This window comes from Triturus cristatus, chromosome 2_1 (genome assembly GCF_964204655.1).
Source record: "Triturus cristatus chromosome 2_1, aTriCri1.1, whole genome shotgun sequence".
NCBI lineage: Eukaryota > Metazoa > Chordata > Amphibia > Caudata > Salamandridae > Triturus > Triturus cristatus.
The window spans coordinates 241,536,292-241,680,470 of record NC_140581.1 but is presented as its reverse complement, the minus strand read 5'-3'; the positions used below and the strand labels follow the sequence as shown (position 1 = coordinate 241,680,470).

The following is a 144,179-nucleotide window of genomic DNA, read 5'->3' as shown; positions in this document are numbered from 1 at the left end:
TGTGGGCACCGTGAGAAGTTAAATAACCTCTCTCTCGCCACAGCACGCCGAAGTCATGTACAACTCCGAATGCATAACGTGAATCAGTGTATATGTTGACTTTCTTATTTGTGGCTTGAATACAGGCTTGTGTCAGAGCGATGAGCTCTGCTGCTTGAGCTGACAAGGTATTTATGCAATATGTTTCAATGACTTCAGTGTCTGTTGTGACTGCATACGCGGCCACTAGCTCTCCTGTACTTGTTCTCATACATGAACCATCTACATACAACGTCAGGTCTGGATCTGACAATGGGACGTCTGTCAAGTCTTGTCTGGGTTTCGTCGTGATAGTAATAACTTCAATACAATCATGTGCTAGTGGGTCTGTTCCGTTTACTGGCAAAAGTGTGGCAGGATTCAATGTACTACAACGTCTGATTTCTATGTGTGGCTGAAACAATGTCAATTCGTAACCGGTAAGTCTTGCTATAGTCAAGTGTTGTGTTTGCGTTCGGTTTACAAGAACCTCTACTGCGTGTGGTACTTGTACTGTCAATGGATGTCCTAACACTATGGCATCGCTTTGTCTGATTGCTAAAGCTGTCGCTGCCACTGATTTCAGGCACGCAGGCAGAGCCTGAGCTACGGGATCTAATGTACTAGAAAAATAAGCACATGGTTTGTGTGATCCTGCTTGTTCCTGTGTGAGTACTGACAAGGCAGTACCTTCGCGTTCTGTAACAAAGAGCGTAAAATGTTTATTGTAACATGGTGTTGCTAAAACAGGTGCTTGACATAAAGCTTTCTTTAGGTTTTCAAAAGCTTGTGTATGTTCCTGAGTCCAAGGGAGGACAGTCGATGTGGCCGCCTCCTGTGTTGTCAACTGAATGAGTGGTTTTGCTAGAAATGCATACTGAGGGATCCACTGCCTACAATATGAAGTGAGGCCTATAAAAGCCCGTACCTCCTTTTGCGCCTTGGGTATTGGCATGTTAGCAATTAACTGGATGCGATCTGACATAAGCTGCCTTCCCTCCTTGGACAGCGAGTGCCCAAGGTAAACAACTTGCTGGACACAGAATTGCAGCTTAGAAGGGGACACCTTGTGCCCCTTTTCGGCCAAAAATTGTAAAACCGTCAGTGAGGCTTTTATATAATATAAGGAGTTGTTGAATCATGTAGATACCAGCTAAACGCTGTTCATCTGGGGTGAGGTTCAAAAACGTGTGCGCTAGTGTATCATCACTATATTTTCCGGGACTGTCAACCCAGTGAACGGCTGACCTGGCTAATTCTTGTTCGTCCATAGAATCGAGTATATGATAACCCCTTCGTTCTCGGAGTAATTTGTCAGCGGCTTGGAACGAATGTTCGGGGGACCTTATATTTATTATAGGGGTTTGGAAATTTCTGTTATTTTCTGGACGTATCGGACGTATCGGATCAGTAAAGCATCTAGTATTATTACAAGATCTTCCTCTACCTACATAGGCCATGGTTTCTAACTGTCCTGTGGGCAGTTCTAATTCTTCCTCCTCCTCGTTTTGTTCAGGCTGGTCTACCGCTAATCTTTCTTCGTGTATTCGTTCTACTTCTTTGCGGATCTTTCGGCACATAGCTACTATACTTAGTAGTTTATCATGTCTCCCCTCTGATATATTCCGACTCCATGTGGTAAGAATTCGCATTTCTTCCGGATTTACCCCTGGTCGATCTTTATTTCTGATCACACAATTTATGAGGAAACGTAACAGTTCCCCCTGTATCTCCACTTTCTGGTACTCCATGGCTCTATTAATACTTTCAGAATCTCGCCCTGACTGGACAAAGTGATATATATTTTCTAAATGTGTAGTCATTCCTGGTAGCCTCCCTAAATATATTGCAGCTCGTCGGATACGTAATGATGCCAGCAGCATTTCGTCCTCTTTGCCGGGCACAGGGTCATATCTACAATCTACTAGAAGTTCCTTAAGCATGTCGGGAGTTACTAGTTTGGGCGTACGTTGGTGGGCCAATTCTTGAAAGGAAAGTTTATTTACTCTGGGTGGCGTGGAAAAAATGTTTGTTGTACCTCCTGTAGCACCGCCTGTCTGAGTGCTTTTTCTGTACGTCTATATGATTCTTTACGCCATAATTCAATGGCATCTTTCTGTGATTGTCTAGCTTTCTTTTTCCGTAATTCTTCCTCTACTTTCATGATGCAATCTGCATCCCAGGTCCCAGCTGCGGGCCACCTCTGACTTTCTGGTAATTCCTTGGTGTAGTCTACCCATAAATCAAGAAATAATATGGCGTCTAGGCCATGTTTATGATACATGAAGTACCCTGGAGTGTCCCTAGGAGGAATGGGAACAGCTTCTTCGAGTACCCCTTTTCTAGTTTTGATCTGTCTTAATTTCGAAAAGAGCGGCATATTGAGAACTGATCTGAGACCTAATTTTGAACACGTTTAATACAACAAAACACAATAATGAACAGTCATTCACACCACAATATGCAGAACGTATTTAAAACATTTAACATTTAACATTTAATGAACAACAATGATGGCCATTTAGGGAACTAGTCACTAAGCATAATACTCGGCACTATCTAGGTAATTCTGAATTATATACTATACATACTGGATATACTGCTAAACAGTACAGATACACTGCTGAAACAGTGCAGACCGGATTTGTGTACCCAAACCCGTCTTGACCGGCACAACCTATGTGCACGTCAGAACGCCTCCCCGGCAATGGTACTCACCGGGTAGCTCGGAACGGAAGGCCTCGGAACTGAACTGGACTGGACTTGGACCGGACTGGACTCGACTCGAAACTTCGGAACTTCGGAACCTGGTGGGCCTCTGTATACCTCGGATCTTGCTCTCTCAGCTAGGCTCTGGTCGGGATACTTCGCACTTCTCACCGCCTCGTCTGGGTGTTGATCGCAGCCTCAGTTACCCCCGCTCGGCAGGAGGGAGATACAGGAAATCCTGTGGGTACGCGTTGTTGTCCGTCCAGCTGTGGCAGGAGACCGGGCCTGCAACGCACCTCCGGCGCGTGAGATGAGAAAGTGTCCCTGTTCGGGCGCCATATATGTGGTAAATAATTTAATTACCGGTACTTAATTTGATGCGGAAAATTAATAAGAATAGCTCAGTAAAATAAGAGGCAGAATCCGTGGTATTAGAGATTCGGAACGGGCTTTATTCCAATAACAATTCGAATTGTGGGCTTCATATTCCATCACCACGGAGGTTCAGGAAGTGAAGGACTCCTACATTATTGACAGGTAATCATTTTTATAGAAGAGGCATTACAGTGAAACAGATGCAGGAGGCGTAACAGTTGATAACAGAGATAAAGACATACATGCGTAACTAAAATGGGTGTAACTAGGCGTAACTAAAGAACGTCATTTAGGTATGATGTCACAAATGGGTGGTTCCATGAAAGAATTTCGCAATGTCAGCAAAAATATTTGGCAGAGATGCGCGCGCAGCAGCATGACGTGTGATTTGACGTGCAACTAGGGGGAGAATGGGACTTGACATTTAGCTCTACATGTGGAGACAGAAGTCTGGGGTTATGTCAACCTAATCCCAAATCATATCTAATATCCTATGTTTAAAGAACTGTGTTATCCAAAAAGAGAGGTCTCTTAGGATAGAATCTTATTCTATACTGACTATACTGACTGTTAGTGCGTGTACAAGCGTCTAAGTGTCTACACTAGATGCGAGGGGGTAGGAATATTCCATGGTAACAGGGTTTATGAATTACTTGCATGAAGACAGCGAGGCCTGGCCCCTTTTCACGGTAGCTGGAGGAATGTTTACCTAAACTGCTAGACAGGAATGCATCGGATGAGGGGCGGAGGAGATAATCTTGAAGGTGAAATACAGTTTTCTGGCAGGCTACGGGCTGGATCAGGCACCGTTAGCCGCGCAGGGAGAAGGACAAAGTTCATGGTCACAGATGCAGGCTCAGACTGGAGCTTTCAGAGGCAGAAGGCAGGAAAAGGCTTGGTGACAGAATTCGGGCCTACTCGCCTGGACTGTAAAATGGGATAAATGAACCATATAAAGCCGGTGGCCTTTCATACTTAGGAATAGAATATCCGGCCCATTCATGGCGGATCTGAAAGAGGACATGTTGATGGTGGACGCACATGTGTTTGCGTCTTCATAACTGGAACTGGAGGGAACATACATGTACTTGTGACTTATACATGAAACCGTTGGGGTCCAAGATAGGGGACATAACTGATCATAAAAATCCATATTTCCACACAAGCACCACTATCCCTAGGAGTTTACCAAAACTCATTCACTACAGTGCAAGTGGTAAGGGAACTCCACACAATCTACATATTTCACGACTGCACTTTTCTGTCAAAGCCTGACTCATTTAATCAAATCATAAGCCATAACTGTCTTCTAATGCTACTAAAACTTCACAACATGACAAGTTAAAACAGTTATCTGTCAGCAAATACACGATGTTACCAAAAACTTCTCTCACAGTGGTTCCCAAATGCACACAGACTCACTGTGTGATTCTAGATAAACAACACTATCCCTTGCACTATACCAAAACACATTTCTTCATCTAGAAGTAGTACTACATTTTACTATAGAAAAATAACATAACTCATTTCACAAATTCATAAACAATGACTGCTTTCTAATTCTACCAAAATATAAAAACAGCACAGTTATCTGTCTACAAACACATGAAAAACACAAATGCTTATCACAGAATGGTTTCAACATGCCCACACATTGTAGAGAAAAAAAGTACTCCCTACACTTTAGCAGGAGAAATACATTAGTCTGATGAAAATCAAAATAGTCTACATACATCCCCTCACAATTAAATAACTCGTCTTTCAAGTTCTTTTGTAGGTTAAGAAGTATATCAATCACTCACCATATTTTCTTTTACAGAATCTTTGCACTGTGCACCTCTCAGCAAAAACAAAGAATGGAAAAGTTTCCCTTTCATTTTCCACACATATACATGTAAACATCAAATCACAATCCTTCACACATAAACTCAAAAGCAAATACACATTTCTATTGGTTAAACATTTCAACCCTTTCCAACTGAAATACATTTCAACCCTTCCCCCAATCTGCCTTCTGCCTGTTACCATAGAAACAGGTCATGGACCACTGCACTGAGCTCACAGGTCACAAGTTCAGCACACAATGTTCCTACACAAGACAGGAAGTGTGCTTGACTTTTCAACATATCAGCTTATCATATATAATGTTACTTACAATCTGTTTTTGTTAACCAATAAGAATCATACCTTTAAAAAACAGAAATATACACCCGACCTTTCAGTGTAGAAAGTAGTCATACAACCAATGATTTCTTGTCTTTTTTCAAAAAACATTGCCGTGGATCCGCGCACCCAACGCGTGAGAATCCGTGCACCCAACGCGTTAGGATGCGCGCACCGTGTGCGTATTTTGCCGTTTCGGAGGGGCCCCAGGGGGTCCTTCTGGGACCCCCTAAGCACCTCTAGAGGGTCAGAGTATTTCCACTTTGCCCCCTTTATATGTTTTACACACTTATTCCCCTTGCTTCTTCAGCCTCGCTTCTACCGAGGCAGAAAATGGCCGCCAACAGTTCCTGGTTTCGAATATAGAGAGACACTCGACAGCCAATTAGCATTCAGCGTGCGATCGGGAGGGTGCGCGCTCGGTTCGGGGAGGGTGCGCTTATGGTGCGGGTACGGTCCGCGGATCCTCCGCGGCCATAGATATCACTAACTTTTTTACCCTAATTTTCTCAGGAACTACTGAACGGATTCACACCATATATGCAAAAGTCACGAGACCGAACTGAGGACTACCTCTTTGCCAAATTTGGTGTCATTCCGTTCAGCGGTTCGGGCTGTAGCTGCGACAACAGATCCCATGGGAAATTGCATGGGGAAAACCCATTTTGGGACCCCCCTTTTTTCTCGGCCCCCGCTTGACGGATCACCGCAAAACTTTCAGAGTAGGAGCAGAGAGGAGCTGGCCAGAAGTTTGGAAAATTTCGCAAGGATTCATCAACCGGCGCCAACGTTATTCCAAATAGAATGTTGCGGATTTCCTATGGAAAATAGGTCCTAACTATAACTATCTACTGGCGACTGCCAGTAGATAATATATATGCTGCTCACCTGGTGGACAAACTTTGGAGCAGAATGTAACACGCGGCCGTCCTGCCGCGGAGCTTGCACCACCCCGCAATGTTACGGGGGCCACCTGACATGGTAACCATCATGTCAGTAATGTGGGCCAGCAGCGGCAAACAGGATTGAGGATGAGTCTACTTGCAGGGTCCATACAGAACAAGATTTGTGTGCTATCCGGACCATATTTCCCACAATGCACAGTCTCATTTGAGCTTCCCATTGGTGGGAGTGCAATATGAAAATGGCGAAGTAGGTTCAGCGCTTGCACACATCGTCTCCGTTAAAGCCTCTGAAGTAAAGCATATGGAGCTTCGAAACGCGTCAGGCAATTCCACTACGGAGCGGCTTCTACAAGTGGATCCTCGTCCATGCCTATCATAAACAAAGCTGCTGATCGAGTGCTGCTCACCTGGTGGACAAACTTTGGAGCAGAATATATATATATATATATATATATATATATATATATATATATATATATATATATATATATATATATATATATAATCCAAAGATCGCTCCTTCTGGATTGCTCGACCCAAGAGAGGTGGCGCAAATGCCGGCGGAGCACGCCGGCTCGTAAATGTCCCCACACAATCCAATGATGCGCTCTCAGTCACCAAGAAACACCAGAATCCAAGAAAATGTCCAAAAAGAGGTGTTTATTCCTCACAACGCCTTTCAACTCGTTGCAGAGTCTTGATCACGTAAGGAAACAAGGGTGAGAGAGCAATGGATAAAGTTTTTTGAGGGGTAGAAGGTAACAAGGGACAACATAATATGTTACACTACTCGTGTAGTCAACCTGGCAGACATCTTGTAATGGCAGTACAATCGTGGATCGCAATGCATATAGTGTGAGTACAGGTAAAATACCACACTGATGTAAACTATATTGAACTCATGTGTCGGAGACATAGGCCAAAGGTAAATCCTATAAATGCTGTACATCATGTTAATACGTAAAGGCAAGTGCCGGTGTGCCCAGAGAGAGACATAAATCACCATACCCCAACAACAGTAACCTTCATCCATATACAGTGAAAGAGCGGGGGAAAGGGTAGGTTGCCCGTGATAGTGCTCGTTGGTGGTTGGGCTCCTTCCTTCCCTCCTGTAAGTGAAAAGAAACAAAAAAACAACTTTTAATACATTAAAATAACAGATTAGCAAATCATCAAACAATGCTGCTGTTCCTGATCTAATGTGTTACTTGCATGGTGGAAGAAGGCGAAGAGCAGATACAGACAGGTCTAGTCCTAATACATACTTGATCATGAGTTAATAAAACACATACATTGAATAAAGGAACCCAAAGATAGAAAGAATGAGTTGGAATGTAATCAAACCCAACCCACAAAGGCAGGAAGAACATCTAGGTCAAGCATTATTTCAGATGTACCGCCATCTCCTCGTCCTGGTTTAATCCCCCGGGGTGTTTGGTCTGAAAATCCACGATGTATTTGGACTCCCTCTGTCTCAGTTTTAGAACTCTGTCACCACCCCTGGGATTATTAGGAATTTGTTCTAAAATGAAAAATCTCAAGAGACCAGGATTGGAGAAATGTTTCGTTAAAATGGCGAGCCACAGCATATTTTTCATCGGAGTGTGTAATGGCACGATAGTGCTCCAACACCCGTTCTTCGCCATAAGGGTTGTGCTGCCAATGTACCACAGTTTGCAGGGACACTCAATCCCATAGATCACAAAAGTGGAACTACAAGTGAGAAATTGTGTGATTTCCTTATAAACCCCATTGCAGTTAACCTTCTTACAGAAATGGCTGTTTTTACAGGCCTTACAATGGCCGCATGGAAAAAATCCTTGCAGGCCATGTTCCTGTCTTTGTGGATACCTGGTAAGATCATTATGCAATAGATGGTCCCTAAAATTCCTCCCCTTTCTGTAAGTAACACTGGGTCTGTTGGGAATAAGATCACCAATGATCGTATCTGCTCTAAGGATATCCCAATTTTTGTTGAGAATGCCTTGTATCTTCCGAGAGTCAGCACTATATGTCAGAATGATCAGGGTCTCAGTGTCGTCTGTAGCTGTGGTAGGGGTTACGTTGGAAAGAATGGCATCCCTATTAGCCATATCAGCCCTGTCTTTAGCTTTGTTCAGTACCCAATTGGGATAGCCTCTGGCTCTGAAGCGTTCCAACATACATACGCTCTCCCACTGATAGGCTGTGTCAGTATTGCAGTTCCTTTTTGCTCTGAGCAGCTCACCGAAGGGGATGCTCCACTTGAGAGTGTCCGGGTGGCTGCTCAGAGCATGCAGGATACTGTTGCCAGCTGTGGCTTTCCTGTACAGAGTGGTCAGTATGGATTTGCCCTCAATGTTGAGTTTGGTATCAAGATACTCTGCTGAACTATTGCTGATGGTACTGGTTAGTACAATGTTACAGTTATTGGTGTTGAGTTGATCAATAAATTCCAGGGCTTCAGTTTCCGTGCCCTTCCAAATCAGAAACAAATCATCGATATATCTCAACCACATAACCGTTTGTTCTAAGTATTTGGTAAGGGTAGGATTGGTGAATATCTCTTCTTCCCACTGGCCCATGAACAGGTTCGTGAAACTTGGCGCAAAGCAGGAACCCATCGCGGTACCCGTAGTCTGTCTATAAAGGGTACCGTCAAAGAGAAAGATGTTGTTTGCCAGACAAAAATCGATCATACCCAAAATCATCTTACTGTGTTCCCTATAATGTAGGGGCCTGGTGTTCAGAAAGTGTTCACATGCCGCAAGGCCTTGTTTGTGATCGATGATTGTATATAGGGATTGTACGTCTAGAGTAATCAGTAGAACTTTGTCATCTAACTGCAAATTGTTAATCTTACCTAGAAAGTCCTTCGTATCCCTGACATAGCTAGGCAAGTTGATGACAAAACCCCTAAGGAAATGATCAACATGTTTCGACACATGTTCTGTTACACAGCCCCTAGATGACACAATGGGTCGCCCTGGTGGTTTCGTACGATTTTTGTGTACCTTGGGTAACAGATACAGGACAGGTAAAATGGAGTGATCGTTCTTTAAAAAACAATACTCCTCCCATTCCAGAATACCCTTGTCTCGCCAGGTGGTAAGCATGTCCCAGATGGTAATGATGCTATTGTTGTAAGTGGCAGGATACTGCCACTTACAACAATGGGTATGTAGTATCTGGTGTCAGATAGTTGTCTCTGTGCCTCAGCTATATAGTCCTCTCTGTCCATGATCACCACATTCCCTCCCTTGTCAGCTGGACGTATGATGATGTTGATATCATCACCAATTGACTTAAGAAGTGATCTTTGTTGGACTGACAGATTGGGTTTATAGTGACGGTTCTTTTTATGTCTGTATGTGCATAGGGTCTTGCTAACCACATCTTGAAAAGTGTCAATATTATCGTGGGGCAACATAGGTAGAAAAGTGGATTTGGGTTTGAAACCGGAATGCGCTGAAGAGTCAGTGATGATGTCCAAACCCTCTAAGGTTTGAGTGGTGGTAAGACTGACTTCAGTAGATGTGGTGTTGTTAAGGTGTTGGTGATCAGTGTTGGTGTTAACATTCATATCAGTTTCATTACCGAGTTCCAACATAGTAATGAGAGTATCAATATCTCCAACATTAATATTGTTATTGCGCATGGAAATCTCCCTAGTGCTTTTGTTAGAATGGTCCAATCTTTTAAGTCTATGCCACTTCTTCAATTTGAGTTTCCTAGAGAATTTGAAAAGATCAATCCTGGTACCTGTATAGTCAAATTGTTTGGAGGGGCAAAAAGAAAGTCCTAAACATAAGGTACGTTTTTCAATCTCAGATAAGGATCTTTTGGAGAGATTAATAATAGTTTTGTTCACCATCTCTAGATCCATTAGTGCATCTTCCTCGGGCGTGATCTCCTGTTTCCCATTGCGCCCCTTGACCTGCCTCTTCTTCCATCATTGGAATACCCTGATTCTTCTGTTCCTTCGTTTACGTTTCCTCTGCCGCGACCTCGGCCCTGTCCCCGACCCCTCTGACGTCGTGTTGCCGATAATGGGGTGGTTTGCATAGTCCTCTGACTTCGCCGGATATGCTGGTACTCCTCTAAAAAATTGACTTGGCGAGAGGTTTGGTTAGTTGAAATATTAGTGTCTACTGAGACATCGGATTCCGTGTCGCTAGTCAAAGAGGTAGTTGGTGCTTGTATTTCACATACATTGTCAGTAATCGTAGGAGTCGCTTGATCGGAATTGTACAAATGGTCATACTTTCGACTGAAAGTTAGGATCCTGCCGCTCTCGTAATCCCCATAATCACGATCGAGTTTCCTCTCCTTCCGAGCTTTAATGTCTTCCTCGTATTTCCTGAGGCGTTCCTTTATGTTATTCATAGTAGAGTCCAATTTCTCTGCATCCATTGTTTTATTCAGTTCTGCCAGGATGTCCTGTATTTCCTTCATGATTGTGTCTCTATCAATCCATGCATATTTAACCAGGATTTCCAACATCCTTTTTGAACTTAGTGCAGAATTCTTGGACCATTCGGCTAGCATCTCAGGGTTCGGGGTTTCATATGTGGGGGGTGGTAAATATTCGTAGACCTCTCGGTACCATATCTTGGTCTATGTAATTCTGTAGGGAAATCGCTTCCCACCACTTGGAGATTTCAAGTCTTTTAAGCTTCTCCAATTTACGCAATTTGTCATCTGCTGGCAGTTTGGTGTCTGATGCCCCTCCCATGGCAGCCTTGGGTTGCCTCTTGGCGAACATAGCCTGAGCAGCCGCTCTCCTTTCTTCCTCCTCCTCCATGTCTTTAATGCACCCCTAAAGTGATTGTTCGTGTCGTAGGGAACTGGAAGTTACTTGGTACCCCTGCTGGAAGAGCAGGTTCCTCTTGCCCCGTGAGCGCTTAAGGACTGTCAACGACCAGTCCAATGAGGTGATAGGGTGGGCTGGCGGACAGGTATAATCAGATAATCTTGTATGCTACCCGTTCAAGCGCAGCCTAATAATCCCAAACGGCCACCCAGCCGGGCGTGCGGCAACCCTCGGGCCCCCGCTGCTACCCAGGGAAAGGATCGGAGCCCCCACACAGGGAAACCCACCCTCGCCCCTAAGGGGCAGACAGACCGGGCAACGGGGCTTACCTTCACCAAGGCTGTTGTCCGTGTCCGTATGCAGCGCTGCAACTCGGGCCGGTCAGCTTGCAATCCTCAATAAATATAATCCAAAGATCGCTCCTTCTGGATTGCTCGACCCAAGAGAGGTGGCGCAAATGCTGGCGGAGCACGCCGGTTCGTAAATGTCCCCACACAATCCAATGATGCGCTCTCAGTCACCAAGAAACACCAGAATCCAAGAAAATGTCCAAAAAGAGGTATTTATTCCTCACAACGCGTTTCAACTCGTTGCAGAGTCTTGATCACGTAAGGAAACAAGGGTGAGAGAGCAATGGATAAAGTTTTTTGAGGGGTAGAAATTAACAAGGGACAACATAATATGTTACACTACTCGTGTAGTCAACCTGGCAGACATCTTGTAATGGCAGTACAATCGTGGATCGCAATGCATATAGTGTGAGTACAGGTAAAATACCACACTGATGTAAACTATATTGCACTCATGTGTCGGAGACATAGGCCAAAGGTAAATCCTATAAATGCTGTACATCATGTTAATACGTAAAGGCAAGTGCCGGTGAGCCCAGAGAGAGACAAGTTGTCAATTGCAATCATTGGCAAAAAAGTATATACACACACATTACCCCCAGAAAGTGTATCTGATCCCGTCAGTAAACATAATGCAAGAATAATGATTATGGGATAAGGAGGGGACAACATGCCATGCGGCAAAGTAGGGCGGACATATTGTGTAACTGATTCACTGGAGAGTATACAGGACAAAATCAACATTAAATACGGCTGAAGTCACTGTGTATACTGGTATGCACGGAAGTGTTACAGTGAAAACCACTGTCACTTGAGCTAAAATAGCACAAACAGATAAACCATCAAGTGGGAGCAAGACATATACACAGTGACTTCAGCCGTATTTAATGTTGATTTTGTCCTGTATACTCTCCAGTGAATCACTTACACAAGATGGCCGCCCTACTTTGCCGCACGGCATGTTGTCCCCTCCTTATCCCATAATCATTATTCTTGCATTATGTTTACTGACGGGATCAGATACACTTTCTGGGGGTAATGTGTGTGTATATACTTTTTTGCCAATGATTGCAATTGACAACTTGTCTCTCTCTGGGCTCACCGGCACTTGCCTTTACGTATTAACATGATGTACAGCATTTATAGGATTTACCTTTGGCCTATGTCTCCGACACATGAGTGCAATATAGTTTACATCAGTGTGGTATTTTACCTGTACTCACAGTATATGCATTGCGATCCACGATTGTACTGCCATTACAAGATGTCTGCCAGGTTGACTAAACGATTAGTGTAACATATTATGTTGTCCCTTGTTACTTTCTACCCCTCAAAAAAATTTATCCATTGCTCTCTCACCCTTGTTTCCTTACGTGATCAAGACTCTGCAACGAGTTGAAAGGCGTTGTGAGGAATAAACACCTCTTTTTGGACATTTTCTTGGATTCTGGTGTTTCTTGGTGACTGAGAGCGCATCATTGGATTGTGTGGGGACATATATATATATATATATATATATATACACATATATTTATATGTATATATATATATATATATATATATATATATATATATATATATATATATATATATATATATATATATATATATTCACTGAAAAAACCATAGGTTTCACACATGTTATAGTTAGCGGAAATTTTACTGATAAAAAACCTGTGAAATTCCCCCGTTATAGTTAGTGCAGGCAACTATAACTCACGCGACCGCAATCCTCTGCTGATGCTAATACTGTATTTAGACACTTATTTGCCCATGTCTTCTTCCATACATTTTTAGCTATACATATATTACAAATATTTTTTTTTCATAAAGACACATATGTCATCAGCAGAAGATTGCGGTCGCAAGGTTTTTTATATGCTAATTCCTAACTATAACGTGTGTGAAACCTATGGTTTTTTCAGTGAATTTGTACGGTTTTTTAAATGCTAAGTTACTTTACGCCATTCGTGGCGTGCGCGCCCACTTAACGCAGTTCGTTCCGTGCGCGCACGGTGCGCTTCGCGCACCGTGCGCGCACAGTAAGCACGCGGTGCTTACTGTGCTTACGGTGCTTATAAGCCATGCACAAATGGTGCCCTTCGGGCACCATTTGCACACGGGGTGGAGAGAGTGTGGATAATTTTTTCTTTTATTATTTTTGTTAAAAATATTGTGGTTTTCCACACCACAGATAACCCCTGCACATTTGGTGGCCTGCGGCCACCAAAAGCACAGGGGGTGGGGTGAGTGTGGATAGTGGTTTTTTAAAAAAAAATTTTACCGTACGCGTACGGTAAGCGTAATCGGCGAAATTAGCGAAAAAATAAAAATGGCATTTTTGGCCTTGGGGGGTCTTGGGGGACTCCCTCATCATGGCTATGTGTGTGTGAGCTGTCAAAACAGCTCCTTTACATGTGTATTGGTTTTATTTAACTACCTAACTCTCAGTGCGAGAGATAAAATGGCGGCCGCCGCTTCCTGGTTTCGGCCAATTCCAATGTTTACTAAGATCTAAGAGCCAATCAGATTCGCGCTCGCGCACGCCACCGTACGCGTACGGTAAGCTTACGGTAAGCGTACCGTAAGCTGGCTCAGATATATATATTGATTTAAAGGCTATTTTCTCAGAATCTACTGAACAGATTTACACCAAACCTACAAAAGGCACTTCCTTGACCTGAGGACTACCTCTCTGCCAAATTTCAAGTAATTCTGTTCAGCCGTTCGGGCTGTAGCCCTGTCTAAAGGTCCTATGGAAAAATGCATGGGAAAAACGCGTTTTGGGACCCCCCTTTTATCTCAGCCCCCGCTTGACGAATCCCCCCGAGACTTTCAGGGTAGGAGCAGAGCGTAGCGCCCCACCTATTTTGAAAAATTCGCAAGGATTCGTCGACCGGAGCCAAAGTTATTCAAAATAGAATGTTGCGGATTTCCTATGGAAACGTGGTCCTAACTATAACTACCTACTGGCGACCGCCAGTAGGTAATATATATATATATATATATATACACATACATATAGACCATTGTTGTGGTTTGCCTACCGGTCAATAAAATACCTAAAAGCATTTAGTGCCCCACCTTCTTTTATCGTGTGGAAGGAGCGATGGGAGTACACATATATATATATTCACTGAAAAAAACATAGGTTTCAGGAAAGTTATAGTTAGGAATTGGCATTTTAAAACCTTCGAAATTTAGTAAAAAAAACATAGGTTTCAGGGACGTTATAGTAAGAAATTATAATTAGAAAAAACTTAGAAATTCACTGAAAAAACCACAGAAAGAGGGAACAGAGGTGCAGACAGAGGCAAGAGAGGTGCAGAAACAGGTAAATGGGGTGTATAAAGAGGCAAGAGGGGTGCAGAAATTTGCAAGAGAGGTGCAGAAAGAAGCAACAGCAGTTCAAAAGAACCAACAGAGGTTCAAAAAGAACCATGTGAGGTGCAGAAGGAGGCAAGAGAACTGCAGAAGGAGGCAAGAGAGTTGCAGAAACAGGCAAAAGGGGTGCAGAAAGAGGAAACAGGTGGGCAGACTGAGGCAAGAGAGGTACAGAAAGAGGGAAGAGGGGTGCAGAAAATGCAAGAGGGATGCAGAAAGTTTGAACAGAGGTGCAGGAATAAGTCAGAGCAGTGCAGAAAGAACCAACAGAGTTGCAGAAAGAGGCAAGAGGGGTACAGAAAGACGCAAGTGCAGTACAGAACAAAGCAAAAGAGGTGCAGAAAGAACCAACAGAGGTAGAAAAAGAGGCAAGAGGGGTGCAGAAAAGGGTAGGAGAGGTGCACAAAGAGGCAAGAGGGGTACAGAAAGAGGCAGGGGGTATAGAAAGCGGAAGAGAACTGCAGAAAGGAGCAACAGAGGTGCTGAAAGAGGCACAAAGAGTGCAGAAAAAGACAAGACAGGTGAAGAAAGAAGGAACGGAGGTACAGAATGAGGCAAGAGTGATATAGAAAGAGGAAAGAGAGGTGTAGAAAGAGGCAAGAGAGTTGCACAAAGAGGAAAGATTGGTGAAGAAACAGGCAAAAGGAGTGCAGAAAGAAGCAAGTGAAGTGCAGAAAGAGGCAAGAGAAGTGCAGAAGGAGGAAAGAGAAGTGCAGAAGGAGGCAAGAGAACTGCAGAAAGGGGTAATATAGGTGCAGAAAGAGGCAAGTGAGGTACGGAGAGAAGCAAGAAAAGTACAGAAAGAAGCAACAGAAGTGGAGAAAGAGGGAAGAGGGGTAGAGAGAGTGGTAAGAGGGGTGCAGAAAGAAGCAAGACAGGTACAGAAAGAAACAAAAGAAGTGCAGAAAGAAGGAACAGAGGTGCAGAAAGAGGCAAAAGGGTGCAGAAAGACATAAGAGGGGTACAGAAAAAGGCAAGAGAGGTGCAGAAAGAGGGAAGAAGGGTGCAGAAAGCGGCAAGAGGGGTACAGAGAGAAGCAGATGAGGTACAGAAAAAGAGGCAACAGACGTGCAGAAAGAGGGAAGAAAAGTGCAGAAAGTAGAAGAGATTTGCAGAAAGAGGCAAGAGAAGTGCAGAAAAAGAAAGAAATGTGCAAAAAGAAGCAACAGAAATGCAGAAAGAGGCAAGAGAGGCGCAGAAGGAAGCAAGAGTGGCTTGCACACCATTAGTGCCAATTTAACACTCACATTTAGCAATAAGTAACAGGTGACCATTCTAGGTTTGCAAAGGGCCTTCCACCACGCTGTAACACTTGTCGCTGCATTTTTGGTAACGTTTGAGCTAGAAACAAGCGTTTTTTCGGTCAAATCTGTAGATTAGGGAGCAGATGATGAATTATGTGGATAAAGCAGAAAATGTTTAATTGTGTGAAAATGGGTGCAGACAAACAGTCACATAATTCCAGTGGCCCTGCTCATACCTCTGACTAGGTCCACAAGTGCTCTTCAGTGATTCCTTCTTTTTTTGTCTCACTGAGTTCATAGTTGAGCTTCTATGGAGACAAGAAAGACTAAACCTGACGTTACCACTCCACAACACAGACTATCATACCACAGAATTACTCTCCATAACACATAATCCCACTCTACATAATCCCTATACACTAAATACCACGTACTTTATATCCACATAATGTCACTGCACAACATACCACATAAGTCCACTACACACAACGTACATCCACTCCACTCCAAAAAACATTAGTAAAAAACATTTACATTTACAACGCCAATAGCTCTAATTCTCGCAAATACAAAACCTATTACATTGCAAACACGGCTTTAACTAGTAGTCGCGTTTGCAGAGTGGTGGAGAAAGGGTGCTGGGCCTCTGACCAGCGTTCAGGAATTCTGCTGCATAGGACTTACAGGAGATACTAGGAAGGCTTCTTGGACCCCAAAGTCCCTCAGGAGTAAATTGGACTTCATCCCCCATCCCGTAGTCTGCCAGGAGGTACGTTTGCAGAGTGGTGGAGAAAGGGGGGTATGGCCTCCGAAGACATCAAAGCAATGCCACTGTGTGGGACTCACTGGAGGTAACAAGAGGGGTAGTTGGCCCCCAGGAACATCCTTGGGGGCCAACTACCCCTCCTATTACCTCCAGTAAGTCCCACACAGCGGGATCGCTAAGTTCTCATGGCAGGCCACGCCCCTTTGCCCACCACTCTGCAAACGCGCTCCCTGGTGCGCTCTTGGATGGGAATTGAAGTCCCCTTCACTGCCCAGGGTCCTTTAGAGGCCAATTAGCCTACCTCTTACCTCCAGTAGGCCCCAAACAGTGGGATTGCTGAGAGGTGGACAAAGGCCACGCCCCCTTTCCCCACCACTCTGCAAACGCGCCTTCTAGCACATTCAAAGTTGGGGTATTAGGTCCCCTTCATTCCAGAGGGTCCCTGGGGGCCAACTAGGTACCGCTAGTAAGCACCACACACCTGGATTGCTGAGAGTGGTCCGAGGCCATGCCCCCATTTTACACCACTCTCCAAACGCGGCTCCTGGTGCACTGCTGCTTGGGGGATGAAGTCCACTTGTGTCCTGACGTCCTCAGGACACAATAGGACATCATCGCCCCACCACCATCGGTGCTCAGATATCAATATTTTTATTTATTTAATTTCTCAGGAATTACTTAACAGATTTACACCATTTTTAACAAGCATGGATTCTAGACCAAGATCTACCTTTTTGCCAAATTTGGTGTAATTCTGTTTAGCAGTTCGGGCTGTACCTTTGTCTAAAGTTTCCTATGTAAATTAACATGGAGAAAACGCGTTTTGGGACCCCCTTTTTTCTCAGCCCCTGCTTGATGAATCACCCCAAAACTTTCAAGACAGGAGTTGACCGGAGCGCCCCCTTAGTTAGATTCGTCAACCGGCAAATCAAATATATCTATATCTATATATATCTATATATATATATATATATATATATATATATATATATATATATATATATACTGCAACCAAGGGTTGCAGGTGTTCCACGTTCCTCCAGAACGAGAGGGCGTCTCGCTAAAGCCAGCACCTGCAAGCTGGCGACACACAACAGTCTTTCTCCAGGTAAGGACAAAAGCGCGAGACAGCTCCGGGATAAACTGCAACTGACTTTAATAATTACCAGCGCTCTGTGTACAACAACTCATGAAACGCTAGGCAGACGCGTTTCGCTGTAATAGCTTCCTCAGTGCCCGTTTCAAAAGTTTAAACAATGTCCTGGGGGTCTGCTGGTATTTTAGCTGTTGATGCGGCCACTCCCAGTCAGGTGCTTACTTGCCCCTCCTCCACCTCCGAGGCTGTAGGACATCTCGCGCTCCACCCACCAAGCCACTGCATACTGGGAATTGAAGTCCTCCATGAGTGCCCATACAGTGATAAGGCCTCTCAGGCAACAAGTGATGCCCCAAACCAGTTTGGATGGTGGCCCCCACTCCTCCGCAGTTCCTTGGGGGGTGCAAGTCAGTTACAATCTCTCTTATCAGGCAAATGATTTGCCTGCCTCTCTCCCCTTGCGCCAATAACCTCCGTGTGGAAATATGCAGTGTCGGGGGGGGGGTATCGCGGTGTAGACAATACTTCAACCAAGGGTTGCAGGTGTTCCACGATCCTCCAGAACGAGAGGGCGTCTCGCTAAAGCCAGCACCTGCAAGCTGGCGACACACAACCACCAGGCTTTCTCCAGGTAAGGACAAAAGCGCGAGACAGCTCCGGGATAAACTGCAACTGACTTTAATAATTACCAGCGCTCTGTGTACAACAACTCATGAAACGCTAGGCAGACGCGTTTCGCTGTAATAGCGTCCTCAGTGCCCGTTTCAAAAGTTTAAACAATGTCCTGGGGGTCTGCTGGTATTTTAGCTGTTGATGCGGCCACTCCCAGTCAGGTGCTTACTTGCCCCTCCTCCACCTCCGAGGCTGTAGGACATCTCGCGCTCCACCCACCAAGCCACTGCATACTGGGAATTGAAGTCCTCCATGAGTGCCCATACAGTGATAGGGCCTCTCAGGCAACAAGTGATGCCCCAAACCAGTTTGGATGGTGGCCCCCACTCCTCCGCAGTTCCTTGGGGGGTGCAAGTCAGTTACAGTCTCTCTTATCAGGCAAATGATTTGCCTCCTCTCTCCCCTTGCGCCAATAACCTCCGTGTGGAAATATGCAGCGTCGGGGGGGTATCGCGGTGTAGACAATACTTCAACCAAGGGTTGCAGGTGTTCCACGATCCTCCAGAATGAGAGGGCGTCTCGCTAAAGCCAGCACCTGCAAGCTGGCGACACACAACCACCAGTCTTTCCCCAGGTAAGGACAAAAGCGCGAGACAGCTCCGGGATAAACTGCAACTGACTTTAATAATTACCAGCGCTCTGTGTACAACAACTCATGAAACGCTAGGCAGACGCGTTTCGCTGTAATAGCTTCCTCAGTGCCCGTTTCAAAAGTGTAAACAATGTTCTGGGGGTCTGCTGGTATTTTAGCTGTTGATGCGGCCACTCCCAGTCAGGTGCTTACTTGCCCCTCCTCCACCTCCGAGGCTGTAGGACATCTCGCGCTCCACCCACCAAGCCACTGCATACTGGGAATTGAAGTCCTCCATGAGTGCCCATACAGTGATAGGGCCTCTCAGGCAACAAGTGATGCCCCAAACCAGTTTGGATGGTGGCCCCCACTCCTCCGCAGTTCCTTGGGGGGGTGCAAGTCAGTTACAGTCTCTCTTATCAGGCATATATATGTATATATATGTATATACATATATATTATCTACTGGCGGTCGCCAGTAGATAGTGATAGTTAGGACCGTGTTTCCATAGGAAATCCGCAACATTCTATTTGGAATAACTTTGGCGCCGATTGACGAATCCTCGCGAAATTTTCAAAATAGGTGGGGCGCTCCGCTCCTACCCTGAAAGTCTCAGGGGGATTCGTCAAGCGGGGGCTGAGAAAAAAGGGGGTCCCAAAACGTGTTTTCCCCATGCAATTTTCCATAGGGACCTTTAGTCCAAGGTACAGCCCGAACGGCTGAACAGAATTACTTGAAATTTGGCAGAGAGGTAGTCCTCAGCTCAGGGATGTGCCTTTTGCATATATGGAGTCAATCTGTTCAGTAGTTCCTGAGAAAATCAAAAGTAAAATCATATATATATGTGGGCGGAGCCTAACCACACATCTCATCCTGAGATCTGATTGGCTGTCAGCACTTCATCCAAGAAGTGTTGGCAGCCATCTTGGGACCAATTTACATGATAGCACCTCATTAAAAAGCATTGCAGTTAATAGAAGGTTTTAAGACTTTAGTTACATTATAAATCATTTGTTGATGGTACCATACTCATTTTAGGAATTGTGGTATGTTCTAAGGTGATTTCACCATGTGAAAAAGCCTTCTGCTGGGATATCATGATTGAGAGAAAAATATTTTCTCATGCTTTTCCCACAGAGGTTTGGAAGGTGATCTATAAGCTAAACTGAGAGCCTATTTTCTGTAAATTCACATTATCTTTCTCAGTCATGTGAGAATGAAGTCTGACATTCTCAGTAAAACATGTACATCCAACAAGGGCAGAGACTGTCAGTTGATTCCTTTGTGTTCTACTGCAGCTTCCCAGAGTGTTCCAAAGAACAACTAGAGCGCTAACAGTCCTACTTATGATAAACGTATGGCACACCTGAAGCCATCTTGCTTGGATTAAAGTGGTAACACTTAAAACATTTAATTTAAAAAGGAACACAATGGGGGGGTTCATTTTGCCATAGAAATTATGATTAGTGCTGCAGAAAGAAAAATTAGGGCACATTTTGAGTGACTTCTCAAATCCTCTTCTATTTCATTAAAAAATTCTGACATGCAGACTGAAACATGCACTTTCAATACCAGCAGCAGTTTTCCCTGGTGAGCAGTAGTTTTACTACAGTGATCTAATGAGCAAAGAGAGTGCTAACATTCTGAATTTATGGCAAATGTGTGACATATCTGAATACCTTCATGATGGAATCAAAGTAAAAAACTGAAAGCATTTCCTACTGAGGAGACTGCAGTACATGAGGAAATTAGGAAACTTCATAACAAATAAATCTCCCAAGATGGCCACCGGAGACAAAAGAGCCCAAATGTAGCCCAAAATCACCCAGATGTAGCCCAAATATAGCCCAATGACAGAAGTGTGCAAAACACTTATTATTTTGTGTTTTTGCAGTGTTATATAGTGCAGACTTGTCAGGTATTGGAGTGCTTTACATGAGCATTGGTTGCATCACACAAGAACAAATTCATTTTGGTTGTAGACATGGGGAGACTAAGTGATTTGACCAGAATCACAGAATGTCGAGCTGAAGCAGAAACTCCAACCTGGTTCCCCAGTTGCAAAGTCTGCAGTTCTGGAAGTAACACCACATCCTCTCCCCTAAGTGCAACATTTAATCAAGTGGTCAACTGGATAAAAAAACATAAAGATAACAAATAATTTAAAAGTGCTTTGTCGCTATTTGAAAACTCAGAAAATATGTCCTTATTTTAGTCATTTAGAGCACTAACCATAAATTTGATGCCAATAAGACCCTCTCATATATGTAATTTCTAAAGGAAATGCTCTAGGTATTACAGTTTTGATTACATCAAGATGACGTCAGGCGTTCCACACTTTTGTAATAAATATAGAATGTTAGCAATCTAGTTGTTCATTAGGATACTGTTGAGAGGCAGAGGCCAGGGGCACGGACTCTGAAAATTGAAGGCAGGTAGGAGGGTGCAAAGGCAACAATTTAACCACACTGAGCAGGCAGGAAGGGCCGTGGCAGCACAACAGACTATGGAGGGCAGTGGAAAGGGGGGCAGGGGCAACAAACCAACAATACAGGACTTGCAAGAGAGGCTGTGGCAATGTAATAGACCATTGTGGGCAGAAGGAAAAGGCAATGGTAGTACAACCATACATGCCAACAGACCCGATTCAGCCAGGAAACGTCCAATGTTTTTAAGCTCAAATGGGCTTTATTTGATCTGTCTCCTGTCTACAATCTCCTCTTTTTCAATGTAACTCAAAGGGAAAAATCAATACCCCAGTTTTGTTTCAAAATCTCCCTCTTACCAAGTTCAAAATGTTCGCAAGTATGGTACATTGGATCATGGTAGGCAGGAGGAATTGGGGTAGGGACATGGACTCGGATAACAGAGGACAGGAGGGACATTGAGAGGTGCACCAAACTGACCCTGCAGGGCAGGCATCAGGGTTTGCAGCAGCACAATAAACCACACAGGGCATGCGGTACGGGAGTGCAGCACAACAATCCATAGAAAGCAAGAGGGAGGGGACAGGACCATGCACATGGACAACAGAGAACAGAGGGGCAAGAGGCAATGGTAGCTAGCTGACCATAATGGACAGACAGGAGAGAAAGCTGCAGCATAACAGACCATAAAGGGCAGGAGGGACGGATCAGGGGCATTACAATGGAACAGACAAGCCAGGAGGGAGGGAGTAGGGGTCTGCACATGTAAACAGAGGGCTGGGGGCAAGGGGGCAGGGCAGGAGCAGCAAGATAGCCATGGAGGTCAGGCAGGATGGGCACTAGAAGCAAGACACACCATGAAGAGCAACACTGAGACTATGATGGCATACACACAGACCATGAAGGGAAGGTGGGAGGGGATCAGGGGCAGCTAACTGACCACACAGGGAAGGTGGGAGGGGCCATGGCAGCATAGAAGACCATGCATGGCAAGTGGGAGGGTTAGTGGCAGAACAATGGCTATGATGGGCAAGAAGGAGGGTGCAGGGGCATGCACAAAGGACGATCGAGGATAGAAGGGAGGGTCAGGACCTGTGCACAGACAAGAAAGTTCAGGGAAGGGTCCTCACAACAGACCGCACGGGGCAGGCAGGAGGAGCAGTTGCAGCACAACAGACCAGGGAGGGCAGAAGGGTGTGGCAGTACAATGGACCATGTAGGACAGGAGGAAGAGGATAGGGGCATGGCATGTAGACAGGCAGGGTGGAGTTACAGTCATCTGACAATGCTAGGCAGGTGGGAGGGGAGTGGCAGCTCAACAGAACACTCAGAGTAGATAGGAGTGGCAGGTCCATGGAACATGGTGGGCAAAAAGGATGGAGCAGGGGCATGCACAAAGACATCGGAGGGCAGGGGGAAGGAGAATAGGGGCAGCAAGCTAAGCACAGAGTTTAAGCAGGAGGTCAATGATGTGGCATAGAATTGGGCAATGGAGGGCAGGAGGAGTGGACTGGTACATCATACTAAATTGAGGGCAGTGGCAGCACATCAGACCATGCATGGCAGGAGGGAGGAGGCTAGTCCATGGATTCACACAACAGAGGACAGGGAGGAGGGGGATGGGGCAGCAAGCTAACTGTTCAGAGAAGGCGGGTATTAGGAACTTTATTGTTTTTAAAACGTGTGTCTGTGCGAACTACTTAAAATATGAACAAGTACGCAGCATAATCTCACTTTTATTCAGGAAGAAGAGGACGTTTGTGACTGTGACTCTGGGCTCACTTGGCAGAAACATCCCCTGACCTTCCACCCCCTATCGCAAAATGTAATGCCCGTGAAAAGGGTAGGTAAACACAGTGTTATATAGAACATAGTCCTGAGAGCACGATTGAAAATGAAAACTCGATATAGTGTATGGTATAAACTATGCACCAAAAAGTGTGATATAAGATGAACCGGGCGTGAAATATAATATGCAATACATTGTGCGCAATTACAGATTCATTGGAGAGCGCGAGATAGCACAGGCACTAGCGCGTGCTATACGATATGCGCCTTGGAGTGTAATATGCACAGGGCAGTGTTGTGTAACCTAACTAGTCTCTAAAGTTGTAATATAAAATATGTGCTGGGGAGTGTAACATTGCATATGCACTGTGACAAAGATATGTATCCCAGATTGTAATATGTATGGCATAGCACTGTGCGTTATAACATAGGCATCGAGGAAGGCACGTTAGATTGGGCAATATAACCTGTGCGAAGACAAGTGTGGCCTGACATATTCTCGGGGTGGTGTTACAGTGCACATGGGCTAGAGAGTGTCATAGCATATGCACTAGCTAGTGGAATGCAACACAGAGGTGTGTGGCACTCAGCAGGCAATGGTGGGTGTAACACAGCATTGGGCTCTGCCAGGACCACGCTGTGACTCTCAAGTGATGTTCGTCCCCTTTCCAGAGAGTAAAATAAAAGTATTACACATCTGGCAGTGGATGTGTGTTTTATTAACCGTGAGGGGGGTTTCTTGCATGGTTTTGGTCGAATTTTTGTCGAATCCCCTTTGAATGACTTGGTGTGCATGTGTATTAAATGTGCCCGTCAATAGCTACCCATGTTTGTATAAATAAACGACAAGGGTGTCTACCGGGATTAGGCACGGTAGGGCATCAGACATGTCAGAGCTTCACTAGTGGTGTAAATACATTCCACGTGGATTCATTGTATGCATAGTCGCCTTTTAATGAATATCACGCAAATCGTCATGGTGATAGGTACGTACGGTTTGTCCAGCATGTCCTAGGTGTGTCTATAAATATATATTTTTTTAAAAATAATAAAAAACAGTGGCCGGCCCTGGGGATTGGGGTCAAAAAAATATAATTAGGAGACAGGCCCTGGGGGATGGGGTCATCAGGGCCAATAAATTAGAATAAGAAGGGGAACCACACAGCCCCCCTTCTTAAAAAATTAAAATAAATAAAAGACTGGCATCGTGCCGGAGGCCACGCCCCCCTCCTTGCAGCACTCTGCAAACGTGCCCCCTGGCGAATTGTAAGTTGGGGAATTAATTCCTCTTCAATACTGAGGGTCCCTGAGGGCCAACTAGCCCAACAGGCATCTCCACTATGCGCCAGGGAGCTGCGCTGCAGACAGGTGTTCTGAGGCCAAGCCCCTTTTTACACCTCTCTGCAACGCAGCTCTGTGGCGCTTACTGGAGGTACCTAGTGGTCTAGTTTGACCCTAGGGACCCTTAGGATTCAAGGGGACTTAATCTCTCAATTTAGAACAGCCACAGGGCGCGTTTACACAGTGGTGAAGGGAGGGGACAGGGCCTGAGGTAACGTGTGAAAACACGCACTATGGCACGTTTTAAATTGGGGATATAATTTCCCTTCAATACTGAGGGCCCCTGGGGGCTAACTAGCCCACCAAGTGCTTCCAGTAAGTGCCACTGAGCTGCATTGCAGAGAGGTGGTCCAGGCCATGCCACTTTTTGCACCTCTCTGCAACGCAGCTCTGTGGCACTTACTGGAGGTACCTAGTGGGCTAGTTGGACCCTAGGGACCCTCAGGATTCAAATGAACTTAATCTCCCAACTAAAAACGGACACAGGGCGTGTTTACACAGTGGTGAAGGGAGGGGACGGGGCCTGAGTTAACGTGTGCAAAAACGCCCTGTGGCCTGTTTTAAGAGGTAGTTTTAATCCCCCTGCCCTATTATATACTAGGGGCTTACAGAGGAGGTCATGCTAATCACAGGGGGACCCCAACGCATAATGTTCCCTAGTGTATGTAGGTGTTTTCACTGTATTCTAAGTGTCTTTTAACATAGCACTGGCTCTAGGACTGGTTAGTCAGACTCAGTTACCACCCGTATCCGTCTGAAAAAGTTGAGGGTACAGGATGATTTTGCAACAAGGCTTCTTTCTGCTCTTCTTTTTGGTCTTTCTGCACGTTATCCTTCTTCCTGCACTTTTCTTCGTCTTTGAGGACTTCTGTTGCTTCTTTCTGCACTTCTTTTTTTTCTTTCTGTGCATTTCTTCTTCTTTCTTCACATGTCCTATCTCTGTAGGCATAGTTAGAAATTAGCATTTAAAAAACCTTTGAAATTCACAGAAAAAACCATAGGTTTCAGGCACGTTATAGTTAGGAATTAGCATTTAAAAAACCTCAGAAATTCACTGAAAAAACCATAGGTTTCAGGGGTGTTATAGTTAGTTGGACTTTTCACTTGTACAAAACCATTGAAATTCCCCCGTTATAGTTAGTTCAGCTAACTATAACTCGCGCGCCCGCAATGCACTGCTGATGACGTCACATGTTACATCACTCATGACATGGTCAGTGACATCACTCATGACATCACTGATGACATCTCAAATGACATCACTGATGACATCACTGATGACATCATCCTTGTGATAGAGTGGCAGACCTCCTCTCACCCTAATATAACCTTTGATACACACATTCAAAAATAGAGACTAAAATTTTCAAAACAATGGACATACCAATACCAGTTACAACAACCTCTTCAGTAATTCTAAGATCCACATACACATCCACTCATTCACCAACAGTCCTATACAGTCACTCATACATGTACTCACTCATCATATGTACTCATACACCTATACATCCTGTTACACAATGCCACTCATCCATAGAGTTACTCACACACATAGTCACTCATGCTAATAAAGAATCAAACATACATTTACTTGCATATACAGTTATACACACACCACCACACTTACTTCTACGGAAACTTACACATACTTAGTCTTTTAAACAATCACTTATAGAAACACATACTCATTCATACAGGAACTCTTTCAATCTCTCACTCTCACATATACTCACTTATATACACCAATAGTCACATATACTAGTTTAAAACATAAGTAGTTACTCATAAAGACACTATTGAGACAGTCATTCACTCACTAACACACCCATACACACACTCATCCACCCATACAGTCCTGCACACATGCTGACATCACTAATGACATCATCCAGTGAATGTGTGTTTTTCTGAAAATTATATATGTTTTATATATGTATATCTCAAGGTCGATGGAAGAATAAATGGGTATATAAATGTCTAAATGGATGATTTGTTTTTTGAAAAATTGATTGTATTACTGACTGATTAAGTGTATCTTAGTGAGTAATGTTTAAATATGTAAATATCTGTATCAGTCTCTCACTTTGTGTATAAGTGGCTGCATGGGTTGGTGAGTAGCTACATGAGTGTCTATAAAGGTTATTAGTTGATTTTTTGAGTATCAATATGAGTGTCTGATGTCTGTATGGTTCGGTGGGGGGTATTACGTAGTGCATAGGTGCATGAATGAGTGACTCACTGTTTGTATGTGTTGAAGACAGCATGTGTGCAGGACTGTATGGGTGGATGAGTGTGTGCATGGGTGTGTTAGTGAGTGAATGACTGTCTCAATAGTGTCTCTATGAGTAACTACATATGTTTTAAACTAGTATATGTGACTATTGGTGTATATAAGTGAGTATATGTGAGAGTGAGAGATTGAAAGAGTTCCTGTATGAATAAGTATGTGTTTCTATAAGTGATTGTTTAAAAGACTAAGTATGTGTAAGTTTCTGTAGAAGTAAGTGTGGTGGTGTGTGTATAACTGAATATGCAGGTAAACGGATGTTTGATTCTTTATTAGCATGAGTGACTACGTGTGTGAGTAACTTTATGGATGAGTGGCGTTGTGTAACAGAATGTATAGGTGTATGAATACATATGATGAGTGAGTGCATGTATGAGTGACTGTATAGGACTGTTGGTGAATGAGTGGATGTGTATGTGGATCTTACAATTACTGAATAGGTTGTTGTAACTGGTATTGGTATGTCCATTGTTTTGAAAATTTTAATTTCTATTTTTGAATGTGTGTATGAAAGGTTATATTAGGGGGAGAGGAGGTTTGCCACTCTATCACAAGGATGATGTCATCAGTGATGTCATGAGTGATATCACTGACCATGTCATGAGTGATGTAATATGTGACGTCATCAGCAGTGCATTGCGGGCGCGCGAGTTATAGTTAGCTGAACTAACTATAACGGGGGAATTTCTATGGTTTTGTACGAGTGAAAAGTCCAGCTAACTATATCGCCCCTGAAACCTATGGTTTTTTCAGTGAATTTCTAAGCTTTTTAAATGCTAATTCCTAGCTATAATGTGCCTGAAACCTCTGTTTTTTTCAGTGAATTTCAAAGGTTTTTTAAATGCTAATTTCTAACTATGCCTACAGAGATAGGACATGTGAAGAAAGAAGGAAAAACGCACAGAAAGAAAAAAAAGAAATGCAGAAAGAAGCAACAGAAGTCCTCAAAGACGAAGAAAAGTGCAGGAAGAAATATAACGTGCAGAAAGAACAAACAGAAGAGCAGAAAGAAGCCTTGTTGCAAAATCATCCTGTACCCTCAACTTTTTCAGACGGATACAGGTGGTAACTGAGTCTGCCTAAGCAGTCCTAGAGCCAGTGCTATGTTAAAAGGCACTCAGAATACAGTGAAAACACCTACATACACTAGGGCACACTATGCGTTGGGGTCCCCCTGTTATTAGCATGACCTCCTCTGTAAGCCCCTAGTATATAATAGGGCAGGGGATTAAAACTACCTCTTAAAATGCACCACAGGGCGTGTTTGAACATGTCACCTCATGCCCCATCCCCTCCCTTCCCCACTGTGTAAACACACACTGTAGCCATTTTAAGTTGGGAGATTAAGTCCCCTTGAATCCTGAGGATCCCTAGGGTCCAACTAGACCACTAGGTACCTCCAGTAAGCGCCACAGAGCTGCGTTGCAGAGAGGTGTAAAAAGTGGCATGGCCTGCACCACCTCTCTGCAACGCAGAGCAGTGGTGCTTACTGGAAGCACCTGGTGGGCTAGTTGGACCCCAGGGTCCCTCAGGATTGAAAGGGAATTATTTCCCCAACTTAAAAACTTGCCACAGGGCGTGTTTGCACACATCACCTCAGGCCCCGTCCCCTCCCTTCACCACTGTGTAAACGTGCCCTGTGGCCGTTCTGAGTTGAGAGATTAGGTCCCCTTGAATCCTAAGGGTCCCTAGGGTCAAACTAGCCCACTAGGTACCTCCAGTAAGCGCCACAGAGCTGCGTTGCATGGAGGTGTAAAAAGTGGCGTGGCCTCAGAACACCTGTCTGAAACGCAGCTCCCTGGCGCATACTGGAGATACCTGTTGGGCTAGTTGGCCCTCAGGGACCCTCAGTATTGAATGTGAATTAATTCCTCAACTTACAACTGGCCAGGGGGCGCGTTTGCAGAGTGCTGCAAGAAGGGGGCATGGCCTCCGGTGCGATGTCGGTCTTTTATTTATTTATTTTTAAGAAGGAGGGCTGTGTGGCCCCCTTTCTTTTTCTAATTTATTAGCCCTGGGGACCCCATCCCCCAGGGCCTGCACCCTAATTGTTTTTGTTGAAAAAAATTATTTTGGCCCTCCCAAGGCCTTAATCGGCCCCGGGGACCCCAACCCCCGGGTCATGGCCTTTTTTTTCTTTTTTCTTTTTTTTTATTCTTTAGGAGGGGGGCTGTGTTGCTGGACAAACCATATGTACCCATCACCATGACGATTTGCGTGATATTCATTAAAAGGCGACTATGCATACAATGAATCCACGTAGAATGTATTCACACCGCTAGTGAAGCTCTGACATGTCTGACACCCTACCGTGCCTAATCCCGGCGCCCCCGCTGGTGGGTACTCTCCAAGTAGACACCCTTGTCGTTTATTTATACAAACATGGGTAGCTATTGACGGGCACATTTAATACACATGCACACCAAGCCAGTCAAAGGGGATTCGACAAAAATTCGACTATGCAAGAAACCCCCTCACGGTTAATAAAACACACATCTTCCGCCGGATGTGTAAAACTTTTTATTTTACTCTCTGGAAAGGAGACAAACCTCACTTGAGAGTCACAGCGTGCTCCTGGCTGAGCCCAATGCTGTGTTACACCCACCATTGCCTGCCGAGTGCCACACACCTCTGTGTTGTATTCCACCATCTAGTGCTTATGCTATGACACTCTCTAGCCCATGTGCACTGTAACACCACCCCGTGAATATGTCATGCCACACTTGCCTTCGCACGGGTTATATTGCCCCATCTAACGTGCCTTCCTCGATGCCTATGTTATAAAGCACAGCGCTATGCCATACTTATTACAATCTGGGATCCATATCTTTGTCACAGTGCACATGCAATGTTACACTACCCAGCACATGTTTTATATTACAACTTTAGAGATTAGTTAGGTTACACAACACTGCCCTGTACATATTACACTCCAAGGCGCATATCACATAGCAAGCGCTAGTGCCTGTGCTATCTCGCGCTCTCCAATGAATCTGTCATTGCGCACAATGTATTGCATATTATATTTCACGCCCCAGTTCATCTTATATCACACTTTTTGGTGCATAGTTTATACCATATACTATATCTAGTTTTCATTTTCAATCGTGCTCTCAGGACTATGTTCTATATAACACTGCGTCCACCTACCCTTTTCACGGGCATTACATTTTGCGATGGGGGGTGGAAGGTCAGGGGATGTTTCTGCCAAGTGAGCCCAGAGTCACAGTCCCAAACGTCCTCGTCTTCCTGAATAAAAGTGAGATTATGCTGCATACTTGTTCATATTTTAAGTAGTTCGCACAGACACACATTTTAAAAACAATAAAGTTCCTAATACCCACCTTCTATGAACAGTTAGCTTGCTGCCCCATCCACCTCCTCCCTATCCTCTGTTGTCTGAATCCATGGACTAGCCTCCTCCCTCCTGCCATGCATGGTCTGATGTGCTGCCACTGCCCTCCATTTAGCATGATGTACCAGTCCACACCTCCTGCCCTCCATTGCCCAATTCTATGGGCAATCATTGACCTCCTGCTTAGCCTCTGTGCTTAGCTTGCTGCCCCTATTCTCCTTCCCCCTGCCCTCCGATGTCTTTGTGCATGCCCCTGTTCCATCCTTTTTGACCACCATGTTCCATGGACCTGCCACTCCTATCTACTCTGAGTGTTCTGTTGAGCTGCCACTCCCCTCCCACCTGCCTAGCATTGTCAGATGACTGTAACCTGTCTATGCCACGTCCACCCTGCCTGTCCACATGCCATGCCCCTATCCCCTTCCTCCTGTCCTCCATGGTCCATTTTACTGCCACACCCTTCAGCCCTCCCTGGTCTGTTGTGCTGCAACTGCTCCTCCTGCCTGCCCCGCGCGGTCTGTTGTGAGGCCCCTTCCCCTGAACTCTCTTGTCTGTGGTCAGGTCCTGACCCTCCCTTCTATCCTCCATGGTCCTTTGTGCATGCCCCTGCACCCTCCTTCTTGCCCATCAGAGCCATTGTGCTGCCACTAACCCTCCCGCTTGCCATGCATGGTATTCTGTGCTGCCATTACCCCTCCCACCTTCCCTGTGTGGTCAGCTAGCTGCTTCTGACCCCCTCCCACCTTCCCTCCATGGTCTGTGTGTATGCCATCAGTCTCACTGTTGCTCTCCATGGTGTGTCTTGTTTCTAGTGCCCATCCTGCCTGACCTCCATGGTCATCTTGCTGCTCCTGCCCTGCCCCCTTGCCCCCAGCCCTCTGTTTCCATGTGCAGACCTCTATTCCCTCCTTCCTGGCTTGTCGGTTCCATTGTAATACCCCTGATCCGTCCCTCCTGCCCTTTATGGTCTGTTATGCTGCAGCTTTCTCTTCTGTCTGTCCATTATGGTCAGCTAGCTACCATTGCCTCTTTCCCCTCTGTTCTCTGTTGTCCATGTGCATGGTCCTGTCCCCTCCCTTTTGCTTTCTATGGATTGTTGTACTGCACTCCCGTCCCGCATGCCCTGTGTGGTGTATTGTGCTGCTGCAAACCCTGATGCCTGCCCTGTAGGGTCAGTTTGGTGCACCTCTCAATGTCCCTCCTGTCCTCTGTTATCCGAGTCCATGTCCCTACCCCAATTCCTCCTGCCTACCATGATCCAATGTACCATACTTGTGAACATTTTGAACTTGGTAAGAGGGAGATTTTGAAATAAATCTGGGGTATTGATTTTCCCCTTTGAGTTACATTGAAAAAGAGAAGATTGTAGACAGGAACCAGATCAAGTAAAGCCCATTTGAGCTTAAAAACATTGGACGTTTCCTGGCTGAAACGGGTCTGTTGGCATGTATGGTTGTATGACCACTGCCTCTTCCTTCTGCCCACAATGGTCTATTACATCACCACAGCCTCTCTTGCCAGTCCTGTATTGTTGGTTTGTAGCCCCTGCCCCCCTTTCCACTGCCCTCCATAGTCTGTTGTGCTGCCACTGCCCTTCCTGCCTGCCTAGTGTGGTCAAATTGTTGCCTCTGCACTCTCCTACCTGCCTTCAATTTTCAGAGTCCGTGCCCCTGGCCTCTGCCTCTCAACAGTATCCCAATGAACAACTAGATTGCTAACATTCTATATTTATTACAAAAGTGTGGAACGCCTGACGTCATCTTGATGTAATCAAAACTGTAATGCCTAGAGCATTTCCTTTAGAAATTACATATATGAGATGGTCTTATTTGCATCAAAATTATTGTTAGTGATCTAAAAAACTAAAATGAGGACATATTTTCTGAGTTTTCAAATAGCGACAAAGAACTTTTAAATTATTTGTAATCTTAGTTTTTTTTATCTAGTTGACCACTTGATTAAATGTTGCATCCAAGGGGAGAGGGTGTGGTGTTACTTCCAGAGCTGCAGACTTTGCAACTGGGGAACCAGGTTGGAGTTTCTGCTTCAGCACAACATTCTGTGATTCTGGTCAAATCACTTAATCTCCCCATGTCTACAACCAAAATGAATTTGATCTTGTGTGATGTAACCAATGCTCATGTAAAGCACTCCAATACCTGACAAGTCTTCACTATATAAAACTACAAATACACAAAAAATAAGTGTTTTGCACACTTCTGTCATTGGGCTACATTTGGGCTACATTTGGGTGATATTTGGGCTACATTTGGGCTCTTTTGTCTCTGGTGGCCATTTTAGGAGATTTATTTGTTATGAAGTTTCCTAATTTCCTCATTTACTGCAGTCTCCTCAGTAGGAAATGCTTTCAGTTTTTTACTTTGATTCCATCAAGAAGGTATTCAGATATGTCACACATTTGCCATAAATTCTGAATGTTAGCACTCTAGTTGCTCATTAGATCACTGTAGTAAAGCTACTGCTCACCACGGAAGTCTGCTGCTAGTATTGGAAGTGCATGTTTCAGTCTGCATATCAGAATTTTTTAATGAAATAGAAGAGGATTTGAGAAGTCACTCAAAATATGCCCTAATTTTTCTTTCTTCAGCACTAATCATAATTTATATGGCAAAATGAACCCCCTCATTGTGTTCCTTTTTAGATTAAATGTTTTAAGTGTTACCAGTTTATTCCAATCAAGATGGCTTCAGGTATGCCATACTTTTGTCATAAGTAAGACAGTAAGCACTCTAGTTGATCTTAAGAACACTCTGGGACGTTCTGTCATTGGGCTACATTTGGGCTACATCTGGGTGATATTTGGGCTACATTTGGGCTACATTTGGGCTCTTTTATCTCTGGTGGCCATCTTGGGAGATTTATTTGTTATGAAGTTTCCTAATTTCCTCATTTACTGCAGTCTCCTCAGTAGGAAATACTTTCAGTTTTTTACTTTGATTCCATCAAGAAGGCATTCAGATGTGTCACACATTTTCCATAAATTCTGAATGTTAGCACTCTAGTTGCTCTAGATCACTGTAGTAAAGCTACTGCTCACCAGGCAAATCTGCTGCTGGTATTGAAAGTGCATGTTTCAGTCTGCATGTCAGAATTTTTTTATGAAATAAAAGAGGATTTCAGAAGTCAAAATGTGTTTTTCTTTCTGCAGCACTAATCATAATTTATATGGCAAAATGAACCCCCTCATTTTGTTCCTTTGTAAATTAAATGTTTTAAGTGTTACCACTTTATTCCAATCAAGATGGCTTCAGGTGTGCCATACTTTTGTCATAAGTAAGACTGTTAGCGCTCTAGTTGTTCTTTAGAACACTCTGGGAAGCTGCAGTAGAACACAAAGGAATCAACTGACAGTCTCTGCCCTTGTTGGATGTACATGTTTTACTGAGAATGTCAGACTTCATTCTCACATGTCTGAGAAAGATAATGTGAATTTACAGAAAATATGCTCTCAGTTTAGATTATAGATCACCTTCCAAACCTCTGTGGGAAAAGCATGAGAAAATAGTTTTCTCTAAAACATGGTTCATGATATCACAGCAGAAGGCTTTTTCACATGGTAAAATCACCTTAGAACACACCACAATTCCTTAAATGAGTATGGTACCATCAACAAATGATTCATAATGTAACTAAAGTCTTAAAACCTTCTATTAACTGCAATGCTTTTTAATGAGGTGCTATCATGTATATTGGTCCCAAGATGGCTGCCAACACTTCTTGGATGAAGTGCTGACAGCCAATCAGATCTCAGGATGAGATGTGTGGTTAGGCTCCGCCCAGATATATATATGATTTTACTTTTGATTTTCTCAGGAACTACTGAACAGATTGACTCCATAAATGCAAAAGGCACATCCCTGAGCTGAGGACTACCTCTTTGCCAAATTTCAAGTAATTCTGTTTAGCCGTTCGGGCTGTACCTTGGACTAAAGGTCCCTATGGAAAATTGCATGGGGAAAACACATTTTGGGACCCCCCTTTTTTCTCAGCCCCCGCTTGGCGAATCCCCCCGAGACTTTCAGGGTAGGAGCGGAGCTGCCAAAAATTAAAATATTACCTTTCACAACGAAGCGCATCATATGTCCTCCATGTGCGCACGGTGTGCGAAGCGCATCGTGCGTACATGGCCCATCTAGCGTAACGTGGGCACGCGGTGCGCATAGCGCACCGCGTGTCCACCGTGCATGCACGGCACTAACTGCGTAAAGTGGGCGCGCGGTGCGCGAAGCGCACCGCTTGCTCACTGTGCGCGCACGGAACGGTGCGTTAAGTGGGCGCGCACGCCACGAATGGCGTAAAGTAACTTAGCATTTAAAAAAACGTACAAATTCACTGAAAAAACCATAGGTTTCACACACGTTATAGTTAGGAATTAGCATTTAAAAACCCTTGCAAATTCAGTGAAAAAACCATAGGTTTCACACATGTTATAGTTAGCTGGACATTTCACTCGTAAAAAACCAATGAAATTCCCCCGTTATAGTTAGTGCAGGCAACTATAACTCACGCGACCGCAATCCTTGCTGATGACATATGTGTCTTTATGAAAAAAAAATATTTGTAATATATGTATAGCTAAAATTTAATGGAAGAAGACATGGGCAAATAAGTGTCTAAATACAGTATTAGTATCAGCAGAAGATTGCGGTCGCATGAGTTATAGTTGCCTCCACTAACTATAACGGGGGAATTTCATTGGTTTTTTACGAGTGTTTTTCACTGAATTTGCAAGGTTTTTTAAATGCTAATTCCTAACTATAACGTGTGTGAAACCTATGGTTTTTTCAGTGAATATATATATATTCACTGAAAAAACCATAGGTTTCACACATGTTATAGTTAGTGGAAATTTTACTGATAAAAAACCAGTGAAATTCCCCCGTTATAGTTAGTGCAGGCAACTATAACTCACGCGACCGCAATCCTCTGCTGATGCTAATACTGTATTTAGACACTTATTTGCCCATGTCTTCTTCCATACATTTTTAGCTATACATATATTACAAATATTTTTTTTTCATAAAGACACATATGTCATCAGCAGAAGATTGCGGTCGCGTGAGTTATAGTTGCCTGCACTAACTATAACGGGGGAATTTCACTGGTTTTTTATCAGTAAAATTTCCGCTAACTACAACATGTGTGAAACCTATGGTTTTTTCAGTGAATTTGCAAGGTTTTTTAAATGCTAATTCCTAACTATAACGTGTGTGAAACCTATGGTTTTTTCAGTGAATTTGTACGGTTTTTTAAATGCTAAGTTACTTTACGCCATTCGTGGCGTGCGCGCCCACTTAACGCAGTTCGTTCCGTGCGCGCACGGTGCGCTTCGCGCACCGTGCGCGCACAGTAAGCACGCGGTGCTTACTGTGCTTACGGTGCTTATAATCCATGCACAAATGGTGCCCTTCGGGCACCATTTGCACACGGGGTGGAGAGAGTGTGGATAATTTTTTCTTTGATTATTTTTGGTAAAAATATTGTGGTTTTTCACATTACTGATAAGCCCTGCACATTTGGTGGCCTGCGGGCACCAAAAGCACAGGGGGTGGGGAGAGTGTGGATAGTGTTTTTTTTTTTACATTTTTTACCGTACGCGTACGGTAAGCGTAATCGGCGAAATTAGCGAAAAAATAAAAATGGCTTTTTTGGCCTTGGGGGGTCTTGGGGGACTCCCTCATCATGGCTATGTGTGTGTGAGCTGTCAAAACAGCTCCTTTACATGTGTATTGGTTTTATTTAACAACCTAACTCTCAGTGCGAGAGAGAAAATGGCGGCCGCCGCTTCCTGGTTTCGGCCGATTCGAATGTTTACTAAGATCTAAGAGCCAATCAGAATCGCGCTCGCGCACGCCACCGTACGCGTACGGTAAGATTACGGTAAGCGTACCGTAAGCTGCCACAGATCTATATATTGATTAAAAGGCTATTTTCTCAGATTCTACTGAACAGATTTACACCAAACCTACAAAAGGCACTTCCTTGACCTAGGGACTACCTCTCTGCCAAATTTCAAGTAATTCTGTTCAGCCGTTCGGGCTGTAGCCCTGTCTAAAGGTCCTATGGAAAAATGCATGGGAAAAACGCGTTTTGGGACCCCCCTTTTATCTCAGCCCCCGCTTGACGAATCCCCCCGAGACTTTCAGGGTAGGAGCGGAGCGTAGCGCCCCACCTATTTTGAAAAATTCGCGAGGATTCGTCGACCGGCGCCAAAGTTATTCAAAATAGAATGTTGCGGATTTCCTATGGAAAAGGGGTCCTAACTATAACTACCTACTGGCGACCGCCAGTAGGTAATATATATATATGTATATATATGCTCAAGCGAAGGTATGCCACCTGTGAGGATGAACTTGGAAAAACAGGCGAACTCTGCCCTTTGAAGCAGTGTTTCTTTTATTCTTGAAAAAACGGACATCCTAGTGCTCATAAAATACACAGCCCTATGCATTTAGGAGCTCCTGCTTCTTGCTCATGGGCTCACGGTGATGTTGCAGGCAGAAAGGTTTAGCAAAAGAGTCCAATCATCAGTTCTATTTAACATCATTCTGGTAGGTTACGCCGTCTGGTGGGTTAATTGATTAGAGATTTCTGGGACTTGTAGTTTTTTCCACATCAGAATTCATCATCCTCCAGGGGATTCTGCCTTAAAAAAATCAAAATTGCACCATATTATGCTCTCCAGGGAGCTGCAAGCACTGGCTCCCAGTTCACTCACCTTACCTGTTTTAGCCTTCTAAGCGCAACACAGACAGACAGACAGACACGACCACCAGGCAGGCCTATCATTTCTGCAATACAAAGCCTGAATGATAATGTTTCTACATACATCGATTCATTTTTGCAAGAACATGTAAAGACACCACGGAATTCTTAAAACAGATGAATGGTGTTTAGTGGCAAAGGGACTATTTACTAATATCAATGGATGTTGGCAACCTATATACATCAATCCATCACCATGATGGAATAAGACCTCTTGGACATTTTCTAGGCATGAGACCAATTGAATTCCACTCCCAAAATGTTGATAGATCAAACAAACTTTTGCTTGAATAATAACTGTTTTCTATTTCAGCAACAGGTTTATCACCAAGTGAGAGGCGCAGCTATGGGCGCAGGTTTTTTGCCAAGCTACGCCTGTCTCCACATGGGATAGTGGGAAGAGATAGTCGTAAAATCAAAATATGCAGACATATTGGCAAAGAATGTAGTAAATGGGTTTGTTTTATAGATGACCTATTTGTGATATGGCATGGTGACAGACAAAGTGCAAAGGAATTCATCACTATGCTAAATAACAATGACATAAATTTACAGCTTATGCATGATATTAGTGATAGCCCCATCTGCTTCCTAGATGTAGAGGTGTATGTGCTTAACAACAAGGTAGAAACGAGTTTGCACCGCAAGCTCATGGCTGGTAATACCATACTACATTCCAGCAGCTTTCACCCCAAACACACAATCCACAGTATCCCGTATGGTGAAACGGTCAGGATACGAAGAATTTGCAGCCGGGAGTCAGACATAATAAAAGCACAGGAGGAGTGTAAATCTCGCTTTCTGGCCAGAGGCTACTCGGATCGAACGGTGGATGAGGCAATCCGCTGAACTAGAGCCCAACTGCGTGAGGACCTGTTGTCCAAGTCATCATCTAGCAAACTCAAGCAAAAATCAAGCGCGGTAACCACTGAAAGCAGCCCCAGGATGATCCTAACATACAATAAACAAAGAGACAGCCTAAGAAAAATTGTAAAAAAGAATTGGCATTTAGTACAAAGTGTTCCTGTTATAGGGGAGAGAATGCCACCAACCACCATGATAACATACAGAAGGGCTCCAAGCACAGGGGACTGCTTAGTAAGGAGCAGCCCAGACGTGAGAAAGAATGCCAATTGGTTGTCCAACCGTAAAGGTTTTGTTAGATGTATGTCATGCAAGGCATGCAAATATGGAGAAAGCAAGACTTCTTATCAAACACCTTTCAAGGATAGACCTACTTTTTTTGTGACATGGGCTCATGTCACAACAAATATTTTAATGCACAATGGCACTTTATTTGTATGTTCATACTCTAGGAGTATTAGGAACACATAATATTTACACTTCAATTGCACTTTTTTTGTACTACTATTTGCACTGTACAAATAACAAACAATATGCCTATATTGACATTAATAATTGCTTTGAATACTGCTTAAGGCGGATTATGACTGGTTGGGTATGTTAAGGCCAGATTCTTGCCTACCTGATTATCTCCAAGAATACTCACAGGTCGCCAGGATCTTTTTATTTGCCAGATAGCGTGGAGGGGATGAACACAATTAGCAAAATATATCTACCACAATTGGACTTAATTTGGAAAGGACCACTGACTCCGAATCTAAAATTTGTAAGATTTTATTACAACCAGAAATAACTGAACATACAAACACCTCAAAACAAGGTGTAAAAGGTAAATGGGCACTAATCAAATGCAAGCCTACGTAGGATTCTCATCCGACTCAGAACGAAAAGAAGTACAGATTCTAAAATCATCAAAAAGGCGATTGTAAGACCAATGTCTAAATTGGGAATCATTAGTCAAAAAGGAAAACGTTAGTCTGTCCCTACTCTATCTCTAAGGTGACATTCCTACTTAGCATTCCCATCCCAGGCAAGAGAATCAAGAGAAAGGTGTCAGAAGTGAAGACTCCTTTCAGAAGTACCTTCACTTAGTCAGAGCTTGTTCTAAGATGCTCCTTCTAGCTTCCCGTCTAAACCTCATCTGCTCATCCCACGGGGCACTGTCCCTAATACAAGACCCCAAAATCATCGAACACGCCCTTTGGCACACCTCTTCAGCCAGGTCTTCTCTCAGTAGTTTTCCACAAAGTTGTCTTGCATCCAACCACGGTTAGCTTGATCTTGGGTCGAAGGCACCTTGCGCAGCAAAAGTATCTATCTCACATTCCAATGCACTCCCCTGTTGGCTTCTCACAGCATCCTAACTCCTAAAACAAAGATCTATTCTCTCTAACGAGCTAAATGTCCTTGCACCTGCAACAGAATCATGGGAACGAGAAACCCATTTCACATCTTTTAGGATTTTACATTTCCCTGCAACCCAAAGCCTTTTCCAAGGGAATCATTTTCGGCCTACAACATTTGCTAACATAAGGAATGAACAGGCCTTCTCTTTAGCATATAGGCCTTTACACATTAAACACTATAAAACCACACTCTAAGCATTAGTTCACTATTTCCATGTACATGAATAAGCAACCTATGCCTAAACTTTAACATGGCACACGTTTAGCCTAATACATTGCATTATACGGAACTAATGATTATTCGTTTTGTTGAATACATTCACAATAACTTGCAACATTGATCCTCACAAAAGCATTATTACATTTCTAATCACCTCTAAGTTAAACGATTATACAATACATTTCCATGACACTTCTAAACATACATTGATTAATATGCGGGTGCTGACTAACGGTGAATATGATGCACCCCTACAAATTTCAGAATCTTGTGACGCTCTATCAGGTATGATGCAAGAAGAAAACCAGGTGAGGAACTAACCAAGATGTGATATTCAGAAATGCCCTTTCTGTGTGTAAATCATAAAAATTTATTCATACAGTCATATACTAATTGCGTATTTTGCACATGGTTTTAAATGTCATGATCTTAACCGTATGATAAGTATCGGCCATAGATATATAAAAAACGAGTGTGTTTCTGAAAAAATGTATTTATACAGCAATACTGGAAAATATGCACATGGTCTTAAGATTTTAAGCATCAGACCCAAGAGTTAAACCGAGAAAATGAACTCTGTGTTTGCAAATCAAATGTATTTTAAACAGTTAAATTGCGTAGTTTTGCACATGGTTGTTTGTTAATAATCTTAGATATTTATTTATATTTTTTAAAAACATTTAAGTATGAGCCAAACAGTATATACACTATTATGTTTGTTAAATTGAGCAGTGCAATATCGGAGTTCAGACAGGTAGTCTGTTTTCTATATTCATGCACTTGTCACTTTAAAAATGGGGAGAAAAATGTAGCATGTCATGTGATCAAGGCCCCTGGTGGGTTGAAACGCGTCATGGCGGCACAGCACAAAAAATAAGCAAACATTTGCACTAAATAAGGTGTGCCTTTTTGATTCCTGGGATCAGAGAATTGAACAAGAAAAGGAGTACTGAATATATATTTATATATATATATATATATTGATCATGTGATCAAGGCTCTCTGGAGCCGAAACGCTTAATGGTGCTAGTGCTTGTTCGAATAAAATAAAACAGAAATCTGCACCTACTTGTGGTCCGTGCTCCTGTTTTTCCAAGAAGACTGAAAAAAGGTTGGAGTTTTTGCTGAGATATATAGATATATATATATATATACATATATATATATATATGTATATATATATGTATATATATATATATATATATATTATCTACTGGCGGTCGCCAGTAGATAGTTATAGTTAGAACCTATTTTCCATGGGAAATCCGCAACATTCTATTTGGAATAACGGTGGCGCCCGTTGACGAATCCTCGCGAAATTTTAAAAAAAATTGCCCAGCTCCGCTCCGCTCCTACCCTGAAAGTTTTGCGGTGATCCGTCAAGCGGGGGCCGAGAAAAAAGGGGGGTCCCAAAACGCGTTTTCCCCATGCAATTTCCCATAGGATCTGTTGTCGCAGCTACAGCCCAAACCGCTGAACGGAATGACACCAAATTTGGCAAAGAGGTAGTCCTCAGTTCGGACTCGTGCCTCTTGCATATATGGTGTGAGTCTGTTCAGTAGTTCCTGAGAAAATTAGGGTAAAAAAGTTAGTGATATCTATGGCCGCGGAGGATCCGCGGACCGTACACACACCGTAAGCGCACCCTCCTTGAACCGAGCGCGCACCCTCCCAATCGCGCGCTGAATGCTAATTGGCTGTCGAGTGTCTCTCTACATTCGAAACCAGGAACTGTTGGTGGCCATTTTCTGCCTCGGTAGAAGCGAGGCTGAAGAAGCAAGGGGAATAAGTGTGTAAAACATATAAAGGGGGCAGAGTGGAAATGCTCTGACCCTCTAGAGGTGCATAGGGGGTCCCAGAAGGACCCCTGGGGCCCCCCTTTTAAAAAAAAAAACACGGTGAAATGCGCACATGGTGCGCGCATCCTATCGCGTTGGATGCACGGATCCTCCGCGGTGGGTTCGCGGATCCAAGGGAAAAAAAATGAAATTGTTGGGAGATAAAGATTAAGCTTAAGTGTTATGTTCTTGAGTGGCTCTAAAAAGAGCCATTGTGTTCATTGAGAGTTTTTGATACTTATAAGTAAGTACCTATACAGAGTCTAAAGTTGTTGAGGAAGACTCTGTTTCCTTCATCAGTAAAGTGTACTCCATCTCTCCTATACATCTCTTGCATATGAAAGCGCAGATTGTTATTGTAAATGGACCCCATTCTGTAGTCTCGGAGAAAAGCAGAAACAGATTTATTCACATGTTTCCTAGCTTTCTCAATCTGTGAACAAAAATGATCGGACCAGTTCCATTTCTGCCTTTGGCATATGTTAGAGTACACAAAGGCAGTTTTAGGGAAAAGTGAAATCAGTTCTGCAAAGGTGTCCTTCATAAGCATTTCCAGAACAACCCCAGTCAAAGTGCCTAGGTCATTGCCACCACAGTGCATTATTATGAGGTCAGGGTGTTGGATTTGCATGAAGGATTTCACCAATGGCATCAATTGGTGCCACTTTAACCCTCTCTGTCCAATCCATTTAATGTCTACATTTGGCAAACCAGGGTCTTTGTGAATGCCTTTGTTTTCTGCATACCTTTGGCTCCAGAAAATGTAGCTGTGTCCCACAATCCACACTGTAAGCATCTTGTAAGGAGGTCTGGATGCACTCAGATGGTCTCTGTAAATGAAATGGCAGTTTGGAAAGTAAGATGTTTCTAAAATGGTGGCTAAGATGCAATTTTGAAAAAAGACAAGAAATCATTGATTGTTTGACAACCTTCTAAACTGAAAGGTAGGGTGCATATTTCAGTTTTTTAAACGCATGATTCTTATTGGTTAACAAAAACTGATAGTAAGGAACATTATATATGATAAGCTGATATGTTGAGAAGTCAAGCACACTTGCTGTTTTGATTAGCAACATTGTGTGTGCTGAACTTGTGACCTGTGTGCTCAGTACAATGTTCCATGACCTGTTTCTATGGTAACGGGCAGAAGGCAGATTGGGGGAAGGGTTGAAGTTTATGTCGGTTGGAAAGGGTTGAAATGTTTAACCAATAGAAATGTGTGTTTGCTTTTGAATTTATGTGGGAAGGAATGTGATTTTATGTTTACATGTCTATGTGTGGAAAATGAGAGGGAAACTTTGCCATTCTTTGGTTCTGTTGACAGGTGCACAGTGCAGAGATTCTGTATAAGAAAATCTGGTATGTGTGACTGATATACTTCTTAATCTACAAAACAACTTGAAAGGTGAGTTATTTAATTGTGAGGGGATGTATGTAGACTATTTTTATTTTAATCAGACTAATGTATTTCTTCTGCTAAAGTGTTGGGAGTACTTTTTTTTCTCTACAATGTTATTGACAGTGTGTGTGCATGTAGAAACCATTTTGTGATAAGGATTTGTTTTTTTCATGTGTTTGTAGACAGATAACTATGCAGTTTTTATATTTTGGTAGAATTAGAAACCAGTCATTGTTTATGAATTTTTGAAATGAGTTATGTTTCTGCAGTAAAATGTAGTACTCCTTGTAGATGAAGAAATGTGTTTTGGGATAGTGTTGTTTGTTTAGAATCACTCAGAGAGCCTGTGTGCATTTGGGAACCACTGTGAGAGAAGCATTTAGTAATATGTTGTATTTGCTGACAGATAACTCTTTTAAAACCTGTCATGTTGTCAAGTTTTAGTAGCATGAGAAGCCAGTGTTTGCTTATGCGTTGATTAAATGAGTCAGGCAATGATAGAAAAGTGCACTTTTGAAATATGCACATTGTGGGCAGTTCTCTTACCACTTCCATAGTAGTAAATAAGGTTTGGTAAACTCGTAGGGATAGTGGTTGTTGTCTAGAATCACACTGTGAGTCTGAGTGCATTTGGGAACCAATGTGAGAGAAGCATATGGTAACATTGTTTATTTGCTGACAGATAACTATTTTAAATCCTGTCATGTTGTCAAGTTTTAGTAGTATTAGAAGCCAGTCATGCGTTGATTAAATGAGTCAGACATTGACACTAAAGTGCAGTCGTGAAATATGTAGATTGTGTGCAGTTTCCTTACCACTTGCACTGTAGTGAATGAGTTTTGGTAAACTCCTAGGGATAGTGGTGCTTGTCTAGAATCACACTGTGAGTCTGTGTACATTTGGGAACCACTGTGAGAGAAGTGTTTGGTAACATTGTGTATTTGCTGATAGATAACTGTTTTAAAACATGTCATGTTGTGAAGTTTTAGTAGCATTAGAAGCCAGTCGTTGCTTATGCTTTCATTAAAAGAGTTAGGTATTGACAGTAAAGTGTAGTCGTGAAATATGTAGATTGTGTGCAGTTCCCTTATCACTTCCAGTGTAGTGAATGAGTTTTGGTAAACTCCTAGGGATAGTGGTGCATGTCTAGAATCACACTGTGAGTCTGTGTGCATTTGGGAACCACTGTGAGAGAAGCGTTTGGTAACATTGTGTATTTGCTGACAGATAACTGTTTTAAAACATGTCATGTTGTGAAGTTTTAGTAGCATTAGAAGACAGTTATGGTTTATGCTTTCATTAAATGAGTCAGGTATTGACAGTAAAGTGAAGTCGTGAAATATGTAGATTGTGTGCAGTTCCCTTACCACTTCCAGTGTAGTGAATGAGTTTTGGTAAATCCTAGGGATAGTGGTGCTTGTCTAGAATCACACTGTGAGTCTGTGTACATTTGGGAACCACTGTGAGAGAAGCGTTTGGTTAGATCGTGTATTTGCTGACAGATAACGGTTATAAAACCTGTCATGTTGTCAACTTTTAGTAGCATTAGAAACCAGTCTTTGCTTATGTGTTGATAAAATGAGTCATGATTTGACACTAAAGTGCAGTACCATGTAGTAATGTCTTCACTGCACCAGAGCTGAAAATGTAAAATGTTTACCCAGGCACTGTCCTAGAAGTAGTCTGATGATTTAGTCAGTTTCTAAGTACTTATGTTGTGAACCAACCATTACCAAATAGACTGCTTCAAATGTCTATGCAGTATGCATGTAGTTCTCTAACCACCTATACAGTTGTTTTCACAACTTCAATTCCCTACTCAGTATCCATACACTTCTAGGAAACACCCTGTCAGTCCCTTTGCAGTCTTCTAGTGACCCATTCAGCACCATGTAGTAATCCATTCACTGTGCCAAAACGCAAATATTTATAAATTTACTAAGACACTCTGTTTACAGTACTGTACTGATTCAGTCACTGTCTAAGTATTCATACACTTTCAATTCCCTAGTCAGTATCCATATAGTCCAGCAAACATCCTGTCACTCCCTTTGCACTCTTCTAGTGACCCATTCAGTACCAAGTACTAATCCATTCCCTGTGCGAAAACCCAACCACTTATAAATTCATCCAGGCAGTCTCCTTGCTGTAGTCTAATCATTCAGTCAGTACCGAAGTACTCATGCAGTGAGCCGGGCCTTAGCACATGGACTGCTTTAAATGCGTATGCAGTATGCATTCAGTTCTCTAATCAGCTACACAGTTGTCTTTTGCACCTTCAATTCCCCAGTTAGTATTCATATACTTCTAGCAAACACCCTGGTACTCACCCAGTGTGTCTCCTTTTAGTAGTGTAATCATTCAGTCACTTAGCATGTAGTCTTTTAGGGAGGTAGGCTTTAGGGCATGAACTGCTTCAAAGTAGTATGCACTATGTATGTAGTGTTTTAATCATCGTCACACTTGTGGTTCAGGGCTATAGTTTCTTAGTCTGTTTTTATATAAAATGTGTTTGTGCAGTAATGGAATACTGTAAATTTGAAAATTATTAATATACATTTATGTATGATTCTTTTTTGCAGATACTGTTTTTTAACCTTAAAATTGAGAAATTATGCCAGAAAAAAAAGAAAAAGAAAAGAACAGAGACAGGAGGATTATTTGAAGAAACATCAACCACAAGTATTGAATGAACAAGATAATGTGGCTAAAAGGAAAAAACATTCTGGTAAGATCACAAAGCAATTTATTAAAAATGTTTATAGGAGCAAACAGAATGTAGAGAATGCTGCAACTTCAGAAATTTTTTTAAGTAAGAAAAAAATCAAAATAAGAGGAAAAGTAGAAAAGCAAATGTTCAGTCAAAGGAGATAAAGTATGGTAAAAGAAGACAAAATCAGTATAAGGAATTACGCAAAAAAATATTTTACAAGAGAGTAGTGCATAATTTGCTGAAATATGTGAAGAAATATAAAAAGAGAGCTTTATTTTATAAAAAGAAGAAGCATATTGAAAGCATTGTGGAAAAGGCTTTTGAAGTAAAAAGGAAACTGTTTATTTTACTGTTAAACAGAATTCGATCACTAGATAAACCAATATTTGTAATGAAGGCCAAAACTAGGAGGAAAAGAGTTATTAATAAAAAAAAATTGTGATTTTTTTTGGGAGAACGGAAACACAGTTCTAGTTCAGAGCCTTTTTTTAATGAAGAGAGTTATTCACTAAGTGAAAAATTATTGTATGCAGTTGACACCAGTGGTTGAGGTTATGAGGTTAGTGATGGTTGTCCAATGGAGAAAGAGAAAATGATTGAAAGAAATGCAGAAGAAGTGATAGCTGATGAAGTTTTAGGAAGACGTGCTAAAAACCCTGTGTACACTTGGGATTGCAGTAGTGTTTGCTGTGTATGACAGGAATCTATTGAAAAATTATGTAGTTTTTTACGAGTCTATACTAAAAAAAGTGTAAAACAAAAGATTAAGCTGTTGCAAGGACTAGACCCTTGCAGAGTGAGAAAACATACTGGTTTGCAAGGTCATTCTCTGGCTTGTCTTTCTAGGAAAGTTTGTGAAAGTGTTTTTCACCATTTCAGAATGCTGGCAGTTCATCATACTCAAATGCGGAAGTTAGTGATAAGGTTGTAATATGCAAAAAGTCCAGCACTAAAGTTAAGTGAGTTGAACAGTGCTCTTTTACGTGGGTCAGTTTCAGATGTGAAGCAGGTCTGTGAGGATATTGAGTTTTGTTACTTTGGGCCTCAGCAAGAGAGTGAAGAAACTGACACATTAGTAGAACAAAATGTTGAAGACAATGTAGAACCTGTAATTACAGAAAAATTTGAGGATGAAATCACAAAGTTTAAGGTAATTTCAGGTGAAAGACCAAATGTTTCTTGTATTTGTTGTCGGCGAAGTCACTATAAAAATCAGACTAGGGGTGTCAATCTGTATTTAAAAAGTGAAATAGAAGATAATGATAAGTGGATGGAATTTGCAGCTTATTTGTTGGTAGAGGATTGTTTTGATTTGGGATGTGAGCAGCGTATTTGCAAATATTGTTATAATAAATTAGATGAGAATAAAATGCCTGCTAGAGCTGTTCACAATAATCTAGAGTTGGTTGCTATTCCTCCAGAGCTGATTGATTTAAATACGTATGAGTCTATTCTGATACAATGTGTTCACCCGTTTCAGGCTATTGTTCGTATAGAGCCCAAAACAAGTAAATTACCTCCATCAGAGTTGCAAAGAGGATTAAAAGGAAGAGTTGTGTATTTACCATTAGATTTAAGGAAAAATGTTGAAACTATTGGTGTAGATCATGCAGAACATTAGCCACTAGTCATTCTAGTTAATGGTGTTCCTACTAAGAATAAGAAAATCTGGCAAGAGTTAGTGGATGTCATAAAAGTGCAAAAAGCATCATTGTATCTGACAAAAAATAATGATTTAGCAGAAGATAGTGAAACATTAAGTGGACAAATTGAAAAAGTGGACATGTCCAGATGTGAAGAGATCTATGAACATTACAGTGTACATCCACTTCATTCCAAAGAGGTGATGGGGAATACAATTGAGTTGTTTCAAATGAAAAAAGCAACAGGAAGTCTCATGAATGTATGGGAAGAGAGCTTGGAAGCTCGTTGTTTCCCGCAGTTGTTTCCAACAGGAAAAGGTGGACGATATGATGAACGTCCTGTGCAGATTCCTGCATCTGAATATCGGACAACAAGATTATATGCAGAAGATCCAAGATTTCGACAACGTATCCCTTATATGTTTCATCTTTTGTTTGAAAGTGACTTGTCTGGAATTTCATATGCAGTAAATCACATTTTAAAAACTGGAATGCATCTGCAAAATGTAACTGCAAAGGATTTTATGGATAAAGTGCATCAGAGAGATGATCATTTAGAATCTCAGTTGATTCATTTGATGGCATGTCAGCGTGGGACTAATGAATATTGGTACCGTCGACATGGAGAACTGAAATGTATGCTACGGAACTTGGGAACTCCTACGTGGTTTCTTACCCTAAGCTGTGCTGAGTACGCTTGGGATGATTTACTTGAATTTCTTCGAGAGGCAAATTACAATATAAAAAATATTGAATACAAGACATCTGGAGAATTGTGCTCCTTGGATCCTCTCAATGTATGCAGATATTTCAATCATAGATTTGAAGCTATGATGTCTTTCCTCTGCAATAAAAAGAATCCTCCTCTTGGAGAAGTTGTGGATTTCTTTTGGAGAAAGGAGTATCAAGCAAGAGGTGCTCCTCACATACATATGTTGTTATGGGTCAAGGACGCCCCCAATTTTGGAACAGATTCAGATGAAACTGTTTTGTCTTTCATTGAAGATTATGCTACATGTGCTCTTCCAAATAGCAGAGAAGAGAAAAACTTAAAACATCAAGTCTTACGATTTCAAAGCCACAGGTGTGGAAAATACTGTCGACGAAAGTACAAGTCAAAGGATAAGTTCTATACCAAATGTCGTTTTGGATTTCCACGTCCCAGGGCTCCTCTCTCTCCCCGCATTTATTTAATTTATACCTCCTCCCCCTGATCCACGCACTAAAAGAAAGGAAAGTCCAAACCTTCAACTATGCAGATGATTTTCAACTAATATTTCCGATTAATGACTCCTCTACCACCGTCCTCGAATTCCAGACAACTATGCTGTTCATCCGTGACTGGATGAACAGCAACCACCTCAAGTTAAATCCAGACAAAACAGAAGTGATCCTCACAGGAGGCCCTTTGAACCCCTGGAACTCCCACTTCTGGCCAGCCCCCTGTCCCCTCTACAGCTGCAGAAACCTTGGGAGTCATAATCAACAATGACCTTACCTTGAAAAATCAAATTGGGTCTGTGGTCTCAACATGCTGCTTTCAACTAAGGAAAATAAGGAAAATCAGCAGGTTCCTCACTCAGGAAGCAAAAATACAGGCAGTTTTCGCTATGGTGATATCCCCCATCGATTATGCCAACTCTCTTTACCTTGGCATCCCGGCCTATCTCACCCACCGCCTTCAAATGGTTCAAAACCAGGTGGCTAGGCTGATCTTTCAAGAAAACAGGTGCCAACATATTACCCCTCTTCTAAAGAAATTACATTGGCTTCCAATAACCCAGAGAAGCGCCTTCAAGGTGGGACGCATCATCTTCAAATCCCTGAATAGTAAAAATCCAAAATTCATCAACAGTTTGATCAATAGATACACTCCTACCCGCAATTTGCGATCTGCTCACATGCATCTCCTGACCATACCATCTTTCAGGCTAAAACGCGCTGGGGGGCCAAGGTTCACCACCCTAGGCCCTAAACTCTAGAACTCCCTGCCTCTTGAGATCAGATCCTGCACAAACCTCATGAGCTTCCGCAAACTCCTAAAAACACGGCTATTTAAACAGGTATACTAGTAACACCTTAGTCTAACACCTTCAGAGCAGCGCCAAGAAACCAACCTGGTGTACGTGCGCTATACAAATAAAGTTTAACATAACATAACAGAGGAGCTCTTTTGTGCTTCTAGATTATATTAGAGGGGAGTCATTTTTGCCAGTTTAAAGTGGTGCCATATGGTGGGTGATGTTTTTAACACCTAGTTAGCCCCCTTCCTTGCCCTCCCTTCACCCTCTGACCCCTGCTGACAAACATCAACAAAACCATCATCTGTGTGAGGCACCTAAGCTATCTGTGATTTAGGTGAGCTGGGGAGGTCCAGGATTTTTGTGTTCAGGGGCCAGTCCCTGCTCATGCAGGTACTGACCAATGAACCCCCCCCCCCCCGCCTCATTGAATCCACTACCATCAGCAAGGGCTTCAAATGTCTCCCTGTCAACGCCCATGGCTCTATTTTAGCAAAGGCCAGATCTGAGTACCACTGCCCCTTAGTGGTGGAGTCAAAGCAAACTGCTGAGACGAGACAATTGAGCCATATTCTACGGAAATTATTAGCGTTTTTTTTACTTGTCTTGTTTTTATTTACCTATTATTTGGTTTTAGATTTTTTTATTGAATCCGCATGTTGCACGTTTGCTGGGGAGCTCATGTGCAAAGTATCAACTCTGTGTCTTTCCTAGGACACCAGGGGCAGATTCTGTGTGGCAACTAATCTTCCTTAAGTAAAGTTTACTTTCATGCCTAGAAGTCTACTTGGAGGAATAAATCAACTCTATTTTCTGAAGGGAAAAAACAAATTGATCCCTCACGTTGAGCGTAAATTCTTTACTCTTATTTGTTTTGACTCTAATACCAACACCAGTAGTAGTCAAAAAGTATATTTATCTTTTCAATAACACAACACACAAATCATGTACACAAATAAATACATATATATACAAAATTCCTTCCTACCCGTTCTTATGTTGCGGATTCTAAACAATAAACAAACAATAAAATTCCAATAGCAATCCGAAAGGAGGGAAAATAGTCCAATACACACTCAAGGGGATACTTCAACCCTCTACTTAAAAAAGAGTGTGTAGCAATTTCTTATGGACTTCACTCATAATCTGTCGGACACCTCCAAATTGTGGGGTTGACGCGTTTCAACCCATTCATTTGGGCCTCATCAGGACAAGGTCAAAAGGAATGCAACACCTATAACTAAACACGTGGCTGCCCATCTTAAAAGAAAATGAGGGTGCCTTGAAAAGGTTGTCCAAGTATGAGCAATTGAAACTCAAAAGTACAAGTAAACGCAGCAGGGTTATGATTCGCCCTCCATCGCGATTTAGAAAGGCTTCACAGAGTAGTAAAAGAACTCGTCTCCACAGTGTACGGAAATCAAGTTCTTGTCTTTTGCTGGAAATCAAGAATACGTTCGGACACCCTCCAGTGTGGCGTCTTCAGTCCAGGCTCGCAGTGGGACGGCAGCATTCTCCGTGTCAGAAAGGATCACGCTTAGAAGACTACTTGGAGCATGTTTGAATGTATGTGAGAACACCCTTAATTGCCTGCTTGGGTGTTGACCACATTTTAATGTTTCCCTTACTGTAATGGCCTGCAACCTTAGCCCTTGATAAAATGTACTCAAATCTCAAAAACATTCCATGCAGGCTAAATTTTAAGTGTGTGTCAATATGTTTACACGTTCAAACTTCAGTTTTGTTTATCCTGTACCGGTTTGGGATTGCCTTTTGGCACAAATCCCTGGCAAAAACCCCTGATTGGACCACCTCCACCACCGATTGGACCTCCTCCACCACCGGAGATCCTTAGACTCCTTTCCTGGGATTTCCAGGGCCGACCTGCGGCTTTCGATGACTTAGCTCTCAGGCACAGGTACTGGTCGGACGCGGGAGACAACCCCTGGTGACCCGACGCTCCCTCGCCATGACTGGGCCCTTTGAGCCGTCCTCAGGCGACCTGACCCTCCTACCTCGTTGCTCCGGAGTACAACTCCTTCATTCCCTGATGCTCAGAGACAAGACTGTTTTCCTTGGTCGGACACACCACCCAATCGCTGGTCGAGCTCTCCCTTGGGCTGGGACGTGCTCCCTCTCGCTGCCATTCCCGCTAACATCATGTGCACGGAGGGGCATTCGGAGTGATGTCCTCCCTGATTGCCCCCACTGGCAGGGCGACCGGTGCCTATGTTTGTCCTACAAGGGCAATTTCAACTCACTCCACCACTGGCAGTGCTGATGGTGCGAGAGTCTCTGATTGAAGTGAGGAGCCTTTCAATGCGGACCTCTGCCGGAACTCTGGGGCCCGAGCCGAGGTTCCCATACGCACAGCCATCTCCCTCTTCCTCCCCTCTCATCAGGCACAGCTCCCCGCTCATCTCCGCTGCCAGGACGTCCTCCTCCCCGCCTTTTCACCGAATTTCCCTAGCGACCAGTTGTCAGCGATCCTGTCGCAACGCTGCCAATGCCTCTGTAATTTCTCCGGATGGCTGCAGAGGAGCCGAGCTGAATCTCTCTCCCCCTGACCCTCCCCCGCCTCCAAACTTGACTGCCGCTGCTTTTCCCTACTGCTAGCCCGCCTGCCTCGCCTCCCGTAAGACGTCTGGAACTATTTAGAGGTTTATTTATTTTATTTGATTTGAGCTGAGGTAAGAATTACTCTTTTTGAACTTTTGAACTAGGAATCTTATGCACCCCGCCATTTTAGGACCATCTCCAAAAGACACTCTTGTCCTATCCGCCATCTTAGCGACCTTGGTCCGTACCTCCAGTCCCGCCGGTCTCTAGCTGGGCGACCTTTCGATCGTCTTTCTTCTCCATGGATCTATTTATTGTTTGTGAATAATGCTGTTGCCCCTGATCCCATCACGCATCTCCCTCTCCCCTACCTCTTCCCTCCCTCACTCTCTTTCTACCTTCCCTATTCCTTTCCTCTCTCCCCTGAATTTCTCTCCCCTTGCCTGCTTTTTCCCTATGCCTGAGCCATGCTTCTGTAACTCACAAATATATATGTATATGTAAATATGTAATGTATAATTGTCCAAGCCTAATCGCTGTTAAATGTAATCCTGAGTGAATTTACTATTTGTATATATAGAACTCTAACCACTAGTATATGTAGCAGACCTTTGTACTTACTACCATTCCTACGTGATTTTAGAGTTTATCGGTTTGTATCTCTTCCTTGAGTGACTTTACAGCTTGTACATTTGCAATTTTTCTGTTTATATCTTCTCCTTGAGTGACTACAACTTATACATTTGCAATTTTTTTCTGTTTGTATCTCTTATGTAACTCATGTAATCCACAGTCCTTATGTAATGCAACTAGTTCTTTTGTAAAGCGCTCTGACACCTACGGGTAATGTTCGCGCTATATAAAATCGCATTAAAATAAAAAATAAAACATACCTAAACGTAAGCTTGTACATGATGTTATTTGTATACCTACAGCAGATTTAGGCGCACACATATCTTTCTGAATCGGGCCCATTGATTGGCGGGAATAACCTGCAGACAGCCCGAGCAGGCCGCAGGTATCAGCGCGCGGATACAATTGGCTGGTGCGTGTTAAGTTTGCACTTGCCTCTGCTGTTGCATTAAACGGCAGCGGATTGCCGCTCAAGTCAGACGCAAATCGGTTGTGATTACTCTGCAGACAGCATATCATGTGAGGAAACAAACCAGCCCATACCATGATGACGTACATCAGCCACCACATCGCCAGCTCTGTAAGTGCTGGGCTCCCCTGGGGGCGACTGGTCTTTTCGTTTGAGTAAGCACAGTCACACATCAGTGGCTCTGTTATTGCTGTGAATATATGCCTTGGCAGCGCTCCCCCGTAAGATGTCGATCAGCGCGTGGTATTGGCGCGACAGAGTGTCATTCATTCGGATAGATTCCCGCGCGTGTGCTCGCAACAATGCTCCTTTAGGTGTCTGTGGGGACACTGGCCTGCATCAAGTTCGTTTTCAGGCCGGTTCCTGTTGTTTAACTTCAGTTTATTAGTTTTTTTCTCCTGAAAGTAGTTACAACTCTTCCATACATCTCCACAATTTATCGTAGGGTAATAACAGTCACAGGCATGTGTGTTCAGTTGCATCGTATTGTATTGTATTTGACTGTATAGAGCGACTCACGTGATGTGCTGCACTTTCGGAGGGTAGCACGCCACACTGCAAGGAGTGCTTGGCTGGAATAACGCTGATTTGCAGTGTGCTCTGTGTTGGAAGTGTTTGAGTGTTGTGCTTAATGACTAGATTGATCGAAGTGCATAGACATGCAATAGCATCGAATAGGGTTGCAGGCGGAACCATTTTCCTCAGGCCCGCTACTTGAAGAGCCCCTGCAGCACTCTGTGACCTTGGCTGTGGACATGGGCAGCATGTTTCCCGCTCTACTTATAGTCCACACTATAAAACATTCCATGCTCACAGTGAGCAAACATGCGTGCAGCTGACTGGGTGTGGGCATCGAGTGTGCATAGGTATTGGCAGTGCCCCCCCAGCTCCCTCCTTGCTAAAAGCTTCAATAAATGGGACAGTGGCAGTGAAGCGGTGACAGCCGTGTCCCTTAACTCTCTGCAGCCCCACCTGGGTTGCATCCTGTCTGGAAGAGCACAGCCATGCAGGGTGAGGAGAACAGCTCTTAGCTCAGCCTGGGCCTCTCACCATGCTGCAAATGTCTGGCGTCCACTTTATTCCCGAGGGATGAACTGTTAAATATCCCAAACAATATTTTGGATTGTTTCAATTTAGCCCATTACATTATACCCAGGGTTTTTATTTGCATAGTTACTTAAAACCATTGCAATAAATACCAGCAGCAATAAAACAGTTGGAAAAACGTTCCTAGTCCTCTGTTGCATTTAAAAAAAATAAAAGTAAGAGCTTTCGCCTGTATTACGGTAAAACATTTATCATTTAAATTGTCCAATAAAATTTACTTAAAGGAGTTTTGAGTTTGTTATACTAAAGTAAAAGGGAAGTAAACCTTGTTTCGGAAGGTAAGTGCCGTGTGCAAAGGCAAGACTGAGAGGCAGGGGTGATCTAGTTTAGAGACAACTTTAAATTGGTTTACAGACAACTATGAAATAGATAGGAATCAGGAACCCTTTCCTGGTTATGATCCGGGACCCATGTGCAACGGGTGCAACAGATTACAAAAGTGCTGTGTGGAGAAGAGCCAAAGACAGCAATGTGATGCCCATGAGGAGAAAGTGCGGGAGAACAGGAGCAGATGAATGCGGAAAGCCGGGTCTTAGTCTTTCAATTGTGCTGCCACGCCCAGAATCGTGGGTATCAACCCCATGCCCACGATTCCAGATCCAAGCAGGAGAGCTTCAGCTTGCCATGACCTTTGGCAGTTTTCTGTGTACCTGCGCGAGGAACTTTACCAGTCAACAGTTCAACTGTGGATTGTCAGGAGCAAAGTAGGCCAGCACGGCCTGCCTTCGTGAGCGAATCCCTCTTTGGTTGAACGGGGCTTTCAGCAAATGTCTTCTTTCCCACAGCAGCTCTTTAGAGATGCATAGCAGGTGCATTATGTCCTCAGTGTTCTTTCTGCACTGGGTAATAGGAGTTCTGCAGGGTAGCAGCCCCAGGTGATTTTTCAGAAATACCTCCTTGGTGAATCTAGGGAAGCCTAGGCTGAACATTTCTGGGGCACTGGGGCAGTGTAGGTGTTTATAGCCACCCATGCATGCGATCTGGCTGAGAACGCAGCCTTGTCTTCTACCAAAGAGAGAAATTTGATCGATTTCCACACTGTGTTTTTTTAACACTGCATGGGTGGTTGGAGTCTCCCAAAGCTGGGTCTGCCTGGTCCTGGCCAGGGATTCCTCAAGATATACTCTAGCTGGCGATGAGTCCCTCTCTTGGAGCTCCTGGCATAGGTAGTGATCAAGAGCGCAGGGAACCTCTTTCCTGATTTTGCTCCAGAGATTAATGAAAGCTCCTCGCCTTGCCAGGGACTGATTCTGAAGACCAATCTCCAGCCTGATTTGTGCTGGCGAGGTTTGCTTGGGTAGGCTGACGATGATCCTGTAGGCCGTTACTGGGGTGCTGTCTAGAGGTTTTGCATCCCTGCCTCTTTGGAGCTCACTGCTATAGGTTATTGTTAGCAGGATCTTGGCAAGCATTTCCTGGAGGAGAAGATGGCCCATTTAATTTTGAATTTAGACTCTTTAGTGACAATGCGAGCACCAGGCCTTTCCTTTTTATGGTGTCCCTTTGTTGTGCAAAGTTGCCTGCCTTGTCAACAATTATTCCTAGGTATTTGTAGTCTGTAGTTGCCTGAATTCGAATATTTCCCTAGACCCATGCAGATGAGTTTATCCTTTTGCTGTTGATCCTCATTGTGCGAGTTTTTTCAAAATTGATGGTCAGTCCATTTTCATCAGAGTATTTTTGTGTTGTGTTAATAAGGCGCTTTAGGCCTACCTTTGTTTTACTGACCAGCTCTACATCGTCGGCGTACATGAGACTTGACAGTGTCACGCCCCCTAACCTCAGGTGTGAGGGTTACACGTGTTCAGTGCCGGGGTCAGGTCAGATAAAAATAAATTAAATAGTGTGGGTGCCAGTGCTGGAGCGGGTTCTATTTTAAAAATGTTGTATACCCTCTCCAGTTTACATTAATAAGAATAATTAACTAATCGTAATTGTATTAATTGGATTGCTGTGGAATTTAATCAACTTTACTAATAAAAATACACGTGGGAATTGCATTTGTATGGCCTAACTAATATGTAAACTAAATTGTATAAACATATTGATCATAGATAATTAGATTTTTGCATGACTATATGTTGCTTCCGTGATGTATTCGTGATTTGTGCTTTATTAATGTGAATATAATCCGCATTAAGTGTTGCTTCTGCTAGATAAATACGCACACATATGGTATTAGTAAGGGGATAACATTTATTAGTCATTTCCATGTATTAATTACGTTTTTGTGTTTCTTTGCTTAAGTTGACCATTTGGAGTGGCCACAAAATGGCTGACATCCTTATTTGACAAGTTGACTCCATTGTGAAGGTCTCTGGGTGAAGTGCGAATGCGTCACCATCAGCAGCAGTGGCCTCTACGCGACCCTAACTCAACTGTGCCACTCAAGGTTGCTCCGGGCTACCAGCCAGCTGCCCTGAAAGAAACAATAAAAAGATACTTTTGCGAAGAAAATATGAACTATATCTAAAGACACATTTTCCACATGGGAAACTGGTGGAACAGATCTCACCAACCAATCAGAGACATTCAAAAATATTACTCGTTACTTTTGGAATGTAATTTTGCTATAAAATACCATAGATTAGAGAGGTTAGGAGCGAGACCCTTCAGAAGATTTTCGATTTCCTGACGTTATGCTGACGGAGAGGACGGTGACACTGCAGGACAGTTGTTTCCTAAGACTCTGACAGTATGAACTGATGACCAAGATTTTGACTTAGAGGACGACTTTAGCCAGAATAGGTAAATATGATGGTCTACTGCTTGATTAAACAAAAGATTTGATTTTCAATTATTTAGATAATGATTTAAGATTTATTACAAGAACTGTGTTGGGTCGTTATTATGAAAAAGTGTATTTATGTAAATAAATTATAGATTTAGTTATCACTTCAACCAGCAGCTAGCCGATTCATGGCCTATTCATGGGAGGAGTACTAAAAGGTGAAGTTTAGGCCTTAATAAATAGAGAAAGGTAGGAAAATCTATTAGGGATAAATGAGTACTCCCTTCCATTACAGCGTATGGAACAATCGCCTCCTTGGAAACAGGTTAATAGAGGATGAATGTTGGTGTTATGGGCCCCACCAGCGAATGTAGTGATTGAGTGTGATCTATGATCTGTGACGAAGGGAGGGATTTTGCATTCCGTGCTGTAACAGTTTTCCTGGTAGCAGAGATATGATTAGCTACTGTTTTGGTTTTGGTGATCATTGCTTGTAAATAGCTTATTGATTATTGATTGGTATTGATTTATGTACTAACACTATATGTTGAGTTACGTTGAGTTATATGTTGTTAGCACGGCTTCTGGGATGTAGGAAGTCGGAAGTTTGTAACAGTTCCGTAGCAGAGCAGAGGTAAGCGCTGCTCTCGGGAAAGACGGAATTGTTGTTGCGCTGTAGGTACACAGGGGAAACGTGTGACAATTGAAGTTGCACGGCTCATTGTCTGGGTTCGATTCGGCAGCATCGTCGTGTGTTGCCATTAGAAATATTTTCTGTGTGAGAGAAGTGTGTATGATAGCGAAGGTTACCTGTGAAATTTTGGTCTTTAAGTACCAGGAAACCAAATGGCATACCGATAACGCTTATCACTGAAAAGGTAGCAGGGGTTCTCTGTGCTTGTTAGAAGGGCAAAGTAGAGGGAAGCGCTGCTTTGCTAACTAATGTCATAATTCTGTAGTAGGGCAGAGGTAAGCGCTGCTCTCGTAAAAGACAGAAGTCTGTGAAAATGGTCTACATTTTTCCCTGTATGACAGTGTGTGTATGGAAAAGGCATTCCGATTAATGGCGAAACTCTAGTGTTATCTCTCAGGAGCATTGGGTCTCTAATTAGGTGTCTTAATTCTAGAGAAGCGATTAGTTGATGCTAGTTAGAAGGGTAAGGTAGAGGGATGTGCTACTTTATCAACGGAAGTAATGATTCCATAGTAGGGCAGAGGTAAGCGCTGCTCTCGGGAAAGACGGAATTCTCGTGAGAAAGGTCTATTGCTATTCTTTGGTTAGCGAAGCGGACAATGGAGATGTTTTAGTGTTGTTACTAATAGAATTGTAAAAGTTGCAATAAAAGTTCACGGAGCGGACTTGTAAAGGAGGGGTAGACAGGAGAAGAGCTGCCACAGAGGCTGCTGACGTCAAAACGACCGTGCTGGGATTGGACAGTCGGTCAGAAGTGTAAAACGCCCCGGATTGGTGCGTTAGTGTAAAGCCGCGCTAGGATTGGAGACATACAGGGTGACGTAAATGCTTCCCACTGGTGTGTTAGTGTAAGTCGCACTGGGATTAGAGGACTGTGACAGTGACGAAGACGCTCTTGATTGGTGCGTTAGCGTGAAGTCGCGATGTGAGTGGACAGGATAGCGGTACAGTTGTAAAAGACTAGCGATACACAGAAATCAAGAAAATGTATTACCAGCCACCAGATAGGGAAAAGAAGTCCTGGTTTGGTAAAGTTAAGAAGTGGTTTAAGAAAGATAAACAGGTCTAAACTAGGGAAGGACAGTTACTTCCTCCACCGAAAACTCCCGCATCTTTAATGATTGCGAAATGTGGATATCCTACCTGTATTTGGTTAGATAATTGGGTAAAATATACCAAGGACGATGGAGTCCTGGCATTTCCAGAACATGGTTCCTTTAATTTGGCCGTTTTAAGGAATTTTCGAGAAAAGATGATGTATTTAGAACCAAGACCTAGACCGACGCAGTTTGAGGCATTGACGGAGTGGGAAGACGAAATGCATGAGCGAGAAAAGCAAAGAAATGGTAGAAGTTACAGATATCTGTTTGGGAGGTCATATGGACATGAAACACATGATGATCGAATGAAAAGATGGCGGAATGCAAGTATGACTGAGGGTATGTTTCCTGTAAGAGCGGTAGGAGAGAATGAAGGAAGAAAATGTGTGGAAAAAAGGAATAATGTGGAATCAAGAGGTTACGGAGCAAATGAATCAGATGATGATGTGCTGGATGATGTGTTTTATAAAAATCCACCACCGAACCGACCAGAACCAGAAATATTGGCACCAAACGCCCCAATGAGAGAAACATTACGAATTATCAAGACTGAGACCATGTCACCAGATTTAGAAAAGAGAAACTCCATTAGAGAAGTAGGAAAGAAGTCGGAGAATAGAAGAAATAGTGAAAATTCAGCGGAATTGGCCAAAACAACCCTAGAATTAACAGAGAAAATAAGAGAATTAACTAAGAATCTAGACGCTGTTACAGTTCCTGTGACCATAGGTCCAGTAATGCCCATTTTTGAGAAGCAAAAGGATAGCGAACATTGCTTGACGGTACCGGTACCATACCGGAACCATAATTTGGTTGAGAGTTCAGAACGGAGTCAAATTGAGAATCCATGGGGACCGACAATAAATATGTTTGAACCAAATGTTTCAAATAATCCATTTATTAATCGGAATTATGCCGAAAAGAGTAGAATGACAGTAGAAACTTTGTTGGAACCCCAGAGAACTCCAGAACAGGGTAGCATAGAAAACCCGGTAGGACCTTCTGTGGAAGAACTAAGTGAATGGTTAAGAGGGTTACAGAAACAAGATAAAGAATCCCAGTCAATAGATGTGGCTAAATTACAGATGGTATTGGAAGAATTAATTGTAGGGACTATTCCCGTAGAAAAATTGAAAATTTATCAGGATGAGGAGTTGTTATTCCTATGCACAAGCGTGACATGGAGAGCGAAAAATCTGCATGAAAGACTAGGAGAAGTTGCGAATGAAATGGGTATAGATATTGATAAGGTAAAAGCCTTACAGAAACCCTATGGAGTTGATTTTACTGAAAAAGACATTGAAAATCTGAACACCACAGGACAGATAGGTCAAATTAAGGACATAAGCATCTTATTGAGAAAATGGGGAGATGTGGATAAATGGAGAAGTAAATGGTATAGAAAACGTAATAATGCCTCAGAAAAGACAGTTTCGGCATTCCCTGTTAGAGAGAAAGAAAAGGTAGTAACTGAATACCCCATGAGGGAGATTCCAGGAGGAGGATATGTACACGTCCCATGGACAAGACAGGTTATTTTGTCATTTACGAATGATTTCCCTCGAGTACGCGAAAAGCCCGTCGAGTGGTACCGGCAGGTAGACAGATTTGTAAAATTGTCGAAAGTACTATGGATAGATTTGAATAGTCTATTTGATATAATAGTACCGGCAGATTTGTGGACAGAGTGCAAGTTGATGATCAACTGGCCAACTCAAGAGTACCGTAGGGATCCTAAGACAGGAGCTCCGGACCCTGAGGTAATGAAGAAATATGAACAGGTTATGGTATTTTTGAAAAACAAAGTGCTCCCTAAAGAGACAGATTGGGTAAAAATTGATCGAACACATCAGGAAGGAAAAGAATCAGTACATGCATACTATGAGAGGCTAATTCAAGCTCTTAAGCAGTTCAGTGGAGATGAGAACCTGAGTGATAAGGATTTGAGTCATTTCGTATACAGATTTGTATATGGTTTACGCCCAGAAATTGGTGACATGATAAAACAGCATACGGTTGATTGGCAGAATAAGAAAATAGATGAAGTATTGAGACATGCTAAATATTTCAGTGACGAAATTGAGGCCAAACAGCGAAAATTAAAAGAAAAGGCAATGTGGGCACAAGTAAAGGTAGCTGAAAGGCAGAAAGCTCAGTTGGTCGAACAAGCAAATAACCCAGGAACTAGACCAAGATTTGGCCCAGAAAAGGGAAAGGTAATATAGAAGAAGCTAAAAAGAAGTTCCCATGCTATAATTGCGGTAGGTTAGGGCATTGGAAATCCGAGTATAAATTTCCTCCAAGTACTAATAATGAAAATGCATCATTGAATCCGCAGGTGCAGAATGAGGTGAGTGGTCAACTGCAGCAACAGCAGCAGGTGGTTACCTCACAGAATCAGGTGCCAAAACCACCTTTCCCGCAGAGCAGAAACACTCAGAAGTATAGTAATGAATCGGGATTCTACAATGAAGAACAGGTAAATAAACCGCCACGCGCTCGCGCTGTTTCACAGTATTGGCTGCAACGCGATGAGAGTGACTCAGAAGGAAGCAATTGACGGTGCTGAAAGGAGGAAGAAGAGTGCGTACTTGGCGCAACTCTAGAAGTAGACCAGACAGGACCATTTGCAAAATCGCGAAAAGTGTGAGAGTGACTGTGATAACTGACAGCCAGTATGGCTTCGGGATTGTCCATGATTTTGGCCAGCTTTGGCTACAAAGAGGTTTCCTGACCTCAAGTGGAACCCCTATTAAGAATGCTGAAGTGGTTGGAAAATTGATAGAGGCGATACAGCTGCCTAGACAATTGGCTGTGGTGAAATGTGCTGCCCATAGTCAAGGCAGTGATTACATCACTTCCGGAAACAGGTATGCGAACGATATGGCACAGTATTGTGCACGAAATCAAAATTTGGTCAATCGGGCCAAGGAAAGAGAAATGTCTTCTTGCTCAGTAATGTTTACTAACGTTGTGGGAACTTGGGAAGAAGTGAGACAATTACAGGAAGAGTCAGGAGATGAGGAAATGAAACAGTGGATAAAAGCAGGGTGTGCACCAAGAGAAAAGGACCGTGTGTGGGTCTATCGAGATGGAAGACCAGTCTACCATGGCACGGATGTATCATGGCCAGGGACACATAGGGAGAGATGGTATGATTAGGTCCTTTAAGCAGACCTGGTACAATCCAAAATTCAGACTTGTAGCAGAAAGCCTATGTCAGAGATGCCTAATATGTCAGCAATACAATCCCGGGAGAAAGACAGTGGTGAGTCTAGGAACCATAGGCCGAGAAGGAGGGCCTTTTACCAGAATGCAGGTTGACTTCTTTGAAATGCCCCCATGTAACAGACTGAGGTATGTGCTGGTTATAGTCTGCCTATTTTCCAGGTGTGTGGAAGCATTCCCAACAAGAAGAAATGATGGGATGACAGTGGCTAAGCTACTTTTGAAAGAATTAATCCCCAGGTTTGGGTTTCCAGTGACTCTTGAATCAGACAGAGGAGGACATTTTCATTACGAGATTGTAAAATTGATTAGTGAAGCATTGAATGTACAACAGAAACTACATTGTGCCTACCGACCAGAGGCTTCTGGTGTGGTTGAACAGATGAATGGTACAATCAAAAACAGAATTGGGAAAATGTGTTTAGTCACTGTTATGAAATGGCCTGATGTCTTGCCTCTAGTATTAATGACAATTCGAGCAATACCAGACAGAGCCACATGGTTAAGTCCTCATGAAATAGTCATGGGACGAGCAATGAGGCATGTGTCAACAAGCTGATGACAATAACTGATGACATGGTGTTGGAATACTGTAAAGGCCTGGCTGACGCAGTTCATTCTGTGTTTCATCAGGTTGGAGCAGGTGCCACCACTCTTGAAAGGAAGACAGCCCATGATCTCAGCCCAGGTGACTGGGTAAGGATAAAGGTCCACAGAAGAAGAAATTGTTTGGTTCCAAGGTGGGGAAAATCAAGACAAGTCATTCTGACCACAACAACAGCTGTGAAGTGTGCTGAAGTGAAAAACTGGATCCATGCCAGCCATACTTTGAGGATACCAAATCCAGTTGACAGCAAAGGAAAAGAGTATTATGAGGAATCAGAGTCAAGTACTGAATCTGATAACGAAGAGCCAAAAACACAAGAAAATCCTGAAAGGGGGGAAAAAGAATCTGATCAAATATTAGTCCCCAGAAGTATCTCTCTGAGAAGACGATTGCAGATTTCTGATACCAGTTCAGATTCTGAAGACGAACAAGGGAGACAAGGTCCCAGAAAAGAACACAGAAAGAAAAAAGGAAAAGACAACGAAGAAGCAGTAAAAGAAATTCGAGAGAAGGAAGTTTCAGATGAAAGACCAAGAGAAATTCCACCTGAAATAATAGAACAAAGCGAAAAAGGGACAGGTACATAGAGAGAGGGACAGATTGCGGAAGACCCCCGAGGAGGTGTAGGGAACTGCAACATCCAGCTAGGTGAAGGGACAAGTAGCCAGCAGGAAGATTGCGTGTCGGAGACCCGAGGAGGGACAGAAGTAGGGAAAACAAAACAAGTGGTGGAAAAAGAAGTTGTTAAAAAGAAAAAGCAAGTTGAAACAGAATCTGAAGAGAGTGAAAATGAAATACCAGAAGGTCGAGTTCTAAGAAAAAGGGCTTGGAGAGAGGAAAATAATAATAAAGAAGGTAAACAGAAAAGAGTTAAAAAGGATGAAGTGTGGCCAAACAAAATAAAGAGATTGAGATATCGGCTGACACGAGTGAAATCACCAAGGGCAGATCAGGTGAATGAAGTGACAAGCCAAGAAAAATCGAAAGAAGAAGAGACTAATCAAAATAGGGAAGAAGGAAAAAGAACAAGGAAACCAAACCAGAAGTATAAGTCACTTGAATGGACGTACGTGGCTCTGCCTGAAAAGGAGGAAGAGGCAGATAGTCAAGGAAATCCAGAGGAGGCTGTACTGAAAGTGGTTGAAGAGGAAGAAGAAGCAGGAATCCTGAGAGTTATCTTATCCGACATCGGAGAAGAAGAAACGGAAGATCAGGAAATTCTGTACTTGGATGAACAGAAAGAAGTGAAAAACGATGAAATGCCAAACTGAGAAAATCTAGAAAACTACTGATAAAGGAATAACAATTGAGTCAAACGATAGATACTGGTAGAACCAAGTAGGGCCTTAGAGCCTAAGATTAGAAAACTAATTGTGAAGTAAAAGAGGCTAAGTCAAAAGACACAGTCCAAATTAACAAAGATGGCTAACATAGATAGTAGCAAAAGTAGATGTACATTCATGAAGAGATGGTGTAAAATGTGTTGTTGTTGTACAGGATTATTAATGCTTCTATTGAGCATACTTGCTCTTTTGATTTCTTTTAAGGTTACTATAGATACACTAGAAGGACACACTGAAAACGTTACTAACATAAAGAAGATTCAAAAGGTAGTTCCGACTAGAATAGATAATAATTATTTACATAAAGATAGGTCTATTAATGATTTTTCAAATAATGTGTTTTCAAAGTTATTGTATGAATATGTAAAGACCATGGACGTAAGGGACTGCTACGTATGCATGCAGTTACCTGCATCTGTGTCAGAGGGAGTGACTTATCATCACCTTCCAGCAACGTATGGAATAGCATGTAGTGTGATAGCTAGCTTATTTTACGAGACAGGTAAATTAGAATATTATTTTTCAGATGTAGATAACATTTTTGCGCAAGTGCCTGCTAATAACAAACTAAACAAAGTAAGACCTGCTAAGGTATTAGGTGAATTTTTCTTAGAAACTAAGGAGCTAACATTAGAGTATATATTTAAAAATAATTTGACTTGCAGTTTGAAGAAAGAAGAAAAGACATTCCTAGACATGGTCGAGGAAAGGAGATTGAAAATGCGAAGAAAGGCATCTGAAGGAAAAGGGGAGAAAACAGTCTGGGATGTAGAAATCGAAAAACATATGAAGGGAGAGTCTAATCCAACTTTGGCTTTAGATTGGCCTCAGAAAGGGAAACTGTGTATAAGAAGGAATCAAACGGCGTATGACAATCATTTTCTAGGGAATAGTGAGTGCCTTGATACATACCGAATCATGGGTGGATGGGGATTTAAAGGTGGAAGAGATCCAGTTTTCCCTGGACTTTATTTTATCTGTGGGAACAAGGCATATTATCGTTTGCCAGAGCATTGGTATGGCACATGTTACGTAGGCCTGGTTTTTCCAAAAATCTTTCACATGGACAGAGGTAAAGATGGTGTACATAGTTTAGGTAACCATTTACTACGTAGTAAAAGAGAATCTTGGGCAGAAATTGTAGGTGACATTTTTGGAGCATTGATACCAGCAGTGGGAATATCTCTGAATGCAAACAATATTAGAAAATTATCAACAGTTGTGGATCGCTTGTCAACAAGCACCGCTGGAGGATTCTTATTGGTTAATACCGAAATGGTTGCCATGCGTGCTATGGTAATGCAAAATCGACTTGCCCTTGATAAATTATTGGCAAAAGAGGGTAGAGTCTGTGGAATGCTGAAAGTTCAACATTGTTGCACTTACATTCCAGATGAAAGCAAAGATCTGAAAGTTTACATTAAAAATATTACTGAATTGCATGACGAAATTGTACCACTGGAGGTTGAAGGTGTTTGGGAAAAGTTTGGGAAGAAAATAGCTGCTATTAAAAATTTCTTAGTAAAAATAGGTAGTACATTTATAGGTAAAATAATATTTCCATTAACATGTGTAATTTTCGTGTTATTAATATTAAGATTAGGTTGCATGTACTGTAAAAATAAGAAAACAAAGAATAAAATAAAAAGAGAAAAACTAAAAAGAAAAGAAAAGGATCCAGATAGAGATTTAGTAGAGATAACTTTAGAAGAATGGAAAGAAAGTTTGTATAAAAAGGCAAAAAGAGATGAAGAAGAAACTGAATTATGAATAAGAGCAAGAACACATTTGAGTTTACATAAAAGGGTGAATAAATGTAGTGTTTTTGTGGTGATAAATTCACCAAAGGAGGGATTACTGGAGCGGGTTCTATTTTAAAAATTTTGTGTACCCTCTCCATTTTGCATGTTTACATTAATAAGAATAATTAACTAATCGTAATTGTATTAATTGGATTGCTGTGGAATTTAATCAACTTTACTAATAAGAATACACGTGGGAATTGCATTTGTATGGCCTAACTAATATGTAAACTAAATTGCATATGCATATTGATCATAGATAATTAGATTTTTGCATGAATATATGTTGCTTCCGTGATGTATTCGTGATTTGTGCTTTATTAATGTGAATATAATCCATGCTAGATAAATACACACACATATGGGTATTAGTAAGGGGATAACATTTATTAGTCATTTCCATGTATTAATTACGTTTTTGTGTTTCTTTGCTTAAGTTGACCATTTGGAGTGGCCACAAAATGGCGGACATCCTTATTTGACGAGTTGACTCCATTGTGAAGGTCTCTGGGTGAAGTACGCATGCGTCACCATCAGCAGCAGTGGCTTCTACGCGACACTAACTCAACTGTGCCACTCAAGGTTGCTCCAGGCTACCAACCAGCTGCCCTGAAAGAAACAATAAAAAGATACTTTTCTGAAGAAAATATGAACTACATCTAAAGACACATTTTCCACATGGGAAACTGGTGGAACAGATCTCACCAACCAATCAGAGACATTCAAAAATATTACTCGTTACTTTTGGAATGTAATTTTGCTATAAAATACCAAAGATTAGAGAGGTTAGGAGCGAGACCCTTCAGAAGATTTTTCGATTTCCTGACGTTATGCTGACGGAGAGGACGGTGACACTGCAGGACAGCTGTTTCCTAAGACTCTGACAGTATGAACTGATGACCAAGATTTTGACTTAGAGGACGACTTTAGCCAGAATAGGTAAATATGATGGTCTACTGCTTGATTAAACAAAATATTCGATTTTCAATTATTTAGATAAAGATTTAAGATTTATTACAAGAACTGTGTTGGGTCGTTATTATGAAAAAGTGTATTTATGTAAATAAATTATAGATTTAGTTATCACTTCAACCAGCAGCTAGCTGATTCATGGCCTATTCATGGGAGGAGTACTAAAAGGTGAAGGTTAGGCCTTAATAAATAGAGAAAGGCAAGGAAATCTATTAGGGATAAATGAGTACTCCCTTCCATTACAGCGAATGGAACAATCACCTCCTTGGAAACAGGTTAATAAAGGATGAATGTTGGTGTTATGGGACCCACCAGCGAATGTAGTGATTGAGTGTGATCTATGATCTGTGACGAAGGGAGGGATTTTGCATTCCGCGCTGCAACAGTTTTCCAGAACACACCCCTGCTTTAGCCCTTTGTTGGAATTCGCCTCTAGAAGCGTGTCCCGTCTCCCAGCTTCACCTCTACCCATGTGCCTGTATGAATGGCCATCAGCAAGGCCAGGAGAGTACAAGGTATGCCCCAGCGAGCTAGTTTGCTCCAGAGCCTGGTCCTGTCTACGCCATCAAAAGCTGCTTTATAACCGATGACGCATAGATGAAGTGGTTGCTTTGAGGTTTCCGCTTGATCAATGAGCAGTGATACGGCCATGGTGTTAGTTGTCGTATCTGAGGTTTTTATAAACCCAGTTTCATTTAGTGGTATGATTTATTTGGCTGTTGCCCACTTCAGCAGGTCCTCCAATAAGGTCCCTGTGAAGTATTTTGCCTCATTGTCGATGAGGGATGTTAGGGGATAATTCTTTGGCATGGTCCTGTCTCCACTTTTGTTTATTGTAGATATTAGTGAACCTCTCCAGGAGGTTGGGATTGTGGTGCCAAGGCTGATTTCAAGGAAGAGTGGCTCTAGTGCTTCTGCCCAGAAGTCCGCGTTGTACTTAAACTTAAAGCTCGCAAGGGGTATGCCATTGGGCCTCGGGGCTCTGTCTCTTCGGCCTTTGCTGATTAGCAGTCTAATTAGATTTATTCTAAGGTGCCTTGAGGGATGAGTTGGTTCGTTTGCAGGCAGAGGGGACAGTGCAATTTGACTAATGGACTCAAAGCGGATGTTTCACTGGGTGCTTCCTGGTGTCGGGCTGGTTTCGCAGCCTGTTCTTTCTGAGGAAAATTGCTGATTGAAGTGGTCCTCAAGGTATGTTGCCCAGGTGTCTTCTGCTATGTGAGAGAAGACTCCCTCAGGTGAGGGGCTTATGAGTTTGTTGATTGTTCTCCAGAATCGCATACTGTCATTTTGCTTGGTGTCCAAGAATAACTTTACCCCAACCTTATTGTCGTGTTCTATTGATGGTCCAATTAAGCTTTTTTAATGTTGGTTTTTATTGCCGTAGTACCCCTTGCAGATCAAGATTCGGGGTTACATTGGTGCGACCATAGGGTGCTAGATATAGATTTTTTAGCGTTCCTGTGGTGAGTCCTTTGGGCATTTGGGATGCATTGCATCGCTTTGGGAGCTATGGTGTGATTTGGTATATGCGGTACTGCAAACATTTACCCCAACTTGTATGTAAAAGACTCCCATCTTACTATTTTGTTGTCCACTGTGCCCACATGTTCAGAAAACAGCGCCATTGTGGACTGTGATAGGTGCTCTATGGTTGTCTGTGCAAACTTTATCCTCTTGTAGATGAGCATTGTGATAAGCTGGCCTGGTATATGATGTTCACTTATGTAAGTGAGCACCCTGCACCAGTCCAGGTAACCCTTATGGTGATTTAAGAGGTCTTAGACAACCTTAGAAAGCTCTCTAAGTGATAACTGTGGAGAGCAGTCTTCAGGCTTAGTTCAGAAGGAGTGTAAAGCAGCATGTTGTACCAGAATGCAATCTTATAGTATAGATTAGGTGAAAAAGAACCACACAAGGTTCTTATAAAAATATGTATTTATTATATAACACTCTCTAACACATACACATATCCTCTACCTAGAGATATCCACAATGCACACAATACTTTGCCTAGAAATACAATACATAGCACAAAATACACAGTGGACCCCGGGGGGGGGGGGGGGTGGGGGGGGTAACAAAACCATATACTAAGAAAGTGGTATAAGAACCAATACTCGGGTCAAGACAATGTCAAGAGGACGTAGAAGTGCTGTGGACCGAAGGAACCACCCAAGGTGAGTGACTAGGAACTCCACGGAGAGCACGTGCAGTGTAGGAACATGACTGTGTGCTCCGTACAAATCTACGTGTAAATCGCTGTTGGATTTTTGAAGATTAAGGACCCTTCCCAGTGGACCCTGAAGAAACCCTGTGGAAAACAGAAGTTTGGAGAGCCACCCCAGCCGTGGATACTGTTGTACCCACGTAACCTACACCAGGGAAGCTCGGTGCATAGGTGTGAAGTGGTGTCGGAAACCGCCATCGAACCCAATGGAGGACTTCAGGAAAGTTCCGCTGCTGAAGAAGGAGAAAGTGTCCGGTGTAATTTGAAGGTGGATTCTTGTTGAGAGGTACCTGTAAGCAGAGGGGACAGAGTTTATGTCACTCAGGAGTGACCAGGAGACTTGGACGACGAATGCCCTCTGATGTCGGGTTTTGCAGTAGAGATGACAATGACCTTGACTCTGCAGCTGTGAGAACCAGACAACACTGAGGAAGACCAGGAGCCATGCACGAGCTGTCCCACATTGGATGTCGAGTGCTGAGGACTATTTGTCCGGCCGGTGCAACAACAAGCCTTGGCAAATGCAACCAAAGCAGAAGTCGAAGAAGTTGCATTGTCGGGAAAAGCAAGGTCCAGGGGACTCACCACAAGCAGGGGAGTCAGAGCAGACCCTGAGCAATCAGGGAAGCCCCAAAGAAACAAAGTGGCCCTCTAATGGACCCACAGGCCGGAAGGCACTGGAGTCGTGAGAGGACCTCAAGCAGCTCACCAAAAGATGCAGACCACGATGCAAAACGATGTGGTGTGGCCAAAGATTCTGGTAACTGGAGATGCACGAGGTTGGAGCTACTTGGAGCCAGAAGATCTTCTTGGAAGGAAGCCAAATAGCCTTTGCAACTGCAAGTTGACGCTGTGCACAGGGGTTCAGTTATTGCAGCCCCCACGAGGGATACTGGCCTCAAACTTGGTAAGGGGGCAGACCTCAAGAGCTGTGGAGAACCCACACCTGTGTTGCAGAACCTTACGGAGTCCAGAGGAGCTCAAGAACAGCAGACCAATCGACTTAGTTGCGGTGCCTGCGAATGCAGGGCAGTGACTCCTTCACTTCAAGGGAGATTCCTTCAGGTGTCTTTGATGCCCACAGACCTTGGAAGGTTGCTGTATGGTGCACAGGCACAAACAATGCAGCAGACTGGAAGGGAGATGAAGTTGTGCCCAAATGAAGTCCAGCGAAGTCCAGAGTGCCCAGATGGTAGAAGAAGAAGAAGTGGTGTCTGATCAGAATCTTGTCCCACGATGAATCTAAGGACCTACTCCCAGGTAAGCCCTTAAGTACCCTAAAGAAAGGGTTGAGACGATTCAGGGGACCCTCTGGACATGGGGGAGGTTGCTGCATGTCCTTTGTCCAGTTTTGCGCTAGAGCGGGAGTCAATGGCTCCCAGGACTGGTTTGAACTGGACTATGCACGGGGACACCAAATGTGCCCCTTATGCAGACGTAGTGGCGCTGGAAAGTGCACCCACTTGGTCCCAATACACTAAATCCTGTCTGGGAGGTGGTCACACCTCCCTGTGACAGGATGTTTATTGTTCTGACTTCCCCTGCTTGAGCTTAGCTCAGCAGCAGGAGGGCAGAATTGTGTCTCCAGTCGGCAGCAACCACTTTGGCTGTCCGGGTCTAGAAGGCTGGCTTCAGGAACACTGAGAGCCTAACAAAGGGCTCTTCCAGTGCTTGGAATCATATCTCCCACACCGTTTATGGTGTGGGGGTATGATTCCAACATGTTTGATACCAAACATGATAGGATTCACTGCAGCCAGTTTCGAGATGGTCATCGCGTAATTACGCGATGCCCCTCTATATAGTATATGGCTGCTTCACTTACAACCCGGGAGAATGGGCTCTGTAGGCTGTATTGGTCTCCTGCCCATGCAGGGCACCCTCTTGCTTAGAACCAAGCACCCTGCCATCAGGATTGATAAGGCCTGCTATCGGGTTGACTTATAGGTTTTAAGTGCCCTAGATATAGGAAAACTATATATTTAGTAAGTGATGCTAGCACCAGCTTACACAGGCTGCAATCGCAGGCCTGTCGTTTCATTTTGAATGGTCTCCCATGGGTGGCATAATGCATGCTTCCGCCCATGGGTGACCTCTTGGGTACCTATGCCCTGAGTACCTTAGTACCATATACTAGGGACTGATAAGGTTACCCCAGTATCCAATCTGGGATGTACCTAAGTACTGAACATACCAATTTAAGGAAGAAAGCAGACTGATGAGCAGGATCCCAGTCAGACTTAGCCAATAACAGCTTAGCACCAGGCAAAAAGTGGGAGTAACCTTAAAAGCAGATCCTACTTTCCTACAAGCGCGAACACAGTGTTGGGAGGTTCTGCTGTCCTTTGAGTGTAGGCATTGTATTTAGTAGAGTTGTCTCTTGCATGCAATGGTCGCTGTCGCCTAGGTGAAAAGAAACAACCTGATTGAACAAGGGGATAGAGACAAAGGTGTAATCAATTGTTGTGCTGTTGGAGAGTGGTTTTACCACCCAACTTACCCCACAAATGTGCTATCTAAAAATAATAATACACACGTGAAATGCAGGAACTGAGTCAGAGTGGCACCATTTATTTAAAGAACAATCTAAACAATAAATGTCAAAAGCACATTATTAATCAAAAATAGCATTGTGCAATCTAGTAGATAACAAGTGTCAGAGACACATCTTAGATGGAGAGCTAAACCATGCAATTTTGTAAGTTTTAAATCACAGCAATGCAAGGAAAGGGAGAGGAAGAGAGAGAAAGCTCTACAAATGTTGATTGAAAGTATAATGAGCATTACAAACTCAATAGGAAATTCCTAAAATAAAACGGTTAACCGGGAGCACCAACGGTGTGCTAAACACTCCAGAAGGTGGTCAATGAATGGACTGAAGAGCAGATCTTTCATACTCTTTTAATGAAGAACTATTGACCACAGAATCAAAACATTATCAGGTGCTTTTGACCGCAGACCTTTGGCCACTTCTTGGAAATATTAAGAAGGCAGAAGTGACTCTCCGGTACACAAGTTTATCAAAAGGTCAACTGATGTTTGACCGTAAATCATAAGGAAATTGAACATTTATCGAAAATGAATTGCGTCACTCCTCGGAAACTTTTTAAGAAAGCAGAAGATTACAAAAGGTTATTTGGGCAAGTTGCTGCTTTATGTTCCTAAAGCTAGCAGAAAAACATCAGATGTGAAGCAATGAAATGTACCAGCTAGCCCCCACCTGATTCTTAACCCATTGTGTTCCTCTAACTAACGGATGTTTCGTATTTGTGCTATATCATCGTGATGTGCAGAACGGAAGTGCACATCAGGGACAGTGGTGGCCAGTGGGGGCTTGTTTACCAAAATGACAGCGGCTAAATTCATAGCCTTGCAAGAGAAATATCTGTAGTCTGATTAGGGAGGCAGAAGGTCCACCGTCTTCAGTGAATGTTTGGGGGCAGTATGGGCAATTTAGCAAACCCCTACATGTTGGCTGGCACGGCCATTTAAGACCCTCATGTTTCAGATGTGGGACAGAAATGCCTAAGGTGTTACATGGTAAAACTAGACCCTGCTTCAGTGCTGGTAATCAGAGAGTAGTAGGTGGCTGCCGGTGGGTTATCCTTCTGAAACCTGCCGTTAAGTGCTCTTAGGTTCAAATGTTCCAGGTTAGCGAGCAGAGCTGTTCCAATCTTAGTGGAATGTCCCTGGTTGTTTGTTCCTTGCACCGTGATTTCCCAGACTGAGGTTTGAGCTTTTGCAGTATCATCTGAGGATGGACCAAACAAGTAGAAATACAAGTCCCAGCTGAGGATACATTTCATCATTTCACCCTCGCTTATCTGTTCCACGAGCTGAATCGACCAGTTGCGCGGTGGCTTTAACTTTACATTTTGTGTGGATGTATACATTGATGATTGTTGTCTCAGTAGTACAATTTTGAGGTGAGGTATTGATTTTGATGGCATTTACAAAGGGTAAGGTGGTGGATAGAGGACTAGCTGAGGCAATTCAGGGAATTGAAATGTATGTTACCAAACCGCCCTGTAGGTGGCCACATTTTGATCCCTTGACTGCAGGCGTGAAGTAGCACATGTATCCCTGAATATGGTGTGGTTTTGCCAGCCAGGTTTCCTTCATCATGATAATGTAAAAAGTTCTGATGTAATGATGGAAGACCTGGTCTGTTGAATTGCTAGCATATCTGTTGATGTTCTATGTGCACAGCCAAAGGAAGCAATTGCTAGGCGTAGTGTCTGCTGCTTTTTTTGGTTGCTTGGTCCTGCTTGCTCACTGATCTGTTCGAGTGTTAGCAAGGGAGTAGGGAATCCAGGTTCGCAGAGAGGCGAGATGTCTAAGCCCTAATTTGCGAGATCGGCCCTTCCTTCAAGACTTTTCTGAGCTATTAGGATGGTTCCCCAGATTGTTTTAGTGGTTTCACTCATCTGTGAAGGTTCAGAGTGGATGAATTCTATTGCTAGGAGGTCCACTGTACACAGGCCCGCTATGAAGGGAATGTGGGATAGCAGTTGCAGGATGTTGCCTCTGTTCAGTATATCACCAGTGCCTCTAGATTTGTAGTTGGATCTGAAGATGAGAGTTTCTGTATCTGTGTCAGGCTGCCGGTTGATCGTGTGCTGAATTTGATAGATCGTTCCTCCCAGTTGAGAGGTATCTCACCTATCTTGCTCTGGCTATGGTTGGTCCAGTACCTCTGGTCTCCTCCGGCTTATTCTTGCAGCAATGGTATTGGACGCAGCCTGGGTCTGATGGAGTGTTGCATCTGGGTGCAGGGAGAGGGGTCTGTCACCTTTAGTGGGGATTTGTGTTCATTCCTCAGTACCCCCCCCCCCCGATGTTGTGCCGGTGAGGGTGCTGATCGTTGCTGCATGAGCTGTATTGTTCAATAGTGGGCCTTAAAATTGGGTAGGTAGCTGCAGTGAGGTTTCTTTTTAACCTACCCTTTCCCAGTAGAGCCCGCCTTTGCCTTGCATTTGTTTTTCTTTCAGATGTGCTTTCCGGGAGCAGCTCTCCTTTGTCAGTTGTGACTGACCATCTTTTGAGGACTGAGGATCCGATGGCCGCTTGTCGGCATGGTTGCGGGTCATAACTTCTTGAGCATCTGACCATTATTATCTTGCTGGGGGTTTGATCCCCGCGGCTAATTGGGGACAGTAGTGTAAGGTCCCGTTTTTCATTTTTTGCATATATAGCGTTTCATCGGGTGGAGCTCGTTTGCTTATGACCTCCTTTTTAAATCCTTGCATAAACTGTTGAGCATTGAAGTTAAGGAGATGAGTTTGTCGACAATCGGACCTCATCCGCAGCTGAGTTGTGCAGTGAGTGAGTCTGACTGTACCTATTTGAAAAGTGAGTTCAGATCCCCTAGTTTCCCATCAGTGCCCACAACAAAGACTGTCAGGGTGTATAGTAGTGTCACCTGGACTACCATTATATCTGCTTGATGTTGGAGGGCTTCCACCAGAAGTTCCATTGTTTGTAGCAAAGATGCCCAGGCGCTGTCCATATTTGCTTGATCAGTGCTTGGTCGGTCCCGTCTGCCCAGATTAGTTTTTTCCTCTCCGATTGCGCTGAGGGCAGCTCCCCTGCCTTGTGCTATGACCATCAAGTTGTGGGAAAGGGCGAGTCTTGTGAGCAGGCTGTTAATATTGTCCTTCCACTCTTGTGTGTCCAGGTGTGATAATGCAAAAAGAACAACTGATGGACAGAATGCTGAACAATGTCAAACATTCACCCCAGTACAGAGATCTGAGCCTAAATCCATCTTTTTTTACTCCCCATGATATTCCAGTTTAAACCCAGCCATATGCCAATCAATCTTGCCCTGCTCCCCAGGGGAACAGTCCAGCCCGAACTGTCAGGCCAGGTCCTCCCTGGACCAGAAACAAGCATCCTGGAACCGGTTTTGGGGTATCACTCTCATCAGCCAGGCAAGTTTGACACCAGTGACAGGGAGAGCACGGGACCTTGTCTGGGCATACCCGTTTCACTCAGGGTGACAAATAGAAAAAAAACAATTGACGGACAGAATGCTGAAAAATGTCAAACATTCACCTCAGTACAGAGATCCGGGCCTAAATCCATAGTTTTTTGCTCCACATGCCATTCCAGTTTAAACCCAGCTATATCCAAATCAATCTTGACCCTGCTCCCCATGGGAACAGTCCAGCCCGAACTGCCATGCCAGGTCCTCCCTGGACCAGAAACAAGCATCTTGGAACCGGTTTCGGGGTATTATCCTCATCAGCCCACCTAGTTTGACTCCAATGGCATGGAGAGCACGGGACCCATGTCTGGGCATACCCGTTCCACTCAGGGTCACAAATGCAAATAGAACAATTGATGGACAGCATGCTGAACAATGTCAAACATTCACCTCAGTAAAGAGATCCGGGCATAAATACATCGTTTTTTTGCTCCCCATGTCATTCCAGTTTAAACCCAGCCATATGCAAATCAGTCTTGACCCTGCTCCCCCTGAGAACAGTCCAGCCCGACTGCCAGGCCAGGTCCTCCCTGGACCGTAAACAAGCATCTTGAGACCGGTTTCTGGGTATCACCACTCATCAGCCAGGCTAGCTTGACTCCAGTGACACGGAGAGCACTGGATCCACGTCTGGGCATACCTGTCCCACACAGGTGACAAATGCAAAAAGAACAATTGATGAACAGAATGCTGAACAATGCCAAACATTCCCCCAATACAGAGATCTGGGCCTAGATCCATAGTTTTTTTTTGCTCCACATGCCATTCCAGTTTGAACCCAGCCATATGCAAATCAGTCTTGACCCTGCTCCCCATGGGAACAGTCCAGCCCGAACTGCCATGCCAGGTCCTCCCTGGACCTGAAACGAGCATCCTGGGACTGGTTTCGGGGTATCATCCTCATCAGCCAGGCTAGTTTGACTTCAGTGGCATAGAGAGCACAGGACCTATGTCTGGGCATACCCGTCCTACTCAGGGTGACAAATGCAAAAAGAACAATTGTTGGACAGAATGCTGAACAATGCCAAACATTTACCCCAGTACAGAGATCTGGGCCTAAATCCATCTTTTTTTACTCCCTATGCCATTCCAGTTTAAACCCAGCCCTATGCCAATCAGTGTTGCCCTGCTCTCCATGGGAACAGTCCAGCCCTGTTATGCTGCCCTGGGGTCCTCTCCTCGGGATGACGATGATGCTAGTTATGGGTCCACCTCCCATCCGTCCCCAGTCCGGTGTATGTATAACACCCTCGGACTTGGGAGACAGGTGGGCGAGGGAAGGAAGGGTAGGGACCGCGGGGATGGAGACCTGAAAAGAGAGAAGATGACAGATTACTCCAAGGCGGTTCTTCAGGACTCAGCTCCCACCCTGTGCCTGTGATTACTGCTCACCTGGGCTTCTGTCCTCCCTGCGAGGTATGTCCGCGCAACACCAGAACTGCTTGAGTCCAGTGTGTGGGCTAGGACAGGTGGCTACCGCGTTACTTCACGGGTAGCTGGGACGTAGAGCCCAGTGTCTCGAAGGGGTGGATTGTTATCTGGGGTAGGCGCTACCACTCAACGCCTCTCGGAGTTGCAATGGCGGAGGAGCGCTCGGGGGGCTCTAAACTTCTTCCGTTCCTTTACGGAGAAGTCCAGGGTCAAGCGATGACTGTTCCTGGCGCTACTACGTCACACCCTCAATCCTTGGGCGGAGGAGCGCTAGGAGCCGGATCGGGTTTCTCCCGTGCCGGATCCGACGGAACCTGAAGGGAAGGCGGTGCGGAAACCCGGCGCTTCAACGTCACGCCCGGAATCCTGGGGCGGAGGAGCGCGGAGGGGTTTCGCACCAGCAAGAAGAAGGCGATCTCTGGAAGTCTTGCTCGCTGCCCGGAAACTGAGCAGAGAGCCTAGCGGAGAATGTTGTCGGCGTTGCTGGCGGCGCCAGCGGAGGAGGAGTGCCACGAGGCGTAGCACACCCCGGTAGAACTAGGAAAGTTACCTGGATCTCCTAGCAAGCAGGAAACGGAGGCACCCTGGAAACGAAGACAAGCGGGAAGCCAAGATAGCGTCCGAGTCCGAACGCTCAGCCTCGATGAAAGGAATCATTGGCCCCGCCTCCTGGGAGGAGCCGCGTTAAGTGTGCTTCCGGAGATCACGTGCTGCCGGCCGGCGCCTGGGATTCTGGTTGTTGGTGTTCCAGCGCCGCTATCGTGCGGGGCGGCGTTTCGAATCATGACAGCACACCCCCCCTCACACCGGTTCCACCACGACCGCCGGGGCCCCCCGGCCGGTCGGGCGAGCGGCGGTGGAAGGCCGCCACCAGGCGATCCGCATGCACTGCCGAAGCTGGTTCCCAGGAGTCCTCCTCCGGGCCATACCCCTTCCAGGCCATGAGATACCACAGCTTGCCCCGTACCATCTTGGAGTCCAGGACACGCCGCACCACGTACTCCCGGTCCTGGTGGACCCACACCGGCGCGGGCGCCTTTCGAACTGGACACAGCGAAGGTTTGAGCAAGGACACGTGAAACACCGGGTGGATGCGTAGATGGGGAGGCAACCGGAGCTGCACCGCCACCGGGTTCACGTGCCGCACCACCGGGTATGGACCGATGAACTTCGGGTTGAAGACGCTGGGTTTCCGGAATCGGATGTTCCTGGTGGACAACCACACACGGTCCCCTTTATGGTAGACCGGAGCGGGTCGGCGATGCTTGTCGGCTTGGGCCTTATACTTCCCTTTTGTAACCAGAAGGTGAGACCGGGCTTGTCGGAGGGCAGAGCGGATGGCACCTAGTCGACTTTGGAGCTCGGGAAGGGGCGTGCACTCACGCGGGAGTAAGAATGGAATGAAGCGAGGGTGGAACCCTGAGGCTAAGAAGAAGGGGGTGTGACGCGTAGCGGAGTGTTGTGCGTTGTTGTAGGCCACTTCCGCTACCCAGAGCAAATCCACCCATGAGTTCGCCGCCCGGTCCACATAACAGCGCAAGTATTGTTTTAGCGTCTGGTTGAGTCGCTCGGTTTGGCCATCCGTCTGCGGGTGGAAGCTTGTGGAGAGAGAAGAGCGGATGCCGAGCTGCTCACACCACACCTTCCAGAACCTGGCCGTGAACTGTGAGCCCCGGTCAGACACTATTCCTAACGGGAGTCCATGGAGCCGCACCACGTGTTTCAACAGGAGGGATGCCAACACCCCGGCCGATGGGACTTGTCTACAGGCGATGAAGTGGCCCATTTTGGTGAGGTAATCCACTACCACGATGATGGCGGTGCATCCCTGGTCTTTTGGCAGCCCCACCACGAAGTCTATCGAGATTTTTTCCCAGGGGTTCATCGGCGTGGGGAGAGGCATCAGGAGCCCCTGCTTCCTCAGATGGTCAGTTTTCATTTGCGCACAGATCGTGCACTGCTGGACCCACTGTAGACGTCAGGTCTGACTGAGGGCCACCAGAACTGTCTTAGCACTCTTTCCAGAGTCTTGGTTCCTCCCATGTGCCCCGCAAAGGGCTGTTCGTGGCACCAGGAGAAAACGATCTTGCGAAGCCGGGGCGTGGGTACTAGGAGTCTGGATCCGCATAGTGGAAGCCCTTGGTGGAGGCGCCATTCCTTATGGCTCTTCAACCATGTGGTCCAGGCGAAGGTGCGGAGTCCTTGTTTCACCTTATGTAGGAAGGAGTCGGTCTCTACACGACCTATGACCAGGTCAGGTGAGACAAGGGATTGTTCGGGAGTGCTCCTGGGAAGGTCCTGGGTATTCAGTCGGGATAGGGCATCGGCCTTTCGATTGAGCGCTCCAGGTCGATAGGTGACCAAGAAGTGGTACTCTGCAAAGAAGAGCATCCACCTCTGTTGCCTGGGGGATAGATGCCGGGCCGATCGTAGGAATTGAAGGTTCCGATGGTCCGTATACACCGTCACCTGATGTCGGGCCCCCATCAACCAGTGTCGCCATTCCAGAAACGCCTCTCGAATGGCGAGGAGCTCTTTCTCCGAGATGGTGTAGTTGAGCTCGGCTGGACTCAGTTTCTTGGACATGTATGCGACCGGGTGGAGCACTCCCGTGTCTGGTTGTCGTTGGGAGAGGATTGCTCCGACTGCTTCGTCTTAAGCGTCCGCTTCGACCAGGAAGGGTAGGTCAGGGTTCGCATGTCGCAAGATGGGAGCGTGGGTGAAGGCACTCTTCAGCTGGTCGAACGCTCCCTGGGCTTCTACGGACCATGTAAAGGGAACCCCTTTACGCGTTAGCTTGGTGAGTGGTGTTACCAAGTGCGAGAATTGATGAATGAATCTCCTGTAGAAGTTTGCGAAACCCAGGAAGCTTTGAATGTCTTTCACGGATGTGGGCTGAGGCCACTCGGCTACCGCCTGTACCTTGCGCTCCGTCATGACCTGCCCCTCTGGCGTGAGGAGGACCCCAAGGAATTCCACTGTGGTGACATGGAACTCACACTTGGTGAGTTTGCAAAACAGCCGGTTTCTTTCCAGGGCCGCCAACACCTTCTGGACGTGACCGACGTGTTCTTCCTGATTGGATGAAAAAATCAGGATGTCGTCGATGTATACTACGACATATCGGTCCAGGAACTCCCTCAATACTTCGTTGAGGAAGTATTGGAACGCGGCCGGGGCGTTACACAGCCCAAAAGGCATCATGAGGTATTCGTACAGGCCGAACCGCATTTTAAAGGCGGTCTTCCATTCGTCGCCCGCACGAATCCTAACCAGGTGGTAAGCCCCCCGGAGGTCCAACCTGGTGTAGATCTTCGCCCCCTGTACTTGCTCCAATAGCACAGGAATGAGAGGCAAGGTGTATTGGTTCCTGACGGTCTGGGCGTTGAGCGAGCGGTAATCGATACAGCATCGCCGTTCGCCTTGGGAATAAAAAACAGGGGCGAAGCTGCTGGTGAGCTCAAGGGGCGAATGAACCCCAGTCTTAGATATTCTTCCAGGTAGCCTCGTAGGTGTTCAGTTTCCGGGCCCGTTAGGGCGTACACTCGGCTGCAGGGTAGTTCGGCTCCTGGGACCAGGTCGATGAGGCAGTCGAACTCACGGTGGGGAGGCAGCTCCTCGGCCTTTGCTTTATCAAAGACCGCCGCATACCGAGCATAACATTCGGGGAGAGATACCTCCTTCTCCGCCGCTGTGGCCACGAACTGGGAGGCCCTGGGGGTTTCCTCCTCTGGGGACCCCCGTAAGCGGCACTGGGCCTGACAAAAAGAGGAGTCGAAAGTGATCGAATTGGAGGACCAGTGGATGGAAGGCTCGTGTCGTCTCAGCCAAGGTAACCCAAGAATGAGCTTGCATCTAGGGGCATGGATGATGTTTAGGGCAATCCATTCGCCATGGTTCTTTCCTATGGTGATCCATAACAACGGGGTTATTTGTCGAATGGGACCGGAGTCCAGCTCCTTGCCGTCCACCGCATATACCATCTCGGGCACGGGTTTCGTGCGCAACGGAAGTCTCAACCGTTCCGCCTCTGTGATGTCCATGAAGCAGCCCGTGGCTCCCGAATCGATCATAGCCCGTACCGCCATAGGGTTCTTGTCTAGGGTTACCTGTACGGTGAGAAATAGGTGGTCGGGTTCTCGGGTACCGTCAGCTTCCAGGGAAGGGATGAAGTGACAGCTTGAAGACTTCCTTCCCAGATCCTTCAAGCTCGTAGGATTCCCGACGCCGTTTCTCCCACACCGACCGTGGCTAGGCTGGTTTTAGGCCTATTGTTCTTGGGACGTACCGGGCATTCGCGCACGAAATGGCCCTTCTTGCCGCAGTAGAGGCAGAGGCCTTGTTTCCGGCGGTGATCTCGCTCGGTCAGGGTCAGGGACGCTCTCACCGTTCCGATCTCCATGGGGTCACCTCGGGACGCCGAAGATTCCGACATCCGGGGTGTCTCCCGCTGCGAGGGGTGTTTGTCCCTTCGGGTATTCTCCCCTTTCCTCTCCCGGAGTCGGTATTCCAGACGTGAAGCCAGCTCTATCATGGCAGCGCAATGGACTGGTTGCGGGTCGATCTGGGCGATGACGCCCTTGAGATCCTCCGTCAACCCGCGGTAGAAAATCGCGGTCTGCTTGGAATCCGGCCAGTCGGTTTCCGCCACCAACCGACGAAAGCTGTTAACGTACCCCAAATAGTCCGAGCTGGATTGTCGCAGGTCAAGGAGATCCCGATCAGCTGAGAAGGTGTCTGCCCGGCGGTCGAAGGTCTTTTCAAACTCCTGCCGGAACGAGTCCCAGTCGTAGAGGAGGGCGTCATCTCTTCTCACTAGAGGTACTGCCCACTGTGCTGCCTCTCCGGTTAGATATGAGATCAAGAACGCTACTCGGGCCTGATTGGTGACGAATAGTTTCGGTTTACAGTGAAAGTGCAGTTGTATTTGGGTTAGGAAGACCTGCACCTTCTGTATATCCCCTTGAAACCTTTCAGGGGGGGCCAGGGGTATTTGTGTGGGCATCTCTACCACTACCGGAGGGACAGGGACCGATTGGATTGGACCTGCGTCAAAGGGGTTACGCTGAAAGCGATCCAAGCGCGAATGTAAGGCTACGGAATTAGCTCTGGAAGCTGCTAATTCCAGCTGCACTTGGGCCAACGCGGCTAACACGTCATCCAAGGTGGCCGCCATGACCAACACCACCGAAATCAGGAGGAGGATATTTCGTGGGCCAATGATTCTGTTATGCTGCCCTGGGGTCCTCTCCTCGGGATGACGATGATGCTAGTTATGGGTCCACCTCCCATCCATCCCCAGTCCGGTGTATGTATAACACCCTCGGACTTGGGAGACAGGTGGGCGAGGTAAGGAAGGGTAGGGACCGCGGGGCTGGAGACCTGAAAAGAGAGAAGATGACAGATTACTCCAAGGCGGTTCTTCAGGACTCAGCTCCCACCCTGTGCCTGTGATTACTGCTCACCTGGGCTTCTGTCCTCCCTGCGAGGTATGTCCGCGCACCACAAGAACTGCTTAAGTCCCGTGTGTGGGCTAGGACAGGTGGCTACCGCGTTACTTCACGGGTAGCTGGGACGTAGAGCCCAGTGTCTCGAAGGGGTGGATTGTTATCTGGGGTAGGCGCTACCACTCAACGCCTCTCTGAGTTGCAATGGCGGAGGAGCGCTTGGAGGGCTCTAAACTTCTTCCGTTCCTTTACGGAGAAGTCCAGGGTCAAGCGATGACTGTTCCTGGCGCTACTACGTCACGCCCTCAATCCTTGGGCGGAGGAGCGCTAGGAGCCGGATCGGGTTTCTCCCGTGCCGGATACGACGGAACCTGAAGGGAAGGCGGTGCGGAAACCCGGCGCTTCAACGTCACGCCCAGAATCCTGGGGCGGAGGAGCGCGGAGGGGTTTCGCACCAGCAAGAAGAAGGCGATCTCTGGAAGTCTTGCTCGCTGCCCGGAAACTGAGCAGAGAGCCTAGCGGAGAATGTTGTCGGCGTTGCTGGCGGCGCCAGCGGAGGAGGAGTGCCACGAGGCATAGCACACCCCGGTAGAACTAGGAAAGTTACCTGGATCTCCTAGCAAGCAGGAAACGGAGGCACCCTGGAAACGAAGACAAGCGGGAAGCCAAGATAGCGTCCGAGTCCGAACGCTCAGCCTCGATGAAAGGAATCATTGGTCCCGCCTCCTGGGAGGAGCCGCGTTAAGTGTGCTTCCGGAGATCACGTGCTGCCGGCCGGCGCCTGGGATTCTGGTTGTTGGTGTTCCAGCGCCGCTATCGTGCGGGGCGGCGTTTCGAATCATGACAAGCCCAAACTGCCAGGCCAGGTCCTCCCTGGATCAGAAACAAGCATCCTGGAACCGGTTTTGGGGTATGACCCTCATCAGCCAGGCTAGTTTGACACCAGTGGTATGGAGAGCACGGTACCCATGTCTGAACATACCCGTTCCACTCAGGGTGACAAATGCAAAAAGAACAATTGATGGACAGAATGCTGAACAATGTCAAACGTTCACCTCAGTACAGAGATCCGGGTCTAAATCCATAGTTTTTTTGCTTCCTGTGCCATTCCTGTTTAACCCAGTCATATGCAAATCAGTCTTGACCCTGCTCCCCATGAGAATGCTCCAGCTCGAACTGCCAGGCCAGGTCCTCCCTGAACCAGAAACAAGCATCTTGGGACAGGTTTCTGGGTATCACCACTCATCAGCAAGGCTAGCTTGACTCCAGTGACATGGAGAGCACAGGACCCGCGTCTGGGCATACCCGTCCCACACGGGTGACAAATGCAAAAAGAACAATTGATGAACAGAATGCTGAACAATGCCAAACATTCACCCCAGTACAGAGATCTGGACCTAAGTCCATCTTTTTTTGCTCCACATGCCATTCCAATTTAAACCCAGCCATATGTAAAAAAAAGTCTTAATTCTGCTCCCCATGGGATAATTTCAGCTCGAACTGCCAGGCCAGGTCCTCCCTCAATCGAAAACAAGCATCCTGGGACCAGTTTCGGGGTATAACCCCTCATCAGCCAGGCTAGCTTGACTCCAGAGGCATGGAGAGCACGGGACCCATGTCTGGGCGTGCCCATCCCACTCAGTGTGACAAATGCAAAAAGAACAGTTGATGGACAGAATGCTGAACAATGTCAAACATTCTCCCCAGTACAGAGATCTAGGCCTAAATCCATTGATTTTTTTCTTTGCTCGCCATGCCATTGCAATTCAAACCCAGCCATATGCAAATCAGTCTTGTCCCCGCTCCCTATGGGAACAGTCCGGCCTGAACTGCCAGACCAGGTCCTCCCTCGATCGGTAACAAGCATCCTGGGACCAGTTTCGGGGTATACCCCTCATTAGCCAGGCTAGCTTGAATCCATTGGCATGGAGAGCACAAGACCCACGTCTGCACATAACCGTCCCACTCGGGGGTGACAAACGCAAAAAGAACAATTGATGGACAGAATGCTGACCAATGTTAAACATTCACCCTAGTACAGAGGTCTGAGCCTAAATCCATCATTTTATTTTTACTACTCTGCTCCCAATAGGAACAGTCTGCCCGAACTGCCAGGCCAGGCCAGTTCCTTCCTGGACCGGAAACAAGCATCCTGGGACCGGTTTTGGTGTATTACCCCTCATCAGCCAGGCTTGCTTGATTCCAATAGCATGGAGAGCACTGGACCCACATCTGGGCATACCCCTCCCACTCCAGGCACTCCCGGTGGGAGCCAGGCAGTTGGAGTAGCACCCGAGGCTCAGTCCGAGGCTCTGGGAAGCAGCAAGCACTCCACTCTGCTCCGCTCACTGCTCAGCTCTGTTGTCACAGACTCTCGCATCGCAGACTCTCCCAGTCGAGTTCCGTGAGATGAGATTCAAATGTGTTGGCTGTGCCACTGGACTTATGTGGCAGTGGAGCACCTACTTATGTGGCAGTTTTTATTGAATTATTCTGCAATAAAAGGCAAATTATCCTGCATAATGTGGTGCGTTTTTGTTACAGCTTTACTTAATTATATTATCATTTCTGCCTGGGCAAAGATTTCACTTCATTAGTACTAGTTACCAACCAAATACAGAAAATAAGGAACTGAAAGATAACAAGTTAACCTTTGCAAGGTCCTATCATTGCACGCACACACATGTGACAAAAGTTTTAGTAACTTTTGATCCATTTGAGCTAGAAACATTTTTTTTTAAATCTGCAGATTCTGCAGCCTATGGTGGATTATGTGGAAAATATGGCAAATCCATAAATATGCGGGGGAAAAGGCACAGCCTTAGAATTGCATAATTCCAGTGAGCCTGATTATACCACAGCACTGAATGGCATTTATTGGAATTAGAGAACCACACCCCAGCTGCCCTGACAATGTTATTAATGAGGCAAGTTCTTCTCTTGTGCCTCCTATATAATCCTGTAATGTTACAGATTTTATTTTGATTTTTGGACATCCTGAACGAAATAATTTCAAGGTGTTATCAAATGTGCTGATCATGGAAAAGGAGGCACTCTGAAGAAACGTAACCTCTTTGGATCACACAGTTTGGTCAAGCTGGGAGCTGAGATTAAAACCAGGTATTCGAATTTACACATTGTGCAGTTCAGCTTCCGAATGAGAAACACATTCTCTCCTCTTCTGTCCTGATGAAAGTTTTTAAGTGACCCAAGAGGTAAATCAGGTGTCTTGTGCACCCTTATGCCTTTATTTTTGTTATAGATGAAGCAACGTTATGGTATACTAACCCACAAAAGTGTCAGACTGACCTGGCAAAAGGACGGCGGGTTCGAGCATATGAACTTTTCCTTATTTTTTTATTTTTTGTTCAATGATAAATGGTAATTATGCTCATCACCGCATTAAACAGAAGACATTCCAGAAGTGGAAAGGAATTCATGAGCAGTGCAGAAGGGATACAACGTGAATATACAGTCCCTCTCCTGATAATGGGGTTTGCACCTCAGGATGGCTGTGGTGGAAGCCATTCGACTGTCTGGACTGCTGGAATAGAGACGTAGAAATGTGTGCTAATTGCCCACAGCAATCACTTGAAACAGGCCATCCTCTGTAATAACAAAGGGTTTCTGTTTGGTCAGACTGCGTGTGGCAGGGCGCGCCAGAGCACTGCTGGTAAAAACATATCTTGGGAGGCCCAGAGGTTCACGACAGTCTGTGACGTCTGCACGCCTTTTATCCGAATTGTGCTCTCTAGAAAAATAAAGAAGCAGCGCAGAACATTAGAAAAAAATGGAGGCTGCTGGCCATATGTTCAAAAGATCTTTTGTTCCAAACACAGTTAAATAAATCGTTTTTAGCAGGCAACATCCCTCCTGCACGTCGATGACTGGAAACGGTGACGTCCTTGACGTCTTGGATAGAATTTAAAAATCCCTATATCATCTGCGACCCTCACTGGGCAGCATAAGGGAACCGGGTCCAGGTGTGCTTTCCACATCGTCCATTTGTACTTTACTCACTTGTAGCTATTGACGCTGGGAGGCCAGCAGTAGAAAGCCATTCAGAAACCAGAGAGCTGTGCGCAGTGGAATTACAATCAGATTACTTTAGGAATACAATTCATATGTGGTGCTTGGATTGGTGCAGATAAGAGGAAGCGCTTTTAAGAGCAGCCAGAGGCATGCGGCTGTTTATACATCTGCAGAGTTTATGATACGATTCACTGGAGGAGAGCGGTCACGGAGAGTGCACTAAAAGTGTTTTAAAAGTTTAAATGTCAAAGTAAGAAAATATGTATCTTTGGCTGCCTGCTGCCTCCGCCTCTGTAAATCTCCGTTGCTCTCATTTCCCTCTCCATATTTTCTGTGACTCACCTAACTTTAAAGGACATGAGGTGGGGCGATTTTGAAAGTAACTAAAGCATCGTGTGGCAGCGCATTGTCATTTATAGACAGCACATGATAAGGTATGGAAATCGGGGTTCTGTGAATATTTATTATTTGTGCATCAACAAGTAAGTGTCTTGATATGTTTTGATCCTAATAAAATCTCAGCGGCAGATTTACAAGCCCCTTGCAAAACTTTTCTGCAGCCGTTGCGTCACTTTTGTGACGCAGCAGCAGCATGAACAATGCGCCACGTTGTGACACTTTTACAACGTGACGCATCTAGGGAGATGTGTCACGTTGTAAAGCCTTGCGCCACATTATACCTGCGTCAGGTATAATGTATGCAGGGTGGGTGTTATGATGCAAGAAAGCCTCGTAAAAGTTACGCAGTGAAATCTACAAGATTTCACTGCGCCACTTCTACGACGCCACTGCGTCAAAACCTTACGCCTGCTTGAAACAGGTGTGAGGAGTGACGCAGCATGATAGGAATAGGCATTCCTAAGCATTGCTGAAGTTGCATTGTGCTTGCGACACAACTCCAGCAATGCGTTGCCTTTACACCAACGCATCATTGTAAATGCGATGCATCTATGGTGGCGTAAGGGTTTTTTGCGTGACACAAATTAACTGACGCATCTCTGCTAACATGCAGAGATGCGTCAGTTCTTGTAAATCTGCCTACAAAGTGACAACACACTGGCAATAAAATGTAAAATAATTATTCATTTTAAATTAATTTAATTATTTTTTTTTTGTGCAGTTTTATATAGCGCGAACTTGACCCGAATCTAATCAGGTATCAGAGCGCTTTACATATCACCAGTTACGTTACATGAGGATACATTCATTTTTTGTTGGGCATGGGGAGATTAAGTGATTTGCCCAGAATCACAGGATGTTCAGCGTCATTACCGAGACTCGAAACCAGTTCCCCAGGTCCAAGGTCGAGCGCCCTAGCCGTTAGGCCAATTCCTCTCCCCAATTGTTTAATTTGTATTAGCTTTTAATAAATACAATTATCTTAAATGTTATTTTTTACCCATTACATTATCTCCCTTGTTAATTTTGCCAAAATCTTGGATGCAGGTTGTGTATTATCTTATCTGTGATTTAAATATATTTTTAAATAAAATATTGCTTACAATATATTGCATTAAAATGTTATTATGTATAGTAAAGAACTGAAAATGCATAAACTTTCGATTTTAAAACATTATGTAACTATACAAAAAGAAATAATGTAAATAATGTTTGATCGAAAATGTTATTTAGATTAATTTATTTGATATGCTTCCCTATGTGTTTGTGTTATTGCCTATTTCAATTGATTTCCTTGGGAGTGTGTTGCAGTTCCTGTGGTTAACTATTTATGGTCCTTGATTTAATCAAAAGCTCGTCGGGCGCACATTGTTTGTTTATTGAGTTTTATATAGCGCTGGATAGACCCAGAGGTATCAGAGCGCTTTACATAAGGAACAGCGAGTTACAAGAATAATAATTTAAACAATTTTCACAGAAATTTCAAAGTGAATGACAAATCATAAGAGGCAGAGAAGGAAAGGGGGGAGAAGAACATAAGAACATAAGGACAAGGTACAGTAATTTAAAAACCTTAGTTGCACAGATTTAACAATGTGAATGGAAAAATCATAGGGGGGGAGAGAAGGTAGGGGGGACAAGAGTAGTGTTCTGAGAGAGGGTGAGGGGAGAGGAGGGAACCAGACGGGGATGGAGTTAAGGCAGACCAGAAAGAGGGAGAAAAACATTTGAGGATCGTCAGGGGGAGACCTGAGGAAAGGGGAAAAGGACAGAGGTCGAACAAGATGGCGGGCCCGGGTCGTGATAATCAACGGTGGCCAACAACAAAATGGTGGGCTGAGCAAAAGTCAAAAGTCCATAAATAAGAACCAGAGAGCAGAATTTAAGTGTAATTAGTCAGAGGGGGGACGCAGTTCCAAAATCAAAGGCGGGTGGAAGGGTGAAGAGGCGTGCAGGATTGGTACCACTGGGGCATCAGTGTAGGGAATCCGCCGGTTGTAGCTCCCACACCCCCATACCTGGAAATATCTCTCGCGTCTCAGAAGTCAGAGCCGAGGCGGAGCACATCCAGGCAGATGGCCAGCAGGGGAGGCAGCGAGGCAGCAGCGAGGACTAGAAGACAGCCGATGAGGACAGAGCTGTGCCAAGGCTGGTCCAAACATCAGCCATCCGCGGCAACTCGCTCCGAGGGAGGCAGCAGAGGGAGAAAACAACAGCAAGATGTCGATGTCCCGGAAGAGTAGAATCTCACCCCGAGCAATCCAATGCCATCCGGAGCCATCCGAAGGTGCCAGAGCTGCGCCGAGGCTGGACAATTATCATGAATCTGCAGGGATTTGCTTCGAGGGAGGCAGCAGAGGCGGAAAGAATCAGCAGTGGGACGAGGGATGCCATGACCCGATGTCTGGCTGCGTAGTTGGTGACCGCGGGAGAAACCCGGGCCAGACTCCTCTTTAGCAGAACAAAGCGGCTCCACCGGGCATCGGCCATGTCTTCTCAGTGCCCGCTGTCAGGATACGGGAGAAATTAGGGAGAAAAAGGGGGCTTAAGCCAGAAAAGCAGTCCCTGTCTGGGAGCTCCCGTCCGGAGATCCTCCCGGCCGGAGCTCCTCACCTCTCCCCACATTGTGGCCCGTTGCAGGGGGGACTGATCATGGTTCTGGAGGGGACCAGATATGGGTCTAACCCCCAAGGATAAAACATTTGGTGGCTCACAATCACATGGGAACCATAAACAACTTCTTAAAGCTTCTTGGTCAGGGGAGCAGACAAGCCAGTCTGGCTCTGGAATTCAGCTCAGCAAAGCAGGAGACCCAGATCACTGAAGGTGGTGATGGGCCGGTGCTTATACAACGTTGAATAAAAGGTGTAAGAAAAGCGTGCTTTTGCAGATGCTGCACACTTTTTGCCTCCATTTGGACTACTATATGCTTGTTTTAGACCCTGAGAGTGCTCTAAAGCCAGCTAACCAGGGTGCAGTGTCAGTGCTCTTTCCCCAAAACAGTTATGTTTGACTTAGTAATCCCAAATTGGCAAATACTTTACCTTCTTAAAAGTCCCGAGTATGCAGTACCAGAGGTACCCAGGGCATAGGTGTAAAAGAGTCACCAGGGCTGCAGTGCAGTTTTTGCCAACCTGTGTGACTCAAGCAAACTACTGACAACAGGCCTGCGATTGCAGACTTTAGGAGCAGTGCAAACTGCTTGAACTCGACTGTGCCCTGAACATGTGTGGCACAGTCAAATGAACTGCCTATAATATATGTAAGACACCCCTAAGGTAGGCCTCCTCAGCCCAAGAGGCAGAGCGCAGTATATTAAAAGTGAGGACATATAAGTGCAAGCCTATCTGTCCATATAGTGGTGTTCCCCATTAGAAACTACTATATGTGTTAGCAGTCTATAGGATAACATAGGCTCACAACCGGGCACTCTCAAGATTGGCAACACCATTATGGTTCCACTAAAATACGTCATGTTTGATATCAAACAACTTACCTTCTCACCCCGTACCTGAATCTCGTGACCTGGGTGACATGGCATGCACCCAGGTTGTGACATTAGAGGTTGTCCACCTGGTTGCCCCAACTTCACTGTGCTCTAGCTGACCAGCCCGCGCTTTCCCACGCCTACTGCCACCAAGACAGGGTTCTGACCTCCTGCCAGGCAGTGTGACCACTCCCAGGAGTCTGAAACAAAGTCCTGGGCAGGAAGAAGGTCACACCTTCCTGCTCCCAAGCAGGCTAGTGAAGTTGCATATCAAGTCAGTGAACGTGAAAGCCTGTGCCGCCTCTGATATGCATACGGCTGATTCCCAGTGGAGGAAACAGCCTCCCCCACCACAATTGCACCCAGGCCGGTGGGAAATGCAGGGAGGTGTACTTCCCCCAAAAAGGGTGAGCTCCCTGGTCTGTACACCACAATATTATATTTGCCATATTTAGGAGTGGCAGAATACAGGGTTTTGGGTAGAAAGGTGGCCTACACCCCCGGATGTGGTCACCCCAGGGGAGGACTATCTACAAGGACTAACTATCAGCCCTTTGGCTACTAGCTCCCATGCCCCTAACTCCCCTAAATCTAGAATTTAAGGGACCCCCTTGACACCAGAACTGTTGATCTGAACAATTTCCATTAGGAAAGGACCAAGTGGAGACCCTTGTCACCGACAACAGGACTTTCCCCACAGCACCAAAGCAAAAGAGGGATACTTTTTACCTGTGGCAGCAGACTTGGCACTGAGTGAACAACCCTCGTCCACAGCTAAAACTCGGCACTCCTGAGGAGAGGGACCCCTGTGGAAGCCAGAAGCACCCTTAGTCTCCCCTGGACTAGTGGTACTAGTCCCTTGCAAACTGCAGGTAAAAACACTTACAGATCCTAAGAACCGTGAGCCCTCCATAGGATCACCAAATCCAGGTGGTCCAGTGCATTGTGAGAGTTTTAGTATCACATGCCCTGAATTTTCAGGCCTCTACATCACTCTCCCAGACCCAGTGAAGTTCCAGTACCTTTTCACTGTACTTATCGCTGCCAAGGCTTGTTGGACACAAATTCAGTAACTGCCCCCACACTCAACGCTGCATCTACAGGTAACATTGTGCAACCATCATCCAATGTCAGCAGCTGTGTATCTATTGCATTTTTACATTCTGTTTCTTGCAGCACCATGTCAGCGGTAAAATCAGCACCAGCACGGCTCCTGTTCAGCACCAAGGACAACCAGGACAACTTTGCACCCGGATTCCACGGGCTACGTAAAATTGCTCTGACTTTCGTGACCTGGCCCTGGAGCCTGCATGACCTTAACCCTGTAAGTGTTCCACATAATTCGACCTGCAAGTGACTGATTATCACAAGTGACATTTCCCATTGACCTTAATGTTATCTTGTTCATGTATTTTTCTGCACTGATTTAATCTTGCTTCAAAAATCTATAACTCCGGTTATATGTATGCTACTCCGTTCATTTTGGTGTCAAACGTACGATAAAAAAACACTCTATTTTTATAAATTGGAGTCAGATTTCTCTCGAGTCATGTCAATTACTTATCATCCATGTTGGCACTCTGAAATGCCTAATATGGGTTACTCTATTAAAGCATGACTGCTCTTTGCCACTCTACCAGGACTGAGCTACTTATTTATTAATGTGAATCCAAGGGCCAGCTTGGTGGATATTGTGATGATATTACATGGTAAAAGCTACCGAGCAATACCACATAATATTCCACTTTTCTACAGAAGGTAGTGAATAGTAACTACTCAAAAGTGGGAGGTCTAGCAAATTTGAAGAAATGAAAGGAAATATTGAAAACAGGAGTGAAACCTGACTAGGCAGGTTTACCATTCAGATCGCCTGCACTACTTGTAGTTGGATCTTGGAGTGCCCTCCTGTATTCTCTGGTGAGAGAAAGAGAGGGCTTCTTGGTGCTCTGTGCTGAATTTCTGCACTCCTTATTTTGGCTGGGGACCTCAGTCCAAGAAATGTCAGCAGCACCAGCGTAGGCTAGCCGAGCTTTAGCCAGGCATAAGGCATGGTCCTGACTTGAGGAAAGAAACAGCATAGTGTTCAACATTCAGGTTGCAGCACAGAGACCATCCAAATCTGAATTGATGTAGTTCTTCAAATTACCCGATTTCAACTCAGGTATATATTCTGAGCCTGACAATCATTGCTGGTGATTTCTTAAATTCAGAAATCCATCCAGTGAGATTCCCTTCTTATGGAGGATGCTGAGAAGAGCAAGGCTTTCACCACTTCCTGAAGGCACTTTGGGTGTTGATACCAGCTTTACACTAGACAGGCTAATTCTGCAGGGGCCTAATTTGGTGAGAATTCTTGTGTAGAAGTGGGGAACAAGCTGTCACTGTTATCTCTTTGAGGCCATCCTCCATCTTAATTTTCCCATCCATCCAATTCCTCATCCATCGGTCTTCCATGCACACTCATGCTAATATTCCTCATGTTTATTGAAAGTGCCATTCGCCATAATGCTTGTGTAGATTCATATTAATAAAGTAGAAATAATACAAAAAGGGGCCCTTTCTACCAGGGCTCACGGAACATAATTTAGATGGAGAAGCCAGTAGGTATCACAACTACATGCTGCGTAGAGTACACTAATGGTGTTTGCAAAGAGCAACTGATTTGCAGTTTAGGGTGTCACTTGGAATTAGGACAGTTCAAATTTAGGCAGAGAAGGAAAATTCAGGGGATCTGCAGAGACAAAGGAAAACGTGAGGACCAGAAGAGAGGTAGAGTCAGCACAATTATTCAAAGCAACATGATAGTAGCTTAAACAGAAAGTGAATTGGTATCTTGGTGGTGCCAGAGAAAGCAGCTTTATGAGTGATAAAAAATAGTTCATTATTTCTTAACATCACACATATAACACAAAAACACTGTTAGTTTAATTTATCAAAAAGTCATGAAGCCCTGCACGTTTGGTGTACATCAGACATATAGTGGAGGTTTATGTTCAAGTGATCCACAAAACTCACATGTGTAAATAAATGGATTATTTATATAGCACGTACAAATACCCTAAGGCGTCTAGGCGCTGATTCCGTTGCAGCTTACTGGTGAGGCAGATTAGGGAGGATCAAATTTCAAAGGCAAAAAGACAGGTCTTCAAAGCCTTATGAAAAGGAAGGTGGAACTCTAGGTCAGATATAGATAAAGGAAGAGTATTCCCTAGCTTAGCTGCCACAACCGAGAAAGCTCTTACTCCCCATCATGCTCTACTGTATCTCGGAACAGCCAGCAGATTTTTATTGGTTGATCTCAGTTGTCTGTTAGGGACATATTGGTGGAAGATTTTCCTAAATCCCTCTGGTCCTATATTGTGTAGTGCACAATACACAAGGTTTAAAATAAGATTCTTTTTCGTGCTGATAGCCAATGCAAATTCTTGATGGCGGCCGAGATTGAGTGGTTTTTAGGAATGTTTAGTACTAGTCTTGCTGTGGCATTCTGTACCAGCTGGAGTTTATTGATGGTAGACCTGTTGGATTCCAGAAGGAGGGTATTGCAATAATCCAGCTTAGATAGAATTTGAGATACAGCAGCTTGTTTTTGTGCACCAAGGGAAAGAAATTGAAATATCTTTCTAAGGGTCCTTATGATCCAAAAACAGGAGGCTACTGTCCTATTAACCTGCTGATTGAAAGATAAACTGGTGTCAGCTATGTCACCAAGGTTTCTTGCAGATTCAACCGGTGAGGGGCATGACCCCAATGTGTCTGGCCACCATGAGTGGGTCTTTTCCGGGTGATGATTACCGAACATCAGAACCTCTGTTTTGTCGCTGTTTAATTGAAGATACTTGTCTGAATGAATGAATGTGTAAGAGACAGAACTTTGCATAAGGCATGCCCTTAAGTGCATGATATCTCATATATTCCTGGTGCATACCTGTTTTCCCTTATCATACATTTGTGGAGGCTAGGAAGTTAATGAAAGATTGGAATATATTTTCATTTTATTTTATGTTTTCATGGAAACGTATTAGTCCATCCTTCTGTGAATGGCACTGAATGAAAGAAAACTTCAAGCATCTCAGGGACCAACAGTCTGAAGAAGCTGGAGCTTCGAATTTTCCCACACTCCAGAAAATCAGCCAGGCCAATGTGGAACTCTGCAGAGCTTTTTTACTGACTAGTGCTGTAGGTGTGAATGTAGTATGTAAAGTCAGAGGAGCTGAAAAGGAAGCAGTCTGAGGCACACCACACTTTAAACTTTACTAAGTATTCAGCACATAAAATCAGGCTTCATGGGGCGGAGTCTGCCCGCCACTGAAGATGGCCACCTGAAGGAAGGGCTCAGCAGCGTCAGAAGGCCCTGGGGGATGTGGTACCATTCTTGTAGCCACTGAGTTCACGGAGGGGACGGCTCTCTACCCATGCAGCCCCCAGACCCTGTTTCCAGCAAAACTGCGAGAGAAGATGATGCTTCACAGCGGGCCTACCTCAGCTTCTGGAAGGAGACGTGATGCAGTGGGCCACGGTGCTCCAGTACATCCCACAAGTGCATCACCCTACATCGGGGCCCAGGACAGGTGGTCTGCCTTCCCCAACTTGCCTCCTGAGACTGTGTCTGCCCTCCTCTCTTGGCCCTGCTAAACAGCAATAACTAGCCCAGTCGGGCCCAAGAATTTGCACAGGTGAGCCCGGAGCAGTGCTTGGCCTGTACACGCACTTATCCTCCCAGCGACTCCTTTACCCTCCCGCTTGCTGTGGAGTGCCGCCCCTCATGGGGAATCAGCGGTGGTCACCTGCTGCCCCGCATGGCCTGGAAGAGGCCAGCTTGGACTAAGGCTCTGTCGGGGTCCACTATGCTTTGTGTACTAGGCCTCAAGGAGGGGCCCACTGTCTTGTCCCCCAGCAGCGTCAGCCCTCCTCGGACCTCCTCTTCTGGGGCACTCTTGGGTCCTCATTGGACTTTCTGAACATTTTTGGCTGCCCCTGACCTTGATCGTCATACCTTGCCCACATTGACTCTGCACCCCCTCCCTGCCTCATTGGACTGGAGCTGAGGCACCCTTCAGGGCCCTATTGCACAGCCTCTTAACCTGGGACATTGTAGGACTGTGGGACGCTCTGGTGGCCTAGGCACTTGCAATTGGCACTTGTGTCTGCGCGAGGCCAGAGACCATCGCTCGTGTGCCAGGGACCTCTCCCAGACTAGAGATAATCAGTTCTGGAAAGCTTTTCCAGGCCCCCTCCTCGGCACCCCCTCCCGGTCCCAGGTGGTCAACGCCACCTCTTCCCCACTACAGTCTCGGCTGCCTAACGGGCTGCTGGGCCCCTTGATTGACCTGTACCCTCCCCTCATCCACAGAATCGGCAATGCCTTCTGGTAAGTTGACCCGTCAGCTGCTCTTCATGGAGGTGATCTTGCAGTCCCATTCCACGACTACCCCCATGCTTTGATCACTCCTGCTCAGACAACCCCCCTTCAGGCCCTACGATGGACCGCATCCTTCAGGAGATCACACTGGTGGGTCACCACCTAGAGGGCATGAACACAAAGATGTCTGGTCTAACTGCGAAATCAAGGTCTATCTGGGCCGACATAGCTGGCTTCGATGACAGGGTGGAGGGGGTGGAGCATCAACCATCTGCAGTGGAGGAACACTTTAACCATATCCCAGACTGAGACTCAGAACTGTGGTACATACACAACAAACTCACCAACCTTGAGGACTAGAGCCTCAGGGACAATCTCTGTCTCTTCGGATTTCAGGAACAAGTGAAGGGGTTCAACGTCCATGGCTTCCTCAGGGACCTCCTTCCTACCCTCATGGAGCTGACCCTTTCCCCTCCTCTGGAGATACAAATAGCCCACCGACTATGCCGTGGCAGGCAAACCCCTCATCACCTGCTTCGTTCGCCATGAGCAGGTTTGGGCAACTCTTAACTGCAGCCCGCACTCATGGTCAGTATGATTTCGAGGGCAACAAGATCAGTATTGTGGCATATTTCTCCCAAGAAACCAATAACAAAGGGAAGGCCTTTCTTGCCCTCTGGTCCCAACTGTGCAAACTGGACTTCAAATTTGGCCTCTTCAACCCTGCACGCATGTGGATCATGAAGGACAGCAGGTCTAAGGACTTCCTTGGTCCCCTGCAATTGCTGTCATTTCTGAAGTGGCTTCTAAACCAGGGGATGGACACAGCATCTGTGGAAGATCAGCGGTGTTTCAATCAGTGAATGCCGTCCCCTTGGTGAATGAGGACATGGAGTCTCTGGGGGTCACCATCAGGAAAGGCTGCCGGGCCGCTCAGGTGCCAGATTTGAAAAGACAAGGCTATCCGGATGGTGGTAGAACTCAAACAGGACGGAGGGTGCGAAAAGTCCTGCTCCCTACTGAAATCTGGTTTGCCCGAGGAATGAAGAACCCCCTTCCTGCTTTGACTGCTGCTTGCCCACCCAGACTGCTGCCTGCTTGTGTCTTCGATCCCTCTGGATGGATGGAAGAGTATTGCGATATTGTCTGAGAGACTGCCTCCTGCTCTACTGTTATGCTGTTTCATGGCTTTGATCCCATTTTCTATGCATTGTTTACTGTTTCTGGTGCGGGGTGTCGCCTGTTACCTACCCTGTCCAGCCCATGTCCTTTCCATGTTCTTTTCTCCTGACATACTCCATGCCATCAGCATGCATACAGGGCCATTCTGCCGCATTCCCCCCTCGCATGCTGTCCGTGCTCTGACGCTGACGCTGGCCCTGGGACCTCAACCTCCTGACTCCACTGCTGTATCATTCTTATGTTCTCTCCTTCTGCTTCCCTCTTCATAGCTGCAGCCCTGGATGGTCCCTGCTTGCTCCCCAGGGGGTTGACATCATGAGTTCTGAATGGCATCTGAGCGCCAGGGAATCCCTCTCTGTCCGTTCCTCCATCTGCCTCCATCCTCCCTGGCTCCGAGGGCCTCCTCCGAGCCGAGCCTCCCCTGGATCACTGCAGCTCCTCTGCTGTCCTAGCTGGCTTCCTCCTTTCACTCCGGGGCCTCCTGCACTGCATAGGCCCCCAGGTCTGAATCCGCAGTTCAAGGTTAACAGACTTCAAGGCACCAGACGTAGGCTCTTCACCGGTTTGCCTCTGATTCCTCCCTCTTCCCCAGCGATCCCTTCTGCTCCCTTCCCCGCCTTTGGTCTCCCCCTCCAGCCTCTCTTCTTCTCCCTGTTTTCCCCCACCTTTCCGCCTCCTTTACCCACCCCCTTTTCCGCCTGGGGGCCTCTCTCTATCTTATCTTCACTTTCTTCCCTGTTCTCTTTTCCCCCTTCCGCCCCACCTTCCCCTCTCCTCCTCCCTTCTGCCATAGTGTTCACGCTCCTTGATGACTGCCTGTCCTCCCTGCCCCCCAAGCCTTTGCATGCCATCTCCTGGGATGTAAATAGCCTCACCCATTTTATCAAGTGCAGGAAGGTACTGGTGTACCTCCAATCCAAGTACGTTGATATGGCCCTCCTTCAGGAGACTCGCCTCTCCCTAGAGTAGTCTGAGAAATTGCCCTTTACCGTCCTCAAGACATGGAGCGACCCGGACAGCCACTTGGGTCACCATTGAGTGCACCATCCTGGAGTGCCCTTGGGGGCTCTACCGTCTCCATCGGTATGATGCCTCCGCCCCTAGCTCAAAGAACCCGATGCTCTACGCGATGGCACATTTTGGTCAAGAGCCTACTACCTCTTCTCAATGGACTCTCGCTTGCGCGACCATGCACCCTCATGGGGCAATACTGTCCTTCGAATCACTAGTGACTTAACTGGGGCATGTTGCGCGCTGCAGGAATCCACTCCCTACATCACATGCTTGCCCAGGGAGCCCTCAAATCCTATGCGGCACTTCTTGAGGAGTATGGCCTATCACCTCACCAATCCTGGCAATACCTCCAGTTGTGAAAATGCCTCGCTCACCACCTGGACCCACAACCCTAGTCTCTCCAGCCTTCCACAATGGTTTCCTACCTCAGGACATTGGGACACTTTCTGGGGGGGGTGATGTCCATCTTTTATAGTCTGTTAACCAATCAACTGCATTCCTTACCCCTGCTGGACAGTCTAAGCACCAAATGGCAAACTTGTCTACAAGTGGAGTACAAGCCGGAGGACTGGGCAGAACTACTGGAGGCACTACATTACGGGGCCAGGAACGCATGGCTGAAATTTTGCCCTTTCAAATATCTGCATGAATGGCACTGGACACCAACAAAACTGCAGGCAGCCCTCTCTAACTGCTGGTGCTGCGACAGTGATCGGTGTGACTTGGTCCACATCCTCTGTGACTTTCCCACTCTCCGGCACTTCTGGGTGAGGTTCTACCAGTCTCGGAGCTCCTAGCCCGATCCCTGATCCTGCTCCATGATTCCACAGACTTCTCAGTCCTGACATGAGGGCCAGCTGCTCCATATGGCAATTGCAGATGTGAAGAACTGCATCCTCTGGCACTCCCCTCTTCCCCTCACCCATGCGGAGTGGCTCTCGGCCGTGTACCAGACAGTCTTATATGAATGTGTCATTGATAACTTACATGAGAAGGTGGAGACCTTCCTCTTGATCTGGGCACCCTTTTTGCAAGACGGCGGAGGTTGATTGATCGGCAAAGGCAGCCTGATGCCTGAATCTGGGAGGGTTATTGTGGCTCTCTGGGCCGGGTCTGGCCCTTGCAAATCACGCTTTGGCTCCCTGCTACGTAGCCACTGCCCCGGGACTGCCTCTTGGTCTCCTCATTCCCCCTCTTGTCATATTTCATCTCCGCGAGCCTCCCCTTCCCCCCACCTTCCCATGCCTCTCCTTGGCCTCCCTCTTGCCTCGCACCCCATTTTTCCATCATCCCCTGACTCTTTCTTCTGTCCTCTTTCACTTATCTGCCCTTTTCCCTCTCCCTTTACTCTTTTCCTGCCTCTCATTTTCTTTCCCTCCCCTCCCCTTCTTTCTTGTTTCTGCCATTCTCCCCCCTTCCCCCCCCCCCCCCTCCCCTCCGGGCCATCTCTAAATTTTTCTGGTGATATCATGAAATATGCATGCCATAGTGGCAAATCAAACAAGCATTGGCAAATGCAGTGACAAATCAAACAAGCTTGCCACTTGCCAAGACCAATTAAATTTGCCGGTGCTTGCTTAAGACCACGGCATTCTCGTAATTATTTTACCTTTTTATAGCTGAAATTTGAATTGGGGTCCAAGGAGTTATGTTTATCAATTCATCTTTTTTTAAATATAATTTAGCTGTTATTCAACTTATCCATTTTCCAAGTTGAAATTCATTCAAACAGTTTTCACTAGTTTTAGTTTTTCCAAACATTACATGTTTCAGACTTTCATAATACCTCTTCTGATAACCAGTCTACCATCTCTTGAGATTGTTGAGAATTTATGGAAATGAGGATTGCAACTATGAAAACACTGAAGGGTGTGGCACTCGGAGGTGAATTACAGATTGTACTGTTTCCTGAGTTCAGACTATCAGGCCAAGATAAATCACTACTCTGGAAAATGTTTGTTTTTTCTGATAGTTCTAATGGGGAAGCCCAGTAACTTTTTCTGAAGAAGACGTTAAAAAATGAGTTTCTGTTACAGAACATGACATTAATTAAACATTGTTCCAAGAAGAGCTGAACCCAATTACCCAGTTGCACTGTCATGTGTGGCAGGGCTCTCCAGGTGATAGGTACATGTCACATACAAGTCAGGCTTAGTTGCACTAACTCTTTAGAGTGTGTGTGTGTGTGTGTGTGTGAGGCTTAGTAAATAGGAAAATAATATTTCAAAGGATATGTTAACTGTGTATGTGGGATTGTCCTATTATTTTCAAACATTATCTTCAGACGTCTATGCTGACATTAGTCACACTATCAAAGTAGATAACTGAAATTTTCCATTCTCCGAAAAGCTTGAGGTCTACATTAGGGGTGGGCGAAATTTGCAAAATTGACTTTCGCGAATTATCGCGAAATTGCTTAAAATCTCCGCGAGCACGCGGAACTTTCGTGAAGATGCGAAGATTGCTTTTCCCGCCTGTTCGCGGTGTGTTTTTGCGTGCTCGTGGGGAAATATATCTCCAACTTGCCCATGCGGTTGCTAATGGGCGCAGCCATCTTGCTCGCGATGCTTATTTCCTGTTCCGGGTCGAATGACGTGTTCCCGATCATAAACTCTCGCGGGATAGTGCGACCGGCTACCAACAATCCAACAAACTCGTCGGCGAATGCAGGGACCAGGTAAGTCGCGGCCGTGCACGCGAGAACGCATTTTTAAAGCGCCAACAAGAAAAATACTTCCGTTTCGCGGCAGATTGCGAAAGTTTTGACATTTTCGCGCTCTCCGCGGAGTACGAAAATGTCAAAATATCACAAATTCTGCGAGCGGAACGAAATTTACCGCCCAGACCTAGTCTACATGCAGTAATTAGAGCTGCAAGGCCATCTGGCCTTGCACAAATGAGGCTTGGAAGGAAATAAACTAGCACCATTTGCAACATTTGCCTACCTTTGGGGTGCTTCTGCTACAGAACTCTTGCCACTGTTCTGGAGCGATTATATTAGGTATAAAAGTACAGAGAATTTGAGTGGGGAGGACCAGGGACTGATTGAAAGAGGGACAGGTCAATGCACCACCCACTATCCAACTTCATAGCCAATGGCTTTTTAAGGTATGCAGGAAAACGTGCATGGCTTGCCGAGTTCTAATAACCACTCAGCCAATACAAAAACCATGAGGTTGATAACATTTATAGATGTAAGGTGGTGACTAGAACTATCTACTTAGACTATGTATGATGTAAATGGTTTGAGGTATTTCTAATATTCTCCTTGTGAATTATTATAACTGTTGAGATTACTGTAGTATTTACCATCATTTTGATCATTAATATTAATGTATGAATAGTGCATAATAAATTACTTTTTTTTAATTGTGAAGTACCATTAACTGTGTTTCTCTACTGTTTCTAGCAGCCTGAGTGGGGCTTGTATCTATATACAGTACTCTTTCTGAGGATGAGAGTTAGTCTGACATGATTGTCTGACTGCTAACACTCCTTATATATATGACTATAACTCGCTGTGGTGAGACGTGAGAGACACCTGTTCTCCTTTTCTCTAGAGAGTGTACACTATGAATTATTCCTCTGTAATATACAAAAAAACATACATAAATAAAAATAACAAAATATATTAACTAATTTTACAATGTATACAATTGTACAATATTAAAACCCCAAAACACATTTACTAAAAATAATATAAACATTAAAACATGTAAAAAAATGAAAACAATATTAAATATAAAAGGTAAACAAATATAAATTCTATTTTAGCAATATTAGTAGAAGTGTTGGATTTGGAAAAAGTAGATATACTTTTCCCACTCCAGTTTACTTTTACTATTCCAATCCAATCCAAATTTCTTTATTTCGGCCAATTAGGCCATAAAAGATACAATCACACAATACATTAAAAAGAATCACAGAGAATAAAAATAGTTAATAAAATCAGTAAAATCAATACACAAAGGATTGCGGGCGTCTCAAACCAGGAAATTCATTAGACAGAACGGTTGTTAATTAGTTTGGACCTTATCTGCCACATAGCCATTAAAAATTTTGCAACTGCAAAGACTATATACGGATCAGTATTTGTTTTCAATATTCTATACACCTGGAGATGACTCCTAATGCCCAGGTTTCTGCATAGCGGGATTAACCAGTATCTTCTTGGTCTATTGTAAGCTGGGCAAAAAAAAAACAATGTGGGTTTCTTCCTCATCATGAATACAACAGCCTGGACAAATTTTGTCGTTATTTTTTGACCAATTGTGGGTGAAAATTTTAATAGGGAGAGTCCCTAGCCTCCATTGTATAAACAATTTTCTGGATAATATGGGGAAAATAATATCCATAAAACCCTCAAACTGGTAAGAGTCCTTAAAAGTCAGAAATCGATCGGTCAAGGACCCTTTATTGGATGCAGAGACCAGGGAGGCATAGCGTTGCTCCCTATATATACCCACAAGACGTTTGCGGGAAACCCCCAGACAGCCTTGCTCAGGCGACTCCCATAGTTCAGGGAGTCCCATCCGATGAAGTTCTTTCTTTATGAATGCTAGCCAAGGGATTTTATCGCAAAAATTCAGATTCATGACATGTACAAGCTCTTGCCTATAATGTGAAAGCTCAGCAGTAGACCAGAGCCTATGCCAGAACCTTAATGGCATAAGTTCCAGGTCCTCTTTTATAGAGGGTAGGCCCATATCAAGTCTTAGGGGAAGAAGGGGTGTACCACGGGGGAGGGCCAGGAGACGCCTTAAGAAATTATTTTCTACATTAATAATTCCTGTGCCCGCCTTGTGTCCCCAAAGTTCTCCACCATAGGATGCAGCAGCTTTAACTTGGGACTTGTACATTACCACTGCCGGGCTAATTGGTTTATAGGTGGAAGAATTTGCCACCTTCAGAATTCCCCCCGACATTTGTGCAAGTTTCAGGCGGCTTATTGCTACGTGAGGTTCCCATGATAGGTTCTCATGCAGCGTTACCCCTAGATACTGAAAGGTTTTTACTCTCTCCAGTGTTACTGAACTCAGGGAAGGGTTTGGTCTAGTTTTGGCTGTGGGATTAAATATCATAAACTTGGTCTTCCCTGTATTTATTTCCAAGCCATATTGGCTACAGAAAAGACCAAAGCCATCTAAAATCCGTTGGATCCCCATCGGAGATTTGGACAGCAGCAGGGTATCGTCCGCAAACATAATGGCCGGTACCCTCCTGCCGGCCAGGGACGGGGCATCATTTTCATGAACGTTGTCAAGATGTGCAATTACGTTGTTAACATAGAGGCAGAAGAGGGTCGGGGCAAGGACACAACCCTGTCTCACCCCTCTATGAACTGGGAATTTAGATGTCAGCTCACCCGTCCTTCCATACCTAACCTGTGCAAAGTTGTTTTCGTGGAGCCTAATGATGGCATTTAATAGGTGGCGTGGGACTCCCAGCCCCGTTAGTGTCTCCCAAAGTTTCTTCCTGGGGACCAAGTCAAAAGCTGACCTCAGGTCCACGAACACCATGTACAGCCTTCCCCTCTCAATGATCACAGTTTTCCAATATAGGAGTACGAGGCGGAAGATCTGATCCATGGTGGACGTGTTTTTCCTGAAGCCAGCTTGTAAGGGGCTGAGGATTTTATTTTCCTCCATCCACTCCATGAGATGGTTTAGGAGTAGGCGGGAGTAAATTTTCTGGGGGACATCTATAAGACTTATTGGCCTGTAGTTGGCTGGGACTAGAGGAGAGCCCTTTTTAAAAATGGGCACTATCTCAGCCCCCAGCCAAGTACAAGGAATCTCCATCCCACCCAGAATGGCGTTAAAGAGTGTGAGAAGATAAGGACCCCATATGTCTGGGTAGGAGAGAAAAAGGACGCCGGGCAACCTGTCAAGTCCTGGGGCCTTCTCCCTCGACAGGGCTAGAATAACACTGACCACCTCAGAAAGAGTAAATTCCAAGGCTGGTGCAGTGGCAGGAGCAACAGTAAAGGCCCTGTCCCTTACGCCATCGATCTGAGGTGGTTCCTGGTATAGTTGGCCAAAATGGGCCTCCCAAGCAGAAGCTGCAATGTTTGGCTCTATTGCAGCTTTGTGTTCTGGCATGCCAGTATTCACCAGGGACCAGAATTTCCTCAGATCTTTCGCTTCCAGTGCTGATGTTAAATCCTGCCATTTATTCCAGTCCCAGTCAGCTCGCGCCACTGCCATAATTTTCTTGTAAATCCGTCTAAGCTCAGCAAGTTTGCACTTGTCCGATCCCTTTTTAACACACTTCAGGAGTTCGGACTTGGCCTTTTTACAGGATGCGTTATACCAGTTTGGGGTACGAGTTATTTTTTTCCTTTGAGGTAACACTGGGTAAAAGACCTCGCCTAAAAGGGCCACCAGTTCTTCATGGATATGAGCTAATTTCTTATTGAATTCTGGGATTCTTGGCTGCGAGATTAAATTGTCCGTTTCCATAAGCTTCGGGAGTGCTAGCCGAAAAATTTTGCTTATGGACTCGTCTGAGCTCGCCAGTTTCCCCCATTTGATCCTACGTCTATTGGAACTAATTAACAGGTTCCCAGGATCGTGACTAGGCTCATCGGCGAGTGATCGAGCTGTGCCTTTAGGGTGCACCATATACATTACAAGTGCATTATGATCACTATCCGTTCTTACAATTATTCTAAAGTCCTGAATCTTGGGCCAGAGACTAATGTCTACCAAAATGTAGTCTAACCTGGATTCGTTATTCATCCTATTAAAAGTGCATACGGAGGGGGTATCTGAAATACTGCGGCCATTGCATGCCCTTAAGGAAAAGTTTAACGTTAGGGAGAGTATTTGTACTACTAGGGGAGACCAGATTTTAACATATGGGGATTGGCAGCGCGGAACACCCCAAAGGTCATCTTCCACTGCAAGGGCTCCTTCCTTGAGGCCTTCTAAAGGCTCAAAGTGACAATTTAAGTCGCCTCCCAAGACTATCTTAAGGTCATTAGGGAGGCTAGCCAGAAAGCCAGTTAGATCATCAAGTGTGGGAGATTCCATGGCCAGCTTGGTGGGTCGGGAGTATACGTTAATTATTGCTAAACTTAAAGCGTTGGGCCACCTGAGTATAACACACTGAATATCCTGGGAGTGAGTCGGTAGACTCTCCGCATTACACCCAATGTGACTGGCGACCCAAATCGCCAGTCCTCCAGAGGGCCTCCCTCTACCTGACCAGGTCGCATTAATTTCAAACACAGCATACCCCACTCTAGATAATGGTTCCCTAGCCCATGTCTCTTGGAAGAGACAGATATCGCTATTTGCTATCAAGGAGTCCCAGTCACTCGTGTCAAGTTTGTTGACAATACCAGCAACATTCCAGGAAAGAACCTTTAGGGAGTCGTCAAACGGATCTGAATCACTTCCACCACTTTTAAGCGGAGCGACATCCGTTGATGGAGTCGTAGGACTGGGCAAAGGTATTTCCAAAGTTGGTGGTTCCATCTGGTCAGCTATATGATGTGTTGAGACTTGCAATTTGAACTTGTTACTAATACAGCCCGATGGAGTTTTAATTTTAGATAAATCAGTTACTTGACCAAGGGGGTTAATAGATGTCAAGTTCTCCCTTCGAGGGGCACCGTGTTCTTGAGTGGCGCTATCTATTTCGCATCCGGCATGCCCCTGTCCCTTGAAAAGTCAATCTATCTGTTCAAGGCAGCTGTATCTATTAGGGTGCCAGAAGTTACCAAGGTTGTTACTGGGTGCATTACGGTTGGGCCAGACTCTGCGGCCGTCAGTAGCAGGTCCGACCAGGGTCCAACCATAGTCATTGTTCAAAATTGGTTTATAAGTATTGGGATAAAAAAATGACAGGTGGACCGCTTCAATAGATGTAGACCCTGTGTTCCCAGTCCAATTGCAAATATATGACACAATTTTAGGATTCCTAAAGTTCACAATTATGCAGTCACCAACACATTTCTTATCTGTATGACCGATCCATGGGACTCTTCTTACCATAAGAATTTCTCCCTTAGTATTAGGTGGTAATGGCCTATGGGTATTTAACCAACTAGTAACCTTATTATGTAAAGAATCATAAGGTTCCACCACAGTTCCCTCAAACGTGGGTACTCCCTTCAGGACAACAGAATAGGCAGCAGCCTCGGGAGGCAAATTTATCACTTTGCGCCTATTTTGTTGGCTATCTTGCCTATCTATATGGGTCCTTGCGTCGTGTGATAATTTTTCCTGATCGGAACCAGAGGCCGGACCAGATAAGTTCGGCCTACAGGTAACTCCTGTAACAGGTTGGTGGTTACAGGATAGTACGGGAACAGATTTTAGCAAAGAAGCTGGCTGCGCATTGTCCGTTAGAATAACAGTGGGAGGTGCATTGGACAAGATGTTAGGATTAGATGGTAAATTGGGTAAATTAGAAATCCCTGTGGGGTGCCCAACTACTGCATGTGTACCTGCTCTTTGGTCTGAGGCTAAGCCTAATAATCCCTTACGCAGGTCTATTAGACAAATTTCTATGTTGGCCAAACGGTCTTCTAGAGGAGTGAGGAATTCCCTCAGTAGGGTACGTAGGCCTGTATACATACTATCATCCATTCCGGCAACATTTTGTTGACTAGGTGGATTTTTTGCCGGGGTGTGTTGTTGCGGGGATTCATGTTTACGGGATAAGACCGACCCTTTGCCAACTATGTCCAGTTTAGTTCCCCTGACCCTAGAGATGGCTTTTGGGGCTTTGGATTTTCCCCCCTTAGTTTTATGAGCCCTTTTATCCGTTTTCGGGATTGCTCCCTCCATCTCCCCCTGTGAGAGCATGGTCTGGTCCTTGGTTTTACTTGTAGACGAATCAGTAACCACTACCTCAGCAGTAGTGCAAGCTGCGGGGCCCTTACAGTTTGAAAGAGATAGTATACTAAGCTCTGCATGCTCGGAATTATCACAATCAATAGAGGAGGTAATGGAGCAGTTAGTATCAGATGGATCTGGGAGAACAGTTGCCCCGGCCACCCCCCCTATCGGAAGTGTTATAGGGTTTAATGACTTGGCGGGAGTAGTAACATTTGCAATAGGTCCCAGGGAGGATCTCCTCACCCAATCTATTTCTTGGGAGATACGTCTTTCGAGAATGGAGATCTCATCCACAAGTAGAGACCCAGCTTTAGCAAAGTACGTGTCCAATGTACCTGTTGGTCTTCCCGTCGCCATGGCACTCTTGCTCCTGGTCTCTCTCGTAGTCATAATGTCTCCAACGGCACCTGGTATATAGTGGATTACAGGCAGCCTGAGGTGCCTCACGCCCTCCCTCGACCGTACTCGAACGGCCTCAAACGGCCCGCTCTTTGCCCGGTCTTCGCCCCGGCTCTCGTCCCGCACGCGTCCCGCTAACGCGCGAGAGCTGTAGTGTGATAATATAGAAGAAGGGGGCGGAGATAGAGGAGGAGTCGGGAAGAGGGCCAGGTGCAGCCGATGTGCAGCGCGCACAGCTCCCTGGTCCTCGCAGTCCCGAGTGCGTGGATCTCAAGTAGCAGACTCTCCCCTGTAGCAAGTGGGTTCAGGCAGCGTTGTGTCCTCCAAGATGCAGCGTCAGGTGTGGGTAATGAGCCCCAAGGTTCAGCAGCCAGGAAACAGTCCTCGAGCGGCACCCCGCAGTGTAAGCAACAGTAGGGAAAGCGTGGGAGTTTGGGGTGCTTCGATTTACAATTTATGCTCAAGTCTAAACAACAATAGAGAAAGTGTTGGACTTCAAATGGGTTACATTTACTATTCACACTCCAATCTAAGCAACAGTAGGGAAAGTGTTGGACGTCAAAGGGGTTAGATTCACTATTCCCACTGCAGTCTAAGCAACGGTAGGGAAAGTGTTTGACTTCAAAAGGATTATATATATGAATCCAAGTCCTATCAATTTAGTACAATTTTTTGAACACCTTATATAAAATATTATTAATTACAGAATACAGTTACAAATATATAAATTAATATGTACATAAAAAAGAAAGGAAAAAATAAAATTACATATAATATCAACTTTCCTACCTACCAAAAGAATAGCAAAATTATGAAATAATGACTTATTTATTTACTTCCAACTGATGCATAAATAAAATACAATTTAAGTAACAAATATAATTACACAAACCAAATTTTACAAACACTTAACATTAACTAAATAATTTATCAAAATGAACAAATAAATAATTAATTATCAATAAATAAATGACATATAAACATAAATTATTTTAAAACAGTTATATGTATTTTTTCTTCTCAACCTATTCACTTAAAAAAAGCATTAAAAAATACTTGAAATAAACCTATAAATACTAAAATGCATTCTAAAGGAAATAAAACAGTGCAAAAATTGCACAATAATTAATACACTGCAGAATCTAAATAATTACCAAGCATATATTATATAATTTAAAAACAGTTGCTTTAAATTCAAATGCATTTATTTTATTTACTTGTCACCCTATTCCCCTACAAACCCAGCAACATGCCACTAAAATATAACTTTAATAAATCAGTATCAAACTATTTCTCTAACTATCAATTAAATAATTAATTAACAATTAAAAACTAATTAACAATAATGTTTGAATATTTATAACTTAATTAACATCTCACCCTACACCGCACAAATCCAACAACTCTCTACTAAAATATAACTTATTACAATAAATGACACTAAAATTAATATTAACATGTAAACAGAAAATATCACAAAAAATGCATACTTATTCATCAATTTTCAAATTAACTAACAATAAAATACAATTCAATATTACATTAAACATATTTCTAATTTAAATCACATCCCTCTTTATCCCCCCACAAACCCAACAACCACTACAACACTGTAAGTGACTAATAACATTCCAAAAAATACATTAAAAAAATTGCCAACTATACCAACAATACTAATACCTGAAATGTATTTATTAACTAAAACACTTCAATCAATCAATCAAAACCACTTTATTCGATTATTTAAAATCATAAAAGTATACAATACATGATAAAACAATTTAAAAGCATTCTAACAATTCCATTAATAAAAATAATCTATCACGATGAATCAATATATAAAAGCTAATTAATTTCCTCCAATATGGCTACCTGTCTATTCCTCCTTGACCTGATAGATGCAACGAGGAAACTTGCAACACCAAACATAGTTACAGGCGATTCCATTAGTTGTAAAAATATTAATGCAGGTTTAATTTGTACAAAAGCTTTCTCTTTCAATATAGGGAAGATAAACCTTTTCCTAGCTTCAAGGTACAAAGGGCAAAAAAACATAAAATGCATAGTATCTTGGAGAGAAAATTCATCACATTTACAGGGGGCCACATCTTCCGGCCTAGACCAACCCTGTGAGTCGCTTAATACTAGGTGAATCTGGTTAAAAAGAACTTTTGTCAGTAGCCATCTATGGTAAGAGTTCGTAACTGTTGACAAATATGGGTGCATGGCCAAGGATAGGGTAAGCAAGAAGTGAGCCCTTACTGTAGGTTTACTTAACTCCTGGGATTCTCGCTCAGCTTCGCAGTGCTTATTATAATTTGTTTTAACCCACTTTAGATCAGCTTTACATAGGCCTTCAGGGTTAGTGAAAATCTCAGGGCGCCCAATTTTCTTAGATGACATTTTAATATAGGACAGCCACTGAATTTCCTTCATGTTATCTAATTTAATACAATCCTTCAGGATACTATGACTCAACGTGAGATCCGGATTTATCCAGATTCTGATCCATAACAGGATTTGAGCTATTTTTATTATGTCAGAGATATAGCCTATCCCTAGTTCAAGGTGGGCCGAGTGGGTCGCAGTAGACTGAGGGAGGCCGAGAAGAACACGTAAAAATGTATTTTCTTCTCTTTGTATGGGATCAAGTTTAGTATACCCCCATATTGCCGCCCCATACCTGGCTATTGAAACAGTTTTATCTTGATATATAGCTAAAATAGCCTCACAAGGCTTCCCTCCCAGCCTTTTTGCAAAGCTCAATATTGCAGCCGAGGAGTTGCGTACAGCATTCACCTTAGTAGAGAGTTGTGGTACCCAGGTTCCTTTATCATCAAAAACAACTCCCAAGTAGGTGAACACTTTCACTCTAGTAATTACTTCTCCACTGCAATAGAAGGTTTTGAGATGATTTTTTCCCTTACCTAATGACATAATATGTGATTTACCAATGTTAACCACAAGGTCCAAAGATTTCATAAAATCTCCAAAGGAGTCCAATAATCTTTGAAGCCTGAGCGGGGTCCGGGCCAATAAAACTGTATCATCTGCATAGAGGAGTACAGGAACGGGTGTACCATCCATCCGAGGAATGTCAAGGGTAGCAGTTAACAGTTTATCTTCCAGGGAGTTTATGTACAGTGTAAATAACATAGGAGCAAGGATGCAACCTTGGCGCACCCCTCTTCCAGACTTAAAACTAGCAGTACATTTCCCCTCCTTATAGAGGCTTTCAGATCTTTATGTAAATCGGCCAAAAAATACACAAGGGGCCTATCAAGACCCAATTCCAGGAGCGTAGACCATAGCTTTGACCTGTTAACCAGGTCAAAAGCCGTGGACAGATCCATAAAACCTAGAAAAATCGAGCCCCCTACAGCTTTTGTATATTTCGAAACAATTAAGTGTAGATTTAGGCATTGGTCCTCTGTACCCCTCCCCGATCTAAATCCATACTGGGCATTGGATATTATACCTTTCTCTGTGGCCCAGTTTGATATTCTAACTAAAATAACCTTCCCTAGGATTTTGATTGAAGAATCCAACAGGGATATGGGCCTATAGCATCTGGGATCTCCCCTTTGGCCCTTTTTAAACACAGGGATTATAATCGATCGGGACCAAGACTTCGGAAAAGCTATTACGGCCGCGGTGTTAAAAACATTCGTCAGAATTTTCGCCCAATACTTAGGGTTAGCCTTATACATGTCAGAAGGCACCCCGTCTGGACCTGGCGCCTTGCGCCCTGCCGTTCCCTCAATGGCTTTCTCCACCTCCTCTATAGTAAAATTAATAGGAGGGGAAGGGGGGTTGGAAATTGGTACCTCAAAAGTTTCCAACTCAAGGTTACTCCCATAAATTTTTTCAAAATGGCCGAACCAGTCCTCCTCTGAGATGTTCAGTTCTAGAGCAGAATTTTGGGTGCCAGATAGCAGGGGAGAATTGATGATTTCCCAGAACTTAGAGCTATCTTTCAGTGTCGCTTTATCCATTAGGGCTGCCCATGCATCTTGTTTAATTTCCCTTTTCCGTACCTGTATTGCTTGTGTATACTCTTTCTGTAGCTGAGTAACTAACCCTTTGTTTCTAGGGTTATCATTAAGAGCCTTTTTAAGTAAATTATGGGCTGAAGTACAATTATGGTTAAACCATCCATAAGCAGGATTACTTTTAACAACTCTGCCTTTGGTAGTAAGTTCATTGGCCACCTGAGAGCAAATAGCTTCAAATGACGTTATTACCTCCGTGCCATAGGAGGGCGGATCTGCACATGTATTTATGTGCTGGCCAACCTTTAAGATGATCAAGTAAAGGAAGTCTTCATGGGTAACCTTGCTCCAGGTCAGTCTCTTCCCCTGATCTTTAACTTTTACATTGACTAAAGCAAGTGGCAGAGCTGGTTTGTCCATAAGGCAGAAGTCATTAGCTAATACTATTGCCACCGGATTATGATCACTAAAACAGGAGCGTATGGCATTATAAAAAATCACATATCTTAAAAGTCCTGAGGATAAAAATATGTAATCTATTATGGATTCACAGTCCCTAGCAACATACGTGGGAACCCGATTGCTCTTATCTGAAAACCCTGCTTCATAAAGTTCATTATTAGACAAAAGGGTCTCCAGAGCTTCCCCCTTAGAGTTATGTTCAAAATGTTGGGGGATTGTGAAGTCTGGGCCATCAGTATCTCTATAGTGGCAATTTAGATAACATAAGTGCACATTAAAATCACCCATCAGGATATAATAACAAAAAGTGGATTGATTTTCCTTATAGGATTCTAAAAACTTTGAATGCTCATTTGGGGACTCCCCTTGCTGTGAGTTATAGCAGTTAACAAAGATTAGCTTAGTATTATTTGTCAGACATACTTCCAGAATAAGACAATTGTGGGAGGTACATGCAACCTTTTTAACTCTTCCTGCAATATTTACTGAAATCAAAAACATGAGACCACCTCTGTCTCTCCCCGATAACGAACTCAGAGAAGGAACAAAATAGGATGTATAACCATCAATCCAAAAATCACAGTCCTTGTCCCATGTCTCTTGTAAGGCTACAATATCATATTGTTTTATAAAATTTAACCAGCCGTTATCATTTCTTTTTGTCCGCATGCCCGCAATATTCCAGCTTAGCAGTTTTACCTTTTCCCCTGAGCTATTAACGACGCTAACGGAATTGGGTTGAAGATTTCCGTGGCTCCTTGTCGTTTGAACAGGTTCCAGATGACCCTGCTCAATCGGACTAACACTTCCCTGTCCCTCCGGATCCTCATGTCAGTCACAGGCCTCCAGCCCCAAGAGTGCCTCAAATCTGTTATAGGTAGTGATGTTGGATCCAAACCCACAGTGATGATCAACATTATAGGCTTGGGGGGCTACAGGGGTCTGGGACTCCCTGAAGGTGAATGGTCTAAGTCTCACGTGATTCGGAGTTTTAATTAAATGCATATAAAAATAACCCAGAGGGCGCGCACAAACACTATTAGCATCATAGGCCAACGATGCTGCACGTAACAGAACTGTAGCAACGTGTTGGGGGTATTTGAAATTTACTATAATACAATCTCCACTACAATTTTTTCGAGACGGGCCAACCCACTTTGTCCTTCTAGTAGATAAAATTTGATCTGAGTAGTTTATCGGGAAGCCACATCTTCTATTGAGCCAAGACACGTTTTTATTTTTTAGTGACTCATGTGATTCCTCATGGGACTGTGCACGATGACTATCTAAAGGCGGCACATTTGATAAAACAACCACGAATGGCGCACAATCAGGGGGGAGATTAGTAAAACCATTATTTATTCCCTGTCTAGAACTTAATAATCCCCCTTGACCAAGGGAAGATTGTTTAGATAGACCATTTAATGGTATAGTGACAGGGGGGACAATTTCCGGCATAACGGGATACTGGGTGGGTCGCTGTAGAGTATCACAGGTTGTACCCTGAGGAACAGCAGCAGAACCCGTGACTACAGCCTTATCTCTTTCACATGTGGACAAGTGATTCTCTAACAAGTCTCCAAGCCTCTTAACTTCCAAGTTAACCGTATTTAATTGATGCACTAAAGATTGAGTGTGCTCGGCTAACTTGGCCTCAAATTTGGCTTCTAGAGTACATACCAGTAGTGCAAATTGGTCTGGTGATAAGGTAATACAGGCTGAGCTAATTCCTTCCTGCGGGTCAGTTCCAGTGACAGAGCTATTTAGAGCTTGGTGTAGAGCTTCCACTCTTTTTTTAATATGCTTTCCCCCCCTTCTGATTTCTTGTTTCCTACAGGCTCTCACTGGTCTAGGGCTAGGAGGAGCTTCCTCTAAATTAACAGTGGACGTATCCAGATGAACCTCTAGAGGCTCTGGGTGGACCTGAGCTTCAACCATTATATCCGGCCGATTGCTCATGCCGGGTGTATCATCTCTTGGGCTTCCAACCACAGAATTGGTGGTAATGTCTGAAGGAGCAGGGGAGGTCCCTTTACCAAGTGAGGCTCTCCGGTCATTATTAATTTTATTGACCACTTTGACCAAATAATTGTCAATTGAACCCGCCTCAGCTATAAATTTGTCATGTTTGCCGTTAGGCATGATCAATACTAGATTATTATATCTGACAGCAGATAAAGGACCAAATGAGGACAGCAGCGAGATAGAAATGTCCCAACCTCAGAGAATTACCAATATATCAGAATATAATAACTCAAGCAAGATAACAAACAAGGACCACAATATTAACGAGTCTCACGTGCACACTGGATAGAGAGTATGTACTCCTCGGGATCAATGAACCAGGGTCTGTGGCCCAGCCCGGCCTCCTTCGGCCCTGGACGGCCACAGACGGCCCGCCCTTTGCCCGGGCTTAGCCCGGCGCCCGCCCGCGCGCGTCCCGCGAAGCGGGTGGCGCGAGGAGTTTTTTACTGTGCCCAGGTGTCAGGGGGCGTGTCCTCAAGTGCCGTCGTGACCCGCTGCCTCCTGGGTCAGGTAGTGTGTGCCTTCAGCCTGCGCACGGTCCCCGCTGCAAAAACTAAGCGTCTCCCACTGAATTAAACTGCATCAGTGGCCCCCAATCTAAAACACTTTAGATTAGTTTTAAAACGTATGTTTGTACAACCAAATTACTGAAAACAATATTAAAAACAACAATATATTTGAAAAGGATATTATTTACCAAAAAAAAATGTTCTTGACAATAGTACTGTACACCACAATATTTTTGAGTCACAATATTTGTTTCTGATATTTATGTTTTCTGATATTTTATCCTCGCTATTTTGTTCAAACACCAAAATATCTCATCTTTCAAATTGCTCGTTTCAATGTGCAATAATTTGGTAAAATTGGTAGGTTACATGGTCTTGAAAGTAAAGATCTACCGTGACAAGTAAGGAACAAGAATGAACAACAGACTGTCCTTCAAGAATGTACAAGTTTGTGAAGGCATGGGTGGTTTGGTGCAGAGGAATCCAGGACACTTGTTATGACGCACATAAATAGGGTGTTAACAAATTAGAAGAACTCAGGTACAACTTCTATGCATTCACAACAATGATTCCTTTGATATTTAATAGGTTCAAAATATTTTTGACCTTTGAAGCAAATCTCTACTATTTTCAGATAAAAAATAATAGGAATTTGCTTCCCATGAACAAAATATTTAGAATGTGGTAACTATTTAAAAAATGCGTGCACGTGTACTTTGATGCCTTGCCCAAAGGAAAGGTCAAAAAGCTATAAAATAAGAGAACATTCTGAGCAAAGTGACTGGTGCATGGTGTAGCAACATGGGGGAAAGAAGTTCAACCATCACAGAATTCTTTGAATTGGTTGCTAAATTGTTCAGTAGGAAGGATTCCATACAGGTTGACCTATTCAACCTGATCATGATGGTTTAATGATAGTCAATGACCCCAAGAGTTTGGCCAATAGTGAGTGACCTGAACTTTATATCGCTATAAGGAAATTCTGCTGATCTATTGGGAGTGGTTTAACCCCTTCAGCGCTGGGCGAATTCCGCCGCGGTGCTGAAGGGTTCGAGCGCGGGCGGGACCATGACGGAACGGTTCCGTCATGAGCACAGCTCAACCGTGGCTCATGACGGAACCGTTCCGTCATGAGCATGGAAGGGGTTAATTAAGGATAAGAATTTAAATTTACTAGCCTGCATTTACTCTGAAGAATGAAGGAGTCTAAAATGAGTGAAAATGGGGATCTCAATTGGTGAAAAAGCATTATGAAAGACAAAATTACTTGTGTCAGTAAGCCCTGCAAGCATCCTCCCATATAGGTAAGATGACTCTAGGAAGTAAACACACACAAACAGAAGAATAAACAGAAAGGACGCTATGTCAGCAAATCTAAAGTTGAGTCTCTTAAAACAAAGGATAATCACAGCACCCTGAACAGTTTTAGCAAGAGATTTCTTTGCAAATAGGGATGCTAATAGCCTTGTGTTGCAATTGGGTTTTGCCCATTCAGTACGCCTGGATATTTTGCTTTTTGGATCGAACTGTTTTGGACTTTTTACTGTGGGTGAGTCTCACCATGTGTCTCACCCATGGTAATCATGTGGTAAATGGACTAAGTGTGTTTACCGCCAGTGTTCAACTTTTAAGATAAGGTCGCTGCGACGCAGCTAGGGTAAGGGGCATTTGGCTGTTACACATGAGCACGTGCACACACATGTGCGCGGCAGGCTACTGTTATGCACGGCTCTGTAGCTGCACACAGGTAGCCTGGTGCAGAGGGGACTCTCCAGGATTAGATATGGACCTTGGTTAGGTCTTATAGTGTTAGTTTACACTCATAGTGTCTGCAGTGACACTTTATTATACATGTAGAGGGAAAACTGCCTTAGAGTGCAGTTTCACTTTCCTTTGGACTACAAAGTCCAGTGACATATTCAAAGGGGGTGAAACATGTGCGCCAAAATCAAATCTGTGAGTTCCAAGAATGTATCTGTACAACTTATGAGTCATCCGAAATTGTCATATTTCTATGGCTCAGCTCAGGATCAGAGCCCATGCCTCTTGGCACCCTGTTGGGCTAAGTTAATCACATTTCCCTCCAGCAGCAGGAACAAAGGCCACCCCACACAAAAGAAGCAACTAACAATGCTCCTGAGGAGGAAAGGCTGGGGCTAAAAAAATCAGCATCTGTTAATTACCTGTCACACTGAACCAGGGCTGGAGACAGTCCAGGCCCACTGAACAGAGAAGGAGTTTAATTGACATTAATATTTGCATTTACTCACAAAATGATAGTGTTTTTAACATGTGGCTTGTTGTTCTGATAATATGGTGACCCCTTGATAAAGCAAACTGGCCTGATTCATTTAAAGTGATACCCCCCTATAATGTCACCCACCCTATATTGTCATTTGCTATCTAGCATAGGTGGAAGATGGAGGTTACTGTGATTACTGTGCAATGTTGTCTAAGGTATTTCCACCAGCCTTATATATACTTGTAAATTACTGCATAGTATTTAGTAGTGTGTGTGGAATAAATGTACTTTTCCTTGTTCTAAAGAAAAAACACTGACTGGACAATCATTTATTGAGTGTTATTATGCAGGCCAGTGAATAGAGATTAGCCCACACCACCTCCCCTGAGTAAACCTTGGGCTGCTCTCCTTTGCTACCTTGAGAGAGTTAAGCACGACAATGGGGTGCTTGGTTCCCAGTAGGGTGAAATGGTAGACCTATTACCCAGCTGCGGTCCGTGCAGGTAACAGCGGTGTGGCGGTGGGGCCGGATGGGGGGGGGACTTCGAGGGACAATGGCGAGGGAAAATTAAATAAATAATTCATGTTTCCTCGGCATCGTCCCTCGAAATCCCCCCCCCCCCCCTACGCAGGCCCGCCGCCCTACCGCTGTTACCTGCACGGACTGTGGCTGCTATTATTTAAACAGACTTCACATCCTGTAGAACTAATAACCCATTTTCCTACACCTTGGAGTACATAAAATGAAATATCAACGATGAAAGATGCAGAGGATCATGCTACATCTCTAGCGCTTTAGTTTGGCTAGAACATGACAGTTAGGGGACTAGCTATCAATAATGCAGCAGGCCCAGTGTCACTGGGGCCCAGTACTGTGAGGGGCCCATTCTACGCCAATTGGTGGCTTTTTTTGCAACCAAACCAGGGGATTGGTGGATGAGGGTGGGGAATAACTTGCATGCATTTGGGCTCATTAAACTCCTACTACGCCACTGATGCCAGGATTTACACATTGCCTTCCAAGAGATCGATCATGTAAATGTGAAAAGTGAAGATGTCTACAGTGAAGGAAGAAGTAAATACTGTTCTCTTAGATTAGAGTGTGAGTCTTGGCACATAGGCATATGCTCCCACAAGAATTTGACAGTCCATCCCTTATATGAACTTCATTTTATTGGTGAATGAACGAGAATCGACTTCTTTCGACTACAGGTGGTGGAGATGATAAGGCAGTTTTCAACAGAGACTACATAAAATTAATGTAAAAATAAATCCTTTTATTTTGGAAAGAAGCAACAAGACAATAGTTCCCAGTGAATGAATGAAGAGTCCAAGCACCATATTACGCAAAAGAGTGCATGCTTCCAATCTACACTGGAGATGCCCATTTACAGCATTTGCACCAGCACATGCTTATGCTTGGAGAATATAAATAAAGAGCTTCATATTTGCTTGTCCTTGCGTCACAACACATTCATAGTCCTGTGCGCGACAGTTACCTCGCCTTGGTCCAGGAGCTCCAGTGCTCCATTGGGAATCATGTAAGTCTGGTCTCTGTTTCCTTCCATCTATCCTTAACTACCTTCCTGCCAAACACCAGTAGTGGTTGCCTTTGCCTGCCCAAGGTTCATCTGCCTAGTCCTGGGATTTTTTACCCTGTGGCTTCCACCCCTTAGACCTCTTTTTAGGATTCCTTCTCACAGGCACTCCACTGCTTTCGGTTCAACTATTCAGGTTGAATAAGATTCCAAAGCATCCAACCACTGAGCGAGCCCCAGGTTGGTACATTAATACATAACTGCAATCATTGTTTCAGGTTGGAATTTCAAGAGCTCTTACTTAAACACATTTCATTTTACTCCCAGAATGCCATGAGTGAAAGGTTTTTCTTCTGCCTCCCAGTAAGTGAGATCTGGATAGACATTGTGATATATTTTCCCATTCCATCCAGCTGCATGACTAATGTAGTTTTTGAAGTGACTATGCATTTTAACTACTTTCTTCTTGTGCCAAAACTAGAGTATTGTTCCTTCTGCCTCACAGTGAAGCTCTTGATCACTGCCATGTGTCAATATTAATAGCTAGTAACAGGGCTGGACTGAGAACCGAAACCGGCCCTGGATAACTGCTCAGCCGGCCCCCCCTGGGGTGAGTGGGGGTGCAGCCGAGCTGTTTGCGAGGGCTATTTTTGGCCGATTTTGTTACAGGGGGCCGTTATTGCTGACCCCCGGTAACAAAAGCGGCCCCCCAGGGGCCCAAGACCGGCCCCCACCCTGGCGGCCCACCGAGGAAATGCCCAGTGCCCTCTACGGCCAGTCTGGCCCTGGCTAGTAAGGTATAAGATAGCTGTACGGTAGATAAGGACATGTCCGACATCTTCTGTCCTATGTCATGGGACCTTGGACTCATAGGGGCCTATTTACAAGCACTTTATGCAGCTGGTGCATTACTTTTAATATGGGAAAAGGTGACGGAACTGCGGTGCAAGGGTCTTGAAAATAAGCCCCACACAACCCCCCTTGCAGGTTGGATTATCTAAACTGGTCCTACGTTAGTTTGCACTAAAGGCTGTCAGACTCTGTCTACAGCTGTGTCTTTAACTAAACAAAGAAAAACAATAATCTTTCTTTCAATACATAATGTTAGCTTGGGGGCATGCCATTTTAGAGATGTATATTTTTTTATTCTTTCCAGCAAGGTGAACTAATGCTAATTACGCCTTGGGCTGTGAAGAGCCTCATTATCAGACGTTAACCCCTTCAGTGCCACGCCCTTTCCCCCTCCTGTGCCGGGCGTTGCACTAGTGGGTGGGGTTCATGACGAGATAGTCTCGTCATGGGCACAGCGCAACCGTGCTCCATGACGAGACTATCTCGTCATGGGCACTGAAGAGGTTAATGATCCTGCTATTGCCATGTGAACCCAGCTTCATAGGTGTTCTACACTTCGGATCTGATTAGAGTTTGTCGTACAGGGTACTCTGTTGCCAAATCCTAGCTCATTTAGAGATGGGTGGTCCTTTAGTTTTCTGTCAGCAGAGCCCAATGGGTTCTGTTGACAGAAATCTTTCTGCGATGGACCAACGGAGTAGCACCTGTTGGAGGAAGGACATTACACCAGACGCCCTATCTTGGTGGATAGTGTAATACCTTTTTTCTCCTGTCTGTCACCTCCAGGAAAATTCCTGGTGGTGAGGGGCAGAGAAAAAAAATAATAATGACTGCCATACCCTGGGAGAAACTTTCACCTGCTGTGGGGATCATTAGTTTTTATTTCTGAAAAATCCTTTTTTTGGGAGTTTATTTCAGAAAAATAAAAACGTTTTAAAGTTTGGTGAGTGGCCGTCAAACCAGACGGTAGCCATCCATCACATTTCTTAATTCAAAAATGCTCTAATAGAGGTGACTAGAGGAGGCATTTCATGGTTGAGGTCAAAGATGAAGGAAAGCGTGAATTTTTTTACATTTAAGTCACTCCAATATTCGTCGGTACCTTTTCTTGTGGGGGGGGCTCTATCTGTGTGCTGCTAGAATTTCATTGTCGTTCAAAGGGTCTGATTTGGAGACCAAAAAGTGGGATTAAGGTGTGGGAAGAACTTAGTCTAAATCTCACACAACAGAGACACATTCAAAAAAAGCAGATAAGACAATATTGGACGCTATAAGTGGGAAAATCAATAGATATTATAATACTGCCCTCACACACTCGAAAGTGTCATGCTTCATCATTGGGCCGCATCATACACCTAGGTGCAGACCAACACCTTAGGTGGAGCGCAATTTTTTAGAATAAATGATGAAGAAAAGTGGTGAGGGTAGAGTATAAGGAAAAAACAAGCAGAATGTACACAAATGTGTAATTCTGAGAGAAAAGAAACAAATAGTTTCCAAGGGAAAGGGACCAAAAGAAGAGCAGAAAGAAATCTAAAACTGTCTCGGGGTTGACCCTCAAACTTTTATTCTTGTCAACCTCTGGCAGGATTAAAATAAACAAGATGGGGTATCCAGGGCAGGTAACGACCCTACAATCCCCCTGCTAAAACCAACATGTTTCTGCCAGCTTTATATGTGCCCAACCGGGTCACTCTGGCATTCATCAGGGTGTTGGTCCCTTAGGTTTGGTCTATACCCCTTCTCGGGTATTTTTTACCTTATTCAATCGGGGTAATATCCCCGCGTCACTCTTTGTGGAATTTCCAAGAGGATAAACATATCTACAACAGAAGAAGAAAAAGAAACGGATCATCATTCCCAATCTCCTTCTTCTCCTGGTTATTCACAATACTCATTGTATTTCCCACGCATCCTTTTTAACGTGATATATAATCTCCAATGCAGCCTCACCTTCTAGCAAAACCAGAACCCCAAATTTGTGGATATCGCAACCACCAGGCACCACTTCACCAAGTGTAAGAGTGTCAGATCCTCCTGTGTGTGTATATACAAATTATCCAATTAAAAAACGATCCATGGCTCACACCGTGTCTCTTTCCGTATACTTCACGTGTCAAATCACATATTATTAGTCTGTATATCCTGTACACGTGACCCCTATCCAATGGAACTTAATAATCCTCACAAGAGTTTACGAGTAATGCTCTAAACCCGGGACAGCGGGGGAGGGTGCTCTTGTTGTCACACTCTGTATGAGGAAGGAGCATCAATATAAAAACACTCGTTTGTATGAAAATAAAATTCCCACTCAATCATCTTCTCCACACAGCCCAATCACATTTAATGGCCATGTATAGTCGCCCTCGTCCTCATTCCACTATTCGTCTTTTTCTTCTAATGCGGAACTCAAGGCATTGTAGAAAGTGACGTAGTGGCTGAACGACATTCTCACTTCAAGTAACTTACTCACACACCAGGGATGTCACTTAAGCACTTACTACTCCAAAGAGACACTGTCTCCTTACTCCCCTCGTCCGTCCTCCGACGATACGGGTGCCTCACATCAAGCCCTTATTTAAAGAGGAGATGTTTCCGTGCACGCTGAACCCTCAACGCCCACTTTGTGCATTACCCAGCATGCTCGTTGTTTCACCAACATAGAAAGAGGCCTTCTGATCAATGTCGCCCAAGTCAGTATTCGTAGCGGCCATCTTGGAGTTCCTAGACTCCTCTAATTTTGCCTTCCTAACATCACAGAGGTTTTCTTATCAGCTAGGGGAAAAGAGTTTTATTTCAATGTGCCCACATTTCACCCTTCCTTCATGGGTAAGCTTAATGTTTATTCTCCCATAATTGCACGAGGGAATGGTACACCAGAGTGGATCCACTTATTAGTTCATCATCTCCTTGAATAAAACCCTTTTACTATTTCCGTGAACCTTTTTCTATTGCATGATTCCATATAACTGGAACCAGGGGATTCCATCATTTAATCCTCTGGTATGGCTCTTCAAACGTTCTACCCATCTCTGTTCTCTCATTAGAAGGAGACTCGAGATGTCATTTGTGTTCTGTGGAATAAAAGGTTTATCCACTACTACCCATCTCAGGTCCTTCTCATTATGTTCCTTCTCAAGAAAATGGGCAGTAAGTCTCGTGTTGGATTTACCACAGCGTATTGTACTCATGTGTTATAAAATACGGACTTTTATTTTCCGAGTCGTCATGCCCACATACAATAAATCGCAGGGGCACTTCAGGATATAGATCACATTTTCAGTGTTACACGTGGTATGTTGTCTGAGTTCCCAGGGGCTCTTCAGACCAATGTCTATGTTTTTCCCATTGATTGACAAGGGACAGGCTCTGCAGTAGCCACAGGCATAATGCCCAACGACTAGAGGTAAAGGCTGAGGGCCAATACACAGGAAACCCACGTCTGACTGGTCTCGGGCGGGTATTCACAATAATGTTCTTAATGCTTGCACTTTTCTTAAATGCGAATAAGGGGACAGGTTGGTTCAGCCCATTTGAGTTTAAGATCTGCCATTTCTTCTGGATGATTTTTTTGAGGTGATTCGAGGATGTATTATATGTAGTAACACAAATACTCCTATCCGTTGTCTCTCTCGTGTTGGTTTCGAGAAGGACATCCCTATTGTAATTCCTAGCTCTTTTCTGAGCCCTTTTGATTACATTCTCGGGATAGTCTCTACTCCTGAGTTTTTCACTTAGAATTAGTGCTTCCTTTTTATAGTCCTCCACATGTGAACAGTTCCTGCGGAGACGCAGGAACTGTCCATAGGGAAGGTTTTCCCTCAAGGCCCGTGGGTGGAAGCTCAGAAAAGATAGTAAATTGTTCCTATCCGTTTCTTTATGGAACACATTGCTAGTCAGAACACCTCCCTCTGCTTTGATATTCAGATCGAGGAAGGGGAGGGTATCATTTGTAATTGTTCCAGTGAAAAACAGAAAAGGATTCCTCAGATTTAAACAGGTTAGGAAGGTCTCAGCCGAAACCCTGTCTCCCCGCCAGATGATAAGAACATCATCTATGTACCGATGCCAATCCCTTATGTTGTTCTGAAAGGGATTAGACGGTTGAAAAATCACTTCTTCCTCAAACTTTGATACATAAAGACATGCCAAACTGGGGGCACAAGAGCTCCCCATGGATGTTCCGTGGGTCTGTAAATAAAATTTGTCCTCAAACTTGAAGAAATTCTTTGTAAGCGCCAGTTCCAAGAGGCAGAGTATAAAAGCCCTTGGTGTCTGGAAAATCCAGTTCTCTGAGAAAAGTATATTCTCAATCACCCTCAAAGTCTCTTGTTGGGGGATGTTGGTGTACAAAGATTCTATGTCCAGCCCAATTAGTAAGTCTTTATCTACATCAAACTCCAGATCTTTAATGAGGTTCAGTACCTCTCTAGTATCTTTTAGGTACGCAGGCATCTTTTGTACAATGGGACGCAAATAAAAATCACAAAATTTGGACAGGGGTTCCAGGATTGAATTTACGCCAGAAACAATAGGCCACCCCGGTGGTGGTCGTGTCGGTTTATGTACCTTAGGTAAGGTGTAGAAATAAGGTACAGTTGGCTGTTCATTACACAGAAATGTTGCCTCTTTTTGGCTAATCCAGTCAGAGCTTCCTCTAATAGAGAGGCAATTTGGGTCCTAAGTTCTTCTGTGGGATCCCTCTCTAGTATGGTGTAATTCCTCCTGTCGTTCAGAAGGAGAAGACATTGGGCATTATAGGTATCTAGGTCTTGGATAACTATCGCCCCGCCCTTATCAGCTGGTTTTATTACTATTGATTTCTCATCCTTAAGTTCTTGAAGGGACTTATTTTCCATTGTGGATAAATTAAAGAAAGGTTTCCTCGTTCTTATTGAGTCCGATAGATCTAACTCTCTGAGCACTGCCTGTTCGAACACACCCACTTCTGGGGGTAACTGATTTAGGGTAGGGACAAATGTCGACTTCTTCCTAAACCCAGTGTCATCCCCATTGTCAGCAGCTTCTTTCCCTTCGAAAAAAACTCTCAAGCGTATATTTCGAAAAAACCCAGCTAATTCACACTTGAGTTTGAAACTGTCAGGTTGATTAGTAGGTACGAATCCTAACCCTTTTGCTAGCACTCTCTCTTGCGTTGGTGTCAGGGTTATCTTGCTCAAATTCATAACTAAGCTTGGTCCCTGCTGGTGCCTGGTTCCCCTTCCCGGGCCATGCTGCGTGTGATCCTCTGGTTCAGATCGTCCCATTGCACTCTCTGTGTTCTCTGTGCTCTCTGTCTCCCCCTGCCTCTCCCCCTGCCTCTCTCTAAAAAAGGCGGATATTCTTTCTGGAAGAATTGTGGAGGACCCAATGGGGGGTACATTGGAGGCCAGCCAAAGCCCAATTGTGGTCCCTGTTGATATGGTCGCATGTGACCTCTTGACCAACCTCTACCCCTAAATCTGGGTCTATAATCACTGTCACTACTCTCACTACCTGAGCTGGAGTGATCAGTGGTCGGACGGGTTTGGTTTTTTTGTTTTGCTATATTTTCTTTGTTCTTAACATACTCGTCATTAATATATGGGTAAACCTTCTCCCTCGAGAATTTTTTCAGATCTTTCTGAAGTTTTTGAACTTTGGAATTAACCAAGTAGTCTTTATACTCGTTGACTACTTTATTTGTCTCCTCCAATTTCTTTTTGAACACAGAGATTTGGATTGATGTTTTTAGGTTATCCTTGCTTGCTTGTATTTGGATTAAGAGTTCGTCTGAGATCTTTTTGTCTGTTTCTATAATCAGTATCAGCCAATCTCTGGAGCATCTCCACACTATCAATGACCAGTTTTTCCTAAATGTAGAGTCTTCCAGGAAGATCAGAGGTTCATTGACTACTAGGAGACCCCCAGGGGCTGCATTCGCTCTCAGATACTCCGTGAGTATCGCACCATGCAGAATCGTTTTCACTTGTGTCCTTTTTAGCTCGGTAAGTGCATCCCAACCCTCCACCTGTGTAAGTGCCTGTGTAAGTGCAGTATCCCCCAACAGAGACGGACAAGCTAAAATTCTGGCTGCTGCCTCATCTCCATACGAGAGGCCTTGTTCCTCCATTTTAGATTCTATTTAAACCTTTAGGGGGAATAATTCAATGTTCTAGGGAAATACCCCTTAATGTCTCTACGGCTCAGCGGCCGTGCTAAATCTTCAGAACACAATGTAGAAGAGACGAGGGATAAGACTGTCTCTGACTCCCTCAAATAGACTTAATCTCACACAACACAGACACATTCAAAAAAAGAAGATAAGACAATATTGGACGCTATAAGTGGGAAAATCAATAGATATTATAATACTGCCCTCACACACTCGAAAGTGTCATGCTTCATCATTGGGCCGCATCATACACCTAGGTGCAGACCAACACCTTAGGTGGAGCGCAATTTTTTAGAATAAATGATGAAGAAAAGTGGTGAGGGTAGAGTATAAGGAAAAAACAAGCAGAACGTACACAAATGTGTAATTCTGAGAGAAAAGAAACGAATAGTCTCCAAGGGAAAGGGACCAAAAGAAGAGCAGAAAGAAATCTAAAACTGTCTCGGGGTTGACCCTCAAACTTTTATTCTTGTCAACCTCTGGCAGGATTAAAATAAACAGGATGGGGTATCCAGGGCAGGTAACGACCCTACAATCCCCCTGCTAAAACCAACATGTTTCTGCCAGCTTTATATGTGCACAACCGGGTCACTCTGGCATTCATCAGGGTGTTGGTCCCTTAGGTTTGGTCTATACCCCTTCTCGGGTATTTTTTACCTTATTCAATCATACACACACAGGAGGATCTGACACTCTTACACTTGGTGAAGTGGTGCCTGGTGGTTGCGATATCCACAAATTTGGGGTTCTGGTTTTGCTAGAAGGTGAGGCTGCACGTTAAAAAGGATGCGTGGGAAATACAATGAGTATTGTGAATAACCAGGAGAAGAAGGAGATTGGGAATGATGATCCGTTTCTTTTTCTTCTTCTGTTGTAGATATGTTTATCCTCTTGGAAATTCCACAAAGAGTGATGCATGGATATTACCCCGATTGAATAAGGTAAAAAATACCCGAGAAGGGGTATAGACCAAACCTAAGGGACCAACACCCTGATGAATGCCAGAGTGACCCGGTTGGGCACATATAAAGCTGGCAGAAACATGTTGGTTTTAGCAAGGGGATTGTAGGGTCGTTACCTGCCCTGGATAACCCATCTTGTTTATTTTAATCCTGCCAGAGGTTGACAAGAATAAAAGTTTGAGGGTCAACCCCGAGACAGTTTTAGATTTCTTTCTGCTCTTCTTTTGGTCCCGTTCCCTTGGAGACTATTCGTTTCTTTTCTCTCAGAATTACACATTTGTGTACGTTCTGCTTGTTTTTTCCTTATACTCTACCCTCACCACTTTTCTTCATCATTCATTCTAAAAAATTGCGCTCCACCTAAGGTGTTGGTCTGCACCTAGGTGTATGATGCGGCCCAATGATGAAGCATGACACTTTCGAGTGTGTGAGGGCAGTATTATAATATCTATTGATTTTCCGACTTATAGCGTCCAATATTGTCTTATCTGCTTTTTTTGAATGTGTGTCTGTTGTGTGAGATTAAGTCTATTTGAGGGAGTCAGAGACAGTCTTATCCCTCGTCTCTTCTACATTGTGTTCGGAAGAACTTAGTCTAGCCAAGAAAGCACTGCAACATTTAGATTTTTTGGTTCAATTCCTCTGTCACAGGGCATCGCTCAGAGAGCAACACATACATCATACTGTTACGGTTTAGGATACCTACCAATAATACCCTGTCACTTTAAGTTATGAAGAATGCCCTGTGCATCAAAATGAAACTGGAAAAGGAGAGCTCAACAATGTCTCAGCTGCTGTTGAAGAGTAAAGACTACTTTGCTTGCTGAAGTTAAACCTAAAGAAATAGATCAACCTTTGAATCTTTGCTTCAAAGAGTTTGGTTCATGGTTGCAAGAAACCAACTGGCAAAGGGATATCCGGTGCTTTTGAAGTCTTAGTATGGGAGCATGTCTCCTGAGATATAACGTACATAGGGCGGCAGTCTAGGTTCACTTGATCCAGTCCAGAAGAAACTCAATGGAAGAACCTACAAGAAAATCTTCCTTTACTTTAAAATGTCATTTCGAGGAATGTTATACCTTAAGACCATTATTTGCACCCTTTGGAACACCAGAATGCACGCACAGCATCCTTAAAAAGGTGTAACACCGTCAAATATAAGATCAGACTCCCCATTTCTTTCATTCCTGCAAAATCATTGATCATGGCATCAGATCAAGCGTATTTGGCTCACGCTCGTCTTGCATCCACTGAGTTGCAATGACTTCCAAGAATAATGATGGAAAAGATCTGACCAAAAATAGACTTTTGATTATATGTATATCTATATCCACTTACCTTGTCTATTGTGGTAATCGATATTATGAAGTCGACCATCTCATAGCTCGGCATTAAACCCCAATACTGTGGTATAGCACCTTCAAAATTGTATACTCTACTTACAAGTGATCCAACGCTCTGTCTTCAAATACCTACAAGATCAAACCATGCCATCCCGCCACACAGCTGGAAACAACCTGCGTGTCTGGCCAAAACCAGATGCAAAGGCAGGGCTGGCAGACACGTCTCAACAGCTGCCCAATGCACCCTGCCTCTGGAACACCTCCCTGAAGACTTCCATATGCACCTACACGTATGCATGTCAGAGCCAGACTGAAGCCCTGCCTAGTCTAGAGACCTGGCCTGTCCCATGAGGCAGACTGGACACTAAGGGCAGTACGCACTTCAACAATGCGTCAGCTGATACGTCACTGCCTCCACTTTTGGTATCTCAGTAACAGAGCTCTGTAAGCCTCTGAAGAAGGTACCTTCATAATGATCCGTTCCAGGGATGGAAGATATACTATATCCTAATGCTAGCTCCATCTTCCTACGTCTACGCGGAATCAGTCCTCCACATACACCTCAGTCTTTTCATTCCCCTCTAGCACCTGCGAGCAGGTACGTTCTGGAGTGAACCTGCAATTTATGCCAGATTCCGAACGTCCATATTGGGCCTGATTTTACAAAACCCATAAAAAGTCAATGATGAGTTGAATGAATAAATGTATGCCAGAGATGCCCAGAGAGAGGACTTGTAATTCACAGATTCTAAGTGGATCTAATATGGTACAAGAGCCTAGATGTAGGGTCAGAGCGCATGCAGAACACTTTGTTTGGAAGGCAGAGATTGGAGGTTTGCTCTAAACGTTACTGTGTGGTTGGAGTCAGTAGTACTGGTTGTCAATACTCATTTGACTAATTCCAGTTCTCATTTATACCTAATTGGCCGGATCTCTCGGTACCATCCCACATAATGATCCAGAGTCGGTATTATGCATTGCAGTCGTCCATTACAAAGGAGAGCTTGGAAACATCTTGTTAAAACTAATGCAAATCAGTCACAAACCTTGAAATTGCAAAAATTCCTTTACTTGCTGTTTTGAATGGATTTCTTGATACTGTGAACAAATGAAAAGCTGCAATGCAACAACAGGTTTGGGCGATTCTGCACCAAGCACAGGTAGCCAGGCCACGCTAGCCAGGTTACATGGAGGTTGAGTCATCACAGGGCCAAGTATAGAAGAAGGCGCATTGCTCACCCTTTGCATCCTTGCACTTAATGACATCGCAAAGTTGACCCTTTGTCCCTTCCTTTGCTCCTTAAAATCCCTTCTGCTGAGAACGAAGGTAAATGTAAAGAGTGGAAACACCAAAAGGCAAAACATGGCTTTTAGAGTCCTGTTTACTTTCTGTTCTTGTCAGTATCTTCATGGTCCTTAAGAATGGCAGCAGCCACAGCTAACCTGGTTCACCTGAATTGACATCTGTGGCCAGAAATTAGGGAGCACCTGGGAGAAGTCAGAGCTCCAAGTGATTTTGGAGAACTGCCATAAAAGTTTCTACACTTTGTTGAAGTCTCTCCGGAAATGAAAGGCATGAAAATATATTCATGCAATGTAAAACACTCCCGAAGATCACTTATGAATTCTTAATCCGCAATATGATAATATACGAGTGAGTATGGTAATCTGTAAGTAACGGCTGAATACCTCGAAGAGAAGTAATAAGGGTTTGTGACAGCTGCAAGCAATGGGGCAGCATTCATATGCTTCATTTCCATCCCTATTCAAGCCCTTTGGCATGAGCAATACCATTTGGAGTGATAAGCAGAGACCTTTCTCTCCAAGCGCTGATTAAAATTGAAATTACATTTGCAATTGAAAGGAAATGTGTAGCCAGTGGTGCCATCTGGCTTCTAGACTGGGTAAAACATGTTCTTTTTAGTTGCTGTGCAGTGTGCTTGTCCAGCGTGCAGCGGTGGCTACCATTAACGCAAATTAGTGTGTTTTTAATAAACGCACAACACTGTATTTTGTAAGGAAAAAACTGGTTGACGTTTTTTTACGCCAAAATATGTTTATTAGGAAATTGATATTGAATTGATTCGCTAAACTGAAATTAACTAAAGAAGTATGCGATATTATGCTATAATCCACGTTGTGTTGCTTCTAAAATACCTGGGGGCATATTATCAAGCAGGGCGTTAACATTTCTGCCGCCAAAGCAGCGATAATTTTATCGCCTGGCTTGATAATATGCCCCTTAAATACGGCCTCGAGGACGCCTCAACGCGTTTACTGGTGTTCATAGAGCTCAAAATTTAGCAGTGAGCACCAACAGCTCTAGGCAGGGCCCACATGGGAAACAAAACGCAGCCCTGGCGAAAATACAGAAACCAGCCCCGTCCCCTTCCTGTCCTCGCGCCGTCTCCCTCTGTGCATCCACCCGGTTATATGTTTATTTATTGACATTTTCATAAGACATGAAAACTACAGCCAGTGCTTAATTTGTAAAATATGAAGTGCAGGTGCTCAAGTATTGGTCGGAGGCCACACCTACTTTTCCCTGGCTCCCCCCACTCCCTCCACTGGCTCCACCCCTTAAGTTTACCTGGCTCCACCCACTTCCACCACCCACTTACTCTATTGGCTCCACCCACATCCTCAACTGGCACTGCTAAAAGTCAGACGTAATACCGGATCTGAATTTCAGCAAGGGAGCCTTGCTCATGGTAAGGTTTTGATAGGTGGTTCCCCTGCCCGGTGAAAATTTTGAAAAAGATTACATCAAAACCACAAATTTGGAATATATTAGCTAAAATGAGTGCACAGAAGGACCAGTGCAAAAAACAACTTGTGCACTGACAGTCCAGAACAAAAACAACTTGTGCAGTGGCAGTCCAGTGTACAAACACCTTCTTTCTGGCATACAGTAATAAAACAACGTTCACAAAGAAAGAAACATGCATAAAACAACATTTTTACAACTTGTTTCTGACTGTCTAGTACTAACAACATTTACACAGGAAGAAACGTGCATAAAACAATATTTTTACTGACTGTCCAGTGCAAAAAGAACTTGTGTCCGACAGTCTAGTACTAAAACAACGTTTACACAGGAAGACCAGTGTAAAAACAACATTTGCATGGACAGTCCAGCACAAAAACACTGACAGTCCACTACAAAAGCAACGTTCAAACATGAAGACCAGTGTAAAAATATCTGCACTTGCAATTCATTGAAAAAACAACTTTAGTACTGACAGCCCAGTGCTAAAGCAACATTTGCACTGGCAGTTCAGTACTAAAACGACATTTACACAGAAACACCAGAAGATCCAGTCCAAAAACAACGTTTATACAGAAAGAGCAGTGTAAAAACAACATTGTCACTGACAGTCCAGTGCAAAAGCAACATTTGCATCGACCGTACATTGCAGAAACAAACACCTGCAGTGGTCCAAGCGTGGGCAGCATTTACTCAGGCCGACTGGCACAAACAACAGCTCCTCTTACCAACTTCTATAAAAACAACAATTTTGAGCCAGCATTTTTTTTTACAGTGTTTAAGCAGCAGTTGGCTTGTGCAAAAGTGCCCTGAATCAGTGAAAATGTTCTTTTATCTGACCCCCGTGTTCAGTCTTTTCAGGAACTACATTTCGTTTGGGGCAGAGTCAAAGCCGGAAATGTGTGTGCCCAGGAGGCCCAGTGATGCATTGGCAAGGCTGATGTGTGAACTCACCCCGCCCGGACCAGCTAATGGTTCCTGCAAGCGAGAATTAGGCCTTGCTGAGTGATTGTAAAAGAAGGGGCACGTGGCAGGGGAATGTGTACTCTGTGGGCGCCGTTTACCCGAAGAGGGGCCTGAGTGTCACAAAATAAGGGAAGCTGGCCTTAGTAAGCAGAATGGGGCTAAGCACACACCACAGTCACTGGATATCCTTGGTAACTCCCCGGGACATCCAGAGTCGCTGCAGGCCGTGTCCCAGTGCTTTGGCCTCTGCTGGCGCTATTCTCCTCTCTCACCTGTGACTAAACCTCACTGACTGACAGGAGAGTAATAGACAATGGTCACAAACGAGCATATCGTTCCTCAAACGCAGTGGATTATGGGTCAGGCTAGCAGATGACTAAGTCACCCAGGACACGGAGCCTTCGTTTTCACTTAACAATCTAGTGCATTCTGGGAGTTGTGGTTTACGTCAGTTTATCTACTCGAACTTCACAGCTGGAAACAATGGATTGTCAAAGAAACATCCCAGTGTGCAGAACTGGGTTTTTTAAAGATACATACACAGTGATGCCAACCTTCAGTTCTCTTGAAACAATGTGTAAAATGCACCTTAAACTTCCTGTCGGTATCTGGGACCGATTACCGTTTCTAATATTAAAACCTGATGAAGTAATAACAGATGAATACATGTCAGTTTTGGCAAGGTAAAGGAGAACCAGGCAGTTCTCTTCTGCACCCACACGAGTTCATCAAATTCAAAGGCCTCCTCGGATTCTGTAAACTGTTTCCTAATGGAAATGAATGGGGAGCTGCTCGGGGTATCTCAAGGTTATGGTGCGTGTGAGGCAGCCACCAATGTGTTGCAGAGTAGGCCGCGCAGCTAAAATCCAGAGTTAAGTAAAGTTAAAGGCAGGCCCTGCACAGCCCATGCCCTTCTTCCAGGCTTCTCCTCCTGGCCCCAGGCAGGGTAGTGGCATTGTACTTGCACTTGCACACAGTACACGCGCCGGAGGCATGATTGCTCAGGGCAGGCCTTCAACTCGTCACTATGTAGTTCACTCACTTCACAGTTCACTTCATGCGTATTAAGTAAAGTGCGAAGTGAACAACCTAGTGATGAGTCCAAGGCCTGCCATGAGCAATCATGCCTCCGGGGCCGGGCTCGGGGCACCGCACCAGACCAGTACAATGCCACTGCCCCGTCCAGGACAGGAGAAGGCTAGAAGGAGGAGGGCAGGGGCCGGTGCTCTGCAGGGCTGCCCAGCCATGCGGCCTGTTTACTTAACGTTAACCCGGGCCGGACTTCATGTGGAGCTGGAGCTACCATGCCGACGCTAGTGACTGTCACGTGATGCCACCCACAAGTTCATACCACGGCCCATAATAAAAAAACAGCTTTGGTAATGTAATGGCTTATGGCTGTTACTTACCATTACTGCCCTGGTGGTGGTGGGCAGGCAGGCAGGCGGGCACTGGCCTGCCTGCCTTCAGTTGTATTAGATAGGTGGACTAGGCCAAGCTTTAGTGCCTGCAGTATGACGTAGTCTGGCTAACCACCTCAACTCAGTACTGCCTCAACCGCTGATGACTCGTGCTCATGGTGGAGACGAGTGCTTGCGGGCAGGTGTGCTGGGGCGTGGCATTTTAAAAACTTTTTACGCACGCTGCCTGCTGCACAGCCCTACCCCATCCCCCGCAGAATCGAATCCAGCCCCCTGCCCAATCAGTGTCCCGCCCACCGGCAAGGGCCACCGCCTTAAAGCAATTTCAAAATTCACATCGCATCCGCATCGTAACCGTCATTCACACTTTCATCTGCATATTGGATTCACATTCATTCATGCAGTAAATAAATTGTGTTGGACGGTCTGGACACTGGACCAGTATGTGATGCGCAGAGTCAGAAGTGAGGTAATTTTATTTTATTTACTGTCTAGTCTGAGGCTACGCGTGCGGCACGCGTATGCCACATTCACATTGTCATATGACGTGGAGAGTTGCAGATGCCTGGTGTTACAGTAGACCCGGCCCTCATAAATAAGTGCCGGTGCACAGCACCAGAAAGCACCGGCACAAATTAAGCACTGACTACAGCTATGAAATGTGTCCTCATAAAGTACTCCACTCTAAAAATACTAGACTACATAAGATCCGAATGGGAACAAAAAGTCACAAAAATGCATAAGGAACAAAAGAGCCATTCCGCTTAACCAGCACAGTTTAAACAATGCCTGAGGTAAGTAACCTCAACACACATAACATCCACCAATTCTCTCTCTCCTCTCCCATCTCTCTTCTCCCTCTCCCCGACCTCCAACCCCCTCCCTCCTACTCTTCCTTTCTCTCTTGAAGCCTCCCCATGCTGTAGGATCCTGCATTGCACGGACCGTTACAAATGTAACACAAAACAAGCATTTGCAGTGCAATCGGTCTCGCCTTTGGGACCATATATGCATTTAGCTATGAAGCACATTAGCCTGGGTGCTGAAACATCTATTGTTCTTTCACATGGAGGGAAAGTAAGCACAAACTGCGTGACACGCCAGGTATGGGAACACATGGAGAGAAAAATTGCCTTTCAGCAGGAAATGATATAGTTCAAAGCTCTGTTTTTAATATAGAGTCAGGCCCTTCGGTGGTCATATCACTGAAAATACAAGATTTGAAAATAATATTATTGTCTATGTGTGCTCGTAGAAGACAATTTCTATGGACTGGAATCTAGAGAATGCTAAGGTGATTCTGGTATTTTACTGACTTCTGCTGGTCGTTTTCTATCAAGAAAGTTAGAGGCAGCTGACAGAAAATTTAAAAAAAGAAAGTCCCTCAGCTGAAAGCAATTCTGGTATTTCACTGACCTCTGCTGGTCATTTTCTATCAGGACAGTTAAATCGAGGCAGTTGAACAGAAAAAAAAGTCCCTAAGCGGAAGCAGACAAGTACTAGGGCTTATCTCCAGAGCCCACAAAGTACATACACATATAAGTTATGTTATGTTATAGACATTTGTATCGCGCGTGGCTACTCAATAGTGTCCCGGAGCGGAAGCCAAAAAAGGAGAGGAGCTGAAAGGCAACTGCAAATTAGTTAAAAAGGAGAGTTTTTAGCCGTTTCCTGAACAATTTAGGGTCCTGAATATCACACAACTTGTGGGGAAGGGAATTCCAAGCCTCTGCTGCCTTGCATGTCAAGGAACTGCCCACCATTCCTGTGAGGTGGAAACGGGGGATCACCGCCAGGCACTGCGAGGCTGAGCGCAGCTGTCTTCGCGGCACATAAAAGCTAAAACGTTTCCTAAGATAAAGCGGGCCAGAGCCGTACAGGGCTGCATGGGCCAGAGTGAGGGCTTTGAATTTAACTTGTTGGGCCACGGGGAGCCAGTTCAAATCATGCAAACGTTGCTTTATGCTGGATCTTCACGGGATGTTAAGCAGAGCCCTGGCTGCAGCATTTTGTATTACCTGCAGTTTCTTCAGCTGGTACCCTGGCAAGCCAATGTACAGGGCGTTAGCATAATCAATGGCGCGGGTAAGCATTTCCTTGGCTGCCCTGGGTAACAAGGGTAAAAACATCCTAAGAAATTTCAGTGTACCAAAGCACTGCCCTGCTAGTTTCTTTATCTGCGTGGAGAACCGGAGATCTTCGTTAAGCCAGATCCCCAGGTTTTTGACTGGTTGACCCGCAGAATTAGGTAGACGATAGTCTGCTGGCCAAAGTTATTCCCTAAACTGCGGAGGAAAAGTCCCATACAAAAGAACCTCCGACTTGCACCCTTAAGCTGAGCAGATGAGAGCCATTTAAAGAAGGCTGTAAGACAGGCTTTGGCCCAGGCCGGGGATATGTCATTTTCTCTCCAAGTGAAGGGGAGCTGGGTATCGTCTGCATAAGCGATGATCTTAGCTCCCAGATCCTCCGCCAGGTAGATCAGGGGAGTGACGTATATGTTAAAGAGAAGAGGGCTCAGGGTAGAGCCCTGCGGCACTCCAGTAGTCACCTTTTTAGGTGCCGAAGATGACGGGGGCAGCCACATTTGCTGCGATCTATCTTCTAGGTATGATTTGAGCCAATTCCAGGCAGGTCCAGAGACACCAATGTTCGAGAGACTGGCCAGAAGCTGGGAGTGTGGCACCATGTCAAAGGTGGCAGAGAGGTCTAATAAAATCAGAGCCGCTCTGCCACCAGCATCCAAACACTCTCTAATTGCTTCTGAGATTTCAACAAGAGCCGTCTCTGTACTATATGTGGTCCTGAACCCCGATTGGGCTGGATGGTGCAAACCAGATGTTTCAACAAAGTTCGAGAACTGTTTATTAACAGCTTTCTCGCACACTTTCCCCATGGCCAGAAGAAGGGAGATAGGGCGGTATCTAGCTGGAGTGGAAGGGTCCAGAGATGTTTTTTTAGCAGATGCAGAAGTTATAAGTATATAAAAAGTATGTACTAAATAAGTATATACTAAGGTTTATACAAGAGGTCTCGAATGCTCGACCTAAAAAGGGGAGTTTTGTTGTTGCCCCACTGGGCGTCCTGGCAGTAGTTTAGCCTGGCACCCTGGCATCAGGAGTTTAACACAGAGCCAGCCTATCAAGGCGGGGTAGGCCAGTCATAGAGTAATTACGTGTCTGTGTGTTTTTTGCCTGTCTTCACACAATATGACACTGGTGACGAGGAGGCCGCCCGGGACCTCCATGTGCCACAGTGGTCTCTTCTCCCTAACGCCTCAGTGCTCCGGTCACTGGCACGACACCTCACAGGGAGGCCCACCCTGTGCAGTAGCACCATACGGATGTGGCTCTCCTGCTCTGCCCCAAGTCCCCTACCGGCTACCCGTAAGCTAAAAGACCCTCCCAACGCTCCAGTGTCCTGTCTACTTTGCCATGCGAAAGTAGTTCCTCCCCAAGTGTGTCCCTAAGGGCCCCTCCTCACTGCAGTACGTCAGCACTTGGCCCTGCATCAGTCCTACCAGCATGCATCACAACAGCAGTCCCTAACTACAGATTCCTGGGAGCCACACCACGCAGCATCAGGGACGTTTTAAGGATTTTGGTCCCTGGGCCAAATGTATTTTGGAGGCCCCTGTTCAGAACAGCTTTGATTGTATGATCCAGTTTCCCCTCTTTCATGCCCTCTTTGGTCAAATTCTAGATGTGTGTACATCTGATATTCAGGGATAGTGACTTGTGTTTTCAGTATTGTAACAAAGCAGCAGCTCACTAACATTACTTCAAATAATCTCTGTTACCCCCTCCCATTTCTCATATGTGAGGTCCTGTATTAATCTAAAAGAAACTTTTTATGTGGATGTTGCATGAAACATAAACACATTATGTCTGCAAAATGTCTGTAATACGCTCTCACATATTAAAAATAAATGCTAGAAAAACGCTATTTACAGCAATCTGCTTACAAATAAGTCAAGGTCATCAGGGCAAGACTCTCTGCAGAACAGAACTGGCTCTATCAGGGCCACCCTGAAAGGCTGGGGCCCTGGGCCAGAGCCCACTTTGCCCATGCCTTAAAACGTCTCTGCACAGCAGCTCAACAGCCCGCACACTTCGCCCCAGCGCTCCAGCACACAGGATCCTCAACCAAGCCTTGGCAAACGCAAGCAGTCAGTGTCGCCGCAAAAGGACTCCCAACCTCTGATCACTCAAGGTCTTCTCACAAGCCCCAATGAACTCAGATGCTTTGGTCACACACTTGCTATTCGGAGGCCTCCCACCAAGCACCACGTGTCAGTCTAGCACCACCTCTAGTGCAGCACTGCGGCCTTAGCCTACACAGCAGCAACAGCTCAACAGACTCTTCACTGCACTGCCCAAGTACCACACTGTTCCGCTGCAGCCCCTCTGCATGCCAGAATTGTTTCTGCGAAGGCGGGCAGCTAAGCATGATATCCATCCCAGCCCTGGAACCGTTTGTTGTGACCAGGGTCTACCGACACAAGCCACCAGATGGAAAGCCTGGGTTCAGCACCTCAAGACATATTTTTAAGTGTGAGCCATCGAAGACAGTAGAATGTGGCAGTTGCTCCTCCGCCTTGGTGGAGCAGATGTGCACAAGATCTCCAAAACCGTTGTAGAAGCGAGGCCGTCACGCATCTACTAGATGCTCAGAAATGCAATTACTGCCTATTGTGATGTGGTGCAGAGGGCACAAGGACCCTGCACGTGAATGAAGGAAGGGGCCAGCCATCGGACAACACTTCCAGGCAGGGAAGGGGATGGCACAGTGCCAGGAGACCAGGGACGAAGTAGTACGTGCATGCGAACATACGACACAAGAGGAGAATAAAGAAATAGAAGACCCCTACCTGTGTTACTTGGGGGATGAGGAACATGTGAGGCACGACACCACCCACTTCGAATTATTCGCAAACCCTGACCATAAACGCTTTATCCTCCATAAGGCATGCCTAGACCCGGACAAGTCGGTAGATGTTTTCCACCTCTGCCTGAAGGAACTGGCTAGTACCTGCACTCTGCAAAATGAGGAGGATGAAGTCAGGGTGCAATCCATCCAAGGGTGTGCCTCCGCGAAGCTCAGAGTACAGATCCTACAGGTGCCCAACTTGTTGATGCAAGACATCCTCCCACTGGAGCAGTCCAAGGAATTTTTAAAAGGAGAGCTGCCCAAATGGAAAGGGCATACAGATGCCCATCAAAGCTGAACCTGTCAATGCAATCAGCAGAGAACCCCGAAAGAAAAGACCAAAGGCAGCCAAGCACAAGTCAACAAGCTGACCTTGCAGGTGGTGTGGAGGGCCTTACCCCCATCAAGTAGACTGTCTGGCACAAAGCAAAAAGTGCGCCGCCTGCAGGAAGTTAAACCATTTCTCCAAAGTGCTGCTCAACCCTGAAACAATCCATCTCCCACATGAAACAGAGTGTGCGCCCCATCAACACCCTCCACGAAACAGGAGAGTGACATGGACAATAACGTGCAAGAAGCCATCCAAGTGGCACAATGTTTAGAGCTGAAATGCATATCCACCCAGACCACCCCCAAGTGTCTAATCAAAGCACAAGACCAACCTATCACTGCCCAATTAACACAGGACCATTGATCACCATCATGGCCGCTGACCTGTACCACAATCTACCTATTCTGCCAACACTCCGTCCGCTACACCAAAGTAAAGGTCTACTCTTTTAACGACAGCTCATCCTAGCAGCTCGCTGGCATTTTTCACACTGACATCAACCAACACGGCACCACTATGAGAGCTAGAATCTGCATATCCAAAGAGGGAAATGGCTTTGTCCTAAGCTGTCAAACCGCCCAAGATCGCAGGCTGGTGCAATTCACATTTAGCATCCATGCTAATGAAATTGACAAGCTAACACGAGTTTGCCTTGCTGGTTGAAGATATAGGTTGTTTTCAGGGAAAAGCTGTCCGACTGCATATCGACAAATCAATTGAACAAGTGACACTCCGCCACCGACGTATAGAGTTTCACCTTCGCCCCAAGGTGGAGCAAGAACCGAGATACTTCGAGGATGCTGGCATCATTGAAAGTGTGACAGGACCCACCCCATAAGTCTCCCCCACAGTTGTAGCCAAGACGCCCAATCAGCCGGGGGTGCCAGAGAACCAGCACACAAGATGGGTGCACTTGCGTGAGGCTATTGCCGTCCCTGACCACTATCCGGCAACATCCATATGAGATGATACTGCAAGTCCTCGCATAACGCTTGGCTCCTGAGCACTTGAAGAACTGGGATTTGTCACTGATGCATGGTGACAGTCCCAACTACTGTGGAAACAGCTGCAGGGACGATGCAGCAGCTAAGGACTTTGGCAACACATCTGGGACTTTAACTGCTGTGGCGGAATAGGGTGGGTCATTCTGGCTGGAGGCGATTGCTGCTGAGATCAGGTGCCACGCCTAGACTGGATCCTGACGGAGATAGTGTATGCGGTGGATAGGTAGCGGTGAGCTGCCCCGAGCGCCCAGTCAGACTTGTGGCAGTGAAGGCGAGCGGGGCTCCCCCAGGCGGGGGAGTGTCAGCTCGGGCTTGCGCCTGGACTTACCAATGGAGCTGTTGCACTCCACGAGGGCGGGGCGGCACCTAGCAATGTGCCAGCGATGTGTGCCAGCAGAGCAGGTGAGGCCTAGGGCTGCTTGGGGATGAGGCCCTAATGATGAGATGGGTGATGCCCTCTCCCTTCCATTATTTTCTGATCTCTGCTCCCTCTTCAATAGGGCGGCTTGGCCTCAGCACGGGCAGGGTTACATGGGCTCCTTGTGTCTTCCTATTATTGGATTCACCAGGACGCCTCGCTCTCAGCTACTGGGTCTGCTTGTGCCCCACTATATACTAGGGGTGTGGCTGGACCCTTGACTCGTGCCTGAATGCTTCTGGGGACAGTGCTTCACATTGCTGCATTGAGTGGCATCTTTGATCACACACTGATGACTCCATCCAACATTATAGAGGATGCTATACAGAGCGCAGAATTAAAAGTAGACATGAGTTATTGATGAGTACACCAAGTAAGGATTCAAATAGAATCATATTAATTTCTAAATTTTCCACCATAAGAGCCAAAGTGAAAAAGATCATTCTGAAACATTGGTGCATGCTGCAATCTGAACCAGACTTTATGGGCATATTCAATGAAACACCTTTGTTCACTTATGAATGTTCTAAAAACATGAAAGAAATATTACAAGCTAAAATCACGACAAATGAAGTGCAAACTTATAAGAAGACCATTTGGTGTTATAATTGCATGAAGTGCAACAGCATAATTAAGGGATCAGAGATCAACCACCCATCTAGAGGTACCAAAATCAAATTAAAGGCAAGCACGACTTGTGATTCTAAGAACATCATATATATGTTAAAGTGTCTTAGCATATGTAGGAAAATCAGAGCGGAAAATTAAAATCAGAATAACTGAACATAAGAGTAACATGAGGATGAAGAATGAGAAATCTGTAATAGCAGTCATTTCAACTCACTTGGACACAACATTAGTCAACTCAGATTTGTGGTACTTGAACAAGTACCATAGGAGAAGATTTGGATAACAGAAAGATATTACTAAGGAGCGAACTCTACTGGATAAAAAGACTGAACTCCATGATACCAGCAGGATTAAACAACAGGATGGAACATTCATGTTTATTATAGATATTTTTTATTTATTTGAGAATTGTTTCCTTTGGTATATTGGAGATATTTATATCAGAACAAAGACTTTACAGGATGCCTCGACACCATCCATTGATTACATTGTTGTGATATCCAATATTATCATTCTGATTCAGTTTGATCATGTTACATGCTACATATCGGTATGCACGAGTATCAGTGTTACTAACATTCACAACAGTACATTTATACCACACACCACTATCCTCCTACATCATTTTCGTGCACATGGGAGTTTTATTATGCATACAGTTATTGATATGTTGGCAGATAGACTTTCGATTGTTAACCTTTGCACATCATAATCTGAGATCTATATTGAGACACTTGAGTATTGACCCGTTGTATGATGGCTGACACATAATCACTTTTAACTAGAGTTATCAATTGTAATTTTTCCAGCTTCTAAGTCATAGGAGGTACATTTGAAGGTGATACACAAATCTAGACAGTCTGGAGTTCTTAGTGAAACCTCGACCCTGACGGAGGGTTTTAGCTTTTGTAGAGAACGGTACCATGTATTCACCCTCAGGAGGATTCGTCCTCTTTTCATTTTCGTGCCACTGTATTGTAATAGATCACTAATATGACGCTCACCAGACATGCCGTAAAGAGATTCAGGTGCGTTCTTATACGTGCAAGGTAAGCAGGGATATTGTGTGAACTGCAGTCTGTTTATTTTGGATTTATTTCAAATTTGTTTATATTTTACTGTGCACATGGGTGTGGTGACATTAAGGAATATCTATTTGTTTTAACATGTCCAATAAATGTTGTGCTAAGTTCACGAGAGGTATTGAATACATTGCATTAATGATAAACGCTTGTATCACATGGAGTTACTCTTTATTATAGTTTGATAACTATCAACCTCCAGGGAGGTAACAGGACACTCAGATTTGGATTATTTTCTTGTATGATAATATTGTTGACCTTTTTGAAAGCATGGTGATAGATCAGGTTGCAGAGGTTAGGTGCATCCCAGGACTTCCGTTTTGGGAATACCACAGGGAGACATTTTGATATATAGGTACTAAGATTGGTTTACTGGTGACGGGTATAGGTTTTTCAGACTTGACATGCGAGTTCACATGGAGTACGTCATTTTTTACTCATATCATTTACATTACTTTTATCGCAGGAGTATACTTTATATCAATCAGTGGGACCGTGTTGACAGGCACCCAGACGTGGATAAATAATAGGGATAATTTCCTTTGCATCATTTAAGTACATAATTGTACCTGGAACATGGCTAAAATCATCAACACTTTACTTAATCAAATCAATGGAAAACAAATGGGTAAACTCAAATACTTACTGATTCGCATCACTCTCTTTTGTGCCTTAGAAAGTTACCTCCTGATGAAGGACCACTATGGTTTGAAATGCATTGAGGATTGCCATATAGACAGTCTTTGATTGAACCACGTGTAGTGGGTTGAAGTTCATTGTAGTTTAAATATTTGAAAAAGATATCAACTAAGAGAACTTGAATGAAGGAATTCAATAAAATCATGCATATTTGGAATACAAATTGTCTGACTAATGATTTATATGTTTTGTGAACTTATGAATTAAGTAGGAGTAACACATCAGGGGACACATTGGGTCTACAATGGGAGACACAACACCAGATTGGCAGAGTGCGATTATTCAACTGAATAGGTTATGACATTTCTAGAACCCTTTATAAATAAGGTCCTATTTGTGGATTTTTTGGCCTAGTACTTCAGAGTTTTCACCTGTGTTGTAATTGGTGTTTCATGCAATAAAACCTTTCCACATTCACAGGAACTTCATCAAGGGAGCTTAAATAAATGAATTTGTACATAGGTGAAGTTTAGGGACTACCACCGAGGAGTCTGTGGTGGTGTAAATTTAGGAAATGTGTCCTTGTTTCACATTTGTTCTTTTATTCCTTCAATCCCTATAGATATTCAGATAGTTGTATCCCTAAAGAAGAGGGGGGGGGGGGTTGACAAACAAATGAGAACCCTTTATGTTTGTGTGTTCGTTAGAATATCACACAAAAATATTGTGCTACCAAATTTTCAAAGCATCAATATATACTACTAAAATGTTGTGAAAATAAGTGTGTAGCAGTATGTATATTTATTATTTTTGACTTGACATCTATATATCTTGAAAATGCACTTGATATTTAAAACTTGGTATTCTAGTAGTTTACCTCCTTAAAATAAGAGGGATTCCAGTGGCAGGAAAAGAACCTAATCTCTAGTCAATTGGGAACTAGGCTAATTTCCTGAGGGAAGAAGGTCTAAATGTGCTTCCTTCACCCTAGCCTTCTCCCAGTCAAATACGTAAACACAGATAGTCCATCATAGAACCGTCAAACAACATCTAACCTAGAGAAGTGCCCAGATGTACATTTTGACCTGCTTGTTAGAAGTCAATATTTGCCAAAATGGTTGAACTTGCTTCTTTCAATGTCACAGAGAGCACAGAACCAATGAACAGTGATGCTGTAAAATGTACAGATGTCGTCAAATGCTGAAGATGGTCACTCTGAATGAACAAAGATTGTTCGAGGTAGACAGCATAATCCAGAACAGGCCTGCTTTCTGAAAAAAATACACACTTTGGGGCTTATTTACAAGCCCCTTGCGCCGCCAGTATGTCCCTTTTTGTGACGCACCAGCGGCGCATTTTAGCCCATATTTACGAGGACAGGTACAGCCACCCTGCGTGGCTTTTCGTGCCCTTGTAAATACGGCCCCTTTTCACACAGTACTTTGCGTGAAAGGGGCGTGCCATGAGTGTTACTGTGGGTGTTCCCACGTAACACCCATGACTTGTGCCGCATTCCCAGATTTACAATCTTTCGTAAACCTGGGAATCCGTCATTACCTCTACCTACCTTGTCCTCGATCCAGTCATTACTAATGAGGTATATTCCACTGACAGGTAACAAAACAGGAAACACTATTAGGCTTCACCCAACCTCCTACAAGGGGCTATAATCACATAGCCAGCAGAAAGCACTTCCTGTTTTGTTTCCTGTCGGTGGGCATGACGGGCAACGCTGGGGTAGGTGCTGGGCACTTACCTGCTACATGCTTGTCCTGTTGTTTCCTCCTTTGCTGGGCTGTGGGGGTGCTTCTGGATCTTCGTGGGAGCTGCTGGCGTCGGAATGCCTGGCTTCCTGGATTCCGTCCGGTTCTCTGTTTCCCGTGCTGCTGGGCTGCACTGGTCTCCTGGAGACCATGGTAAGTCTTCAGCCCCTGTTTGTTCACGCAATGTCCAAGCCTCCTCTTCGCGGCTCGTTTCTGGTTTCTGGGCCGTTTTCTGCTGATGGGTGCACCGGCTCTTCCTTGTGGCCTCCCAGCGCCATGTTGTTGCTCCGGCAGTGTGGTAGCCCTCCCCCGGCAGTCTCTATGGTAATGGGCACCGGGGCTGGGCTCGGTGTGTAGCACGTGTGGGCCTTCCCCTCCGCCCACGTTCTTAGGAGTGTCGGGGGTTTGGGCCACGTCTCCTTGCTCGCCCCAGCCTCAGTGAGCTCCCGGGTTGGGCTCCGGATGCTCCGCTCTTCAGGGGCGTAGGTTGTTGTATAGAATGACATTTTAAATAATTCAACTTTCTGCTTCGGCAGTTGGCCTCAGTCTGTGAGCACCCGGGTTGGGCTCCTGGTACTCCACTATTACCTCATGTTGGGGACCTTGTCCCATCTTCCGCTTCGGCGGCCGGCCTCAGTCTGTGAGCACCCGGGTTGGGCTGCGGGTGCTCGGCAATTACCTTGTGTTGGGGACCTCGTTCCCTCTTCCGCTTCAGCGGCCGGCCTCAGTCTGTGAGCACCCGAGTTGGGCTCCGGGTGCTTCACTATTAACTCACAATGGGGACCTCATCCCATCTTTTGCTTCGGCGGCCGGCCTCAGTTAGGGAGCACCCGGGTTGGGCTCTGGGTGCTCTGCTCTACAATCACTTTGGGGCATCGTCCAAATTTCCGGCATTGGGCCTTCGGCGGCCGTGTTTGGTCAAACTTTGTGACTCCGGCTGGCCACGCCCCGTTTCTTCATTGATTCCAGTTGTTCTGCCTGCCGGTTACCTTACGAGGGGCGGTTTCAATTTTTTTGGGCTTTAAAAAGGGGGAGGTCACGGTTCTTTCTGTTGGCTCTACGCCTGTGCTTGCTGTGTGGTTTGGTTTCTCATAGTCGTGTTTATTATAGGCAAACATCTGAGAAAACGCCGTCATGTGTCTCTTGTCTCCTCTTCCTCCTCCCAGGCGGCCAGTGGGGATTCTGCCCCTCCTGTGAAGCAGTCCCGGTTGGATGACAGCTGGTTGAAGCGCCTGATTTTGGAGACTTTGTCCGATTTGAAGTCCTCCAAAAAGTCTGTTGGTGTCGTTCTGGTAGGGGTCTGTTATGTTATGTTATGTTATTTGTACACTTCTATAGCGCACGGCCACTCCACTGGAGTATCCCGGCGCTTTAACGAAGACTCCCAACCGAAGATGGGGAAAAACATAACACCAAAAGGGCATACAAACACAGAAACAGCATCAAGATTACGGGAAGAGCAAAGTCTTGCGGAAAGACAGAAGACTAGAAGTTTGTCTTAGAGAGATTGGAAGATCATTCCAGGCATGAGGGGCTAAGTGACGAAAAGACCGTCCTCCTGCTCTTGCTCGTTTGATAGTGGGAACACTCATCTTTGATGAGGACGAGGATCTAAGAGATCTGGGAGGGGTATACCAAGACAGTCGTTTGGAGATATATTTGGGGCCTATGCCATGCAAGGCCTTGAAAGTCGTGGTCAGAGTTTTAAATAGAATCCTTTTTGCAACTGGGAGCCAATGCAATGTGGCAAGAAGATCCGTGGCTCTGACTTTCCTTGGAAGACCAAAAATGGCTCGGGCTGCAGAATTCTGGGCGATTTGCAGACGCCTGACCAAAAATTTGGGAAGTCCCAGAAACAGAATTGTCGTAATAATGAAGAATGTACTCAGGTAAGAACAACGTTTATTGCGCATCACCAACTGGTCCAATATATTCTCTCACAGTGACT

The 144,179-nt window shown here is 44.6% G+C and overlaps 1 long non-coding RNA gene across 1 annotated transcript; it reads right to left on the bottom strand.

Annotated features, from left to right (window-relative positions):
• Positions 1-56,185: 56,185 nt before the first annotated feature.
• On the bottom strand, positions 56,186-131,584 carry LOC146864037 (uncharacterized). The gene is made up of 3 exons (XR_014976600.1): positions 131,424-131,584; positions 65,824-66,018; positions 56,186-56,323 (listed from the first exon to the last, which is right to left on the bottom strand). It is a non-coding gene; the product is annotated as an uncharacterized LOC146864037 (long non-coding RNA).
• Positions 131,585-144,179: the final 12,595 nt, after the last annotated feature.